Genomic DNA, 144,179 nt, shown 5'->3' on the forward strand with positions numbered 1-144,179 from the left:
ATCTGAGAAAAATAGAATGCAATGTTCCAATACTGGATCAGAATCTGAGAACAATACACTGCAATGTTCCATTATGGATCAGAATCTGGGAACAAAGATTGCAATGGTCCAATACTGGATCGGCATTTGAGAACAACAGACTGTAATTTTCCAATACTGGTTCAGAATCTGAGATAAATAGACTGTCGTGTTCCAATAATGGATGAGAAGCTGGATACAATGGACCGGGATGTTCCAATAATGGATAAGATTCTAAGAACAATAAACGGTAATGTTCCAATGTAGGGTCAGAATTTGAGAACAGCAGACTGTGATGTTCCCATCGTTGATCAGAATCTGAACAATAGGCCGTAATGTTCCAACACTGCATCAGAATCTGAGAACAATAGGCTCTATTGTTCCAGTACTGGATCAGAATCTGAGAACAATGGACCGGGATGTTACAATGATGGATCAGAATCTGAGATCAATAGGCCAGAATGTTTCAATACTGGATCAGAATCTGAGAACAGTGGACTATAATGGCCCAATACTGGATCAGAGTCTGAGAACAATATTTTGCAATGTTCGAATACTGGATCGGACTCTGGGAACAATACGCTGTAATGTTCCAATACTGGTTCAGACTCTGAGAAAAAAACAGACTGCATGACAGTATCTGTGGACAATAGATTGTAATGTTCCAATATTTGATCAGAATCTGAGAACAATACACTGCAAAGTTCGAATACTGGATCGGACTCAGAGAACAATAGGCTGTAATGTTCCAATCATTGATCAGAATCTGAGAACAGTAGACTTCAATGTTCCAATACTGGATCAGAATCTGAGAACATTGGACCGGGATATTACAATGATGGATCAGAATCTGAGATCAATAGACAGTCATGTTCCAATACTGGAGCAGAATTTGAGAACAATAGACTCCAATGTTCCAACCGTTGATCAGAATCTGAACAATAGACTGTAATGTTCCAATTCTGGATCAGAATCTGAGAACAGTGCACCTGGATATTGCAATGATGGATCAGATTCTGTGAACAATAGACTGTAATGTTCCAATACTGGTTCAGTGTCTGGGAACAATGGAAAGGGATTTTCCAATAATGGATGAGAAACTGAGAACAATATACTGTAGTGTTCCAATAATGGATGACAATGTGGGAACAATGGACCGGGATGCTCTAATAATGGATCAGATTATGAGAACAATAAACTACAATGTTCCAATACTGGGCCAGAATCGGAGAATATTAGAGTGTAATGTTCCAATACTGGTTCAGTGTCTGGGAACAATGGAAAGGGATTTTCCAATAATGGATGAGAAACTGAGAACAATATACTGTAGTGTTCCAATAATGGATGACAATGTGGGAACAATGGACCGGGATGCTCTAATAATGGATCAGATTATGAGAACAATAGACTGCAATGTTCCAGTACTGGATCACAATCTTAGAAAAATAGACTGCAATTTTCCAATAATGGAGCAGAATCCGAGAACAATAGACTATCATGTTCCAATAATGGATGGCAATGTCGGAAAAATGGACCGGGATGTTCTAATAAAGGACCAGATTCTGAGAACAATCGACTGCAATGTTTCAATACTGGATCAGATTCTGAGAACAATAGACCGCAATGTTAGGATAATTGAACAGAATCTGAGAACAATAGACTGCAATGTTCCAATAATGGATCAGAATCTGCAAAAAAGAGACTGCAATGTTCCAATATTGGATCAGAATCTGAGAACAATGGACTGTAATGTTCCAATAAAGGATTATAATCTGAGAACAATGGAATGCAATGTTCCAATACTGGATCAGAATTTGAGAACAACAGATTGTAATGTTCCAATCTTTGATCAGAAACTGAGAACAATAGACTGCAATGTTCCAATACTGGATCAGAATCGGAGAACATTAGACTGTATGTTCCAATACTGGTTCAGAGTCTGGGAATAATGGAAGGGATGTTCCAATAATGGATGAGAATCTGAGAACAATACACTGTAGTCTTCAATAATGGATGACAATGTGGGAACAATGGAACGGGCTCTTCCTATAAAGAATCAGAATCTGAGAGCAACAGACTGCAATGTTCCAATACTGGATCATAATCTGAGAACAATAGACAGGGATGTTCCAATGCTTGATGAGAACCTGGCAACAATAGACTGCAATGTTCCATTATGGATCAGAATCTGGGAACAATAGGCTGCAATGTTCCAAAAGCGGATCAGAATCTGAAAACTATAGTCTGTAATATTCCAATACTGGATTAGAATCTGTGAACAATAAACTGGGATTTTACAATACAGGCTCAGAATCTGAGAACAATAGACTGCAATGTTCCAATAAAGGATCAAAATCTGTGAACAACAGACTGCAGAGTTAGAATAATTGAACAGAATCTGAAAACAATAGACAGCAATGTTCCAATAATGGATCACTATCTGAGATCAATCGACTGCAATGTTCCAATACTGGATCAGAATCTGAGAACAATAGACTCTACTGTTCCAGTACTGGATCAGAATCTGAGAAGAATGGACCGGGATATTACAATGATGGGTCAGAATCTGAGATCAATAGACTGTAATGTTCCAATACTGGATCAGAATCTGAGAACAATAGACCGCAATGTTAGAATAATTGAAAAGAATCTGAGAATAGTAGACTGCATTGTTCCAATAATGGACCAGAATCAGGGAACAATGGTCCGGGCTGTTCCTATAATGGATCAGAATCTGAGAAAAATAGAATGCAATGTTCCAATACTGGATCAGAATCTGAGAACAATAGACTGTAATTTTCCAATACTGGTTCAGAATCTGAGATAAATAGACTGTCGTGTTCCAATAATGGATGAGAAGCTGGATACAATGGAACGGGATGTTCCAATAATGGATAAGATTCTAAGAACAATAAATGGTAATGTTCCAATGAAGGGTCAGAATTTGAGAACAGCAGACTGTGATGTTCCCATCGTTGATCAGAATCTGAACAATAGGCCGTAATGTTCCAGTACTGGATCAGAATCTGAGAAGAGTGGACCGGGAAATTACAATGATGGATCAGAATCTGAGATCAGTAGGCTCTATTGTTCCAGTACTGGATCAGAATCTGAGAAGAGTGGACCGGGAAATTACAATGATGGATCAGAATCTGAGATCAGTAGGCTCTATTGTTCCAGTACTGGATCAGAATCTGAGAACAATGGACCGGGATATTACAATGATGGATCAGAATCTGAGATCAATAGACCGGAATGTTCCAATACTGGAGCAGAATCTGAGAACAGTGGACTATAATGGCCCAATACTGGATCAGAGTCTGAGAACAATATTTTGCAATGTTCGAATAGTGGATCGGACTCTGGGAACAATACGCTGTAATGTTCCAATACTGGTTCAGACTCTGAGAAATAAACAGACTGCATGACAGTATCTGTGAACAATAGATTGTAATGTTCCAATATTTGATCAGAATCTGAGAACAATACACTGCAAAGTTCGAATACTGGATCGGACTCAGAGAACAATAGGCTGTAATGTTCCAATCATTGATCAGAATCTGAGAATAGTAGACTTCAATGTTCCAATACTGGATAAGAATCTGAGAACATTGGACCGGGATATTACAATGATGGATCAGAATCTGAGATCAATAGACAGTCATGTTCCAATACTGGAGCAGAATTTGAGAACAATAGACTCCAATGTTCCAACCGTTGATCAGAATCTGAACAATAGACAGTAATGTTCCAATACTGGATCAGAATCTGAGAACAGTGCACCTGCATATGACAATGATGGATCAGATTCTGTGAACAATAGACTGCAATGTTCCAATACTGGGCCAGAATCGGAGAATATTAGACTGTAATGTTCCAATACTGGTTCAGTGTCTGGGAACAATGGAAAGGGATTTTCCAATAATGGATGAGAAACTGAGAACAATATACTGTAGTGTTCCAATAATGGATGACAATGTGGGAACAATGGACCGGGATGCTCTAATAATGGATCAGATTATGAGAACAATAGACTGCAATGTTCCAATAATGGATCAGAATCCGAGAACAATAGACTATCATGTTCCAATAATGGATGGCAATGTCGGAAAAATGGACCGGGATGTTCTAATAAAGGATCAGATTCTGAGAACAATCGACTGCAATGTTTCAATACTGGATCAGACTCTGAAGGCAATAGACTGTAAAGTCACAGACCTCCAGTCGGAAAAAAGACCCTTCGACTGCGACCCTCTGTCTCCTGTGGCCAAGATGTGGAGATGCTGGTGTTGGACTGGGGTAAAAACAGTAAGAAGTTTAACAACACCAGGTTAAAGTCCAACAGGTTTATTTGGTAGCAAAAGCCACAAACGCTTTCGGAGCCCTCACCTGAGGAAGGGGCTTGGAGCTCAGAAAGCTTGTGTGGCTTTTGATAACAAATAAACTGTTGGACTTTAACCTGGTGTTGTTAAACTTCTTCCTGTGGCCAAGCCAGTTCTCTACCCATCTAGCCACCTCTCCTTGTATCCCATGAGCCTGAAACTTCTTAACCAACCTGCCATGAGGGACTTTGTCAAATGCCTTACTGAAATCCATATAGACGACATCCACAGCCCTTCCATCGTCAACTGTTTTTGTCACGTCCTCAACAAACTCCACTAATTTTGTAAGGCACAACCTCCCTCTTACAAATACTGGATCAGAATCTGAGAACAATAGACTGTAAAGTTGCACTAAAGGATCAGAATCTGAGTAAAATAGACTGCAATGTTCGAATAATGGATCGTACTCTGAGAACAATAGGTTGTAATGTTCCAATCCTGGTTCAGAATCTGGGAACAATAGACTGCACTTTTCCTATAATGAATCAGAATCTGAGAACAATAGACTGCAATGTTCCAATACTGGATCAGAAACTGAGAACAATAGACCGCACTGTTCGAATAATTGAAAAGAATCTGAGAATAGTAGACTGCATTGTTCCAATAATGGACCAGAATCAGGAAACAATGGTCCGGGCTGTTCCTATAATGGATCAGAATCTGAGAAAAATAGAATGCAATGTTCCAATACTGGATCAGAATCTGAGAACAATACACTGCAATGTTCCATTATGGATCAGAATCTGGGAACAAAGATTGCAATGGTCCAATACTGGATCGGCATTTGAGAACAACAGACTGTAATTTTCCAATACTGGTTCAGAATCTGAGATAAATAGACTGTCGTGTTCCAATAATGGATGAGAAGCTGGATACAATGGACCGGGATGTTCCAATAATGGATAAGATTCTAAGAACAATAAACGGTAATGTTCCAATGTAGGGTCAGAATTTGAGAACAGCAGACTGTGATGTTCCCATCGTTGATCAGAATCTGAACAATAGGCCGTAATGTTCCAACACTGCATCAGAATCTGAGAACAATAGGCTCTATTGTTCCAGTACTGGATCAGAATCTGAGAACAATGGACCGGGATGTTACAATGATGGATCAGAATCTGAGATCAATAGGCCAGAATGTTTCAATACTGGATCAGAATCTGAGAACAGTGGACTATAATGGCCCAATACTGGATCAGAGTCTGAGAACAATATTTTGCAATGTTCGAATACTGGATCGGACTCTGGGAACAATACGCTGTAATGTTCCAATACTGGTTCAGACTCTGAGAAAAAAACAGACTGCATGACAGTATCTGTGGACAATAGATTGTAATGTTCCAATATTTGATCAGAATCTGAGAACAATACACTGCAAAGTTCGAATACTGGATCGGACTCAGAGAACAATAGGCTGTAATGTTCCAATCATTGATCAGAATCTGAGAACAGTAGACTTCAATGTTCCAATACTGGATCAGAATCTGAGAACATTGGACCGGGATATTACAATGATGGATCAGAATCTGAGATCAATAGACAGTCATGTTCCAATACTGGAGCAGAATTTGAGAACAATAGACTCCAATGTTCCAACCGTTGATCAGAATCTGAACAATAGACTGTAATGTTCCAATTCTGGATCAGAATCTGAGAACAGTGCACCTGGATATTGCAATGATGGATCAGATTCTGTGAACAATAGACTGTAATGTTCCAATACTGGTTCAGTGTCTGGGAACAATGGAAAGGGATTTTCCAATAATGGATGAGAAACTGAGAACAATATACTGTAGTGTTCCAATAATGGATGACAATGTGGGAACAATGGACCGGGATGCTCTAATAATGGATCAGATTATGAGAACAATAAACTACAATGTTCCAATACTGGGCCAGAATCGGAGAATATTAGAGTGTAATGTTCCAATACTGGTTCAGTGTCTGGGAACAATGGAAAGGGATTTTCCAATAATGGATGAGAAACTGAGAACAATATACTGTAGTGTTCCAATAATGGATGACAATGTGGGAACAATGGACCGGGATGCTCTAATAATGGATCAGATTATGAGAACAATAGACTGCAATGTTCCAGTACTGGATCACAATCTTAGAAAAATAGACTGCAATTTTCCAATAATGGAGCAGAATCCGAGAACAATAGACTATCATGTTCCAATAATGGATGGCAATGTCGGAAAAATGGACCGGGATGTTCTAATAAAGGACCAGATTCTGAGAACAATCGACTGCAATGTTTCAATACTGGATCAGATTCTGAGGGCAATAGACTGTAAAGTCACAGACCTCCAGTCAGAAAAATGACCCTTCGATTGCGACCCTCTGTCTCCTGTGGCCAAGATGTGGAGATGCTGGTGTTGGACTGGGGTAAAAACAGTAAGAAGTTTAACAACACCAGGTTAAAGTCCAACAGGTTTATTTGGTAGCAAAAGCCACAAACGCTTTCGGAGCCCTCACCTGAGGAAGGGGCTTGGAGCTCAGAAAGCTTGTGTGGCTTTTGCTACCAAATAAACTGTTGGACTTTAACCTGGTGTTGTTAAACTTCTTCCTGTGGCCAAGCCAGTTCTCTACCCATCTAGCCACCTCTCCTTGTATCCCATGAGCCTGAAACTTCTTAACCAACCTGACATGAGGGACTTTGTCAAATGCCTTACTGAAATCCATATAGACGACATCCACAGCCCTTCCATCGTCAACTGTTTTTGTCACGTCCTCAACAAACTCCACTAATTTTGTAAGGCACAACCCCCCTCTTACAAATACTGGATCAGAATCTGAGAACAATAGACTGTAAAGTTGCACTAAAGGATCAGAATCTGAGTAAAATAGACTGCAATGTTCGAATAATGGATCGTACTCTGAGAACAATAGGTTCTAATGTTCCAATCCTGGTTCAGAATCTGGGAACAATAGACTGCAGTTTTCCTATAATGAATCAGAATCTGAGAACAATCGACTGTAATGTTCCAATACTGGATCAGAAACTGAGAGCAATCGACTGTAATGTTCTAATTCTGGATTAGGATTTGAGATCAAAAGACTGCAATGTTCCAATACTGGATCAGAAACTGAGAGCAATAGACAGCAATGTTCCAATACTGGATCAGAATCTGAGAACAATAGACTGTAAAGTTCCAATACTGGATCAGAGTCTGGGAACAATATCAATGGATGTTCCATTAATGGATCAGAATCTGAGAACAATACACTGTAATGTTCCATTATGAATCAGAATCTGAGAACAATAGACTGTAATGTTCCAATACTGGTTCAGAATCTGAGACAAATAGACTGGAATGTTCCAATAATGGATCAGAAGTTGGAAACAATGGACCGGGATGTTCCAATAATGTATAAGATTCTAAGATCCATACACTGCAATGTTCCAATACTGGTTCAGAACCTGAGAACAGTAGACTGCAATGTTCCAATAATTGATCAGAATCTGAGAACTATAAGCTGCAATGTTCCAATACGAATTAGAATCTGGGAACAAATGACTGGGATGTTACAATACTTGGATCAGAATCTGAGAACAATGGAATGTAATATTCCAAAACTGCATCAGAATCTGAGAACATTAGACTGCAATGTTCCAATACCGAATCAGAATCTGAGAACAATAGACCGGGATGTTCCAATAATGGATCAGATTCTGAGAACAGTAGGCTGCAATGTTCCAATAATGGATCAGAATCTGAAAACTAAAGGTTGTAATGTTCCAATGCTGGATCAGAGTCAGGGAACAATGGACGGGGATGTTCCAATACTGCAGCAGAATCTGAGAATAATACACGGTTCTGTTCCAATACAGGATGAGAATCTGAGAACAATAGACTTCAATGTTCCCATAATGGATCAGAATCCGAGAACAATAGACTGCAGTGTTCCCATAATGTATCAGAATCTGAGAACGATAGACTGGAATGTTCCAATACTGGATCAGGATCTGGGAATAATAGAACGGGATGTTACAATACTGGTTCAGAATCTGACAACAATAGACTGTAATGTTAGAACATAAGACCATAAGAAGTAGGAGCAGGAGTAGGCCATCTAGCCCCTCAAGCCTGCTCCGCCATTCAATAAGATCATGGCTGATCTGATAGTGGGTTCAGTTCCACTTACCCGCCCGCTCCCCATAACCCTTAATTCCCTTAATGGTTAAAAATCTATCTATCTGTGACTTAAACACATTTAACAAGGTAGCCACGACTGCTTCATTGGGCAGAGAATTCCAAAGATTCACTACGGTCTGGGAGAAGAAGTTCCTCCTCAACTCTGTTCTAAATTGACTCCCCCATATTTTGAGGCTCAGCCCCCTTGTTCTTGTTTACATTGTAAGTGGAAATAACCTCGCTTCTTCTACCCTGTCTCGCCCCTTCATTAACTTTTATGTATCTATAAGAACTCCCCTCAAACTTCTAAACTCTAATGAGTACAGGCCCAGTCTACTCAATCTCTCCTCATAAGGTGACCCCCTCATCTCCGGAATCGTCCTGGTGAACCTTCTCTGTACCCCCTCCAAAGCTAATATATCCTTTCATAAATAAGGGGACCAAAACTGCACACAGTACTCTCGGTGCGGCCTCACCAGTACCCTGTACAGTTGCAGCATGACCTCCCTGCTTTTATACTCCATCCCTCTCGCGATAAAGGCCAACATTCCATTTGCCTTCTTGATTACCCGCTGCACCTGCAAACTGAGTTTGTGTGATTCATGCACAAGGACCCCCAGGTCCCTCTGCACAGTAGCATGTTGTAATTTTTCACCGTTTAAATAAGAGTCCATTTTACTATTATTCCTTCCAAAGTGGATAACCTCACACTTACAAACGTTATACTCCATCTGCCAGCTCCTTGCCCACTCACTTCGCCGATCCAAATCTCTCTGCAGACTCTCTGTGTCCTCCACGCAATTTGCTTTCCCACTCATCTTTGTGTCATCCGCAAACTTTGTTACCCTACACTCGCTCCCCTCCTCCAGATCGTCTATGTATATGGTAAATAGTTGAGGCCCCAGCACCGATCCCTGCGGCACGCCACTAGTCATTGGTTGCCAACCGGAAAAGCACCCATTTATTCCGACTCTCTGCTTTCTGTTACATAGCCAATCCTCAATCCAGGCTAACACTTTACCCCCAACTCCGTGTACCTTAATCTTCTGGAGCAACCTTTTGTGAGGCACCTTATCGAATGCCTTCTGGAAATCTATTTACACAACATCCACCGGTTCCCCTCTGTCAACTGCACTCGTCGTATCCTCAAACAATTCCAGTAAATTAGTCAAACATGGCTTTCCCTTCAAGAATCCATGCTGCGTCTGCTTGATTGAACCATTCTTTTCCAGGTGTCCTGTTATTTCTTCCTTAATGATAGATTGCAGCATTTTCCCAACTACGGATGTTAAGCTAACCGGCCTGTAGTTACCTGCCTTTTGTCTACCTCCTATTTTAAACAGTGGCGTTACATTAGCTGTTTTCCAATCAGCTGGCACCTCCCCAGAGTAAGAAGTTTAACAACACCAGGTTAAAGTCCAACTGGTTTATTTGGTAGCAAAAGCCACACAAGCTTTCGAATCCAAAAGCTTGTGTGGCTTTTGCTACCAAATAAACCTGTTGGACTTTAACCTGGTGTTGTTAAACTTCTTACTGTGTTCACCCAAGTCCAACGCCGGCATCTCCACATCATGACCTCCCCAGAGTCCAGTGAATTTTGATAAATTACAACTGATGAATTTGCTATTACTTCTGCCGTTTCTTTTAGTACCCTGGGATGCATTCCATCCGGACCAGGGGACTTGTCTACCTTTAGTCCCATTAGCCTACCCAGCACTACCTCTTTAGTAATAGTGATCGTTTTAAGGTCCTCACCCCCGACAGTCCCGAGTAAGGGCAGAAGTTGTTTTTTGTAGTTTGGTTAGGGCATCATGATCGGCATAGGTTTGGAGGGCCGAAGGGCCTGTTCCTGTGCTGTACTTTCCTTTGTTCTTTGTTGATTATTGACTACCTTGGATGACACCCTCAGGATATAGTCTCCTTTACTGACAACTTTGCTTATATTATCATCAAAATGGTCTCTCGAATGGACCCTGAGGAAGGGTCACACAGACGTGAAACATTGGCTCTCTTCTCTCTCCACAGATACTGTCAGACCTGCTGAGATCTCCCAGCATTTTCTGTTTCTGTATTCATTTACTGACTCCATTTGCTTTCATTCCCACGCAGCGTTCTCCTGTTCAGTTGACATGTAAATGTTGAGATGTTCAGCAAACTGCTGGTTAATTCCGGGAAATATTAAGGCAAGTCCCCGAAAAATACATCATTCCTCAATCCATCTCGCGTCAGCTCCCCCATCCTTAACGTCTCTCATATACATTGCAACAACCCTTTCTTCATCCTCGCCAAGACTTTCGTCACCTTGGCTCATTCCTCTGCCAGGTCACAAGCTCCGCATGAAGCCAAGAGCCGGAGAACCAGTTGGGAGCAGCACACTTGTTTATAAAGCGAGAATTCACAATACAGGAGACGCTGAGGTTGAGAATTTACCATAATGTGGACGTTCCAGAGCATCATCCTTCTGTTTGGACTGCTGGATACAGTCATGGGGGAGTAGGGACTTCGAGGGCCGAAGGGCCTGTTCCGCTGCGGTACTTTCCTTTGTTCTTTGTATGTATGGGTGACATGGTGGCACAATCGTTAGCACTGCTGCCTCACAGCGCCAGAGACCCGGGTTTGATCCCCGGTTTGGGTCACTGCCTGTGCCACGTTCTCCCCGTGTCTGCATGGGTTTCCTCCGGGTGCTCCGGTTCCCTCCCACAGACCAGAAGACGTGCTGTTTAGTTCCATTGATCATGCTAAATCCTCCCTCAGTGTACCCGAACAGGTGCCGGAGTGTGGCAACTAGGGGATTTTCCCAGTAACTTCATTGCACTGTTAATGTGAGCCTACTTGTTACATGAATAAATAAGCTTTAGAAACGTGATCAGCGCTGTGTGAAAAGCAGAGAATGCCTGTCTTACACCATTATATCAGTAACATTCTCAAAGGGGCCACACAGCGCCAGGGGTCCTGGTTCAAATCCGACCTCTGTGTGGAGTCCGCACATTCTCCCCGTGTCTGCATGGGTTTCCTCTGGGTGCTCCACTTTCCTCCCACAGTCCAAATATGTGCACGTTGGGAGCATTGGCCGTGCTAAAAATTGCCCGTTATTGTCAGGGGGACTATCAGGGTGGATGCGTGGGGTTACGGAAATAGGGCCTGGGTGGGGTTGTGGTCAGTACAGACTCATCATAAATTGTATCACAGAAACCCAACAGTGCAAAAGAGGCCATTCGGCCCATCGAGTCTGCACCAACAACAATCCCGCCCAGGCCCTATCCCCATGACCCCACATAATTACCCCACCAACACCTCGAACCTACACATTCCGGGACACGAAGGGGAAATGTAGCCTATAATTCACCCCACTGACAGCCTGAATAAATTGCAATTATATTGTATCTTTAATGTAATGAAACAGACCGGAATGAAAAACATGAAACTTATTTCTGATCTGAATTTCTCATCACAATGAAACACTATTTTCATTGAAAATTGGGGATGAAGTGGAAATGATCGAGAGCTTCAGGTTTCTAGGTGTCCAGATCACCAACAACCTGCCCTGATCCCCCCACACCGATGCAAAAGTTAAGAAAACCCGCCGGTGCCTCTACTTTCTCAGGAGGCTAAGGAAATTTGGCATGTCAGCTCCGACTCTCACCAACTTTTACAGATGCACCATAGAAAGCATTCTTTCTGGTTGTATCACAGCTTGGTCTGGCTTCTGCTCTGTCCAAGGCTGCAAGAAACTATAAAGGGTTGTGAACGAAGCCTAGTCCATCACTCAAACCAGCCTCCCACCCATTGACTCTGTCTACACTTCCCACTGCCTCGGGAAAAGCATCCAGCATAACCAAGGACCCCACACACCCCGGACATTCTCTCTTCCACCTTCTTCCGTCGGGAAAAAGATACAAAAGTCTGGGGTCACGTACCAACCTACTCAAGAACAGCTTCTTCCCTGCTGCCGTCAGACTTTTGAATGAACCTACCTTATATTCAGGTAGCCGCATACAACACATAATATATATATTATAGAATACTTTATTATTATGTTAATTTGATCCTTCTCTACACCCGAGCCATGACTGTAACACTACATTCTGCACTCTCTCCTTTCCTTCTCTATGAACGGTATGCTTTGTCCATGTAGCGCGCAAGAAACAATGTCTTTCACTGTATACTAACACATGTGACAATAATAAATCAAATCAAATCCAATCATTGCTCCTTCTCAGCGCCAGCATTGCAGTGTGTTGTTTGTTTTCTCACCTGTAATTGATTACTCTAATAGGTTGCTCTGCCGAGTCTCAGGAGTGTTTCTGCTGTGTATTAAAGAGAAGACATTCAGTGTGAGACCTCAGTAAATGGCCATGGTTTATGTCATAGGCAGACACCATCGCTTCTCTCAGAAAACACACTGATCCACTATCGGTCAAGCTGGAGCCAGTTACTATCCTTTTCTCACTGCCATTGGAGTTCCTGGTCGGTGATTGTAACCGATTAAAACATATTTATTCGTGTCACAAGCGGGCTTACATTAACACTACAATGAAGTTACTGTGAAAATCCCCTAGTCACCACACTCCGGTTCCTGTTCGGGTACACTGAGGGAAAATTTAGCATGGCCAATGCACCTGACCAGCACGTCTTTCAGACTGTGGGAGGAAACCAGAGGAAACCCACGCAGACATGGAGAGAACATGCAGATTCCACACAGGCAGTGACACAAGCCGGGAACCGAACCCGGGTCCCTCGCTCTGTGAGGCAGCAGTGCTAACCACTCCGTCACTGCTCCACCCTAAATAGATTGGACATAACGTCTGCTATGAGGAAGCTTCCTCCCACCACCTCCTAACTTTGGAGAGAGTGAAGTTGCTTCCCCGCAGCAGAATACCTGGGCTGGTGGAACGGCAGTGGTTCCCTCCTGACCAGAGGGACGGCTCACGGGACCACAGACCCGACCAGCGTCTATCGCTGCTGAGGTGTGATGAGGGGTTGCCAGCGATTCCTCGTTGCTGGAATATTATTGTTCAACTTTGTCAATCGGGGTATAAATTACAAAAACGTAGAGGTCATGATGGAGTTGTATAGAGCGTTGGTTTGGCCACAGCTGGAGTACTCTGTGCAGTTCTGGTCGACACATTATAGGAAGGATGTGATTGCACTGGAGGTGGTGCAGAGGAGATTCGCCAAGATGCTGCCTGGGAAGGAACATTTAAGGAATGAAGAGAGGTTGGATAGGTTTGGTTTGTTTTCTCTGGAGCAAAGACTGAGGGGCGACCTGATCGAGGTGTACAAGATTATGAAGAACATGGACAGGGTGGAGAGGGAGCAGCTGTTCCCCTGAGCTGAAGGGTCAGTTACGAGGAGGCAAAATTTAAAAATGAGGTGTGGGAGATTCAGGTGGTATATTATGGACAGTCTTATTAAAATTCCAGTTGGTGAGAATAGTCTTATAAGCACTTTCATAGATAGAACATAGAACAGTACAGCACAGAACAGGCCCTTCGGCCCACAATGTGGTGCCGAGCTTTATCTGAAACCAAGATCATAGAATCATAGAATCCCTGCAGTGCAGAAGGAGGTTATTTGGCCCATCGATTCCGCACTGACCACATTCCTACCCAGGCCCTATCCCCATAACCCCACATATTTACCCTGCTACCCCCCTGCTAATTTCTTGTCAATTATCTCTTACAGACGTTGATCGATCAAATTCCAGAAATAATACTCAAGGCAAAACTGCTATCACGATATTCAAGGCAAACCACATGAATTCTGACACTCTTCCACTGCACTGTGGAAATCCAAAATATTCAGAAACAGGGGTGTATTTTGAAACATAAATCTTTCTTGGTTTCTGGAAGGACACTTCAAGTTTTACAACTTCACTGAGCAGAGTCACAGAATATCTCGTCACACAGCCTGTATCGAGTCACAGAGCAATACAGCATGGAAACAGGTCCTTCGGCCCAAACAGTTCATGCTGACCATGGTGCCCTCCCAGCTGGTCCCAATTGCCCGCGTTCGGTCCATATCCCTCTAATCCTTTCCCTCTATCCAAATGCTTTTTAATGTTGCAATTGAAATTGCCTCAACCACTTTCTCTGGCAGCTCATTCCATACACACACCACCCTCTGCGTGAAGAAGTTGCCCCTCAGGTCCGTTTGAAATCTTTCCCCTCTCGCCTATTTATATAAAATCATATAACCCAGCTCAGTGACTTTCCTTACATATCCTCCTTCCCTCCCATCCCCCATTTCATTGTCTCTCGCACCTCTTTGAACTCCACTGTTCCAAGATATTAATATCGTCCAGTTTCGATCAGGAATGGCTGCCTCCCACTTCGGGTAAAACAAAATGTACAAAGGTCCCCTCATTACTGATGAAACCTTTCCAAGTGATAAGAACCTTTTTATCTATGATTCTATGAAAATCCCACAGAGTATCTGGAGTATTGTGTCCAGTTTTGGTCTCTTTATTTGAGGAAGGATGTTGCTGCATTGGAGGCAGTTCAGAGGAGGTTCACCAGATTGATTCTGGGGGTGAGAGGATTGACGTATGAGGAGAGATTAATCACTTTGGGCTTGTACTCACTGGAGTTCAGAGGGATGAGAGGGGATCTGATGGAGGTATATAAAATTTTTAAAGGGATTGATAAAGTAAATGTAGACCAAATGTTTCCTCTTATGGGGCAATCTCGAACAAGAGGTCACAGGGTTGAGAGGCGATAGATTTAAAACTGAGATGAGGAGGAACTACTTCTCGCAGAGGGTGGTGAGTTTGTGGAACTCGCTGCCCCAGAGCGCGGGGGAGTCTGAATCATTGAATGGTTTCAAGAAGGAGATGGATATATTTCTAATAAAAAAGGGATAAGGGGATATGGGGAACAGGTGGGGAGGTGGATTTGAGACCAGGGAGAGATCAGCCATGATCTGATTGAATGGCGGATCAGGCTCGAAGGGCTGAATTTGTCGACTTCTGCTCTTAATTCCTGTTCCTATGTTATCGAGTCATTGAGGTTTACAGCATGGAAACAGGCCCTTCGGCCCAACGTGTCCGCGCCGCCCAGTTTTTACCTTTAAGCTCGTCCCAATTGCTCGCATTTGGCCCATGTCTCTCTATACCCACCGTACCCATGGAACTGACTAAACGCTTTTTAATGTAGAAAATTGTACCCCCCCCCCTCTCCTACTGCCTCTGGCAGCTTGTTCCAGACACTCACCACACTCTATGTGAAAGAATGCCCCCTCTGCACCCTTCTGAATCTTTATTTTGAGGATTCTGTATTCTGCATCTGTTTTCACAGTGGAACACGTCATTTCCATAGCAGGAATAGAGGATAACCAATGGACTTACTCATAAGAGCAAGGAGCTCTCAATATCTGGAGGTGGAAGTATAAGTATAAGTCGAGGGATTTAAACCATATAACATCGCCAAAACTTAAAGCCGACTTTAGTGCTCTGAAATAGATAACTGCTGATACAGTAAATGTGCAGTTTTTATTAGTGTCACAAGTAGGCTAACATTAACACTGCAATGTAGTTACTGTGAAAATCCCCTAGTCCCCACACTCCAGTGCCTGTTTGGGGACACAGAGGGAGAATTTAACATGGCCAATGCACCTAACCAGCACGTCTTTCAGACTGTGGGAGAAAACGGGGGCAGCCGGAGGAAACCCATGCAGACACGAAGAGAACATGCAGACTCCGCACAGACAGTGATCCAAGCCAGGAATCGAACCCGGGTCCCTGGCACTGTGAGGCAGCAGTGCTAACCACTGTACCACCGTGCTGCCCATTTCAGTTCACCACTCAAAGAACAGTACAGCACAGGAACAGGCCCTTCGGCCCTCCAAGCCTGCGCCGATCATAACGCCTGCCTAAACTAAAACCGTATGCACTTACAGAATCCGTATCCTTCCATTCCCATTCTATTCATGTATTCATCGAGATGCCCCTTAAATGCCGCTATCGTACCTGCTCCCATCACCTCCTCGGGCAGCGCGTTCCAGCCATTCACCACCCTCTGTGTAAAAAACTTGCCTCACAGATCTCCTCTGATCTTTTCCCCACGCACCTTACACCTATGGCCCCTAGTACTTGACTTTTGTACCCTAGGAAAGAGCCTCTGACTATCCACTCTGTCTATGCCACTCTTGGACAAGGTGTGGAGACAATATTTACAAATCACTGCAGCCTGTAGGGAGATTGAACTCACATCATTGGTAGTATACTGAATCACACCCTTGTCATGTAGGCAAGTGAGTTCACCGCTCTACACGATGGGGCCAGTTGATGTCATAGATTTGGATTACAACAATCCCATAGCATGCAGCACAAAGAGTCGAGGTGTCCGATTGTGGCTCAGGTTGACAGCCTGGATTGGATAGATAATTCGTCAGCAGGCACGGAACAGTGAGTCGGGATACTGAAGCACATTCAGGCTGGTTGGCTGAAACTTATGAAATGTTGCAAAAATTTGTATTGGGGATGTAGCTGTTTATGTTTTTTTATTATTTGTTCGTGGTACATGGGTGTCGCTGGCTGGGCCAACATTTATTGCCCATCCCTACTTGCTCGAGGGCAGTTGAGAGTCCACCACATTGCTGCGGCTCTGGAGTCACATGTGAGCCAGACCGGGTCCGCACGGCAGATTTCCTTCCCTGAAGGACATTCGTGAACCAGATGGGCTTTTCCGACAGTCGACAATGGTTTCATGGTCATCAGTAGATTCTTAATTCCAGATATTTTTTATTGCATTCCAATTCCATCGTCTGTCGTGGCGGGATTCGAACCCGGGTCCCTGGAACATTAGCTGAGTTTCTGGATTAATAGTCTGGCGATAATACCACTGGGCCAATATATGTCAACAAAATAACTGAAGATGCTGGGAGTAAGCTGCCAGATTTCCAATATGATTCTAAACTAATTGTGAATTAAAGCTATGAGGAGGATTCAAAGGGGCTGCACAGAGATCTCGGCAAAATAACAGATTGGGGAACATGTTGGCAGATGGAGGAATGAATTAAATAATTTAATTTTGTGATTATTTGTTTTGATTTGATTTTATTCTTGTCACATGTATTAGTATACAGTGAAAGGTATTGTGTCTTGCACGCTATACAGACAATGCATATTGCACAGTGGTGAGCAGCACAGTGGCATGTTGGTTAGCACTGCTGCATCACAGATCCAGAGAACTGGGTTTGATTCCCGGCTTGGGCCACTGTCTGTGTGGAGTTTTCACATTCTCCCTGTGTCTGCGTGGGTTTACTCCGGGTCTGGTTTCCTTCCAAAATCCAAAGGTGTGCGGGTTAGGTGCATTGGCAATGATAAATTGCCCCTTAGTGTCCTGGGATATGTAGGTTCGAGGGATTAGCAGGGTAAATATTTGGGACTATGGGGATAGGACCCGGGTGGGATTGTTGTCAATGCAGACTCGATGGGCCGAATGGCCTCTTTCTTCACTGTAGGGTTTCTATGATTCCAGAGAAAGGAGAGGGTGCTGAATGTTACAGTCAGATCTAGGGTGTAGAGATGGGAGGTGTGGATAGAGATGCGCACAGAGACATATTTAGAATGTACATCTCTGTGAATGGAAAAGTTCTGAAGGACGACAATCGATATGTCGATATATTATCCTGTGAATAGGGAGTCACTGAAATTCTGTATCTCGAGTGTAGATGTTTCCCTGTAGGTGGAGAGGCTGTTAGGGTGCAGGGAACTAATCAAGAATGGTTGTCTTTTATAAAAATGTTCGTTTAAAAGTTTATTTATCAGTGTCTCAAGTAGGCTTACATTAACATTGCAATGAAGTTACTGTGACATCTTAGCGTTCAACTGAACTCAACCGTCCAACCTGCTTTGAGCTCAGCTCAAGTCATGCCATGGAATGTGAAGCTGTGTAAACTCGATCCGCTTGAAGCCAATGCAAAAACGGAACTGAACCACTGGATTCCATTCAACCCAAAATAATGCAACATTTAACAAGGCAAAACCATCATGTGGCCGCCGGGATTTACTGGATGGTTTCAGAATGAGAAATGAGAAGGGAGCCTGACGGACAAAGCATCGTCATGAATAACTCCCGTGCTATGTTTTTTTAGCTCCCATGTTTCACAGAATGGCGATATTTAAAATGAGAAGGAATGTCTTTTTTTATTCCGCACGACATTATAGATAAGATATTTTTCGGCCAGATTCCCCCGTTAAAACAGCAATGTCATGATGCTAATTTGCTGTCAGCTCAATGATGTGATGCACAGTGGAATGTTTCAGGAATGAATCTTCTGTTTTCTGTTGAGGAACTAGTATACCTTACAATGAGGCTGCTTGAAATATTCAAATCCTGAAATAAAATGCAGTTTCCACGACAGTTTGGCTCATTGTTCTTCAAAGACTTTTACAAAAATAAGTTTCAACAAATGCCGGAGGTCGAATGTCTCCTTAAGATTTTAACAATGTTGATAGTTTACAATCGCACTCTGGTCTTCATTTCTCAGAAGGTGATGCCGCTCTAGTTGCTTCATGTGATATTCAGCTGCAATGAAGCTCGCAGGAATTGAGTTGATGTCCTCTACAATGATATCTCCGGTGTTACTGCTGATACAACTACTGGATTGATGTTACATCAAGTGCTGGAGCAGATTCTAAGCGGAAACAACAACCACGTCCCGAAAGACCAGCCAGGAAAGAACGTGTTTGTCTGGGGAGGAAAACAGAAATAATGTTTCAAATTCACTTCTGTGTTAAACATCAAATCACAGAATCCCTGGAGTGCAGAAGGAGGCTATTCGGTCCATCAAGTCTGCACCGACCACAATCCCACCCAGGCCCTATTCCCATAACCCCACATATCCCTGCTAATTCCCCTGACACTAGGGTCAATTTAGCATGGCCAATCAACCTAACCCACACATCTTTGGACTGTGGGAGGAAACCGGAGCACTCGGCTGATTCCCACGCAGACACAGGGAGAATGTGCCAACTCCACACAGTCAGTGACCTGAGACCAGAATTGAACCCGGGTCCCTGGTGCTGTGAAGCAGCAGTGATAACCACTGTGCCACCGTGCTGCCCCAAATATCAAATCAACCAAATCAAATGTTCACCATACAACAACAGCTGCATGTAAACTACAAAGGGTCGTGAATGTAGCCCAGTCCATCACGCAAACCAGCCTGCCATCTACTGACACTGGCTACACTGCTCATTGCCTCGGAAAAGCAGCCAGCATAATCTAGGACCCCATGCGCCCCGGACATTCTCTCTTCCACATTCTTCTGTCGGGAAAAAAGATACAAAAGTCTTAGATCACGTGCAAACCAACTCAAGAACAGCTTCTTCCCTGCTGCCATCAGCGTTTTGAATGAGCCTACCTCATATGGTACAGAAATTAGCACTGCTCCTTCACAGAGCCAGGGTCTCAGTTCAATTCCAGCCTTGGGTCACTGTCAGTCTGCAGTTTGCATGTTCTGCCCGTGTCTGCGTGGGTTTCCTCTGGGTGCTCCGGTTTCCTCCCGCAGTCTAGAGATGTGAATGTTAGGTGGATTGGCAATGGTAAATTGCCACTTCATGTCAGAGGAATTAGCAGGGATATGTAGGGTGACGGTGATCGGGCTTGGGTGAGATTGGTGTCGGTACAGGCTCGATGGGCTGAATGGTCTCTTTCTGCATTGCCGGCCTTCTGTCATATTAAGTTGATCTTTCTCTAAACCCGAGCTATGACTGTAACACTACATTCTGCACCCTCTCCTTCCCTTCTCTATGTCCGGTATGCTTTGTATAGCGTGCAAAAACAATACTTTTAAAATTAGAAGTTTATTCATCAGTTTCACATGGGTTTCCATTAACACTGCAATGAAGTTATTGTGAAAATCCCCTCGGCGCCACACTCTGGTGCCTGTTCGGGTAAACTGAGGGAGGATTTAGCATGGCCAATGCACCTAACCAGCATGTCTTTCTGACTGGGATTCTTAGCTTGTGTCCACTGGGTTGCTATACAGTGACCCAAGTTGGGAATTGAACCCAGGTCACTGAAGCTGTGAGGCAGCAGTGCTCACCACTGTGCCCTTACGCGGCCCATGTCACATATGGAATTAAAATGCTCATTAGTGCGTCCATTGGATGTGGTTTGTTTAAACTTTTAGAAGGCTATCGACAAGGTCTCACATAGCAGACTAAGATGTAAACTTAAAGCACATGGGATTGCGGATAATGTCTTCACATGGATAGAAAGCTGGTTAAGCAGATAGAAAGCAAAGATTTGGCATAAATGGGTCTTTGTCGGATCGGCAGTCAGTGACTCGTGGGGTTCAGCAGGTATCTATGCACGGACCCCAACTGTTCACATTATTTGCTAATGATTTCGAAGTGGGAACTGAATATATTATCACCAAATTTGCAGATGATGTAAAGTTGGGTGGGAGGGTGAGCTGTGAGGAGAATGCAGAGATGCTTCAGCGTGATTTCTATCGGCTGAGAGTGTGGGTATCGGCATGGAAGATGCAATATAATGTGGATAAATGCGAGGTTATCCAAATGATAGCAAATGTAGGAAGGCAGATTATTATTTGAATGGGTGTAAATTGAGAGAGATAGATACTTAGCGAGACCTTGGCATCCTCGTGCATCAGTTTCTGAAAGTAAGCGCGCAGGTACAGCAGGCAGTAAAGAAGGTAAATGGCATGTTGGCCTTCATAGCGAGAGGATTTGAGTATAGGGATTGGGATGTTTTGATGCAATTGTATAGGGCATGGGTAAGGCCTCACCTGGAGTATTGTGTGCAGTTTTGGTATCCTTATCTGAGGAAGGATGCCCTTCCTATAGAGGGAGTGCAGTGAAGGTTTACCAGGCTGATCCCTGGGATGGCAGACCTGTCATATGAAGAGAGACTAAATTTGTTAGGATTAGATTCAATGGAGTTTAGAAAAGTGTGACGGGATCTCATAGAAACCTGTAAAATTCTAATAGGATTAGACAGGGTAGGTTCAGAAAGAATTTTCCCGATGGTGGGAGAGTCCAGAACCAGGGGACATTGTTTGAGGATAAGGATAAACCTTTTGGAACTGAGTTGAGGAGAAATGTCTTCACCCAGAGGGTGCTGAATGTGTGGAACTCATTACTACAGAATGTAGTTGAGGCCAAAGCATGTGTGCTTTCAAGAATAAATTAGATAAAGCTCTTGGGGCTAAAGGGATCATGGGATATGGGGGGGAAGGGGGGGATCAGGATATTTAATTCGATGATCAGCCATGATCAAAAAGAATGGCAGAGCAGGTTCGAGGGGCCGAGTGGCCGATACCTGCTTCCAGTCTCTATGTTTCTATTGACTCTTCAACACGCTTTCCAATTTACCATTTCTATCCCTGACCAATAAGCACCAAACATTCTCAACGCGATCAGGTCACGCGTACATGCCACTCAACAGCTGCTGGGCTGAGTTAGCCACAAACTCAATATATTCTTTCTCCAGGCAACGTGTCAAGTGATCCACTTACGGGCAAATTATCCATTTGGCCTCAGTCATAATCGGTATACACACATTTCCCCTGAGTGCCTGTACAGCCCTTGGGACATTCACTTGAGGAGAGACAGCCTGTAAAGGGATCACACAATACCAGTTAGAATTAGAAAGGGAGAAATGTGTAGATTTCACAGCTTTCACCTGTAAGCTTCGTAACAACATGTCACTGACAATTATTTGAATTAGTTCAGTGAGAGCTGTTTCGTGGACAGATTAGTCGAGTTATGGTTTTACCTTTGTTACCCATGGGTGGTCTCTGACAGTGCATCCTCAAGAGACTACAGAAAACAAGGTATTTATTTACCATCGATCGCTCCCAGTCTTAATCCAAGCAAACCCAGTCTATCCGCTGTGTGAAGTCACTTCAAACTTTATGAGAGAAAGGATATTATTAAACTAGAAAGAGTGCAGAAAAGATTTACTGGGATGCTACCGGGATTTGATGGTTTGAGTTACACGGAGAGTTTGGATAGACTGGGACTTTTTTCCCTGGACCGTCGGGTGCTTCGGGGTGATCTTAAGAGATCTATAAAATTATGAGATGCTAGATAGTCCACATCTTTTCCCGAAGGTAGGGGACTCCTAAAGTAGAGGACATAGCTTTAAGGTGAGAGGAGAGAGATGCAAAAATGCCCAGAGGGACAATTTTTTCACACAGAGGGCGGTGAATGTCTGGAAGAAGCTGCCAGAGGCAGTAGCAGAGGCGGATACAATTTTGTCTTTTAAGCAGCATTTAGACAGTTACATGGGTAAGATGGGTATAGAAGGATATGCGCCAAATGCAGGCAATTGGGAGTAGCTAAGTGGTTAAAAAAAGGTGGCATGGACCAGTTGGGCTGAAGGGCCTGTTTCCATGCTGTAAACCTCTCTGACTCTATGACATGGGGGACAACAGTCAGACTCCGCACAGACAGTGACCCAAGCCGGGAAGCGAACCCTGGTCTCTGGCGCTGTGAGGGAGCAGCACTAACCACTGTGTCACCTAGTCTCAGACTATCTGATCTTATTATTGTTGGGTAAACAAATATAGAGAAAGAGAATGAATGATATGAATTAAAAGAGTTTCCATAGCTGGAATCGTGGTCTGTGTGGATGAGCAATCCAAATTAAGATGATTTGCAGAGATACAATTTAAAATTCACATTGTTATATGACTGCATCATGTAACCACGATTTTGCAAATTATGGGTCTGTGTGAATTATGGAAAAAGCTATTCGATTTCCCATTCATCTGGTTTTCTTGTCGAATTACCTTTCTTTTTACTTAGTTACCTTTTAGATCAACACTAAATCTCAGATCCTGGCAACAAGAAGGTCATTTATTCTTGTTTTCTTTTGAATATTAATGTCTCAAACGGATAAGTAGCGACCGTTTGGTAAATAAGACAACTGCAAATGACTTGCTGGGACTGAAAGGGCTTCACTAAATTGATGTGAGCTTAATTTTCAGTTTATTTTCATTTGACTTATTATTGTCACATTTATTAATATATAATGAAAAGTATTGTTTCTTGCGCGCTATACAGACAAAACATAGAGAAGGAAAGGAGAGAGTGCAGAATGTAGTGTCACAGTCATAGCTCGGGTGCAGAGAAAGATCAACTAAATGCGAGATAAGTCAATTCAAAAGTCTGACAGCAGCAGAGAAGAAGCTGTTCTTTAGTCGATTGGTACGTGACCTCAGATTTTTGTATCTTTTTCCCGAAGAAAGAAGGTAGAAGAGAGAATGTCCGGGGTACGTGGGGTCCTTAATAATGCTGGATGCGTTGCCGAGACAGCGGGAAGTATAGACAGAGTCAATGGATGCCAGGCTGGTTTGCGTGATGGATTGGGCTACATTCAAAACCTTTTGTAGTTCCTTACAGTCTTGGGCAGAGCAGGAGACATACCAAGCTGTGACCCAACCAGAAAGAATGCATCTGTAAAAGTTACTGAGATTCGCAGCTGACATGCCAAATTTCCTCAGTCTTCTGAGAAAGTAAGAGGCGTTGGTGGGCTTTCTGAACTCGAGTGTCGGCATGTGGGGATCAGGACAGGTTGTTGGTGTTCTGGACACTAAAAACTTGAAGTTCTTGACCCTTTCTACTTCGTCCCCATTGATGTAGACAGGGGCATGTTCTCCTTTACGCTTCCTGAAGTCGATGACAATCTCCTTCATTTTGCTGACATTGAGGGAGGGATTACTGTGGCTGCACCAGTTCACCAGATTCCCTATCTCATTCCTGTACTCTGTCTCGTCATTGTTTGAGATAAGTTTATTTATTAGTGTCACATGTAGGCTTACATTAGCACAGCAATGACGTTGTGAAAATCCCATAGTCACCACACTCCGGCACCTGTTCGAGTACAAAGAACAAAGAACAGTACAGCACAGGAAACAGGCCCTTCGGCCCTCCAAGCCTGTGCCGCTCCTTGGTCCAACGAGACCATTCGTTTGTATCCCTCCATTCCCAGACTGCTCATGTGACTATCCAGGTAAGTCTTAAATGATGCCAGCGTGTCTGCCTCCACCACCCTACTTGGCAGCGCATTCCAGGCCCCCACCACCCTCTGTGTAAAAAACATCCCTCTGATATCTGAGTTATACCTCGCTGCTCTCACCTTGAGCCCGTGACCCCTCGTGATCGTCACCTCCGACCTGGGAAAAAGCTTCCCACTGTTCACCCTATCTATACCCTTCATAATTTTGTACACCTCTATTAGGTCTCCCTTCATTCTCCGTCTTTCCAGGGAGAACAAGTCCAGTTTACCAAATCTCCCCCCATAGCTAAGACCCTCCATACCAGGCAACATCCTGGCAAACCTTCTCTGCACTCTGTCTAAACCCTCCACGTCCTTCTGGTAGTGCGGCGACCAGAACTGGATGCAGTACTCCAAATGTGGCGATCACGAGGGGTCACGGGCTCAAGCTGAGATGGGCGAAGTATAACTCAGACATCAGAGGGACATTTTTTACACAGAGGGTGGTGGGGGCCTGGAATGCGCTGCCAAGTAGGGTGGTGGAGGCAGTCACGCTGACCTCGTTTAAGACTTACCTGGATAGTCACATGAGCAGCCTGGGAATGGAGGGATACAAACGATTGGTCTAGTTGGACCAAGGAGCGACACAGGCTTGGAGGGCCGAAGGGCCTGTTTCCTGTGCTGTACTGTTCTTTGTTCTTTGTTCTAACCAGCGTTCTGTACAACTGCCACATCAGACTCCAGCTTTTATACTCTATACCCCGTCCAATCAAGGAAAGCATACCATATTCCTTCTTCACCACCATCCCCAAATCTACTGCCACCTTCAAGGATTTGTGGACTTGCACACCGAGGTCCCTCTGTGTTTCTATACTCTTGATGGCTATTATTGTGTAATCAGTATTGTGTAAGCAATGTTGTGAAATCAATATTGTGCAATAAATATTGTACAATCAGTATTGTGTAATCAATGTTGTGTAATCAATGTTGTGTAATCAATATTGTGTAATCAATGTTGTGTAATCAATGTTGTGTAATCAATATTGTGTAATCAATGTTGTGTAATCAATGTTGTGTAATCAATATTGTGTAATCAATGTTGTGTAATCAATACTGTGTAATCAAAGTTGTGTAATCAATGTTGTGTAATCAATATTATGTAATCAATACTGTGTGATCAAAGTACTGTAATCAACACTGTGTAATCAAAGTTGTGGAATCAATATTCTGAATATTCCGGGGTACAAGTGTTTTAGGCGAGACAGAGGAGGGACCAAAAGAGGTGGGGGAGTAGCAGTATTAGTTGGAGAGCATATTACAGCGGTGCAGAGGGAGGACAATTCAGAGGGGTCGTGTAACGAGTCACTGTGGGTGGAGCTCAGCAACAGGAATGGAGCTGTCACTATGTTGGGGGTATACTGCAGGCCCCCCAACAGGCCAAGGGAAGTGGAAGAACGGAAATGTCAGGAGAGAATGGATATGTGCAGGAAAAATAGGGTTGTTGTAGTGGGAGACTTCAATTTCCCTGGTATAGAATGGAAATCGCGTAGGGCTGGGAGTCTGAATGGGGAGGAATTTGTAAAATGTGTACAGGAAGGTTCTTTGGAACAATATGCAGATCGCCCGACTAGAGAGGGGGCGAGACTGGACCGAGTACTGGGGATTGAGCCCGGTCAGGTTTTCAAAGTTTTGGTAGGGGAACATGTGGCAAATAGTGACCACAATTCTGTTAGCTACAGGATAGTGATGGAAAATGATGAGTGGTGTCCCAAGGGTAAGGTGTTGGATTGGGGGAAGGCTAACTTTATTGGGATCAGGCAGAAATTGACAGCTGGTGATTGGGAGAGGCTGTTTGAGGGTAAATCCACATCTGGCATGTGGGAGTCTTTTAAGGAACAGTTGTTAGGGCTGCAGGATAGGCCTGTGCCTGTAAAAAAGAAGGACAGGAAGGGTCGGATTCGAGAACCGTGGAGAACCAGGGAAATTGAGGGATTGGTGAAAAAGAAAAGAGAGGCGTATGTTGGTCCAGGCAGCTAAAAACGGAGGGAGCTCTGGAGGAATACAAAGAAAGTAGGAAAGAATTCAAACGAGCAATTAGAAGGGAAAAAAGAGGTCACGAAATGTCCTTGGCAGATAGGATTAAGGAGAATCCCAAGGCATTTTATTCATACGTTAGGAGCAAAAGGGTTGTCAGAGAAAAAAAATCGGACCCCTCAGGGACAAAAGTGGGGAATTATGCTTGGAGGCCAAAGAAGTAGGGGAGATCCTAAATGAATGCAGTGCGTCGGTATTCACAAAGGAAATGGATGTGTTGACTGGGAGTGTCTCGGCGGGACTGTTGACCCGTTAGAGAAAATCTCCATCACAATGGAGGAAGTGTTAGGTTTTTTAGGGAATATAAAGACTGACAAATCTCCAGGGCCTGATGGAATCTATCCAAGGCTGCTCAGGGAGACGAGAGATGAAATCGCTGGGCCTCTGACGCAAATCTTTGTGTCGTCACTGGATACAGGTGAGGTCCCAGAGGATTGGAGGATAGCTAATGTGGTCCCGTTATTTAAGAAGGGTAGGAAGGATAACCCGGGAAATTATAGGCCGGTGAGCTTGACGTCCGTGGTAGGGAAGTTGTTGGAGAGGATTCTTAGAGATAGGATGTATGCGCATTTAGAAAGGAATAAACTCCTTAACGATAGTCAGCATGGTTTTGTGAGAGGGAGGTCATGCCTCACTAACCTGGTGGAGGTTTTTGAAGAAGTGACGAGAATGGTTGACGATGGAAGGGCCGTGGATGTCGTCTATATGGACTTTAGTAAAGCGTTTGACAAAGTCCCTCATAGTAGGTTGGTGCAAAATGTTGGATCTCACGGGATAAAGGGGGAGTGGCTAGATGGGTGGAGAACTGGCTTGGTCACAGAAGACAGAGGGGTGGTAGTGGAAGGGTCTTTTTCCGGCTCCATGCCTGTGACTAGTGGTGTTCCGCAGGGCTCTGTATTGGGACCTCTGCTGTTTGTGATATATATATATATATATATATATATATATATATATATAAACGATCTGGAAGAAGGTGTAACTGGGGTGATCAGTAACTTTGCGGACGACACGAAAATGGCTGGACTTGCAGATAGTGAGGAACGTTGTCAGAGGCTACAGAAGGATATAGATAGGCTGGAAATTTGGGCAAAGAAATGGCAGATGGAGTTCAATCCAGATGAATGCGAAATGATGCATTTTGGTAGAACTAACGTCGGGGGGAGCTATACGATAAATGGCAGAACCATAAAGGGTGTAGATACGCAGAGGGACCTGGGTGTGCAAGTCCACAGATCCTTGAAGGTGACGTCACAGGTGGAGAAGGTAGTGAATTAGGCATATGGCATGCTTGCCTTCATAGGATGGGGCATAGAGTATAAAAGTTGGGGTCTGATGTTGCAGTTGTATGGAACGTTGGTTCAGCCGCATTTGGAATACTGCACCTAGTTCCGTTCGCCACACTACCAGAAGGACGTGGAGGCTTTGGAGGTTTACCAGGATGTTGCCTGGTATGGAAGGGTTTACCAGGATGTTTCCTGGTATGGAAGGGCTTAGTTATAAGGAGAGATTGTGTAAACTGGGGTTGTTCTCACTAGAAAGACGGAGGATGGGGGGTGACCTAATCGAGGTGTATAAAATTATGAAAGGCAAAGTTAGGGTGAACCGTGGGAAGCATTTTCCCAAGTCGGTGGTGACGTTCACGAGGGGTCATAGGTTCAAGGTGAGAGGGGGAAGGTTTAACACGGATATCAGAAGGACGTATTTTACACAGAGGGTGGTGGGAGCCTGGAATGCGCTGCCGGGCAAAGTGGTGGAGGCGGATACACTGGGAACGATTATGACTTATCTGGTCAGCCACATGAACGGAGTGGGAATGGAGGGATACAAAAGAATGGTCTAGTTTGGACCAGGGAGCGGCGTGGACTTGGAGGCCGAAGGGCTGGTTCCTGTGCTGTTTTGTTCTGTGTTCTTTGTAATATTGTGTAATCAATGTTGTGTAATCATAACTGTGTAATCAATGTTGTGTAATTAATATTGTGTAATCAATGTTGTGTAATCATAACTGTGTAATCAATGTTGTGTAATTAATATTGTGTAATCAATGTTGTGTAATCATAACTGTGTAATCAATGTTGTGTAATTAATATTGTGTAATCAATGTTGTGTAATCAATACTGTGTAATCAATATTGTGTAATCAATGTTGTGTAATCCTTATTGTGTAATAAATATTGTGTAATCCTTATTGTGTAATCATTATTGTGGAATCAATATTGTGTAATCCTTATTGTGTAATCAAAATTGTGAATTGAAGGTATTTGACCCAGATTATTTTAACGTGCGTCACTGAACACAGTACTTTAATTTAACAGCAAAGTTCCTTTTCTGACTGTCGATTCTGGGCAGTGGTTCGAAAATCACCATTTTGTTATGAAATAAGGGACCTTCTGTTTCCACTGTCTGTTTACTTTGGGAGGTATAACTTTATCAAAAACAGAAAATACTGGAAAATCTCAGCAGGTCTGACAGCATCTGTGAATCATAGAATCCCTACAGTGCAGAAGGAGGCCATTTGGCCCATCGAGCCTACACCAACAACAATCCCACCCAGGCCCTATCCCCGTAACCCCACATATTTACCCTGCTAGTCCCCCTGACACTAAGTGGTGATTTATCATGGTCGATCCACCAAACCTGCAGATCTTTGGACTGCGGGAGGAAACCGGAGCACCCGGAGGAAACCCACACAGACACGGAGGGAATGTGCAAACTCCACACAGACAGAAGAGAGAATCGAGACAACGCTTTGAGTCTGACGAAGGGTCATCCAGAGTTGAAACATTTGCTCTATTCTCTCCCCACAGATGCTGTCGGACCTACTGAGTTTTTCCAGCATTTCCTGTTTTAATTTCAGATTCCAGCATCCGCGGTATTTTGCTTTTATCTTACTCTTCATCAAAGATGGCACCGTTTACAGATTAAAGTTTATGTATTGGTCACAAGTAGGCTTATATTAACGCTGCAATTAAGTTAATTTTGTTGAAACGTCACTTATTGCAAACGAGCTGCCAGAGGCAGTAGTGGAGGCGGGTACAATTTTGCCTTTCAAAAAGCATTTAGACAGTTACATGGGTAAGATGGGCTGCACGGTGGCACAGTGGTTGGCACTGCTGCCTCACAGCGGCAGGCACCCGGGTTCCATTCCAGCCTCAGGTCTCTGTCTGTGTGGAGTCTGCACGTTCTCCCCGTGTCTGCGTGGGTTTCCTCCGGGTGCTACAGTTCCCTTCCACAGTCCGAAGGTGAGTAGGTTAGGTTGATTGGCCATAGTAAATTGCCCCTTAGTGTCAGGTGGACTAGCATGATAAATGTGTGGGGTTACAGGGATAGGGTCTGGGTGGGATTGTGATTGGTGCAGACACGATGGGCCAAATGGCCTCCTTCTGCACATTAGGGATTCTATGATTTCTATGGGTATAAAGGGATATGGGCCAAATGCGGGCAATTGGGACGAGCTTATTGGTGAAAACTGGGATGTGTGGACAAGTTGGGCCAAAGGGCCTGTTTCCATGCTGTAAATCTCTGAATCCACTGTGAAAATCCCCAAGTCAGTACACTCCGGAACCTGTTCGCATGTACTTAGGGAGAATTTAGCATGGCCAATGCACCTGACCAGCATGTCTTTGGACACTAAGGGGCAATTTAGCATGGCCAATCCCCCTAACCTGTACACCTTTGCACAATAAGGGCCCGATTTTCCCATTTTGATTCCAAGCGCTGAATCTGGACGCAATTCAGATCCGACTTGGAAATCTGTTCTCCGGGGCCCCAGACGCACTTCAACCGGAAAAAACATTGTGAGTCTGAATCGCTCTGTGGGCGGGGCTTCTCGCTCTCGAAACGCTGCAACTCCGATCGGAGCTCTGAACTGCGCGTGCGCAGTGAGAAATACATCTGAAATGGGCGCCCCTGTCACATCGCTCCCGGGCAGCAACAAGCGGATAAAGTGGCCTGGGAGCGAAAAGTGGGAGTGCCCCCTTCACCAGAGAATTATCTGATCCACCTCCCTCCCCTCCCCCATGACCAGAGAATGAACTGATCCACCTCCCTCCCCTCCCCCCATGACCAGAGAATGATCTGATCCACCTCCCTCCCCTCCCCCCATGACCAGAGAATGATCTGATCCACCTCCCTCCCCTCCCCCCATGACCAGAGAATGATCTGATCCACCTCCCTCCCCTCCCCCCATGACCAGAGAATGATCTGATCCACCTCCCTCCCCTCCCCCCATGACCAGAGAATGATCTGATCCACCTCCGGCATCCCGCACTCCCACCCCCCTCTCCCCCCACCACTGATCTGAGTCAGAGAGCCGCCAGAAGCTCTGACCTTACCTCCTCAGAGCTGGACTGCCCGAAACAGACCTTTGCCGAGCACATCTGTTCCGCGCCGAATCTGGACGGGCGAACGCGATGGTAAGGGGGGAAATGCAGGTACGATTGGGCATCCAGCTCATTAAGTCAATTTAAATGCATCACCCATTTCGGGCGCGGTTCGGATCGTGGCCATTTTCGGGACTGGGTAAAGTGGACATCTGCACGGATTGTACTAATCGCCTCACACCTGACTTTACCAAGTTTTCGCGCCGTTAAGGCAATTTAACATGGCCAATCAACCGATCCTCCATATCTTTGGACACTAAGGGACAAGTTAGCATGGTTAATCCACCTGTCCTTCTCATCTTTGGACACTAAGGGGCAATTCAGCATGGCCAATCCACCCAACCTGCACATCTTTGGACACGACACAACCTGCTGTTCTGAGGCTTTATCCCGCTGGCAAATCAGACCATGAGGCCCTTAGTGTGGTGTAACATAACCGATGTGTCGTGCCAAAATCAGTATTGTTCATTCTCAGTGTGTGGGCATTGCTGACTTTAGTGTCCATCCTTGGACATTCATCGTTGGAGCTTTCTTAGAACCACAGGGCTGACTCAGTCACTTCAGAGGACAGTTGAGTCAACCACATTGGTGTGGGGCTGGAGTCACGTAGAGCTGAGCCTGGGTAAGGACCTCTCCCGAAGTACATCAGTGAACTGGTCAGGTTTTTACAACAACCCATCAACTTCACCGCTATTTTCACTGACTTATTTCCAGATTTTACAAACTGAATTCAAATGTTTAAAGCCCCGTTCTCTGACCCAGCTCAACACGAAGGTGCCCTAAAATCTTCTTATTCTGCTCACACTCTGTACCTCCAACATTAATAAATCTTGATATTCAGAAATAGATTGATACTTCGTGGGGTGTCACAGCGCCAGGGACCCGGGTTCGATTCCTGGCCTCGGGCCACTGTCTGTGTGGAGTTTGCACGTTCTCCCCGTGTCTGCGTGGGTTTCCTCCGGGTGCTCCGGTTTCCTCCCACAGTCCAAAGATATGCAGGTTAGGTGGATTGGCCATGCTAAATTGCCCTTATTGTCAGGGAGACTAGCTAGGGTAAATGCATGGGGTTGCAGGGATAGGGTCTGGATGGCATTGTGGCCGGTGCAGACTCGATGAGCTGAATGGCCTCCTTCTGCACTAGAATTCTATGATTCATCGTGGTATGAGTGCTACATTTAGCATGACCAATTCACCTGAGCTGCAAATCTTTGGACAGTAAGGGGCAATTAGCATGGCCAATCCACCTAACCCGCACATCTGTGGACACTAAGGGGCAATTAGCATGGCCAATCCAGCTATCCCGGACATCTGTGGACATTAAGGGGCAATGTAGAATGGCCAATCCACCTAACCCGCACATCTGTGGACACTAAGGGGCAATTAGCATGGCCAATCCAGCTATCCCGGACATCTGTGGACATTAAGGGGCAATGTAGAATGGCCAATCCACCTAACCTGCACATCTGTGGACACTAGGGGGCAATGTAGAATGGCCAATCCACCTATCCAGTACATCTGTGGACACTAAGGGGCAATGTAGAATGGCCAATCCACCTAACCTGCACATATGTGGACACTAAGGGGCAATGTAGAATGGCCCATCCACCTATCCAGCACCAAGGTACAGGGAGCCATCCAAGTTGGGGGAGAAACAAAAAATGTCGTAGAAATTGGGGATAGTACACTTTTGGATGCTGTTGGGGTAGACGACTTAGCAGGGGTAAGCCATGGTGTACAGGTCACTGGCTCAGAGTCTGTCCTTGTGGCTCAGAAGGGAAGGGGGGAGAGAAGTAGAGGATTAGTCATTGGGGACTCCATAGTTAAAGGGACGGATAGGAGATTCTGCGGGAATGAGAGAGACTCGCGGTTGGTGTGTTGCCTCCCAGGAGCCAGAGTCCGCGATGTCTCGGATCGTGTTTTCGATACCCTTATGGGGGAGGGGGACCAGCCCCAAGTTGTGGTTCACATAGGCACTCAAGACATAGGTAGGAAAAGGGATGGGGATGTAAGGCAGAAATTCAGGGAGTTAGGGTGGAAGCTTAGGGCTAGAACAAACAGAGTTGTTATCTCTGGTTTGTTACCCGTGCCACGTGATAGTGAGGAGAGGAATAGGGAGAGAGAGCAGTTGAACACGTGGTTACAGGGATGGTGCAGGAGGGAGGGATTCAGATACCTGGACAATTGAGGCACTTTCTGGGGTAGGTGGGACCTCTACAAACAGGATGGTCTGCACTTGAACCAGAGGGGTACTAATATCTTGGGGGGGAAATTTGCTAATGCACTTCGGGAGAGTTTAAACTAATTCAGCGGGGGGGGGGGGGGGGGGGCGGGGTACCTGAATTGTAGCTCCGGTGTACAGGAGGTTGAGAGTTGTGAGGTCATGGATGAGGTTTCAGAGTCGCAGGAGTGTACTGGCAGGCAGGCAGGCGGTTTGAAATGTGTATACTTCAACGCCAGGAGCATCCGGAATAAGGTGGGTGAGCTTGCAGCATGGGTTGGTACCTGGGATTTCGATGTTGTGGCCATCTCGGAGACATAGATAGAGCAGAGACAGGAATGGTTGTTGCAGGTTCCGGGGTTTAGATGTTTCAGTAAGTGCAGGGAAGGTGATAAAAGAAGGGGAGGTGTGGCATTGTTAGTCAAGGACAGTATTACGGTGGCAGAAAGGACATTTGATGAGGACTCGTCTACTGAGGTAGTTTGGGCTGAGGTTAGAAACAGGAAAGGAGAGGTCACCCTGTTGGGAGTTTTTTATAGACCTCCGAAAAGTTCCAGAGATGTAGAGGAAAAGATTGCAAAGATGATTTTGGATAGGAGCGAAAGTAACAGGGTAGTAGTACTGGGGGACTTTAACTTTACAAATATTGACTGGAAAAGCTATAGTTCGAGTACTTTAGAGGGGTCGGTTTTTGTCCAATGTGTGCAGGAAGGCTTCCTGACACTGGATGTAGATAGACCAACAAGAGGCGAGGCCACATTGGATTTGGTACTGGGTAATGAACCAGGCCAGGTGTTAGATTTGGAGGTCGGTGAGCACTTTGGTGACAGTGACCACAATTCGATTACGTTTACTTTCGCAATGGAAAAGGATAGGTATATACCAAAGGGCAAGAGTTATAGCTGGGGGAAAGGAAATTATGATGCGATTAGGCGAGATTTAGCTGGCATAGGTTGGGGAAGGAAACTGCAGGGGATGGGCACAATTGTAATGTGGAACTTGTTCAAGGAACAGCTACTACGCGTCCTTGATAAATATGAGGTGCAGGCTGTTGGACTGGATGGGATTGATGTTCATAAGGAGGAGGTGTTAGCAATTCTGGAAAGGGTAAAAATAGATAAGTCCCCTGGGCCGAATGGGATTTATCCTAGGATTCTCTGGGAGGCTAGAGAGGAGATTGCAGAGCCCTTGGCTTTGATCTTTGTGTCGCCATTGTCTACAGGAACAGTGCCAGAAGACTGGAGGATAGCAAATGTTGTCCCCTTGTTCAAGAAGGGGAGTAGGGACAACCCTGGTAATTATAGACCGGTGAGCCTTACTTCTGTTGTGGGCAAAGTATTGGAAAGGATTATAAGAGATAGGATTTATAATCACCGAGAAAGGAATAATTTGATTAGGGATAGTCAGCACAGTTTTGTGAAGGGTAGGTCGTGCCTCACAAACCTTATTGAGTTCTTTGAGAAGGTGACCAAAGAGGTGGATGAGGGTAAAGCGGTTGATGTGGTGTATATGGATTTCAGCAAAGCGTTTGATAAGGTTCCCCATGGTAAGCTTTTGCAGAAAATACGGACACATGGGATTGAGGGTGATTTAGTGGTTTGGATCAGGAATTGGCTAGCTGTAAGAAAACAAAGGGTGGTGGTTGATGGGAAATGTTCATCCTGGAGTTCAGTTACTAGTGCTGTACCAAAAGGATCTGTTTTTGTGTCACTGCTGTTTGTCATTTTTATTAATGACCTGGATGAGGGCGTGGAAGGATGGATTAGTAAATTTGCGGATGACACTAAAGTCGGTGGAGTTGTAGACAGTGCGGAGGGAAGTGGCAGGTTACAGATGGACATAGATAAACTGCAGAGCTGGGCTGAGAGGTGGCAAATGGAGTTTAATGCGGAAAAGTGTGAGGTGAATCACTTTGGAAGGAGGAACAGGAATACAGAGGACTGGGCTAATGGTAAGATACTTGGTAGTGTGGATGAACAGAGGGATCTGGGAGTCCATCTGCATAGATCCCTGCAAGTTGGCACCCAGGGTGATAGGGTTGTTAAGAAGGCGTACGGTGTGTTAGCTTTTATTGGTCGAGGGATTGAGTTTCGGAGCCAGGAGGTCATGCTGCAACTCTACAAAACTCTGTTGCGGCCGCATTTGGAGTATTGCGTACAGTTCTGGTCGCCGTATTATAGGAAAGATGTGGAAGTGTTGGAAAGGGTGCAGAGGAGATTTACCAGGATGTTGCCTGGTATGGTGGGAACATCGTATGAGGAAAGGCTGAGGGGCTTGAGGTTGTTTTCGTTAGAGAGAAGGTTAAGAGGTGACTTAATAGAGGCATACAAGATGATCAGAGGATTAGATAGGGTGGATAGTGAGAGCCTTTTTCCTCGGATGGTGTTGGCTAGCACGAGGGGACATAGCTTTAAATTGAGGGGTGAGAGACATAGGACAGACGTTAGAGGTAGGTTCTTCACTCAGAGAGTAGTAAGGGCGTGGAATGCCCTGCCTGCAGCAGTAGTGGACTCGTCAACATTAAGAGCATTCAAATGGTTATTGGATAAACATATGGATGATATTGGAATAGTGAATTTTAGAGGGGCTTTAGATTGGTTTCACTGGTCGGCGCAACATCGAGGGCCGAAGGGCCTGTACTGCGCTGTAATGTTCTATGTTCTATGTTCTATCCAGTACATCTGTAGACACTAAGGGGCAATGTGGAATGGCCAATCCACCGATCCAGTACATCGGTGGACACTAAGGACACTTTAGCATTGCCAATCCACCTAACAGCACGTTTTTCAGACTGTGGGAGGAAACCGGAGCAGCCGGAGGAAACCCATGCAGACATGGGGAGAACATGCAGACTCCGCACAGACAGTAAGGCAAGCCGGGAATCGAACCTGTGTCCCTGGTGCTGTGAGGCAGCATAGCTAATCCAATTAGCCAGGCAGCAGGTTATATTAGTCTTGTCATTCTACAATGTGATCGGATTCATTGAACTGTCATGATGTTTTCACTATCTGTTTAAATTTCCAAGGATTATCACATTAAAAGCATCTTAGGGAAATGTCTGAGTGAATAACCCATCGCCCCCATGACTGTTTTGGAGGAGTTGAACAACAGGAATTGAACTGAAGGATGTTTTTCTTACCATAAAAGTCAGATCCATAACCTGATGTGAAGAAGACAGATTTATGTTAAATCTTGGATAAAATTATTTCAAAATCAACATGCTTAAAGATATTTATGCCTTAAGAACAAAGAAAAGTGCTGCAGAGGAACAGGCCCTTCGATGTTCACTCTCCCATGTATCTCTTGGAATGGGATTGTTTTTGCAGTGTAAACAAGTGCTGATTGTATCGGGAGGTTTAGCACTAAAGCATCAGTGAATAAGTATAAAGGTTATTTATTCGTGTCACAAGTAGGCTTACATTAACACTGCAATGAAGTTACTGTGAAAATCCCACAGTTGCTACACTCCGGCGCCTGTTTGGTTAACACTGAGGGAGTATTTAGCATGGCCAATGTACCTAACGAGCACTTCTATGGGACTTTGGAAGGAAACCGGAGCGCCCCGAGAAAGCTCATGCAGACACGGGGAGAACGTGCAGACTCCACACAGACAGTGACCCGAGCCGGGAATCGAACCCAGGTCCCTGTCGCTGTGAGGCAGCAGTGCTAACCACTGTGCCACTGTAGTGGGAGTGGTATAAAGCAGCCTATCAGGAATCACAGTGTAGAACAATGTAGGGCATCTTACGGGAAAGGGGCAGCAGATTTAAAACAGACATGGGGAGAAATTACTTCTCTCAATGGGTGGTGAATCTGTGGAATTCATTACCTCGGAGTGCGGTGGATGCTGGGACATGGTAAATTTGAGGAGACAGACAGAGTTTTAATTAGTAATGGATTGGAGCATGGGCTGGAGGGCGGTGTCGAGGGGGGGGGGGGGTGGGGCTGTCTGGTAATGGGAAGGGGGGGCTGGGTATTATCGGACTTGTTGCGCCCCTGATAGTTAAGGGTTTACCCGGCGATTGTCCAGAAGGCCTATTCTACTGGAGAATTGTGCTGTGCCTGCTACCATCTGACAAACTGATTCCAATCACTGACATCCGATCATAGTTACACTGAAAACATTAGGAGGGGAAAAAACTGTTGTAACTTTGGATTTTATTTTAAAGGCGCAGACGGTGCCCCGTATGAGACAGCCCCACACGCCCTACCCTCACCCCCACCGCAAATAAACACCCCACCCCCCTCGATATTCCATGTTCATCCAGCAGAAGGGACTCTTCAGTTCTGGGTAATAAAATGATAAATTTAATAATAAAATACGTAACACTGAGAGATAGTTCTATCTGACGCCTCTGATTGTACTGTACATAACACAGAGATAGTTCTATCTGAAGCCTCAGGTTGTACTGTACGTAACACAGAGAGATAGTTCTATCTGACGCCTCTGATTGTACTGTACATAACACTGAGAGATAGTTCTATCTGAAGCCTCAGATTGTACTGTACGTAACACTGAGAGATAGTTCTATCTGAAGCCTCAGATTGTACTGTACGTAACAGTGAGAGATAGTTCTTTCTGAAGCCTCAGATTGTACTGTTCATAACACTGAGAGATAGTTCTATCTGAATCCTCAGATTGTACTGTACGCAACACTGAGAGATAGTTCTATCTGAAGCCTCAGATTGTACTGTACGTAACACTGAGAGATAGTTCTATCTGAAGCCTCAGATTGTACTGTACGTAACAGTGAGAGATAGTTCTATCTGAAGCCTCAGGTTGTACTGTACGTAACACTGAGAGATAGTTCTATCTGAAGCCTCAGATTGTACTGTACGTAACAGTGAGAGATAGTTCTATCTGAAGCCTCAGGTTGTACTGTACGTAACACTGAGAGATAGTTCTATCTGAAGCCTCAGATTGTACTGTACGTAACACGGAGAGATAGTTCTATCTGAAGCCTCAGATTGTACTGTACATTGCACTGAGAGATAGTTCTATCTGAAGCCTCAGATTGCACTGTACATAACACTGAGAGATAGTTCTATCTGAAGCCTCAGATTGTACTGTACATAACACTGAGAGATATTTCTATCTGAAGCCTCAGATTGTACTGTACATAACACTGAGAGATAGTTCTATCTGAAGCCTCAGATTGCACTGTACATAACACTGAGAGATAGTTCTATCTGATGACTCGAGCTAAGACTGTACTGTACGTAATGCTGAGAGATTGATCCGTGTGAAGTCCTATACTAAGATTGTTCTGTCCATGAGCTGTACATAAGATCTGCTACAACCTGGATTAAGCAGACTATATCAACCCTGATTGACGTTAACTTCATCTAAAAACCACGACCATGATACCCAGAAGACAATAAGATATAAGAGCAGAATGAGGCCATTGGGCCCGTCGAGCCGGCTGCACCATTCAATTCTGGCTGATAAGTTTCTCAAACCCATTCTCCCGCTTTCTCCCCGTAACCCTTGATCGCTGTACCAGTCAAGAACCTATTTATCTCTTTATTAAATACATTCAATGATCTGGCCTCCACAGCCTTGTGTGGCAATGAGTTCCACAGATTCACCACCTTCTGGCTGAAGAAATTCCTCCTGGTCTCAGTTATGAAGTAAGAAGTCTCACAACAGCAGGTTAAAGTCCCACAGCTTTATTTCGAATCACGAGCTTTCGGAACGCTGCTCCTTCATCAGGTGAGTGGGAAACTGGTGTTGTGAGACTTCTTACTGCGCACACCCCAGTCCAACACCGCCATCTCCACATCACATTTCTAAAGGGCCATCCCTTTCCTCTGAGTCTGTGCCCTCGGGTCCAAGTCTCCCCAACTAATGGAAACATCTTCCCCAAGTGCACTCGATCCAGGCCTTTCATTATTCTGTAAGTTTCAATGTGCTCCCCTTCCTCATACTTCCAAACTGCATCGAGTATGGACCCCCAGTCCTCAGACGCTCCTCATGCGTCAAGTCTTTCATTCCCCGGATCATTCTTGTGAACCTGCTCTGGACCCTCTCCAAGGCCAGCACATCCTTCCTTAGATACGGGGACCAAAATTGCTGACAATATTGTGAATGCGGTCAGACCAGTGTCTTATAACCCCTCAGCAGTACACCCCTGCTTTTGCATTCTCGTCGTCTCGAAATTAACACTTGCAGAGTGATCTCTGCTATATCGAATTAATATTGACCCTACATTATTTCCAACTTTCCATCCCTCCCTGACCCTCAACACCCCATCGAGGCTGTAACTGTTCTACGTTGGGGATAAAAAGTGTTGGATTGAAGGGGGTTAAGTGAAGCTGTTTGTTTAGTGACTGGAATTGATGTGAGTCTCCATGGATCCGATTAGTGTGCCTGGAGGGATTTCCCTCTTCTATTAATAAGGGATTCCGTTCAATGTGTGGTCCCATTGAGTCAGCGGGAGCGGCAACTCCGACAGCAACAGAGATCAGCGGCTGTGGAGAGAGGGGGAGGGAGAGGAGAGATCAGAATCTGGGAGCAATGGATTGGAATCTTCCAACAATGGATCAGAATCTGGGAACAATGGATTGGAATGTTCCAACATTCGATCAGAATCTGGGAACAATGGATTGGAATCTTCCAACAATGGATCAGAATCTGGGAACAATGAACCGGAATGTTTCAACAATGGATCAGAATCTGGGAACAATGTACCGGAATGTTCCAACCAAGGACAGGAGTTTATTCTATTGGATTTCTCAGTTTACTGCTGATTATTGGTGGATGACCTCAGCTGTTCGGATTCGATATCTACTGTTCGCGATTCAATGTTTTTACTATCCCCTCCTGGCGATTGTTGGTGTTCCGGGTAAGTCTCTGGCTGGAATTGGACCGGCCCGACCGCCACGGGAATCGGAGCAGGCGAGAGGCGGAGAATGGGAAGGTCTGTTGAACACGGGTGGGATTTTGGAGCTTGGGGAAGAGTGAGGCTGTAAACTCCCGTCCCCTGTGTCCAGTTCCTAATTCTAGAAAGGCTGTTTACCTGTATTGATTTTCTTGTCATTTACTGTACTGGGTTTGCTGCTCTTGCTGAATGTCTGTATCCGGTTATTAATACTTTCAGCCACTGACAATTGTCTCAGGGTCTATGGGCTGGGATGTGTTCTGAGTGCTGTGACTTTCCATAGACATGTGACCTCAAACACTATTCCTTCGTGCGAAAAAGATTGAGACAGAATCCTTTTCACCCTCTGCATATAACACCAGTTCACCCACCCAATCACCAGGCGGCAGAATCAATTTTACTGGTCATATCTGCACAGCAGGATCTCACAGAGAGAAAACATATTTCATTAAATTTGAAATTTATTCATCAGTGTCACAAGTATGCGAACATTAACATTGCAATGAAGTTACTATAAAAATCCCCGAGTCACCACACTCCAGCGCCTGTTCAGGTCCATTGAGGGAGAATTTAGCACGGCCAATGCACCCAACCAGCACAACTTTCAGATAGTGGGAGGAAACTGGAGCACCCGGAGGAAACCCATGCAGACATGGGGAGAACATGCAGAATCTGCACAGACAGGGGCCAAGCCTGCAATTGAACCAGGACCTCTGGTGCTGTGAGGCAGCAACGCTATCCCCTGTGCCGCCACAAGCTCTCCGAGAGCAACAGGAACACAAACGCACATACATTAATACACACATTTGTTGATAGAAGCAATCAGATTTAGACACTTACTCCCACTCACACACAAATTCAAGAACCAAAATTGCTGCAACACTCCAGAATAACGCACACTTAGGAACACTCGTCAGGTACTCTGTTGCTCACACACAAACACGCACAAACACACATGCATACTGGTACAGACAATATAGACACACGCAACACACACACGGCCGGGGGGCAGGATAACAGCTACTCCCTGTCCATTGATGGTGGGGTGATCAAGTAAAACCGCGTGACAGCCTGGAACTCAGGTCCACGTCCCATTTCTCACCTCTTGCAACCTTCCCCGGCAATGGATAAACAGCGGATTCAGTCTCCTGCCCATTTCCGGCAAGAGGCTGAATAAATTATTTCAATTTATTTTAAAACAAATTTAAATAAAATTAGCGAGCCTGGGATGGAATTGTGCGCCACACTTGCCTTTGCAGCCTCACCGGGAGACGTTGGGTCCGGTGAGGAAAACAGCTGGCCACATGTATGAGGACGAGTCATGATGACCTCGCCGGGAGAACTGAAGGCCATTGAGGGCACCGGGCAAGGTCGAGGGCAAAGGTAGGTGCCCCTTGGACAATGCCCACCGGGCAGTACCAGGGAGAGGGGCATGAGGTGGCGGGGCCTGAAGGTAGGGGGGCCTGCACTGAATGTAGTTGCTGGGTCAGACAGTGTCCCGTTACCACTCTGCCCGCTGTCTGTGGGGTGGGGTGGTCCCCGTTGCCACTCTGCACGTGATTGGTGTTGGTAGGGAGGGGGGCATCACTGCCTCTCTGCATGGACAGGGGGGTAGGAAGAGTTGTCGCTGCCTCTCTGCATGCACAGTGGGGTCGGGAGGGGGTCTCGCTGCCTCTCTGCATGGACAGTGGGGTAGGGAGCGGGTCTTGCTGCCTCTCTGCATGGACAGTGGGGTAGGGTGCGGGTCTTGCTGCCTCTCTGCATGGACAGTGGGGTAGGGAGCGGGTCTTGCTGCCTCTCTGCATGGACAGTGGGGTAGGGAGGGGGTCTCGCTGCCTCTCTGCATGGACAGTGGGGTAGGGAGCGGGTCTTGCTGCCTCTCTGCATGGACAGTGGGGTAGGGAGCGGGTCTTGCTGCCTCTCTGCATGGACAGTAGGGTAGGGTGGGGGGTCTCGCTGCCTCTCTGCATGGACAGTAGGGTAGGGAGGGGGGTCTTGCTGCCTCTCTGCATGGATAGTGGGGTAGGGAGCGGGTCTTGCTGCCTCTCTGCATGGACAGTGGGGTAGGGAGGGGGGTCTCGCTGCCTCTCTGCATGGACAGTGGGGTAGGGAGCGGGTCTTGCTGCCTCTCTGCATGGACAGTGGGGTAGGGAGGTGTCTCGCTGCGTCTCTGCATGGACAGTGGGGTAGGGAGAGGTCTCGCCGCCTCTCTGCATGGACAGTGGGGTAGGGAGGGGGGTCTCGCTGCCTCACAGCATGGACAGTGCGGTAGGGTGGGGGGCATCACTGCCACTCTGCATGCACAGTGGGTTAGGGAGGGGGTCTCGCTGCCTCTCTGCATGCACAGTTGGGTAGGGAGGGTCTCTCTGCGTCTCTGCATACACAGTGGGGTAGGGAGGGTCTCTGTGCCTCTCTGCATGCACAGTGGGGTAGGGTGGGGGGTCTCGCTGCCTCTCTGCATGGACAGTGGGGTAGGGAGGGGTCTCGCTGCGTCTCTGCATGCACAGTGGGGTAGGGAGAGGTCTCGCTGCGTCTCCGCATGCACAGTGGGGTAGGGAGGGGTCTTGCTGCCTCTCTGCATGCACAGTGGGTTAGGGTGTGGTCTCGCTGCCTCTCTGCATGGACAGTGGGGTAGGGAGCGGGTCTTGCTGCCTCTCTGCATGGACAGTGGGGTAGGGTGCGGGACTTGCTGCGTCTGCATGGACAGTGGGGTAGGGAGGGGGGTCTCGCTGCCTCTCTGCATGGACAGTGGGGTAGGGAGCGGGTCTTGCTGCCTCTCTGCATGGACAGTGGGGTAGGGAGCGGGTCTTGCTGCCTCTCTGCATGTACAGTGGGGTAGGGAGCGGGTCTTGCTGCCTCTCTGCATGGACAGTGGGGTAGGGAGGGGGGTCTCGCTGCCTCTCTGCATGGACAGTGGGGTAGGGTGGGGGGCATCACTGCCACTCTGCATGCACAGTGGGGTAGGGAGAGGGTCTCGCTGCCTCTCTGCATGCACAGTTGGGTAGGGAGGGTCTCTCTGCGTCTCTGCATACACAGTGGGGTAGGGAGGGTCTCTCTGCCTCTCTGCATGCACAGTGGGGTAGGGTGGGGGGTCTCGCTGCCTCTCTGCATGGACAGTGGGGTAGGGAGGGGTCTCGCTGCGTCTCTGCATGCACAGTGGGGTAGGGAGAGGTCTCGCTGCCTCTCTGCATGGACAGTGGGGTAGGGAGCGGGTCTTGCTGCCTCTCTGCATGGACAGTAGGGTAGGGTGCGGATCATGCTGCCTCTCTGCATACACAGTGGGGTAGGGAGCGGGTCTTGCTGCCTCTCTGCATGGACAGTGGGGTAGGGAGGGGGGTCTCGCTGCCTCTCTGCATGGACAGTGGGGTAGGGAGCGGGTCTTGCTGCCTCTCTGCATGGTCAGTGGGGTAGGGAGGGGGGTCTCGCTGCCTCTCTGCATGGACAGTGGGGTAGGGAGCGGGTCTTGCTGCCTCTCTGCATGGACAGTGGGGTAGGGAGCGGGTCTTGCTGCCTCTCTGCATGTACAGTGGGGTAGGGAGCGGGTCTTGCTGCCTCTCTGCATGGACAGTGGGGTAGGGAGGGGGGTCTCGCTGCCTCTCTGCATGGACAGTGGGGTAGGGTGGGGGGCATCACTGCCACTCTGCATGCACAGTGGGGTAGGGAGAGAGTCTCGCTGCCTCTCTGCATGCACAGTTGGGTAGGGAGGGTCTCTCTGCGTCTCTGCATACACAGTGGGGTAGGGAGGGTCTCTCTGCCTCTCTGCATGCACAGTGGGGTAGGGTGGGGGGTCTCGCTGCCTCTCTGCATGGACAGTGGGGTAGGGAGGGGTCTCGCTGCGTCTCTGCATGCACAGTGGGGTAGGGAGAGTTCTCGCTGCCTCTCTGCATGGACAGTGGGGTAGGGAGCGGGTCTTGCTGCCTCTCTGCATGGACAGTAGGGTAGGGTGCGGATCATGCTGCCTCTCTGCATACACAGTGGGGTAGGGAGCGGGTCTTGCTGCCTCTCTGCATGGACAGTGGGGTAGGGAGGGGGGTCTCGCTGCCTCTCTGCATGGACAGTGGGGTAGGGAGCGGGTCTTGCTGCCTCTCTGCATGGTCAGTGGGGTAGGGAGGGGGGTCTCGCTGCCTCTCTGCATGGACAGTGGGGTAGGGTGGGGGGCATCACTGCCACTCTGCATGCACAGTGGGGTAGGGAGGGGGTCTCGCTGCCTCTCTGCATGCACAGTTGGGTAGGGAGGGTCTCTCTGCGTCTCTGCATACACAGTGGGGTAGGGAGGGTCTCTCTGCCTCTCTGCATGGACAGTGGGGTAGGGAGGGGTCTCGCTGCGTCTCTGCATGCACAGTGGGGTAGGGAGAGGTCTCGCTGCGTCTCTGCATGCACAGTGGGGTAGGGAGGGGTCTTGCTGCCTCTCTGCATGCATAGTGGGTTAGGGAGGGGTCTCCCTGCCTCTCTGCATGGACAGTGGGGTAGGGTGGGGGGTCTTGCTGCGTCTCTGCATTCACAGTGGGGTAGGGAGGGGGTCTCGCGGCCTCTCTGCATGCACAGTGGGGTAGGGAGGGGGTCTCGCTGCAGCTCTGCATGGACAGTGGGGTAGGGTGGGGGGTCTCGGTGCCTCTCTGCATGCACAGTGGGGTAGGGTGAGGGGTCTCGCTGCGTCTCTGCATGCACAGTGGGGTAGGGAGAGGGTCTCGTGGCCTCTCTGCATACACAGTGGGGTAGGGAGGTGTGTCGCTGCCGCTCTGCATGCACAGTGGGGTAGGGAGGGGGTCTCGCTGCAGCTCTGCATGCACAGTGGAGTAGGTAGTGGGTCTCGCTGCCTCTCAGCATGCACAGTGGGGTAGAGAGGGGGTCTCACTGCCTCTCTGCATGGACAGTGGGGTAGGGAGGGGGTACGCTACCTCTCTGCATGCACAGTGGGGTAGGGAGGGGGTCTCGCTGCCTCTCTGCATGCCCAGTGGGGTAGGGGGGGTCTCGCTGCCTCTCTGCATGCCCAGTGGGGTAGGGAGGGGGTCTCGCTGCCTCTCTGCATGCACAGTGGGTAGGGTGGGGGGGTCTCGCTGCGTCTCTGCATGCACTGTGGGGTAGGGAGGGGGTCTCGCGGCCTCTCTGCAGACACAGTGGGGTAGGGAGGGGTGTCGCTGCCGCTCTGCATGCACAGTGGGGTAGGGAGGGGGTCTCGCTGCAGCTCTGCAATGCACAGTGGAGTAGGTAGTGGGTCTCGCTGCCTCTCAGCATGGACAGTGGGGTAGGCAGGGGGTCTCGCTGCCTCTCTGCATGCACAGTGGGGTAGGGAGGGGGTCTCATTGCCTCTCTGCATGGACAGTGGGATAGGGAGGGGGTCTCGCTACCTCTCTACATGGAGAGTGGGGTAGGGAGGGGGTCTCGCAGCCTTTCTGCATGCACAGTGGGGTAGGGAGGGGTCTCGCTGCCTTTCTGCATGGACAGTGGGGTAGGGTGCGGGTCTTGCCGCCTCTCTGCATGGACAGTGGGGTAGGGAGCGGGTCTTGCTGCCTCTCTGCATGGACAGTGGGGTAGGGAGGTGTCTCGCTGAGTCTCTGCATGCACAGTGGGGTAGGGAGGGGTCTCGCTGCGTCTCTGCATGCACAGTGGGGTAGGGAGAGGTCTCGCTGCCTCTCTGCATGGACAGTGGGGTAGGGAGCGGGTCTTGCTGCCTCTCTGCATGCACAGTGGGGTAGGGTGCGGGTCTTGCTGCCTCTCTGCATGGACAGGGGGGTAGGGAGCGGGTCTTGCTGCCTCTCTGCATGGACAGTGGGGCAGGGAGGGGGGTCTCGCTGCCTCACAGCATGGACAGTGGGGTAGGGAGATGGGTCTCGCTGCCTCACTGCATGGACAGTGGGGTAGGGAGGGGGTCTTGCTGCCTCTCTGCATGGACAGTGGGGTAGGGAGGGGGGTCTCGCTGCCTCTCTGCATGGACAGTGGGGTAGGGAGGGGGGTCACGCTGCCTCACTGCATGCACGGTGGGGTAGGGTGGGGTGGTCTCGCTGCCTCTCTGCATGGACAGTGGGGTAGGGAGGGGTCTCGCTGCGTCTCTGCATGCACAGTGGGGTAGGGAGAGGTCTCGCTGCGTCTCCGCATGCACAGTGGGGTTGGGAGCGGTCTTGCTTCCTCTCTGCATGCACAGTGGGTTAGGCAGTGGTCTCGCTGCCTCTCTGCATGGACAGTGGGGTAGGGAGCGGGTATTGCTGCCTTTCTGCATGGACAGTGGGGTAGGGTGCGGGTCTTGCTGCCTCTCTGCATGGACAGTGGGGTAGGGAGCGGGTCTTGCTGCCTCTCTGCATGGACAGTGAGGTAGGGAGGGGGGTCTCGCTGCCTCTCTGCATGGACAGTGGGGTAGGGAGCGGGTCTTGCTGCCTCTCTGCATGGACAGTGGGGTAGGGAGCGGGTCTTGCTGCCTCTCTGCATGGACAGTGGGGTAGGGAGCGGGTCTTGCTGCCTCTCTGCATGGACGGTGGGGTAGGGAGGGGGGTCTCGCTGCCTCTCTGCATGGACAGTGGGTTAGGGTGGGGGCATCACTGCCACTCTGCATGGATAGTGGGGTAGGGAGGGGGTCTCGCTGCCTCTCTGCATGCACAGTTGGGTCGGGAGGGTCTCTCTGCGTCTCTGCATACACAGTGGGGTAGGGAGGGTCTCTCTGCCTCTCTGCATGCACAGTGGGGTAGGGTGGGGGGTCCCGCTGCCTCTCTGCATGGACAGTGGGGTAGGGAGGGGTCTCGCTGCGTCTCTGCATGCACAGTGGGGTAGGGAGAGGTCTCGCTGCCTCTCTGCATGGACAGTGGGGTAGGGAGCGAGTCTTGCTGCCTCTCTGCATGGACAGTAGGGTAGGGTGCGGGTCTTGCTGCCTCTCTGCATACACAGTGGGGTAGGGAGCGGGTCTTGCTGCCTCTCTGCATGGACAGTGGGGTAGGGAGGGGGGTCTCGCTGCCTCTCTGCATGGACAGTGGGGTAGGGAGCGGGTCTTGCTGCCTCTCTGCATGGACAGTGGGGTAGGGAGCGGGTCTTGCTGCCTCTCTGCATGGTCAGTGGGCTAGGGAGGTGGGTCTCGCTGCCTCTCTGCATGGACAGTGGGGTAGGGTGGGGGGCATCACTGCCACTCTGCATGCACAGTGGGGTAGGGAGGGGGTCTCGCTGCCTCTCTGCATGCACAGTTGGGTAGGGAGGGTCTATCTGCGTCTCTGCATACACAGTGGGTTAGGGAGGGTCTCTCTGCCTCTCTGCATGCACAGTGGGGTAGGGTGGGGGGTCTCGCTGCCTCTCTGCATGGACAGTGGGGTAGGGAGGGGTCTCGCTGCGTCTCTGCATGCACAGTGGGGTCGGGAGAGGTCTCGCTGCGTCTCTGCATGCACAGTGGGGTAGGGAGGGGTCTTGCTGCCTATCTGCATGCACAGTGGGTTAGGGAGGGGTCTCGCTGCCTCTCTGCATGGACAGTGGGGTAGGGTGGGGGGTCTTGCTGCGTCTCTGCATGCACAGTGGGGTAGGGAGGGGGTCTCGCGGCCTCTCTGCATGCACAGTGGGGTAGGGAGGGGGTCTCGCTGCAGCTCTGCATGGACAGTGGGGTAGGGTGGGGGGTCTTGCTGCGTCTCTGCATGCACAGTGGGGTAGGGTGAGGGGTCTCGCTGCGTCTCTGCATGCACAGTGGGGTAGGGAGGGGGTCTCGTGGCCTCTCTGCATACACAGTGGGGTAGGGAGGGGTGTCGCTGCCGCTCTGCATGCACAGTGGGGTAGGGAGGGGGTCTCGCTGCAGCTCTGCATGCACAGTGGAGTAGGTAGTGGGTCTCGCTGCCTCTCAGCATGCACAGTGGGGTAGAGAGGGGGTCTCACTGCCTCTCTGCATGGACAGTGTGGTAGGGAGGGGGTACGCTACCTCTCTGCATGCACAGTGGGGTTGGGAGGGGGTCTCGCTGCCTCTCTGCATGCCCAGTGGGGTAGTGAGGGGGTCTCGCTGCCTCTCTGCATGCCCAGTGGGGTAGGGAGGAGGTCTCGCTGCCTCTCTGCATGCACAGTGGGGTAGGGAGGGGGTCTCGCAGCCTTTCTGCATGCACAGTGGGGTAGGGAGGGGTCTCGCTGCCTTTCTGCGTGCACAGTGGGGTAGGGAGGGGGTCTCACTGCCTCTCTGCATGCACAGTGGGGTAGGGCGGGGTCTCGCTGCCTCTCTGCATGCACAGTGGGGTAGGGAGGAGGTCTCGCTGCCTCTCTGCATGCACAGTGGGGTAGGGAGGGGTCTCGCTGCCTCTCTGCATGCACAGTGGGTTCGGGAGACGTGCCCTGCTGACACTCTGCATGCAATTAGTGTGGGGGAATGGAGGGTGATTGGTCCAGGTGGTGGGGCGGGGGCTGGGTCTATATCTGGTCGGGGGCTGTTCAGAAAGAGCTGAGGACCCCCGGACTACCTGGGGGCAGCTGCTGTGTTGAGGCGAGCTGCAGCAGCAGAGAGCTGACAGATGTCTCTCTCAGACCAGGCAGCTCACTGCTGGCTGCAATTGCGCATTTGCAACCAGGTCGGTTTGGTACATGGTCGGTATCCCAGCCAGCGCTGTGAGAGCTGCAAGTGGTGGGGCCACTGCTGTGGGTGGCCTAACAGCCATCGAGTTTTAACAGCACGAAATGAGGCCATTCGGCCATTATGTCTGAACTGGTCATCAAACACCTAACCAATCCAATCCCATTTTCCAGCACTCGATCCACAGCCTTGTCATAGAGTTTACAGAATGGAAACAGGCCCTTCGGCCCATCTTATCCACGCCGCCTTTTCTTTTTAAACCCCTAAACTATTCCCAATTGCCCACATTTGCCCCAAATCCCTCGATACCCATCGTACCAATTTAACTATCTAAACGCTTTTAAAAAAATACAATTGTACCCGCCTCTACTACTGCCTCTGGCAGCTTGTTCCAGACACTCACCACCCTCTGTGTGATAAAATCTGCCCCTCTGGACCCTTTTGTATCTTTCCCCTCTCACCTTAAACCTGTGCCATCCAGTTTTAAACTCCCCGACCTTTGGGAAAAGATATTGACTATCGAGCTGATCTGTGCCCCTCATTATTTTATAGACCGCTATAAGATCACCCCTCAGCCTCCTCCACTCCAGGAGAAAAAGTCCCAGTCTATTCAGCCTCTCCTTAGAACTCAATCCATCAAGTTCCAGTAGCATCCTAGTAAATCTTTTCTGCACTCTTTCTAGTTTAATAATTATATGCTCTGGCGTTTGAGTTGCTGATCTAAATGCCTCTTGTGTTTGTTCCCGCTTCTACCATCCTTTCAGGCCGTGAGCTGCAGATCCCAGCACCCTGTGGATGGAAACATTTTCCCTCAAATCCACACAAAAATCTGCCCTTTACCTTAAATCCACGCCCCTCTGGTTATTGACACCTCTACTAAAGGGAAAAGGTTTCTTCCTATCCGTGTGCCACATAATTGTGTTCATATCACTCAGTTCCCCCCTCCCCGCCCCCACCTGAAAGCATTCCCCACCACCACCCACTACACCCACTCCACCTCCAGCCGTCTCTGCTCTAAGGTAAAAAACCCAGCCTAACCAGCCTCTCCTCATAGCTGAAACTCTCCAGCCCAGGCAGCATCCTGGTGAATCTCCTCTCCACCGTCTCCAGTGTAATCACATCCTTCCTGTAGTGTGATGACCAGAGCTGTACACAGTTCTCTTGCTCTGGTCTAACCAGCGTTTTATAAACTTCCATCATCACCTCCCAGCTCTTATATTCTATGCTGCAGCTGCTAAAGGCAAGTATCCTACATGTCGTCTTAACCACCTCATCTACCTGTCTTGCTGCTTTTAAGGATCCACATATCTGCACCCCAAATTCATTCTGGTCCTCTGCACTTCCTCAGACTCGACCGGACATGGTGCATTTCCTTGCCCGGATAGTCGTCCCAAATGCATGGCCTCACATTCGTCAGGTGTAAATTACATTTGCCCATTTGCCCAGCCTTTCAGTTCCCTCAGCACGGTGGCACAGTGGTTAGCACTGCTGCCCCACAGCGCCAGGGACGTGTGTTCCATTTCTGGCTTGGACCACATCTGTGTGGAGTTTACACATTCTCCCCGTGCCTGCATGGGTTTCCTCTGGGTGCTCCAGTTTCCGCTCACAGTCGGAAGACTTGTGGGTTAGGTGGATTGGCCAGGATATACTGGACTTACTGTCAGGGAGAATTGCTTGGGATTGTGCTCAGTGCAGACTCGATGGGCTGAATGGCCTCCTTCTGCACTGTAGGATTCTATGATTCCTGTCATCTAAGGCTTTCCTCCTCAATATTTCCCACACCACCAATTTTTGTATCATCTGCAAACTTACTAATCACACCTCACGCATTCATGTCTCGACCATCAATGTACACTACAAACAGCAAGGGACCCAGCATCGATCGCTGTGGAACCCCACTGAACACAGGCTTGCAGTCACAAAAACAACCTTCCACCATCACCCTCTGCCACTCAGCCATTTTGAATATAATTTACCAAATTAGACCATAAGACCATAAGACATAGGAGCGGAAGTAAGGCCATTCGGCCCATCGAGTCCACTCCACCATTCAATCATGGTTGATTTCAACTCCATTTACCCGCTCTCTCCCCATAGCCCTTAATTCCTCGAGAAATCAAGAATTTATCAATTTCTGTCTTGAAGACGCTCAACGTCTCGGCCTCCACAGCCCTCTGTGGCAATGAATTCCACAGACCCACCACTCTCTGGCTGAAGAAATTTCTCCTCATCTCTGTTCTAAAGTGACTCCCTTTTATTCTAAGGCTGTGCCCCCGCGTCCTAGTCTCCCCTGTTAATGGAAACAACTTCCCTACGTCCATCCTATCTAAGCCGTTCATTATCTTGTAAGTTTCTATCAGATCTCCCCTCAACCTCCTAAACTCCAATGAATATAATCCCACGATCCTCAGACGTTCATCGTATGTCAGGCCTACCATTCCTGGGATCATCCGTGTGAATCTCCGCTGGACCCGCTCCAGTGCCAGTATGTCCTTCCTGAGGTGTGGGGCCCAAAATTGCTCACAGTACTCCAAATGGGGCCTAACCAGTGCTTTATAAAGCCTCAGAAGTACATCCCTGCTTTTGTATTCCAAGCCTCTTGAGATAAATGACAACATTACATTTGCTTTCTTAATTACGGACTCAACCTGCAAGTTTACCTTTAGAGAATCCTGGACTAGGACTCCCAAGTCCCTTTGCACTTTAGCATTATGAATTTTGTCACCGTTTAGAAAATAGTCCATGCCTCTATTCTTTTTTCCAAAGTGTACGACCTCGCACTTGCCCACGTTGAATTTCATCAGCCACTTCTTGGACCACTCTCCTAAACTGTCTAAATCTTTCTGCAGCCTCCCCACCTCCTCAATACTACCTGCCCCTCCACCTATCTTTGTATCATCGGCAAACTTGGCCAGAATGCTCCCAGTCCCGTCATCTAGATCGTTAATATATAATTGACCTGGTTCCAATCGGTATCACTTCCTTGTTCAGTCTCCCATATTTGTCAAAAGCTTTTCTGAAGAACACGTAGACTACATCGACTGCACTTCCCTCATCTCCTCATCCAGTCACCTCCTCAACATATTCCAGCGAATTGTTAGACATGATCTCCCCCTGTCAAAGGAATGCTGACTATTGTTCATAAATCCTTACCTCTCGAAGTGGAGATTAATTCTGTCCCTCAGGTTGTTTTCCAATCATTTCCCTACCACGGATATGGTGATGGTGGTGTCCTGGCCGTGATCTTGGATATCTCCAGGGCACCTTGCAGGATCGCAGTATGGCACAGTGGTTGGCACTGCTGCCTCACAGCATCAGGGATCCCATTTCAATTCCTGGGATTCCATCAGCACCAGTGAAGCTTTTGTTTTACTTTGTTCCATTCTCACATCTCGCCTGTTGGGATTTCTCCTATTACAAGAACGTGTGATGTTCCTCTGGAAAGAATCCACTGTGAGCAAGTCCAGTTTCTCGCAGCTCCCCAATGTCCACATTCAGCCTTGTAAATTCAGTCTCGGTCACAGCCGTCCCGTATACATCATCAACCTGCATAAGTTCATTGGTAAGGTCAGGGCACATCGTGCTGATGTTTCAGCTTGAGATGCAAAAGACTGATTTGATTTGAATTGATTTGGTTTATTATTTTCACATATAATAAATATGTGATCCAAGCCGGGAATCGAACTCAGGTCCCTGTGAGACAGCAGTGCTAACCATTGTGCCACCATGTTGCCGACTCAAGAACAGCTTCTTCTCTGCTGCCATCTGACGTTTTAATGGACCCACATCGCATTCAGATGATCTTATTCTACACCCTAGCTCTGAGTCCAACATTACATTCTGCACTCTCTCCTTCTCTATGTTCAGAGTTACAGTGTTACAGAGTTCAGTGTTGGGCCAGGGAGATAGTGTATGTGGACCTGTTGGGGAGGTAGGTGAACTGTAGTGTATCCAGGCAATCTGGGAGGCCGGAATTGATTCATGTCATGACTAACCTTTTGATGCATTTCATAACATTGGATATACAGTGAAAAGTGTTGTTGCTTGAGTGCCATCCAGACAAAGCATGCTGGACAGAGAGAAGGAGAGAGTGCAGAATGTAATGTTGCAGTCATAGCTGGGATGTAGTAAAAGATCATCTTAATGCAATGTGGGTCCATTCAAACGTCTGGTGGCAGCAGAGAAGCTGTTCCTGAGTCGGCAGCATGGTGGCACAATGGTTAGCGCTGCTGTCTCACAGGAACCTGAATTCGATTCCTGGCTTGGATCACTGTCTGTGTGGAATTTGCACATTCTACCCGTGTCGGCATGGGTTTGCTCCGGATGCTGCGGTTTTCACCCACAGTCCAAAATGTGCAGGTTAGGTTGATTGGCCATGTTAACTGCCCATTAGCGTTCTGGGATATGTATGTTTGGGGGATTAGCAGGGTGCATATGTGGGATTTCGGGGATAGGGCCTGGGTGGGATTGTTGTCGGTGTAGACTCGATGGGTCAAATGGCCCCCTTCTGCACTGTACTGATTCTATGATTCTATGAGTCGGTTGGTCCATGTCCTCACACATTTATTATCTTTTTCTCCGATGGAACAAGTGGGAAAAGTTGATGTCCATGGTGCGCTATTCCTGAATTAGGCTGGTTGCTTTTGTGAGGCAACGGGAAGTTTAGACAGAGTTAATGAGTGGGAGGTTGGTTTGAGTGATGGACTGGTCTGCATTCATCAAGCTTTGAAGTTTCTCGCAGTCTTGGACAGAGCAGGAGCCATACCAAGCTAGAATGTTATTTATGGTGCATCTGTAAAAGTTGGTGAGAGTCGCAGCTGACATGCCAAATGTCTGTAAACCTCTGAGAAAATAGAGGCGTTCGGAGACTTTTTTAATTATAGGGACGTCATGGAGGAACCAGGAAAGGTTTTTCGTGATGTGGACCCTAAAACGTGAAGCTCTCGACTATTTCAACTTCATCCCATTGATGTAGATCGGGGCATGTACTCCACTAGGCTTCCAAAAGTCGGTTTGCTTTGTTGACATTGAGGAAGAGATTATTGTTGTCGCCCCAGTTCACCAGATTCTCTGTCTCTTCCTCCGACCCACTGCAGGTGTCATCAGCAAACTTGGAAATCGAGTTGCAGGGGAATTTGGCCACACAGTCACCAGTGTCTCAGGAGTATAGTAAGGGGCTGATGACGCAGCCTTACGGGGCACCACTGTTCAGGATGATTGTGAAGGAGATGTTGTTGATTGTCCTTAATTTTGCTGTCTGTGGATTAGGAAGTTGAGGATCCAGTTGCAGAGGCAGGAGCCAAGCCCAGGGCCACGGACTTTTGACATGAGTTTCGTAGGACTAATGGTGTTGCAGGCTGAGCTGTAGTTGATAAACACGAGTCTGTGTTCCAGGGTTCACTGTCGGGCCAGGGAGATGGCATTGTGGACCTGTTGTGGATGTCGGTGAACTGTCGTGGATCCAGGCAATCTGGGAAGCTGGAACTGATTCATACCATGACTAACCTTTTGATGCATTTCATAATATTGGACATCAGAGTCACCGGACGATAGGCATTAAGGCAGCCTGCTTGGCTTTTCCTTTGGTACTGGCCTTTGTTTGAGTTTTACCTGGTGCATAGATTGGCAACCTTCCTGCCGAGAGAGGACTGATGCAGCTGCACTGTTCCAGTAGACCAACGTGGGACAGCAGCAATCGCACTGAGCATTATGGACGATAGCTATTCGCTGAACCCTGAAGCTTTCTCCCACTCTTGGAAGTTGTGTTCTGTGCCAATCGAGTGTGAGATTACTATTTTTTCCTGTGTTGCGCTAACAGTGGCCACAATGCTGTGATCTCCTCTCCAGGGTACAGTTCTGTGTAAATATAATAGAGATTCTGTGCTGTCAATGCATCAGGATCTCCGTCTGCCAATTGTTAGTATTGTCCAGAGGCAAGGGTCAAACTGGCCCTCTTTGGTACCAGCTCTGTTGCAGGGGTTGTCAGTAAACTGTCTGAGAGACGACAGATTACCATCTACAGGACTCCAGTCTGGATTTTCTGTAAGGTTTACTCCCTCATCCTTCTTACCCTCCAAATCCCCCACAAGGGAGGGGGCTATTTACTTGTAGCTGAGTGAGGGTCAATGTTGTGGACTCCCCGGAAATCTCGCTCCCAAATGTATACCAGTGTGTTGCTACCATGGAGCAGCACGGTGACACAGTGGTTAGCACTGCTGATTCACAGCGTCAGGGACCTGGGTTCAATTCCAGGCTTGGGTCACTGTCTGTGTGGAGTTTGGACCTTCTCCCCGTGTCTGTGTGGGTTTCCTCCGGATGCTCCACTTTCCTCTCACACTGCAAAAGACGTGCTGGTTTAAAAAAAATAAGTGATTTTATGTATGTACATTCTTTTTTATTTCAACCCATCCTCAGTCCAAATGGTAACATCTTTCCCTGAATCCTGTCTAATTTTATTCTTTATTTCCCTTCCTGACAGTGAACATAATCACAATTGTGACACTGACGAGCAGAAACTGTGGTCTGTCCAAATGTGTGACTCGTTACCTGGTGGCCATGTCAGCGGGGGATCTGCTGGTCGTTATCCTCGACCTGATATTCAGACACATTCCCATTCTTTATTGGGAACAGTTTGATTTCCTGCTGTCGCTCCCCGTGTGTAACATCCACGCCGTCCTGCTTTTTGCAGCCACTGACTGTTCTGTCTGGTTCACCGTCACTTTCACCTTTGATCGATTTGTGGCCATTTGCTGCCCCAAGCTGAAGAGTAAATATTGCAGTGAGAACTCGGCGGCTGTGGTTCTGGGAACAGTGACGGTGCTGAGCTGTTTAAAGAACATTTCCTGGTATTCTATGTTCTTAAATAGATATCGGCTGGTGAACGACCCTTGGTTTTGTTTGTTCACAATGGATGTTGTGGAATCCCCGGTCTGGGTAACAATCGAGTTCCTCCACCACATTCTAACCCCGGCTGTCCCGTTCGTCCTGATTCTGCTGCTCAACGTTTTCACCGTCAGACACATTTTAATGAGCAGCAGAGCCCGCAGGAGACTCCGGGCTCACAGCAGTGGGGAGAATCCCAGAGACCCTGAGATGGAGAGTCGCAGGAAATCCATCATTTTACTGTTTGTTATCTCAGCCAATTTCATCCTCTTATGGTCGACATTAATGGTTTATTCTACATGGCGTCGGATGGATGATTTGGGCTATAAGTCGGTATGGTTAGATAACTATGTTCTGGAATTTGGTTTCATGTTGCAACTCACAAGTTGTTGTACAAACACTGCCATTTATGCTGTGACACAGACTCACTTCAGGCAGCAGCTAATAAATCTGCTGAAAGCTCCCCTTACTGCAATTCTTCAATTCATTAGACCCTGAGAGGAAACTACAGCTACAAGACCCCTGACTCTTTCTAATGGACTTTCAAATATAAATAACGAGCAGCCTCACAGAGACAGAGAGAGTGACAGATAAAGAGAGAGAGAGGGCAGTGAGAGCAAAACTGGGAGTGATAGAGAGACGGAGGTTGACAGAGAGAGGGAAGGGTACAAATACATGGAGCGTGACACAGTTTGAAAGAGTTTCTAACAGATACAGGGAGGAAACAGAGAGAGAGAAATAAAAAGGACAGAGACAGATAGGGACTCTCAGAGCGAGAAAAACAGGGATAGAGATTGGGGGAAATGGGGAGGGAGATGGACAGGGAATGAGAAAGGGAGACAGAGGGAGACAGATGGCAGAATGTAATGAGAGAGGGAGACTAAGACGGAAAGGGAGACAGAAAGAGAGGCAGAGAGAAACAGAGACAGAGACAGAGAGCGTCAGCGAATTTGAAACAGTGAGACTGAAGGAGTACAATGGACACAGCAAGAGCAAAAGACAGAGCGAGGTAGAGAGAGAGAGAAAGACAGAGAAATAAGAAAAGGGCGACAGAGAAGGAGAGGGACAAGGAGAGTGAGACTGAGGGGGGAGGAGACACAGAGGAAGAGTGTAGAGAGCAGGTGAATGAGGGAGATGCAGAGAGACAGTAAGAGACACAGAGAAACATAGAACATAGAACAGTACAGCACAGAACAGGCCCTTCGGCCCACGATGTTGTGCCGAGCTTTATCTGAAACCAAGATCAAGCTATCCCACTCCCTATCATCCTGGTGTGCTCCATGTGCCTATCCAATAACCGCTTAAATGTTTCTAAAGTGTCTGACTCCACTATCACTGCAGGCAGTCCATTCCACACCCCAACCACTCTCTGCGTAAAGAACCTACCTCTGATATCCATCCTGTATCTCCCACCACGAACCCTATAGTTATGCCCCCTTGTAATAGCTCCATCCACCCGAGGAAATAGTCTTTGAACGTTCACTCTATCTATCCCCTTCATCATTTTATACACCTCTATTAAGTCTCCCCTCAGCCTCCTCCGCTCCAGAGAGAACAGCCCTAGCTCCCTCAACCTTTCCTCACATGACCTACCCTCCAAACCAGGCAGCATCCTGGTAAATCTCCTCTGCACTCTTTCCAGCGCTTCCACATCCTTCTTATAGTGAGGTGACCAGAACTGCACACAAACAGGCAGATATATATATATATATATATATATATATATATATATATATATATATATATATATATACACACACAGAGAGAGAGAGAGAGATACAGAGAGGGATGCACAGAAAGACAGAAAGAGACAGAGAGAGAGACATACTTAATGACTTTAACGATAACCATCAGGTGGAGTTATTGGAATATGAGCTCCCTGATTGAGACAGTTAATGCTGTCCAATCCGGGAGCCCTGCAGACGTATATAATATGGTGTGTCTAGGTTACCGGAACTCAGGGTGTGTACACTCTGGGTGTGGATGTGATGGACTGGTGGTTTTATCACTACACTATTAATACAGAAACTCAGCTAAAGTTCTGTGCACCCGGGTTCGAATCCCGTCACAGCAGATGGTGGAATTTGAATAAATATATCTGGAATTCAGAATCAGCTGGTGACCATAAAACCAGTGTCGATTTTCGGAAAAACCCATCTGGTTCACCAATGTCCCAGGGAAGGAAATCTGTCGTCCTTATGTGGTCAGGACTAAATGTGACTCAAAGTGGTTGACACTTAATTGCCCTCTGAACATGGGCAACTAGGGATGGGCAATAAATGCTGGCCGGCCAGTGACACCCAAGTCCCAAGAGTGAACACAAATACTTTGTGCTGGGAAATTTTAAACAAACGGTAAACAGTTTCTCACAGCTGGATAAGTACCCAATCCCTCTGATCGAGCACCTAAACTCAAAGCTGGCAGGAGGATTCTTGTTTCCATTTATGAACTTATTCACGTGCACTTATACTGACAGCTAGATGAGGTTTCCCAGCGATATTCAACAATTCATACTCAGAGGAAGTTTAACATTTATAAAGTGTCAAATGTAGGCTTACATTAACACTGCAATGAAGTTAATGTGAAAATCGCCTAGTCGCCACTCACTGGTGCCTGTTCGGGTCACACTGAGGGAGAATTTAGCATGGACACTGCACCTACCCAGCACGTCTTTCAGACAGTGGGAGGAAACCAGAGAAACCAGAGTAAACCCACGCAGATACGGAGAGAATGTGCAGACTCCGCACAGACAATGACCCAAGCCAGGAATTGAACCCAGGTCTCTGGCGTTATGAGGCAGCAGCGCTAACCACTGTGACACCTCGTCTCTGGTGATAGTTTGGGCAAAGAAATTCCAGAAGGACCTGCATGGCGGTGCAGCCCAGGAGGCCGAGTCGTTCAGGTCGGTGCCTTGAGTTGGCTGCGATTAACAGACACTTGTCATATTCCCAATGGAAGAGACGGTAATCATGAACTTTCTCAAAACGCTCCCAGTGGCAGCCAATAAGATTCGGCTGTGGACGTAAGATTCCCCATTCCTGAATGAATTGAAGCAGCGAGTGCTGATGGGGGAATCCAAATGGCCGTTACAGCCTGAATTGCACCCATATTGGAATGGCAGACAGCAGCTGACTGTGGAAGATGGCACACGCCTTTGGGGTTCAAGAGTGTCATCCTGAGCCAGGGTCACCATCCCATGGTGAACTTTACCATGGCCACCCAGGAGTGGCAAACTGAAGATCCTCCAAGTTGCCCTGTCTGGTGGCCAGGTATGGGGACGGATATTTGCCCATGGGTCAGTGTTGACAATATCAACAAGGGCAGAAGTACCACCATAGAACATCGAACATAGAACATTACAGCGCAGAACAGGCCCTTCGGCCCACGATGTTGCACCGACCAGTTAAAAAAAAAAACTGTGACCCTCCAACCTAAACCAATTTCTTTTCGTCCATGAACCTATCTACGGATCTCTTAAACGCCCCCAAACTAGGCGCATTTACTACTGATGCTGGCAGGGCATTCCAATCCTTCACCACCCTCTGGGTAAAGAACCTACCCCTGACATCGGTTCTATAACTACCCCCCCTCAATTTAAAGCCATGCCCCCTCGTGCTGGATTTCTCCATCAGAGGAAAAAGGCTATCACTATCCACCCTATCTAAACCTCTAATCATCTTATATGTTTCAATAAGATCCCCTCTTAGCCGCCGCCTTTCCAGCGAAAACAATCCCAAATCCCTCAGCCTCTCCTCATAGGATCTCCCCTCCATACCAGGCAACATCCTGGTAAACCTCCTCTGCACCCTCTCCAAAGCCTCCACATCCTTCCTGTAATGTGGGGACCAGAACTGCACACAGTACTCCAAGTGCGGCCGCACCAGAGTTGTGTACAGTTGCAACATAACGCTACGACTCCTAAATTCAATCCCCCTACCAATAAACGCCAAGACACCATATGCCTTCTTAACAACCTTATCTACTTGATTCCCAACTTTCAGGGATCTATGCACACATACACCTAGATCCCTCTGCTCCTCCACACTATTCAAAGTCCTCCCGTTAGCCCTATACTCAACACATCTGTTATTCCTACCAAAGTGAATTACCTCACACTTCTCCGCATTAAACTCCATCCGCCACCTCTCGGCCCAACTTTGCAACCTGTCTAAGTCTTCCTGCAAACTACGACACCCTTCCTCACTGTCTACCACACCACCGACTTTGGTGTCATCAGCAAATTTGCTAATCCACCCAACTATACCCTCATCCAGATCATTAATAAATATTACAAACAGCAGTGGCCCCAAAACAGATCCCTGAGGTACACCACTTGTAACCGCACTCCATGATGAATATTTACTATCAACCACCACCCTCTGTTTCCTATCCGCTAGCCAATTCCTGATCCAATTTCCTAGATCACCCCCAATCCCATACATCTGCATTTTCTGCAGAAGCCTACCATGGTGAACCTTATCAAACGCCTTACTAAAATCCATATATACCACGTCCACTGCCTTGCCCCCATCCACCTCCTTGGTCACTTTCTCAAAAAACTCAATAAGGTTAGTAAGGCACGACCTACCTGCCACAAAACCATGCTGACTATCACCTATCAATTCATTACTCTCCAAATAACTATAAATCCTATCCCTTATAATTTTTTCCAACATCTTGCCGACAACAGAAGTGAGACTCACCGGTCTATAATTCCCGGGGAAGTCTCTGTTCCCCTTCTTAAACAATGGGACAACATTCGCTAACCTCCAATCTTCTGGTACTATACCAGAGGCCAACGACGACCTGAAGAAATAAGCCAGAGGCTCTGCAATCACTTCTCTTGCCTCCCAGAGAATCCTTGGATAAATCCCATCCGGACCAGGGGATTTATCTATTTTCAGACCCTCCAGAATATCCTGCACATCCTCCTTATCAACTGTAATACTGTCTATTCTACTCCCTTGCAACCCAGTGTCCTCCTCAGCTATATTCATGTCCCCTTGCGTGAACACCGAAGAGAAATATTGGTTCAATGCTTCACCAATCTCCTCCGGTTCCACACATAACTTCCCAATTACTACTCTTCACACGTGGGAATGGCCAGGACATCCGTAGACGTGGCTACACACGGAGAGTGCCGGTCCGTTCATGGGGTCTATGTTCCTGATAATGGTAGATGCTGATTCAAAATGGATGGCCGTACACAGGGTGAGTTACTCAAACACAAGGACAAGAGTGGAGAAACTTCACACCTCTTTCATGACACCAGGGATCCCGCAGGTGTTTGTTTCTGAAAATGGACCACCCTTCATCAGCCAGGAATTTGTGCATTCGATGAAGTTGGACAGAATCTGACACGTTAGGGCAGTGTCATATTACCCATCATCCAACGGCCTGGCAGAAAGAGCGGCCCAAACAGTAAAAGCTGGTTCAAAATACCATCCCTCAGTCTCTTTGGACACCAAACCATCCAGATTTCATCTTCAATTACAGAATGACACCCTCCAACCTCCCCCCGACCTCCCCTCTTCAACAACTGGAATAGCCCCAGCAGAGTTGGTCATGGGAAGTTCACTCCGCCCAATGTTAAGTCTGACCTTCTGAGGGCGGGAGCTCACACCCAGTGCCGTTCCCACCAGCCGGGAGAGGCACCGAAAGGCAGGTGATAGGTTATTAGTAAAGAATCATGGCAATGGATCCACGTGGTTATGAGGCACGGTCGAGTCTGGAACAGGGCCAGTTTCCTATCAAGTCCGCTTGGGAGATACCATCCTATGGGAATGCTTCAATCATCTACAAGCCATGAAGCCCCAAGCCGTGCAGGAAAAATCAATTCCCAGCAGACCGGGAACTTTGGAAAGAATTCCACGCACTCCGGCTCCTGTTCCCCATTTCCGCCAGTGGGAACCTCGGAGTCTGAAATGGACACAGTGGGTTTAGCCTCTCGATCACATTGTCACCCGATAAAGGGAACTCGGGCCACACGCTCATGGTGGAAGAGGCGAGCTCCGGTCTGCTGAAACCCACTCACTTCCGAGGCTGAGCAGCAGGAACCGGACCCAGCATTGAAACTCCAAAAAAGGCTTTCAAGGTGGTCAGCCCTCGGCAGTTACTCAGACCTCGAGGGGAGGGGGTGCAGTGACTTCAATCAGGTTCATGAGTTGGACACGGGCAAATATAAACTACCAAAACTGAGGCCTGTGAATTGTGCCCACTCAGGGAGCTCCACAGAGTGCAAGCTGCAGAGAGTGAAGCACTGAGAGCTGGGCTAAGTGTGGGAGTTTAGGGAAGTGGGTGGAGAGGTATTGCTGTGTCTTGTGTCCCTTACTGCCCGGTCCCTTACGGCCAGGTCCAGGGCGGGGAGGTGTCCCCCAGACATTACAGTTCAGAAAGTGACGTGAGCAGATGTGTTTATTGAGACTTTCAGAAGGCTTTCGACAAGGTCTCACATCGCAGACTGCCATGTAAAGTGAAAGCACATGGGATTACAGGCAATGTTTTGAGACGGATAGAAAGCTGGTTCACTGATAGAAAGCAAAGAGTTGGCAATAAATGGGCCTTTTTCTGATTAGCAGTCAGTGTCTAGTGGGGTTCTGCAGGAATCTGTGCACGGACCCCAACTGCTCACATTATATATTAATTATTTTGAAAATGGAACTAGATGTATCATCTCCAAATTTGCAGATGATAAAAGGTGTGTGAGGGTGAGCTATGAGAAACATGCAGACATGCTTCAGTGTGATTTGAACAGGCTCAATGTGTGGGCATGTGCAAAGCAGTTGCAGTAAAATGTGGATCAATGTGAAGTTATCCAATTTAGCAGCAATAATAGGAAGACAGATTATGTGAATGGGTGTAAATTGAGAGAGGTGGATACTCAGCGAGGCCTTGGTGTCCGTATGCATCAGTAAGTGAAAGTCAGCGCGCATGTACAACCGGCAGTAAAGAAGACAACTGTAATGCTGCCCTTCATAGGGATAAGATTGGAGTACAGGAAGAGAGATGTGTCACTGCAGTTGTACAGGGCATTGCTGAGGCCACACTTTGAGTATTGTGTGCAGTTTTGGTGTCCTTATCTGAGGAAGGATATCCTCGCTATAGAGGGAGTACAGCGAATGTTTACCAGGCTGATTCCTGGGATGGCAAGTCTGTGATATGAAGAGAGACTAAGTCGGTTAGGGCTTTATTCATTGGAGTTCATTCGAGTGAAACATATAATATTGGACCATGTTTAGACAGGGTAGATTCAGAAAGAATGTTCCTGATGCTCAGGGAGTTGAGGACGAGGGTTCATGGTTTGAGGATAAGCATCAACCTTTTAGAACAGAGGTGAGGAGAAATTTCTCCACTCTGATGATCTATGGACTTCGCTACCACAGAAAGTAGCTGAGGCCAAAACCTTTCGTGATTTCAGGAAGAAATTATGTATCGCTCTTGGGGCTAAAGTGCTCACGGGATGTGGGAGCAAGGGATGGTCAGGATATTGAAGTTGATGATGATCCATAATCAAACTGAATGTCGGAGCTGGGTCGAAAGGCCGAATGGCCTGCTCCTGCTGTTCCTATATTTCAATGTTTCTATGATTGTGAAGCTGAGGTGAGTCTGTACACGGTGTGAATCTGAACATGATCCGAGTCCGAACCTTGTGTGAATCTGAACAGCGTCTCTGTCTGAACCTGGGTGGGTCTGAACCTGGTGCGGGGCCTCTCGACATGATTGCCAGTATTCCACTTGCCTTCCTAACTGCCGATTCAACCTGCAGGTTAACCTTTAGAGAATCTTGAACAAGGCCTCCCAAATTCCTTTGTGCATCTGATTTTCTAAGCATTTCCCCATTTAGAAAATAGTCTATGCCTCCATTCCTCCTTCCAAAGAGCATAACCTCACACTTTTCCTCCTTGTATTCCATCTGCCCCCTCTTTATCCACTGTCCTAACCTGTCCAAGTCCTTCTGCAGCCCTCCTCCTCCCCCTCCCACTTCCGCAATACTACCTGCCCCTCTGCATATCATTGCATCATCACCAAACTTAGCGGGTAAATGGAGTTGAAATCAACCATGATTGAATGGTGGAGTGGACTCGATGGGCCGAATGGCCTTACTTCCGCTCCTATGTCTTATGGTCTTATGGTCTAACAGTGCCTTCATTTCGTTTTTCCAAATTATTAATGTGTATTGTGAAAAGTTGTGGTCCCAGCATCGACCCCTGAGTCGCACCACTTGTCACCGGCTGCCATCCTGAAAGAAGATCCCTTCATCCCTACTCTCTGCATTCTGCCAGTCAGCCAATCCTCTATCCATGCCAGGATCTTACCCTCAACACCATTGGCACTTAACTTATATAACAGTCTCCTATGCTGCGCCTTATCAAAGAAAGATCACCACCAATGCCACCACAATTTCCTCAGCTATGTCTTTAAGAACCCTGGAGTGTACTCCATTCGGTCCAGGTGATTTATCCACCCACAGACCTTTCAGTTTCCCCAGAACCTTCTCCTGAGTGATGGCCACTACACCCACCTGTGTCCCCCGACTCTCCTGGAGCTCTGGCATCCCACTGGTGTCTTCAACCGTGAAGACTGATGCAAACTAATCAGTTCCTCTGCCATTTCTTTGTTTCCTATTATTCCTTCTCCAGCCTCATTTTTCAGTGATCCAATGGGTATTTTTGCCTCTCTCTTAACTTTTATATATTGGAAAACCTCCTCCTCTCCTCTTTTATAATACAAGTTTGCTTACACTTATATTTCATCTTCTCCCCTCTTATTGCCTTTTTTAAGTTGTCCTCTGCTCGCTTCCCAATCTTCTGCCTTCCCACTAATCCTTGCCACTAAGGATGCTTTCCCTTTTGTGTTTTTGCTGTCAGCCATGGATTCCTCGTCCTCCCTGTGGCATGTTTCCTCCTCCTTGGGATGAATTTCTGTTGTGCCTCCCAAATAACTCTCAAGAACTCCTGCCATTGCTGTTCCACTGTCTTCCCTGCTCGGCTCCCTTTCCAATCAACTCTGGCCAGCTCCTCCTTCATGTCCTTGTAGTTATCTTTATTTAATTCAAATACCTTTACATCTGATTCCAGGTTCTTCCTCTCAAACTGCAGGGTAAATTCTATCATATTGTGGTCACTCCTCCCTAAGGGTTCCTTCACCTTAAGTTCCCTAATCAAGTCTGCCTCATTACACATCGCCAAATCCAGAATTGCCTGTTCCGTAGTAGGCTCTGTCACAAGCTGCTCCAAAAACCATCTCTTAGACATTCCACAAATTCCTTTTCTTGGGATCCACGACCTACCTGATTTTCCCAGTCCACCTTAGAATCTTAGAAACCTACATATTGAAGTCCCCCATGATTATTGTAACATTGCCTTTTCTATCTCCTGATGTATTTTCTGCCCCTCATTCTCTCACTATCCTCATCCCTACCCTCAGACTGTACTTTACCCTTTACCTCCGCCAATCAGACACGATGTTTACATTTGAAGGCCAGTTTCCAATGTTCAAAGTCTCTCTATTTTTCCCTTGCCTCCTTTTTCCCTTTTGCCTGTAATTCAGATTGATTCAATTATTTTGCTTGCTGTTCCTCCCTTTCCTTTTCTTTTCCCTGTAATTCAAATAGTTTTAATTATTTTTTATATTGAGTCAGTTTCATTTGTAACTGAATTTCCAACGGTTCTGACTGAGCTTCTGACAATTCCAAATGTTGTGCTATTGCCACAATTATCTCTCCTTTCTGTACTCTGTCAGGCAATGTCAACTGCAATGTGTTTCCAATTCCAAAAGCTTTGCTTTAGTCACTATCTGTCAGGTAACTTGCGTGACTTCCTCCACCCGCAGAAACCTCTGAGCCTCTGAAAGAGACATTAATCCAAACCACACTCCCTATTTAAACTGGAATACAACACCTGAAAAGAAAACACAAATCTGCGCACCGCTCACTGTCTTTGAGTTCACTAATCCCAAATCAATCCAGAAATACAGCTTTCAATCCCGGAGCCCCCAGTTGTTCTCAGTCAGGTTGGATACTCCCAGTTGTTCCATGAAGCTCGAGTGACCTGTAACTCTTTAACTTGAATCTGGCTAGAAGGAGCACGAGAGGTTTCACTTCAGGTGTGAGTGAACTGACCCACGAAGAACTCTTATTCAATAAAAAGTTTAATTGAGAATATTGTTGACATGTATAGTAAGACAATTAGCAAGAACTTTTAACAATTACAAACAAGAAACACAACAACCACGATAATATTCAACTCTGAAGGAAATATCTCTGGTGTGTTCCAACCAAAGCCAACATCCAATCCACAAAACCCTCCAAATCACCACAATACAGCAGAGGTTAATGCCGAATTATTACACGTGTCCAGCCTCCTGGGCTGAATGCTCAAAATCCCTTGAGAAACTCAGAAGAGGTTGCAGTCGAGTCTGTTTCACAAAACACAGCCTTTTCAAAAGAGAAGGACAGGGAGAGGGAGAGAGATTGCGTCTGAGCTTGCTGCTAAACTGCTTCCCAAAACTAAAGTAAAATACCAAAAAAAACTACCACCTGACTGCCACAGCTTATCTACACCTCCATGGAAGCTGCACGATTTAAACAAAATTGCTGAAAGGTCCACTCACATGACAACATTAACACTCACGCTCTCAACTCAGCATTCCCCATTACCCCAACACTCTCTCTCTCTCTCACCAACACTATCCTGTCATGTCAACACACCCCCTCACCTCAACACACTCCCGCTCACCTCAATACTCCCCTTCCCCTCTCTACACAATCTCTATCACACAGACATTACACCCTTTCTCCTCAACACTATCCGTCTCGCTTCTAAGTTCTCCCTCTCACATTTACATTGTCCCATAGAGGGTTAACATCAATTCCTCTCACCAGAACACGCGCTCTCAATTCAACACTCCCCCAATCAACACAACTCTCCCCCTCTCACCTTAACATGTTCCCTCCTCACATCAATCCTCCCGCTCACCTCTACATTACCCCAGGCACCACAACACTACCCATCTCATCTTGACGCTCCTCACCTCAAGATCCCCAAGATATGAATTTCCCGTCCCACACCGCATGGGAGTCGGAGCAGATGGGCACAGACCGTGTCAAGGTCCAATTACCTCTGGTGGGATTATCCGAATTTGGGGAGAGCGCGGGGCCAAATCCTACACTCTGTCTCACATCAACATTCTCCCTCTCTCATATCAGCTCCCTTCTCATCTCAGCACTCTGTCTCGCCTCAGCTCCCGCCATCTCATTTCAACTTTCCCCCTCACCTCAACAAACTCCCCCTCATCTCAATACACCGCCTCTCAACTCATCACTCTCCCCCTCACTTCCATAATAAACTTTCACTCCACACACAGCCCCCCACTCCACACAACTCAAACATCCGCCCGCTGTCCTTGCCCTGGGTGTGTTTGCTGGGGAAATTGCAGATGGAATTTTATCTTGTGTTTCCCCGATGCTACACCTGTCCCTGCAGATGCAGAAATAACCTGATTCTTATTGGAACCAGGTATTTAGGAACAGCAGTGACCGCACTCTCCTTTCACAACCTGCACAGATACATTACTGAATTGCTCTGATTGTCAATACACATCCAGGTGCATGGCTAACCTCATCCCTACTGCCTTTACCTTCCAGGTGTATCACCAACTTCATTCTTATTACCAACTGACAAACAGAAACATCACTGACCTCACTCTTATTGTCACTACTGATTCCCTGCGACCCCCACGTTACAAAACGAATAAAGGCAACACAGCAGCAGCGTCACACAAACTGTCTCAAAAACCTTCAGCTCCTTCAATCATTCTGATCCTGGGCTGATCTCAACATAAAGTTTGAATGCAGAATGTAAGTTTGTTCCTCCACGAATACATTTGGTTTAAATAATTGCGGAACAGAGCATCTATTTCAGGTCAAGCAGAGGTGGCAGTGTGGGAGCATGGTGCTAAATATCAGAATTATCTGTATCAATATCTGACTGCTCAGAGACCGGAATTAAAATAAATATATTCACTGCATGTGAAACATGTATAAAATGATATGCATTAAAAAGGTACTGCTGGTGTTCAGTGACTGCAACTAATGTTATTCACCTTGAGATCTCTATAAATGTACCTCTTCTGTTCTGTACAGTCAGTTGGAGAAACGGATTTCGAAATGTTTTTCAATTAGATTGTATAAGATCTCCACATGCATTTTCACAAATTCCCTCAATAAATCCCCAGCTGAATTTAACAAGGCAGTCCCCACCAATTGAATTCTGGTTTTCACTCTGCGTGAGATGTCAGCACCTCCGGGAATGTCACCCCGCTTGGTTAACGCTGACACACAGACTCACTGTTACTGGGAGATATTGCAAAGTGTTCTTGTGTTGGATCGGGTCATCTCACTGTCCCAATACTGCAAACAATCACAATATGGAACGGGTTCTCACTTCTACACAGGACAATTATTCCCCATTTGGCATTGATTGCAATCAGTTGGTCAATCTGATTTACTTTACTGGGGCAGTTTTCACCTGGCCTTCATCAATCGAGGGATTGAGCTTAGGAGTCCGGGGACAATGATGCAGCTTTATAAGACCCTCGTCAGACCCCACTTGGAGTACTGTGCTCAGTTCTGGTTGCCTCATGACAGGAGGGACGTGGAAATTATTGAAAGGGTGCAGAGAAGATTTACAAGGATGTTGCCTGGATTGGTTGGCACGCCTTATGAGGATATGTTGAGAGAGACGAAGGATGAGAGGTGACCTGATAGAGAGATATAAGATGTTGAGTGGTATAGATCGGGTGGACTCACAGAGGCTTTTTCCCAGGTCTGAAATGGCTGCTCCGAGTGGACACAGGTTTAAGGTGCTGGGGAGCAGGTACAGAGGAGATGTGAGGGGTAAGTTTTCCACTCAGAGGGTGGTGGGTGAGTGGAATCGGCTGTCGTCAGTGGTGGTGGAGGCAAACTCGATGGGGTCTTTTAAGAGACTTCTGGATGAGTACATGGGACTTAATAGGATTGAGGGTTCTAGGTAAGCCTATATATAAGCCTCGGTAGGGAGGGACATGACCGGCGCAACTTGTGGGCCGAAGGGCCTGTTTGTGCTGTAGTTTTCCTATGTTCTATACAACAGAAAATGTTTGCAATTAATTCATTCGAATTCCCAAATGTCTGAACTGTATTTAGGAAAGATCTGACGGAGTATTTCACAAACGATAACAACAAATTAACAGAAGACCGTTATTATAAAAGCACAAATGGAAAATATCAATATCAGTGAGGCTGCCCTGGGATTCCTTCATGGACAGTGATGGAAACGTGTTTGATTCAGAAGATACACGTCCCTTTTATCAGCCTGTTTGAATTGGCAGTGCAGCAAGACCATATACTTTACCCAGTGCTGTCCCTATCCTTGGAAATGTTCAATGGAAGCACAATTTACAGTAACCCAATGGCAAATACAGAAACATAGTTCAGAATGGGATTCGACACAGAGTAAACACCCTTTGCAGTGAACTATTCAATGGGACACTACAGAGTGAGCTTTGCTCTGTCTGCAATCCCGTGTGGAACTGTTCTGGGAGGGTTTCAGAGGGCAGTATCAAGAGGAGATGTATCTGTATTGAACTTTTCTTTACCCAAATCTGGGATAGATTCCCACGCAGACAGGGGAGAACGTGCACACTCCACACAGAGAGTGACCCGAGGCTGGAATCAAACCCGGGTCTTTGGCGCCATGAGGCAGCAGCGCCAACCCCAGTGTGTTACAGAACCTCACCCCCACCACAAAATTCCCCTCTCACCTCCACACTCCCACTGTCAACTCAACGCTCTCCCCCTCTCGCCTCGACGCTCTCCCCCTCTCGCCTCGACGCTCCCTCCCTCGCCTCGACGCTCTCCCCCTCTCGCCTCGACGCTCTCCCCCTCTCGCCTCGACGCTCTCCCCCCCCTCGCCTCAACGCTCTCCCCCCCTCGCCTCAACGCTCTCCCCCTCTCGCCTCAACGCTCTCCCCCTCTCGCCTCAACGCTCTCCCCCCCCCTCGCCTCAACACTCTCCCCCTCTCGCCTCAACACTCTCCCCCCTCGCCTCAACACTCTCCCCATCTCGCCTCAACACTCTCCCCCTCTCGCCTCAACACTCTAACCCTCTCGCCTCAACACTCTAACCCTCTCGCCTCAACACTCTCCCCCTCTCGCCTCAACACTCTCCCCCTCTCGCCTCAACACTCTCCCCCTCTCGCCTCAACACTCTCCCCCTCTCGCCTCAACACTCTCCCCCTCTCGCCTCAACACTCTCCCCCTCTCGCCTCAACACTCTCCCCCTCTCGCCTCAACACTCTCCCCCTCTCGCCTCAACACTCTCCACCTCTCGCCTCAACACTCTCCCCCTCTCGCCTCAACACTCTCCCCCTCTCGCCTCAACACTCTCCCCCTCTCGCCTCAACACTCTCCCCCTCTCGCCTCAACACTCTCCCCCTCTCGCCTCAACACTCTCCCCCTCTCGCCTCAACACTCTCCCCCTCTCGCCTCAACACTCTCCCCCTCTCGCCTCAACACTCTCCCCCTCTCGCCTCAACACTCTCCCCCTCTCGCCTCAACACTCTCCCCCTCTCGCCTCAACATTCTCCCCCTCTCGCCTCAACACTCTCCCCCTCTCGCCTCAACACTCTCCCCCTCTCGCCTCAACACTCTCCCCCTCTCGCCTCAACACTCTCCCCCTCTCGCCTCAACACTCTCCCCCTCTCGCCTCAACACTCTCCCCCTCTCGCCTCAACACTCTCCCCCTCTCGCCTCAACACTCTCCCCCTCTCGCCTCAACACTCTCCCCCTCTCGCCTCAACACTCTCCCCCTCTCGCCTCAACACTCTCCCCCTCTCACCTGTACACACTGTCTATCTCACCCTCTGCTATACCTGCACTGGGGATTCGTGGTTGGACAGTGTCGAGGGAGATAGTTTGTGTATCTGGGCCTGTGCTACATCTACAATGAGGGTATTTGATGGGAGTGTGTAGAGGCAGCTTATCCTTGTAAATGTCTGATGGGCGCAAGCTTACGGATATCGAGCCTGAAGGTTGCCTGACTAAGTTGAACCTTCACTTTAGCAGCCATGATAGAGCCTGGTCACACAGTTAAGATGGGGTGGGAGTGACACTGGACCTCTGTAGCTGACATTGGAGTGTTTGATGGGATGTTGCAGTTGATGTTTGCTCCGTGTTTAAGGGCTGTCACCGTTCCCTCCGCTCTCTGGCCGGCAGCGTGTGGGGACAGACTGACGTCGCACCTAATCCCTGCAGTAAATATCCTGGGAGTGTTTGTTGGATCAGTGTGTATTGATATAACACCATGTTGTTCCCCTCTCATCTGAAAGCTCCCTCCTCACATTAACACACTCCCTCTCACCTCAGTAACCGCCTCTCACCTCAACTCCCACCGTCCACAGCAACACCCCTCACCTCAACACTGACCCTCTCACCTCAAAATTCCCCTTCACCTCAACTCTCTCTCTCTCACCCCACTCACATCAAAAATAGGATTGACCTTGTGAGTTCCTTCAATCTTTCTGATTCTAGGCTGCCATCAACAGCATAAAGTTTCACTGTGCACCGTCCGTCTGTTCCTCCAGGAATACCCGAGTGTTAAATAATTTCTGAATAGAGCATTTATTTCAGGTCAGGGAAAGGTAGCGGCGTTGAAGCATGATGCTAAATACCAGCATTAACTATACCAATGTCTGATTTCTCCATGTCCCGTGTTACATTGATTTGGATGAGAATTTAGGAGGCATGGTTCGTAAGTTTGCAGATGACACCAACATTGGTGGCATAGTGGACAGTGAAAGTTATCTCCGATTGCAACGGGATCTTGATCAATTGGGCCTGTGGGCTGACAAATGGCAGATGAAGTTTAATTTAGATGAATGCGAGATTATGCATTTTGGTAGATGGAATCAGGGCAGGATTTACTGAGTTCATGGTAGGGCGTTGGGGAGAGTTACAGAACAAAGAAATCGAGAGCGGGGGTAAGGGAAATACAGACATTGACAGCACTCCAAGCTTGCCCCAATCGATTCCCAGTCTGTTAGAACTGAGAACCAGGGAACATTACAGCACAGAAACAGACCTTTTGGTCCTTCTTGCCTGTGCCGAACCATTTTTCTGCCTCGTCCCACTGACCTGCACCTGGACCATATCCCTCCACACGCCTCTCATCCATGTACCTGTCCAAGTCTTTCTTAAATGGTAAAAGTGAGCCCGCATTCACCACTTCATCTGACAGCTCATTCCACACTCCCACCACTCTGTGTGTGAAGAAGCCCCCCCTAATATTCCCTTCAAACTTTTCCCGCTTCACCCATAACCCACGCCCTCTAGTTTTTTTCTCCCCTCGCCTCAGTGGAAAAAGCCTGCTTCCGTTCACTCTATCTATGCCCATCATAATTTTATACACCTCTATCAAATGAACAAAGAACAATACAGCACAGGAACAGGCCCTTCGGCCCTCCAAGCCTGTGCCGCTCCCTGGTCCAAACGAGACCATTCTTTTGTATCCCTCCATTCCCACTCCGTTCATGTGGCTATCTAGATAAGTCTTAAACGTTCCCAGTGTGTCCGTCTCCACCACTTTGCCCGGCAGCGCATTCCAGGCCCCCACCACCCTCTGTGTAAAATACGTCCTTCTGATATCCGTGTTAAACCTCCCCCCCTTCACCTTGAACTTATGACCTCTCGTGAACGTCACCACCGACCTCGGGAAAAGCTTCCCACCGTTCACCCTATCTATGCCTTTCATAATTTTATACACCTCTATTAAGTCTCCCCTCATCCTCCGTCTTTCCAGGGAGAACAACCCCAGTTTACCCAATCTCTCCTCATAACTAAGCCCTTCCATACCAGGTAACAACCTGGTAAACCTCCTCTGCACTCTCTCTAAAGCCTTCACGTCCTTCTGGTAGTGTGGCGACCAGAACTGGGTGCAGTATTCCAAATGCGGCCGAACCAACGTTCTATACATCTGCAACATCAGACCCCAACTTTTATACTCTATGCCCCGTCCTATAAAGGCAAGCATGCCATATGCCTTCTTCACCACCTTCTCCACCTGTGACGTCACCTTCAAGGATCTGTGGACTTGCACACCCAGGTCCCTCTGCGTATCTACACCCTTTGTGGTTCTGCCATTTATCGTATAGCTCCTCCCTACATTATTTCTACCAAAAAGGATCACTTGGCATTTATCAGTATTGAACTCCATCTGCCATTTCTTTGCCCAAATTTCCAGCCTATCTGTATCCTTCTGTAGTTTCTGACAATGCTCCTCACTATCTGCAAGTCCTGCCAATTTTGTGTCGTCCGCAAACTTACTGATCACCCCAGTTACACCTTCTTCCAGATCGTTTATATAAATCACAAACAGCCGAGATCCCAATACAGAGCCCTGCGGAACACCACTAGTCACAGGCCTCCAGCCGGAAAAAGACCCTTCCACTACCACACTCTGTCTTCTGTGACCAAGCCAGTTCTCCACCCATCTAGCCACCTCCCTCTTTATCCCGTGAGATCCAACCTTTTTCACCAGCCTACCATGAGGGACTTTGTCAAACGCTTTACTAAAGTCCATATAGACGACATCCACGGCCCTTCCCTCGTCAACCATTCTGGTCACTTGTTCAAAAAACTCCACCAGGTTAGTGAGGCATAACCGCCCTCTCACAAGACCATGCTGACTATCGTTAATGAGTTTATTCCTTTCTAAATGTGCATATTTCCTATCTCTAAGAATCTTCTCCAACAACTTCCCACTACGGACGTCAAGCTCACCGGCCTATAATTACCCGGGTTCTCCTTCCTACCCTTCTTAAATAACGGGACCACATTAGCTATCCTCCAATCCTCTGGGACCTCACCTGCGTCCAGTGACGAGACAAAGATTTGTGTCAGAGGCCCAACGATTTCATCTCTCGTCTCCCTGAGTAGCCTTGGATTGATTCCTTCAGGCCCTGGGGATTTGGCAGTCTTTATATTCTCTAACAAACCTAACACTTCCTCCCTTGTAATGGAGATTTTCTCCAACGGTTCAACACTCCCCTCCGAGACACTCCCAGTCAACACATCCCTCTCCTTTGTGAATACCGACGCACAGTATTCATTTAGGATCTCCCCTAATTCTTTGGGCTCCAAGAATAATTCCCCACTTTTGTCCCTGAGAGGTCCGATTTTTTCCCCGACAACTCTTTTGTTCCTAACGTATGAATAAAATGCCTTGGGATTCTCCTTAATCCTGTCTGCCCAGGACATTCCGTGACTCCTTTTTGCCCTTCTAATTCCCCGTTTGAGTTATTTCCTACTTTCTTTGTACTCCTCCAGAGCTCCCTCCGTTTTTAGCTGCCTGGACCTAACATACGCCTCTCTTTTCTTTTTGACCAGTCCCTCAATTTCCCTGGTTATCCACGGTTCTCAAATCCTACCCTTCCTATCCTTCTGTTTTATAGGCACATGCCTGTCCTGTCGCCCTAACAACTGTTCCTTAAAAGACTCCCACATGCCAGATGTGGATTTACCCTCAAACAGCCTCTCCCAATCAAGAGCTGCCAATTTCTGCCTGATCCCAATAAAGTTAGCCTTCCCCCAATCCAACACCTTACCCTTTGGACACCACTCATCCTTTTCCATCACTCTCCTAAAGCTAACAGAATTGTGGTCACTATTTGCCACATGTTCCCCGACCGAAACTTTGAAGACCTGACCGGGCTCATTCCCCAGTACTCGGTCCAGTATAGCCCCCTCTCTAGTCGGGCTATCTACATATTGTTCCAAAGAACCCTCCTGTACGCATTTTACAAATTCCTCCCCATTCAGAGTCCCAGCTCTCAGCGATTTCCAGTCTATACCAGGGAAATTGAAGTCTCCCACTGCAACAACCCTATTTTTCCTGCACCTATCCAGTATCTCCTGACATATCCGTTCTTCCACTTCCCTTGGGCTGTTGGGGGGCCTGTAGTATACCCCCAACATAGTGACTGCGCCCTTCCTGTTTCTGAGCTCCACCCAGAGTGACGCGTTACACGACCCCTCTGAATTGTCCTCCCTCTGCACCGCTGTAATATGCTCTCCAACTAATACTGCTACTCCCCCACCTCTTTTGGCCCCTCCTCTGTCTCGCCTAAAACACTTGTACCCCGTAATATCAGCTGCCCGTCCCGTCCCTCTTTCAACCAAATGTCTGTCACGGCAACCACATCCAAATTCCTCGTGAGCATTAAGGCCCTAAGTTCGTCTGTCTTACCTGCTACGCTCCTTGCATTGAAGTATAAGCACTCCAGACCTCCAGGCCCAGTGAGGTCATCCTCCCCCAGAGTGCTCTTCTTCTTTGCCAGCTTTGTCCCAGTCCCAAGCTCGTCCCCAGCCTCTACACTTGTAGAACTAATATTTTGATCCCCACCCCCCTGCCATACTAGTTTAAACCCCCCCGAACTGCACTAGCAAAACTCCCAGCCAGGATATTCGTGCCCTTCCAACTTAGTTGCGACCCGTCCTTCTTGTACAGGTGCCATCCTCTCCTGAAAACTTCCCATTGATCTAGGAAAATGAAGCCCTCCCTCCTGGACCAGTCCTTTAGCCAAGCATTCAATTGTACTAACTCCCTATTCTTAGCCTCACTGGCACGCGAGGCTAATCTCCCCTCATTTGTCTCTGCTCCAGGGAATAAAGTCCTAACCTATTCAACCTTTCTCTGTAACTCAGTTTCTCAAGTCCCGGCAACATCCTTGTAAACCTTCTCTGCACTCTTTCAACGGTATTAATATCCTTCCTGTAATTAGGTGACCAAAACTGCTCACAATACTCTAAATTCAGCCTCACCAATGTCTCATACAACCTCACCATAACATTCCAACTCTTATACTCAATACTTTGATTTATAAAGGCCAATGTACCAAAAGCACTCTTTACGGCCTTAACTCCCTGTGACGCCACTTTTATGTATTATGTATCTATATTCCCAGATCCCTCAGTTCTACTGCACTCTTCAGTGTCCTACCATTTACCTTGTATGTTCTACCTTGGTTTGTCCTTCCAAAGTGCAACACCTCACACTTGTCTGCATTAAACTCCATCTGCCATTTTGTAGCCCATTTTGCGAGCAAATCCCTCTGCAAGCTTTGAAAACCTTCCTCACTGTCCACGATACCTCCAATCTTTGTATCGTCAGCAAATTTGCTGATCCAATTTACCACATTATCTTCCAGATCATTGATATAGATGACAAACAACAATGGACCCAGCACTGATCCCTGTGGCACACCACTAGTCACAGGCCTCCACTCAGAGAAGCAATCCTCCACTACCACTCTCTGGCTTCTTCCATTGAGCCAATGTCTAAGCAAGTTTACGACCTCTCCATGTTTCCCTCGCAACTGAAACTTCCTAAGTAACCTCCCATGTGGGACTTTGTCAAAGGCCTTACTGAATTCCATGTAGACAACATCCACCGCCTTCCCTTCATCCACTTTCCTGGTAACCTCCTCGAAAAACTCTAATAGATTGGTCAAACATGACCTACCACGCACAAAGTCATGTTGACTCTCCCTAATAAGTCCCTGTCTATCCAATTATTTGTAGATCCTATCTCTTAGTACTCCTTCCATTAATTTACCTACTGCTGACGTCAAACTTACCGGCCAATAATTTCCCGCATTACGTTTTGAGCCTTTTTTAAACAACGGAACAACATGAGTTATCCTCCAATCATCCAGCAACTCACCCGTGGATACCGACATTTTAAATATATCTTCCAGGGCCCCTGCAATTTCAATTTCCCTCGGACCTTGACTCCTTCAAGGTCCGAGGGAATGCCCTGTCCGGTCCTGGGGATTTATCTACTCTGATTTGCCTCAAGACAACGAGCACCTCCTCCCCATTAATCTGTATAGGTTCCATGACCTTCCTACTTATTTGCCTTATTTCCATAGACTCCATGCCAGTTTCCTTAGAAAATACGGATGCAAAACACCTATTTAATATCTCCCCCATTTCTTTTGGTTCCGTACATAGCCGACCACGCTGATATTCAAGAGGACCAATTTTATCCCTTACTATCCTTTTGCTCTTAATACACCTGTAGAAGCTCTTCGGATTATCCTTCACCTTGTCTGCCAAAGCAACCTTATATCTTCTTTTCGCCCTCCTGATTTCTTTCTTAAGTCGTTTCTTGCACTTTTTATACTCCTCAAGCATCTTATTTGCTCCCTGTTGCCTATACATGTCATACATCTCTCTCTTCTTCTTCATCAGAGTTCCAATATCCCTCGAGAACCAAGGTTCCTTATTCTTATTCACTTTGCCTTTAATCCTGACAGGAACAGACAAACTCTGCACTCTCAAAATTTCTCCTTTGAAGGCCTCCCACTTACCAATCACATCCTTGCCAGAGAAGAGCCTGTCTCAATCCTCACTTTTTAGATCCTTTCTCATTTCTTCAAATTTGTCCGTTTTCCGGTTTAGAACCTCAACCCGAGGACCAGATCTATCTTTATCCATGATCAAGAACAAAAGAAAGAACAAAGAATGATACAGCACAGGAACAGGCCCTTCGGCCCTCCAAACCCGCGCCGCTCCCTGGTCCAAACTAGACCATTATTTTGTATCCCTCCATCCCCACTCCGTTCATATGGCTATCTAGATAAGTCTTAAACGTTCCCAGTGTGTCCGCCTCCACCACATTGCCCGGCAGCGCAGTCCAGGCCCCCACCACCCTATGTGTAAAATACGTCCTTCTGATATCCGTGTTAAACCTCCCCCCCTTCACCTTGAACCTATGACCCCTTGTAAACGTCACCACCGATCTGGGAAAAAGCTTCCCACCGTTCACCCTATCTATGCCTTTCATAATTTTATACACCTCTATCAGTTCACCCCTCATCCTCCATTTTTCCAGTGAGAACAACCCCAGTTTACCCAATCTCTCCTCATAACTAAGCCCCTCCATACCAGGCAACATTCTGGTAAACCTCCTCTGCACTCTCTCCAAAGCCTCCACGTCCTTCTGGTAGTGTGGCGACCAGAACTGGACACAGTATTCCAAATGCAGCTGAACCAACGTTCTGTACAACTGCAACATCAGGCCCCAACTTTTATACTCTATGCCCCGTCCTATTAAGGCAAGCATGCCGTATGCCTTCTTCACTACCTTCTCCACCTGTGACATCACCTTCACGGATCTGTGGACTTGCACACCCAGGTCCCACTGCGTATCTACACCCTTTATGGTTCCGCCATTTATCGTATAGCTCCTCCCTACGTTAGTTCCACCAAAATGCATCACTTGTCATTTATCAGTATTGAACTCCATCTGCCATTTCTTTGCCCAAATTTCCAGCCGATCTATATCCTTCTGTAGCCTCTGACAATGTTCCTCACTATCTGCATGTCCAGCCATTTTTGTGTCGTCCGCAAACTTACTGATCACCCCAGTTACACCTTCTTCCAGATCGTTCATATAAATCACAAACAGCAGAGGTCCCAATACAGAGCCCTGCGGAACACCACTAGTCACAGGCCTCCAGCCAGAAAAAGACCCTTCCACGACCACCCTCTGTCTTCTGTGACCCAGCCAGTTCTCCACCCATCTAGCCACCTCCCCCTTTATCCCATGAAATCCAATCTTTTGCACCAACCTGCCATGAGAGACTTTTTCAAACGCTTTACTAAAGTCCATATAGACGACATCCACGGCCCTTCCCTCGTCAACCATTCTAGTCACTTCTTCAAAAAACTCCACCAGGTTAGTGAGGCATATCCTCCCTCTCACAAAACCATGCTGACTATCGTGAATGAGTTTATTCCTTTCTAAATGCGCATACATCCTATCTCTAAGTATCTTCTCCAACAAGTTCCCTACCACGGACGTGAAGCTCACCGGCCTATAATTTCCCGGGTTATCCTTCCTACCCTTCTTAAATAACGGGACCACATTAGCTATCCTCCAATCCTCTGGGACCTCACCTGTGTCCAGTGACGAGACAAAGATTTGCGTCAGAGGCCCAGCGATTTCATCTCTCGTCTCCCTGAGCAGCCTTGGATAGATTCCATCAGGCCCTGGGGAAGTGTCAGTCTTTATATTCCCTAAAAAAACCTAACACTTCCTCCCTTGTAATGGAGATTCTCTCCAACGGGTCAACAGTCGCCTCCGAGACACTCCCAATCAACACATCCCTCTCCTTTGTGAATACCGACGCAAAGTATTCATTTAGGATCTCAAGTTGAAACTAATGGCGTTATGATCACTGGAAACAAAGTGTTCCCCTGCACACACTTCCGTCACTTGTCCTAACTCGTTTCCTAAAAGGAAATCTAATTTTGCATCCTCTCTGATTGGTACCTCTATATTTTGATTTTGAAAATTTTCCTGAACACATTTTACAAGCTCGAACCCGTCTAGACCTTTAACAGTATGGGAGTCCCAATCTATATGTGGAAAATTAAAATCCTCTCCGATCACAACTTTATGTTTCCTGCAGTTGTCTGCTATCTCTCTGCAGATTTGCTCCTCCAATTCTCGCTGACTATTGGGTGGTCTATAATACACCCCCATGAATGTGGTCATACCACCCATATGGCCTCGGTCGACAAACCCTCTAATCTGTCCTGCCTGAGCACCGCTGTAACATTTTCCCTGACTAGCAATACCACCCCCCCACCCTTCATCCCTCTGCCTCTATCACGTCTGAAACATCGGAACCCTGGAACATTGAGCTGCCAGTCCTGCCCCTCCTGCAGCCAAGTTTCACTGATGGCTATAATGTCATAATTCCATGTGTCAATCCACGCCCTCAGCTCGTCTGCCTTCCCCACAATACTCCTGGCATTGAAATAGACACACCTCAGAAGATTATTACCACCACACACAACCCTTCTATTTGTGATATTTCATGAACTATTAACATCATTTACTTTCACCCCTGCTCCACTATCTGCTCTGGCACTCTGGATCCCATCCCCCTGCAAATCTAGTTTAAACCCTCCCCAATAACACTGGCAAACCACCCTGCAAGTATATTGGTTCCCTTGTAGTTCAGGTGTAACCCGTCTCTCTTGTACAGGTTCCACCTGCCCCAGAAGAGGTCCCAATGACCTAGAAATCTGAAACCCTGCCCCCTACACCAGTTCCTCAGCCACGTGTTCATCCGCCCGAGCATCCTACTCTTACCCTCACTGGCACGTGGCACAGGGAGCAATCATGTGGCTCTGTCCATGTGGCTATCTAGATAAGTCTTAAATGATCCTAGCGTGTCTGCCTCAACCAACTTGCTTGGTAGAACATTCCAGGCCCCCACCACCCTCTGTGTAAAATACATCCCCCGCATATCTGTCTTGAACCTTGCTCCCCTGACCTGAACTTGTGACCCCTTGTGTTTGTCATTTCTGACCTGGGAAAATGTTTCCACCTGTTCACCCTATCTGTGCCCTTCATAATTTTGAAAACTTCTATTAGGTCGCCCCTCAACCTCCGTCTTTCCAGGGAGAACAACCCCTGTTTACTCAATCTCTCCTCATAGCTAATACCCTCCATCCCAGGCAACATCCTGGTAAACCTCCTCTGTACTCTGTCCAAAGCCTCCACGTCCTTCTGGTAGTGTGGCGACCAGAACTGGACGCAAAAATCCAAATGCGGCCGAACCAACGTTCCATAGAACCGCAACATCAGACCCCAACTTTTATACTCGATGCTCCGTCCAATAAAGGCAAGCATGCCATATGCCGTATTCACTACCTTCTCCACCTGTGACGTCACCTTTAAGGACCTGTGGAGTTATGGACTCAGTGCCCAGCTCCCTGTCTCTGGAGAACAGTCTCAGTCACAGCCCTCTGGGATTCCTGATTTACAGAATTAAACAACTAAATCAACAAATAAATAAATGTTGGGAGGCTGATTTTAAAAAGTCTCCAAGGAATGGACACAGCTTGTTCCCAGTTTAAAGAGGGGAGTTTATCTCTTTCTGTGACTGAGATGTTGTCTATTCAGACTCGGAATATACGTGGCGTTCAGTGTCTGGGTGGGAGGATTACACCAGGCATGAAGCTGGGAGAATTACATTTCTCCCCTTTGTCCCATCCGGATATCGTCAAATTATTGCCCCGTGATCTGGCTGTGCATCAATAACCAGCTGCCTTTCCCGAACTCCAACTTGTAAACACGCAAATTTAAAATGGAACTGGCTCAGTGACTGTAAAACACTTGGGAAGGAGGAGGGAGGGATGAAATTAAAATTCCCCGGCCTTGGAAATGGCTTGTTCCCAATTCCAGAGTCCGGATTGTGTTTTTAGATGGGGTGGTGTGAATTGGAGAATGGCCAGGGGCAGGGGGTCGGGACAGGGGTTTAATATCACTGCCTCTGTCACTCCAGCTTTCAGGATTGTTGTGTTTCACTGGAGTGGAACGATTCCTGCTCTTTGCACCAAGGTTTAATGCAGCCTCTGTGACTAGGCCCCAATTCAAGCCCTAATCTCACAGGGCCCTCAGGAAGCCTCCTCCATTTGCTTCATCCCCAAACAGTGTCTGTGCTAAATTGGATGGGATGAATGATTCAATAAAAACTGTAGCAGCCTCTTTAATTCTTCTTTTGGGATGTTATTGAGGGTTTTACTCGCTCTCTCGCTCTCTCTGCGTCCCTTTATGTATCTTTGTGATTGAAGGAAATGAAGGAAAGGTGACAGAGAGAGACATTGTGAAAACAGTGGTGGAAATGTGGTTTCTTCACAGATTCCAACATGACAACAAATGCAGCAGAAACAGGTGGAGAGAGAGAGAGAGGGAGAGGAGAAACGAGGGGGGTGTGGAAACAGCTGGATGTGGTGGGTTAAACTGAGGCAGTTAGTGGGAGGGGGCTTCAGTGAGGGACACACCCTCCATTTTAATTCTGAGGGTCGTGTTGGGATCGTGTCTCAGTCTCTTTTTCCCACGCTCTCTCAGACTGATTCTCTGTCAGTCTCAATCTCTCTCTCTCAGTCTGATTCTCTGTCAGTCTCAATCTCTCTCTCAGTCTGATTCTCTGTCAGTCTCAGTCTCTCTCTCAGTCTGATTCTATCTCTGTTTGTCGCATTCTCTTTCTCTCTGCCTCATTCTCTCTGCCTGTCGATGTCTGTAAACATTGACTCAAAAATAAAATATTTCCAATTTATATGCCTGCTGTCATTTTCGACATTACAGCAATCCTGCAGAAACTGAGAGAGAGAAAGATCCACTGTGAGGAAGCTGAATTTTAAAAATCCCACTATTTTGGTGATCTTTGTGTACGCAGGGTGATTGCAGAATTCCAAAATTACAATACTGAGGTTACATTATACGCTGCACCCGGAGGAAACCCCTGCCGACACGGGGAGAACGTGAAAACTCCACACAGACAGTGACCAAAGCCGAGAATCGAACGCAATTCACTGGCGCTGTGAGGCAGCAGTGTTAACCCACTGTGCCACTGTGTCACTGTGAGACGGCAGTGTTAACCCACTGTGTAACCGTGTCACTGTGAGGCAGCAGTGTTAACCCACTGTGCCACCGTGTCACTGTGAGGCAGCAGTGTTAACCCACTGTGTCACCGTGTCGCTGTGAGACAGCATGTTAACCCACTGTGTCACCGTGTCGCTGTGAGGCAGCAGTGTTAACCCACTGTGTCACCGTGTCACTGTGAGGCAGCAGTGTTAACCCACTGTGTCACCGTGTCACTGTGAGGCAGCAGTGATAACCCACTGTGGCACCGTGTCACTGTGAGGCAGCAGTGTTAACCCACTGTGTCACCATGTCATGATGAGGGAGCAGTGTTAACCCACTGTGCCACCATGTCACTGTGAGGCTGCAGTGTTAACCCACTGTGTCACCGTGAGGCAGCAGTGTTAACCCACTGTGTCACCGTGTCGCTGTGAGGCAGCAGTGTTAACCCACTGTGCCACCGTGTCACTGTGAGGCAGCACTGGTAACCCACTGTGTCACCGTGTCATGATGAGGGAGCAGTGTTAACCCACTGTGCCACCGTGTCACTGTGAGGCAGCACTGGTAACCCACTGTGTCACCGTGTCATGATGAGGGAGCAGTGTTAACCCACTGTGCCACCGTGTCACTGTGAGGCAGCAGTGTTAACCCACTGTGCTACCGTGTCACTGTGAGGCAGCAGTGCTAACCCACTGTGTCACCGTGAGACAGCAGTGTTAACCACTGTGTCACCGTGTCACTGTGAGGCAGCAGTGTTAACCACTGTGTCACCGTGTCACTGTGAGACAGCAGTGTTAACCCACTGTGTCACTGTGAGGGAGCAGTGTTAACCCACTGTGCCACCGTGTCACTGTGAGACAGCAGTGTTAACCCACTGTGTCACCGTGTCACTGAGAGGCAGCAGTGTTAACCCACTGTGTCACCGTGTCACTGGGAGACAGCAGTGTTAACCCACTGTGTCACCGTGTCACTGTGAGGGAGCAGTGTTAACCCACTGTGTCACCGTGTCACTGTGAGACAGCAGTGTTAACCCACTGTGTCACTGTGAGGCAGCAGTGTTAACCCACTGTGTCACCGTGTCACTGTGAGGCAGCAGTGTTGACCCACTGTGTCACCGTGTCACTGTGAGACAGCAGTGTTAACCCACTGTGTCATCGTGTCACTGTGTGGCAGCAGTGTTAACCCACTGTGTCACCGTGTCACTGTGAGGCAGCAGCGTTAACCCACTGTGTCAGCGTGAGACAGCAATGTTAACCCACTGTGTCACTGTGTCACTGTGAGGCAGCAGTGTTAACCCACTGTGTCACCGTGTCACTGTGAGGCAGCAGTGTTAACCCACTGTGTCACCATGTCACTGTGAGGCAGCAGTGTTAACCCACTGTGTCATCGTGACACTGTGAGGCAGCAGTGTTAACCCACTGTGTCACCGTGTCACTGTGAGGCAGCAGTGTTAACCCACTGTTTCACCGTGTCACTGTGAGACAGCAGTGTCAACCCACTGTGTCACCGTGTCACTGTGAGGCAGCAGTGTTAACCCACTGTGTCAGCGTGTCACTGTGAGGCAGCAGTGTTAACCCACTGTGTCACCGTGTCACTGTGAGACAGCAGTTTTAACCCACTGTGTCACCGTCTCACTGTGAGGCAGCAGTGTTAACCCACTGTGTCACCGTGTCGCTGTGAGACAGCAGTGTTAACCCACTGTGTCACCGTGTCGCTGTGAGGCAGCAGTGTTAACCCACTGTGTCACCGTCTCACTGTGAGGCAGCAGTGTTAACCCACTGTGTCACCGTGTCAACCCACTGTGTCACCGTGTCACTGTGAGACAGCAGTGTTAACCCACTGTGTCACCGTGTCACTGTGACACAGCAATGTTAACCCACTGTGTCACCGTGTCACTGTGAGGCAGCAGTGTTAACCCACTATGTCACCGTGTCACTGTGAGGCAGCAGTGTTAACCCACTGTGTCATCGTGACACTGTGAGGCAGCAGTGTTAACCCACTGTGTCACCGTGTCACTGTGAGGCAGCAGTGTTAACCCACTGTTTCACCGTGTCACTGTGAGACAGCAGTGTCAACCCACTGTGTCACCGTGTCACTGTGAGGCAGCAGTGTTAACCCACTGTGTCAGCGTGTCACTGTGAGGCAGCAGTGTTAACCCACTGTGTCACCGTGTCACTGTGAGACAGCAGTGTTAACCCACTGTGTCACCGTCTCACTGTGAGGCAGCAGTGTTAACCCACTGTGTCACCGTGTCGCTGTGAGACAGCAGTGTTAACCCACTGTGTCACCGTGTCGCTGTGAGGCAGCAGTGTTAACCCACTGTGTCACCGTCTCACTGTGAGGCAGCAGTGTTAACCCACTGTGTCACCGTGTCAACCCACTGTGTCACCGTGTCACTGTGAGACAGCAGTGTTAACCCACTGTGTCACCGTGTCACTGTGACACAGCAGTGTTAACCCACTGTGTCACCGTGTCACTGTGAGGCAGCTGTGTTAACCCACTGTGTCACTGTGAGGGAGCAGTGTTAACCCACTGTTTCACCGTGTCGCTGTGAGGCAGCAGTGTTAACCCACTGTGTCACCGTGTCACTGTGAGGCAGCGGTGTTAACCCACTGTGTCACGGTGAGGGAGCAGTGTTAACCCACCGTGCCACCGTGTCACTGTGAGACAGCAGTGTTAACCCACTGTGTCACCGTGTCACTGTGAGAGAGCAGTGTTAACCCACTGTGCCACCGTGTCACTGTGAGACAGCAGTGTAAACCCGCTGTGTCACCGTTTAACTGTGAGGCAGCAGTGTTAACCCAATGTGCCACCGTGTCACTGTGAGGCAGCAGTGTTAACCACTGTGTCACCGTGTCACTGTGAGGCGGCAGTGTTAACCCACTGTGTCACCGTGTCGCTGTGAGACAGCAGTGTTAACCCACTGTGTCACCGTGTCACTGTGAGACAGCAGTGTTAACCCACTGTGTCACCGTGTCACTGTGAGGCAGCAGTGTTAACCCACTGTGTCACCGTGTCACTGTGAGGCAGCAGTGTTAAACCACTGTGTCACCGTGTCACTGTGAGGCAGCAGTGTTAACCCACTGTGTCACCGTGTCACTGTGAGGCAGCAGTGTTAACCCACTGTGTCACCGTGTCACTGTGAGGCAGCAGTGTTAACCCACTGTGTCACCGTGTCACTGTGAGGCAGCAGTGTTAACCCACTGTGTCACCGTGTCACTGTGAGGCAGCAGTGTTAACCCACTGTGTCACCATGTCACTGTGAGGCAGCAGTGTTAACCCACTGTGTCATCGTGACACTGTGAGGCAGCAGTGTTAACCCACTGTGTCACCGTGTCACTGTGAGGCAGCAGTGTTAACCCACTGTTTCACCGTGTCACTGTGAGACAGCAGTGTCAACCCACTGTGTCACCGTGTCACTGTGAGGCAGCAGTGTTAACCCACTGTGTCAGCGTGTCACTGTGAGGCAGCAGTGTTAACCCACTGTGTCACCGTGTCACTGTGAGACAGCAGTTTTAACCCACTGTGTCACCGTCTCACTGTGAGGCAGCAGTGTTAACCCACTGTGTCACCGTGTCGCTGTGAGACAGCAGTGTTAACCCACTGTGTCACCGTGTCGCTGTGAGGCAGCAGTGTTAACCCACTGTGTCACCGTCTCACTGTGAGGCAGCAGTGTTAACCCACTGTGTCACCGTGTCAACCCACTGTGTCACCGTGTCACTGTGAGACAGCAGTGTTAACCCACTGTGTCACCGTGTCACTGTGACACAGCAATATTAACCCACTGTGTCACCGTGTCACTGTGAGACAGCAGTGTCAACCCACTGTGTCACCGTGTCACTGTGAGGCAGCAGTGTTAACCCACTGTGTCAGCGTGTCACTGTGAGGCAGCAGTGTTAACCCACTGTGTCACCGTGTCACTGTGAGACAGCAGTGTTAACCCACTGTGTCACCGTCTCACTGTGAGGCAGCAGTGTTAACCCACTGTGTCACCGTGTCGCTGTAAGACAGCAGTGTTAACCCACTGTGTCACCGTGTCGCTGTGAGGCAGCAGTGTTAACCCACTGTGTCACCGTCTCACTGTGAGGCAGCAGTGTTAACCCACTGTGTCACCGTGTCAACCCACTGTGTCACCGTGTCACTGTGAGACAGCAGTGTTAACCCACTGTGTCACCGTGTCACTGTGACACAGCAGTGTTAACCCACTGTGTCACCGTGTCACTGTGAGGCAGCTGTGTTAACCCACTGTGTCACTGTGAGGGAGCAGTGTTAACCCACTGTTTCACCGTGTCGCTGTGAGGCAGCAGTGTTAACCCACTGTGTCACCGTGTCACTGTGAGGCAGCGGTGTTAACCCACTGTGTCACGGTGAGGGAGCAGTGTTAACCCACTGTGCCACCGTGTCACTGTGAGACAGCAGTGTTAACCCACTGTGTCACCGTGTCACTGTGAGAGAGCAGTGTTAACCCACTGTGCCACCGTGTCACTGTGAGACAGCAGTGTAAACCCACTGTGTCACCGTTTAACTGTGAGGCAGCAGTGTTAACCCACTGTGCCACCGTGTCACTGTGAGGCAGCAGTGTTAACCACTGTGTCACCGTGTCACTGTGAGGCGGCAGTGTTAACCCACTGTGTCACCGTGTCGCTGTGAGACAGCAGTGTTAACCCACTGTGTCACCGTGTCACTGTGAGACAGCAGTGTTAACCCACTGTGTCACCGTGTCACTGTGAGGCAGCAGTGTTAACCCACTGTGTCACCGTGTCACTGTGAGGCAGCAGTGTTAACCCACTGTGTCACCGTGTCACTGTGAGGCAGCAGTGTTAACCCACTGTGTCACCGTGTCACTGTGAGGCAGCAGTGTTAACCCACTGTGTCAGCGTGTCACTGTGAGGCAGCAGTGTTAACCCACTGTGTCAGCGTGTCACTGTGAGGCAGCAGTGTTAACCCACTGTGTCACCGTGTCGCTGTGAGGCAGCAGTGTTAACCCACTGTGTCACCGTGTCACTGTGAGGCAGCAGTGTTAACCCACTGTGTCACCGTGTCAACCCACTGTGTCACCGTGTCACTGTGAGACAGCAGTGTTAACCCACTTTGTCACCGTGTCACTGTGAGAAAGCAGTGTTAACCCACTGTGTCACCGTGTCGCTGTGAGGCAGCAGTGTTAACCCACTGTGTCACCGTGTCACTGTGAGGCAGCAGTGTTAACCCACTGTGTCACTGTGAGGGAGCAGTGTTAACCCACTGTGTCACCGTGTCGCTGTGAGGCAGCAGTGTTAACCACTGTGTCACCGTGTCGCTGTGAGGCAGCAGTGTTAACCCACTGTGTCACCGTGTCACTGTGAGACAGCAGTGTTAACCCACTGTGTCACCGTGTCGCTGTGAGGCAGCAGTGTTAACCCACTGTGTCACCGTGTCACTGTGAGGCAGCAGTGTTAACCCACTGTGTCGCTGTGAGACAGCAGTGTTAACCCACTGTGTCACCGTGTCACTGTGAGGCAGCAGTGTTAACCGTTGTGTCACCGTGTCACCGTGAGGCAGCAGTGTTAACCTACTGTGTCACCGTGTCACTGTGAGGCAGCAGTGTTAACCCACTGTGTCACCGTGTCACTGTGAGGCAGCAGTGTTAACCCACTGTGTCACCGTGACACTGTGAGGCAGCAGTGTTAACCCACTGTGTCACCGTGTCACTGTGAGGCAGCAGTGTTAACCCACTGTGTCACCCGTGTCACTGTGAGGCAGCAGTGTTAACCCACTGTGCCCTTGAACAAAATGGCTTGCTATGCAATTTGGGAGGACAGTTAAGAGTCAGACATGTTGCTGTGGCTCTGGAATGGCATGTAGACCAGACCAGGTAAGGACGGCAGATTTCCGTCTCTGAAGGGCATGAGTGAAGCAGGGGGAGGATGAAGGTGTGGAGAGAGAAATTGAGAGTGCGTGGGAGTGATGGTGAAGAGAGTGATGGGGACAGGAAAGAGTGCGAGGGAACACAAGAAATTGATTGAAAGCAAAGCAAAGCAAGGGGGGGGGGGGGCGGTGCAGTGAAAAAAGACACAGAGTCTCCAGTGTGAGCTCAGTTCTCAGCTCCCACTCTTTGGAAAAAAGCCTCAGCCACAACCCACTGGGATTCCTGAATCATAGAAATAAACAAATGAATGGTGGGAGGCTGATTTCCAGACCAGACCACAGCCTGGTAAATCTTTTCTATTCCCTCTCCAAAGCCTCCACATCCTTCTGGTAGTGTGGCAACCAGAATTGAACACTATATTCCAAGTGCGGTCTAACTAAGCTTCTATGAAGCTGCAACACGACTTGCCAATTTTTAAACTCAATGCCCCGGCCGATGAAGGCAAGCATGCCGTATGCCTTCTTGACTACCTTCTCCCCCTGCATTGCCACTTTCAGTGACCTGTGTACCTGTACACCCAGATCCCTCTGCCTATCAATACTCTGAAGGGTTCTGCCATTTACTGTAAGTTTCCTATCTGTGTTAGACCTTCCAAAATGCATGACTTCACATTTGTCCGGACGAAACTCCATCTGCCACCTCTCTGCCCAAGTCTTGGACTGATCGATATCCTGCTGTATCCTCTGATGGTCCTCATCGCTATCCACAAATCCACCAACCTTTGTGTCATCAGCAAACTTACCTTCCCCCACCACCCCTCATCCCTTGCCCCCCGCAACCCCTCACCCCCTCCCCACAACCTCTCACACCCTTCAACCCCCCACAACCCCGCATCCCCTCCCCACAACCTCTCGCACCCTTCAACCCCTCCCCCTTGCCCCACTTCCCCCCACAACTCGCCCCCTCAATACCAATTGAGTCCAATCAATGTAATTGGACTATCAGCGACGATACCTTGTGTATTGATGTGTTTGTCCAGAAGCTTCTTCAATCAGAGAGTCCCTGCCTCCAGCAGCCACTCAGGCAGCGAGTTCCAGATTTGCAACACAGTCTGCTCAACATTCTGTCATGATGTGGAGATGCCGGCGTTGGACTGGGGAAAACACAGTCAGAAGTTTAACAACACCAGGTTAAAGTCCAACAGGTTTATTTGGTAGCAAAAGCCACACAAGCCTTCGGAGCTGCAAGCCCCTTCTTCAGCCCCCCTCAACATTGTCCCCACATCCCCTCTGAAACACTCTCACCTTTAACCTCTGCCCTTTGGTCAAACCCAGACCAAGATGGCACTGGGCATGCGCTCTCCTGACATTGCCCCTCACAAACATGGCACTGGGCATACGCTCACTTCACATTGCCCCTCACAAAGATGGCGGCAGCACAGGCGCACAGCCCCGCTGGAAACATGGCGGCGGTGAACTCGGGGCAGAAACGGGGAACAATACTGGGCTTCCGCTGGGTCCAAACGGGGAACCGGCGATTTCATTCTCTGAGTTTCCGCTGTACACAAACCTGGTTATGAATCCTCTCCGCCCACCCGCCGGATCCATCGCGCCCCCCGAGCCGCCATTCCACTCACTGACATCAAATCACCCATCGCTATCCCGCACACTGCGCATGCTCCACTCCCAGCCCCGCCTCTCATTCACTCCGATTGGTTGGAGGACCAGCCCCTCCTTCCTCATTACAGGAAGGATGTGGAAAAGATTGAAAGGGTGCAGAGGAGATTTACAAGGATGTTGCCTGGATTGAGTGGCATGCCTTATGAGGATAGGCTGAGGGAGCTCGGTCTTTTCTCCTTGGAGAGACGTAGGATGAGAGGAGACCTAATAGAGGTATATAAGGTGTTGAGAGGCATAGATCGGGTGGACTCTCAGAGGCTTTTTCCCAGGGTGGAAATGGTTGCTACGAGAGGACACAGGTTTAAGGTGCTGCGGGGGTAGGTACAGGAGAAATATTAGGGGGACGTTTTTCACACAGAGGGTGGTGGGCCAGTGGAATCGGCTGCCATCAGTGGTAGTGGAGGCAAACTCAATAGGGTCTTTTTAGAGACTCCTGGATGAGTACATGGGACTTAATAGGATGGAGGGTTATAGGTAGCCTAAAAGGTAGGGATATGTTCGGCACAACTTGTGGGGCCGAAGGGCCTGTTTTGTGCTGTAGTTTTCTATGTTTCTATGTTTCTAAGCATGAACAGTGCTAAATTTGAGGCTGTCACGTATAGTACTATACACATTTGGGTACTATCCTGTATGTAGAAATATAGGTTGTGTTTGAAGAGCATTTTTGAATTTACTAGCACAAAGTGATATCTCAATTACAGAGGGAATGATTTAATAGCCCCAGAGCAGAGAGGGTTGTCTTTATTCTTCTTTCCCCACCTCACCCAAATGTTACTCAGTTGCCCAATTTACAAAGTAATACCAGGTGAAAGGCTGTTTTCCAAAGACACGTACTATTACGCCTCAATAAAAACAAATCTGCAGCCCCCACAAGGAGAACTGTAGATTGACTGTAGATTAAATGAGATGTGTTTGCACACTCTTGTCACGTTAATTCTCAATGCTTTATTTTCTTATGAACATTTATTTTTCTTGTTCGACAGATTTGATTATCTGCTGCAACAGACCGAGCTTTTTGCCCACTTTATCCAACCTACTGCACAGAAAACTCCAACGTCTCCTTTAAAGATGAAACCCGGGCGCCCACGATTAAAGAAAGATGAGAAACAACGCTTCTGTCGGTTGGACAGTAAGATATATTCCAGGCAATGTATTTTTGGATTCATGATGCAAATTCTGAGAGATTTCAACTTGGAAAGTGTTCCTGGTGTTTGAAGGCCAAAGAGGCGTTAATGTTGGGATCAAAGTAGAATGGTGGAAGTAAAGCTTTCATTCCTCCTTGAGGTTTTGGGGCCTCGGCTTTCAGTGATTTGGATATAACTCTTTACTGCTTCATCCAGATTTGCAGACTAGGTTAGGAGCAACCACAAATTGGGATCATATGATGGAGTTGCAAAGAGGGCATAGCCCAATGAGTGGGCAAAGCTGTGGCAAATGTAGTTCAGTGTGGAGAAGTGTGAGGCCACCCACTTTGGAACTGAGAAAGACAAATCTAAGTGTTTTCGACAAGAGAGATTATTGTGGAGGAGCAAAAGAGATTTGAGTTTCCATATATACAAATAACACGATATTACTGCACTGTTACAAAAGATAATGGAATATGCTAAGAGGAAGATGGCATTTATCTCAAAATAGTTTGGGATGAAAAAATGAGGAAGTTGTACAGAGCCTTGGTCAAACCTCAGCTGGAGAACTGCCTTTGGTTCTGGGCAACGAACCTCAGGAAAGTAATATTGGTCTGGCAGCGGGATGCTATCTGGTCTTAGTGTCAGGTTATGAGAACATAACATGTTCCGTAAATTTGGCTTTCATTCCGTTAAGCTTAGTGTATTAAAGAGTGACCAAATTGAGGTGTTTAAAATGATTAGGGGATTTGATAGGGTAGATACAGAGACTAATTTCTTTTGAGGGAAATCTGGTTCAAGGGGGCACATCTTAATATTAGAACGAGGTTCGTTAGGATTGAAAGTGAGGGCTATTTCGTTCCACTTGGTGGAAAGGTCTGCCCCAAATGGCTGTGGGTGTTAAATTTTCTGAATGGATTTTTTTCTTTGTTGGCTGCACTATCAAGTGATATGAAGCAACAGCAGGCATGATTTAATTGAATAAACAGATGTCTGAGGTTGCATGGCCTACACCTTTTCTCTGCCTTTTTAAAGTTGAAACAGCATCTTAGTCACCAAGTGTTCAAATATCCTGCATCCGTATAACAGGTGTGGAATTCCTGTCAACCTTGCATTCAAAACACTGATGTTATGAAATGTGTCACATGTATGATTAAAGAGTCTGTTGACAACCATTGGCACACAAGATTATACATGTGTAATTACCTAATTAAATGAAAAAGTACTAATATGTTGTGTAATCTACCAGGGTCTTGGGAGAGTATTTACATAACAGTAGATTTCAAAGTTTATGTTTGGAATCAACTTTAAATTAAAACAATGGCCACCTGCATGAATTGCAATTTTGAATCTTACTTCAATAACATGCTGTACGTAGGGCATGGTGGCACAGTAGTTAGGGTGGCAGTGTGGCAGTGGTTAGCACTGCTGCCCCACAGCGCCAGGGACCCAGGTTCGAGTCCCGGCTTGGGTCACTGTCTGTATAGTGTTTGCACATTCTCCCCGTGTCTGCGTGGGTTTCCTCCGGGTGCTCCGGTTTCATCCCGCAGTCCAAAGATTAGGGTTAGGTGAATTGGCCATGCTAAATTGCCCCTTAGTGTCAGGGGAACTAGCGAGGGTACATGCATGGCATTATGGGGATAGGGTCTGGGTGGGATTGAGGCCGGTGCAGACTCCATGGGCCAAATGGCCTCTTTCTGCACTTTAGGATTCTATGTACTAATCTTCACCACATAAGTGATGCACAATCTCCAAAATAATTTGTATGGTGCTGTTTATTCTGAAGTGATTGTGGATTTGAAATTGACTGCAGTAACAGCTCTTTTAAAATGGTTTGGAAAGTAATAGTAACCCCTCGCACAAAACTATTCACTTTTAATTCTCAGCTATCGCCATCGTCGTACGGAACAGGAAGAGGATGAAGAGCTACTGTCAGAAAACAGCAAGACAACCAATGTCTGCACAAGGTTTGAAGAATCCACATCATGTGTGTAAAGCCATTTTATTCATTATTTCATACATGAGCTCAGTTTTCACTCCCTTTTCCCAATTGCTTTCACATTTTCAGTCACCATTCATCGATGTGCAGTGTTCAATTTTGTCAAAATTAGACTTGTGGGACATTTGAGACTGATGGAATTAAATCTCCAAAAACAACACCTCCCGTTCTCCTGGTTTAATTGGCTGTGTTTATTGGCATAAGGGGTCTTTTTAATGGAACAATCTACTAATGTTGACAGACACCACGGACTCACTCCAGCCTAACTTGTAATCTGACATCATATTTTCTGACTGGATATTGTCGATATTGAGTATTTTGAGGTCAGATTCAGCATGAATAAAATGCAGGGTAAAGCTGAAAGATCTCCCTCATGCCAGTATGACATGTGTTTCATATATCAGCCTTTCACCTTGCTCTTTGTTTTGTTCAGCTTTGCCCTCTCAAAAAGTGCTCCCAAGGAACTGAGTTGAAACTGCTCCAACTTATTTTTCATGGGGTCCTAGCAGCCATTTTAACATGTTAGTGTGCGCCACATGAAAAGGAACCATCTGCTTTCATGAGGAATAATTGGATTATCATACAGATTGCATACATGTAACATGCTGTCCTTTTGGTGTTGAGAATCATGTATAATCAGTTCCTTACCCTATGAAATGGTGAGCTGAATGATCTGTTCTCCCAAATGGCATTTCCCCAATCAAAGAACAAAGAAAAGTCCAGCACAAGACAGGCCCTCCAGCCCTCCCAGCCTGTGCCAATCATGATGCCCTTACTAAAATAAAGAAAAACCCTTCTGTCCTTATTTGGGTCTGTATCCCTCTATTCCCTCCCTATTCATTTACCCGCTGAGATGCCTCTTAAATGTTGCCAATGTGCCTGCTTCCACCACCTCCCCTGGGAGTGCATTCCAGGCACCCACCACTCTGTGAAAAACTTCCCCCACACATCTCCCTTAAATTTTATCCCTCTCACCTTGAACCTGCGCCCCCTTGTAATTAACACTTCCACCCTTGGAAAAAAGCTTCTGACTATCCACCCTGCCTATGCCTCTCATCATTGTGTCCACCTCTATCAGGTCTGTCCTCAGCCTCTGTCTTTCCAATGAAAACAGTCCTAGTTTATTCAACCTCTCCTCATAGCCAACACTCTTGAGACCAGGCAACATCTTGGTGAACCTTCTTTGCACTCTCTCCAAAGCTTCCACGTCCTTCTGGTAGTTTGATGACCAGAACGGCACGCAATGCTCCAAATACTCATAACATATTCAAAATCCCAGTAATGTCCATGCAATGATTTCTCACAAAGCAGTCAAAGCCCAGGAACCTGGTTCCTCACCATCATTCCTTCTCTCTGCCCTCCCAATCTTGCTCATACTTGCCTTAGTGAAGTTTAGGTGCTCTGTTTAACAGTTTATGTTTCTTTATATACTTTGGCCTTGTTTTATTGGTCAATTTAGTTGCTATAGAATGGTAGTAGTCGTGGTGAAAATCACCACCTTCGTTTTGGAGCCTGCGTCTGAACGCTGACATTCTTTATGCAAACATTGAGACCCTAATACTAAATGGATTGTGCTGCTTGCTTTTTGTTGTCTCAAGCTATCATGTTGCTTTCAGTTCAATGGTTCCTGAAACAGTAATACTTTTCCTTTTGGTCATGGCACTGATTTCATTTCCCCTTGAGCTGTATTCTGTACAGACTCTTGCAACGGTTGAAGGCTCTAAATGTTTGGGGTCTCTTCCACAGATGTAAAAGGAGGGAAACTCCGCGACTATCAGATCCGTGGACTGAATTGGCTGATTTCTTTATCTGAGAATGGCATTAATGGTATCCTGGCAGATGAAACGGTATGAATACACATTGATTGTAGACATAACAAATGTTTGGTGTAGGCATGTGAGATGTCTAGTTTAAAGGATTTAATAAGATAAATGTCTCTGTAATGCACTGGTTATCACGTTCGCCTCACGTGAAAGGTTCCCGGTTCAAAACGGGGTGAAGCATTCATTATATGTATTCAAGAGGCGGCTCGGTAAAGCACTTGGGGTGAATGGGATCAAAGGTTATTGGAGGGGAGGGGGGAAGCAGGATGAGGCTATTGAGTTGGATGATCCGCCATGATCGTAATGAATGGCGGAGCAGGCTCGAAGGGCCAAATGGCCTCCTCCTGCTCCTCTCTTCGATGTTTCTCAATAGGGAACAAGTATCTTCTCCCGGATGTTCGAGGGTGTACCATTCAAAGATTAGCGGAAACCTGGAACGTTTGTTTTCTCCTCCTTCCTGCCAAAACCTAGCTTTTTATTTTATGGAAAACTTGAGGCATGGTTAGTCTGGACATGTCAAAACTGAGACGAAGGTTTTTGTTAGATTAGTGTGAAGGGAAATGGAACCAAGGCAGATAAATGGAGTTACGATGTAGATAAGCTATGATCGAATTAAATTGCAGAACAAACTTGATGGGCCGAATGGTTTCTTCCAGTACCTTTCAGAAATGCTTCAGGACAACAATGATGAAAAAAGTCTTTGATTCTAAGAGAATTAATTGTTTTACTTTGTTTACCAGGGTCTCGGGAAGACTTTGCAAATTATTGCTCTTCTTGGGTACATGAAACACGATAGAAACATTCCTGGACCTCACATGGTTCTAGTCCCCAAGTCTACACTGCACAACTGGATGCTTGAGTTCAAAAGATGGATACCGACTCTTCGAGCTATTTGTTTAATTGGTGACAAGGATCAAAGGGTAAGAACTGTGTTTTATGTTTCCAAAAATACTGTTGGAAAATACAACTGATGCATGGAGTTTAGTTTGAAAATGCATTGCACGTTGTGGAAGTAATCCGTGCAGTGCTTGTTGGATCTCCTGCCACATGTTGGCCGACCCCAGTGGGAAAGTACAAAGGCCGAATGGCCTCTTCCTGCACTGTAGGGATTCTATGGTTTGGAGAGTTGCCAAGAGCCAATTGCCCTTTGGCCCCTCTCCACCTTTGCCCGTCATGCCCTTGACGCTGCTCACTGCTGGCGGGGCTGGAAAACCCCAACGTCAGTGTTTTATTCAGTTAAATTTGTCTGATTCATGCCTGTGATCAGATCTGTTTCTGCTGCATCCCAATTGTCTTCTAGAAAAATAAATTTCTGGTGTTTGGAAAACTGAAATGTAACCCACTTCTTACTTTATCAGGCAGCTTTCATCAGAGATGTCCTCCTTCCTGGAGAGTGGGACGTTTGTGTGACGTCGTATGAAATGCTCATCAGGGAGAAACCTGTTTTCAAAATATTTAATTGGCGATATGGTTATGGATGAAGCCGAAAGGATCAAAAATGGGAAACCCAAGGTAAGTGTGTTTTCCCTTCATTTTCTCTGCTCTCTTCCCCATCCCGTCCATTACCACCAGAGTTAATGGCTACCATTGTAGTGAATGCTACATTTTCTGCCTCATCTTCAGGTGAATTGGGGAGAAACGCAGGCTTGATTTGTAGCATGGGGGCATGAGGAGGGGGCGACATGGTAGCTCGGTGGTTCGCACTGCTGCCTCACAGCGCCAGTGACCCATGTTCGATTCCCAGCTTGGGTCATCGTCTGTGTGGAGTTTACACGTTCTCCCCGTGTTTGTGTGGGTTTCCTCCGAGTGCTCCGGTTTCCTACCACGGTCCAAAAAAATTGCTGGTTACGTACGTTGGCCGTGTTAAATTCTCAGTGGACCGAAGTGTGGCGACTAGGGGATTTTCAGAGTAACTTCATTGCAGTGTATTTTTGAGCAAGGTGCAGTTATGTGTGGGACCAGACAGAAAATGAGGCACAGACGTTTGCTGCACACTGTTCCCCTGGAGAGGGGAATGCAAAGACGGGGTAAGACGGAGTGGCAAAGAACAGTAAAAAATAATTCAGTGTGGATGGAAGTGACTGTTCTCTGGTGAATGAGATAACGAAGGACAGGAAGATTGGAACAAAAGTTTGGAGGGAAATCCAGGAATAGAGATTTTGAAATGAAGGAAAATGATACATTTTGAGTACTAATGGTTAATATAATTGTTATTTGCTGCTTTCACTGTTCCTTCACACTTCCGTCAAAGCTTTAAGAGCTAAATTAAAAGGGTTATTTATTGTCACAGATGGAATGCGAATCTTGAGGAAAAGAGCGCTTTAATCTCACAATCCAATGCAGACAATCATTTTTAAAGTTTAAGTTTATCAGTGTCACAAGTAGGCTTACATTAACACTGTAATGAAGCTACTGTGAAAATCCCCGGGTCGCCACACTCTGGCGCCTGTTCGGGTACACTGAGAGAGAATTTAGCACAGCCAATGCACCCTAACCAGCATGTCTTTCGGACTGTGTGAGGAAACCGGAGCACCCGGAGGAAACCCACACAGACATGGCGAGAACATGCGGACTCCACACAGTTACCCAAGCCGGAAATCAAACACTGGTCCCTGTTGCTGTGAGGCAGCAGTGCGCACCGCTGTGCCACATTCAACCAAATTACTCCAGGGGTTCAGAAACTTCTGGGAAAGTTATTGCACCATCAATTATTGAGGCTCGATAGTTAATCTCTGGGTTTTAACACTGGTGGAAGAGTGGAGTGGAAATATTTGAATTGAAAATCAAAGATCAGATCTGCTTATTCAGACCGCAGTGTGCTCTTGTTTTAAAAGCTTTTTAACCAGCTGCCCCTTCCACAACCATTGCTTTTTAACCAGCTGCTCCTTCCACAACCATTGCTTTTTAACCAGCTGCTCCTGCCACAACCATTGCTTTTTAACCAGCTGCTCCTTCCACAACCATTGCTTCGATTTGAAAGAAATACCATTCAATTGTGGACGACTCTGGAAGTTTCCATATTCCCGTCTTGCAAGTTATAGATAACCGTTTGTAATCTTGATGCACTATTACTACACTTGCTTTTTGCTTCCTAATGCAAAGCATTTGGTGCCACTATATCTGAATTCATTGGAGAAATGACAGACACGAATACACACCTAAAAGATCAGCGAACTTTTAACTGCAGTCTGAATCTACAGTTGTGCCAGTCGTATAATTCGAACTTGTACCCAGTTTGTCCAGTCATGCTTTTAAATCTGCTAAATTTACAGCTCTCTGAAATAGTGAGAGAATTTAAAACAACAAATGGATTATTGCTCACGGGTTCACCACTTCAGAACAACCTGCACGAACTCTGGGCTCTGCTCAACTTCCTCCTCCTGGATGTCTTCAATTCGTCTGCAGTAAGTAATGAGAAAAGCAGCTTGACAGTGACTGTACCGTTTGTCTAAGGTTCAATGACAGTGTTTCAACCTATTTCTTTTTGGAAGGCATGAGAGAAAGCTGCAAAGTTGTGTCTTTTTCATTTTTGAAGCTAGTGTCCGGGGAAGCTGTCCAACTTGCTGGAGGGTGTTGTGTGACACCATTGTTCCTTGCATTGGGAGCAGCCAGGTCGCTAAATGGCCGCAGTCTGTGTATTAATTTGTCCACCTGCCCACATTTTGTGAGCACTATATTCACCAGATGTGTGCCGATGCAGAGTCCAATTGGTGATGTCTGCTCCTCTAACCCTTCAAACTGCTATTGACCATTCCTGATGCTCAGTGTCACATCTGTCTTACACTGCGAAGCGGATTTAACATGCTTGATGTTTCCTTCAGCAAAACTGTCACCTTGTGTCACAATTCTAAACTTACATTAAAAGCTTGCTGGGGTGAGAGCTTTTTCCATATCTATCTCAATCCACAAATTAGCTATCAGAAGTATTTTAGTATTTATTTTTGTTAAAGTAAGAAAAGCTATGTTTCGAACTGAATGCCTAACTGCCCATTCTTCCTGTGTGGGTGTCCTGTAGCTTGTTACAGAGATGGGAGTAGGTGGTCCAAGGGAAAAAATGATTTTTTTCCATGTTAAGTTGCTCACATGCCGACCAGCTGAAACTGATTTGCAATTGTTATGAGCAGCTGTGCATCTGTTTTCTGATATCATTTGTGAACGATCTAATTTGGATGCTACCTTTTTTAAATTGCCATTCTTGTTCTTCTAGTGATAAACAATGTAATAATAGAAACCATTGGATGTGGCGTTGATGGAAGTAACACAATATGCTAAAACGTTTGGGGTTGGCATGAGTCGAGCCGCTTGTTGTTCTTTGCAGGTCTTTGATTCTTGGTTTGACACAAACAACTGCTTCGGGGACCAGATGCTGGTTGAGCGATTGCACATGGTAAGCTTCTTATCTTATCTGTATTCTGATGCTGGGACGTCATTAAAATGCAAAGTTATTTCGAGCCCATCGCCCTCAGAAATATTATTCACAAAGTTGTATATTTGTGTGATGAAGTGATGTGCCTTGAGAGTGTTTGGGGCTAATTTGAAGAAACAGCAAGGTTTCTTTTCTTCATTTACTGGGTGTGGATGTCGTTGACTAGACCAGCATTTATTGGCCATCCCGAGTTGCCCTTCAGAAGGTGGTGGTGAGTTGCCTTCTTGAACCACTGCAGTCCCTGAAGTTCCAGGTACATCCACAGTGCTGTTAGGGGAGGAGTTCCAGGCTTTTTGACCCAATGACGGTGAACAAGCAGCGATATGTTTCCAAAGTCAGGATGATGAGTGACTTGGAGGGAAACCTCCAGGTGGTGGTGTCCCCAGGTACCTGCTGCTCTTGCCCTTCTAGGTGGCAGTGGCTGAGAGTTTGGAAGGTGCTGCCTAAGGAACCCTGATGAATTCCTGCAGTGCATCTTGTAGATGGTACACACGGCTGTCACTGTTCATCGGTGGTGGAGGGAGTGAATGTTTGTGGAAGGGGCAGCAATCAAGTGGGCTGCTTTGTCCTGGATGGTGTTGAACTTCATGACTGTTGTTGGAGCTGCACTCATCCAGGCAAATGGAGAGTATCCATCACACCCTTGACTTATGCTTTGTATCTGGCGGAGAAGCTTTGGGGAGTAAGGAGGCGAGTTACTCACCGCAGGATTCCTGGCCTTTCACTTGCCCTGGTAGATTTAGAACTGTCAATTTATAGATTAAAAATGTGATGGCAAAAACTGAGGATCTATGTTCTACTAAATGTTTATCCGAGCAGTGTTAAATTTTGAGTTACTGCGTGTGAATTACAAATTAATTTGACTTTTATGAAGTGATAAAGAACATAAGAACATCAGAAATAGGAGCAGGAGTAGGCCATCTAGCCCCTCGAGCCTGCCCCGCCATTCAATAAGATCATGGCTGATCTGAAGCGAATCAGTTCCACTTACCCGCCTGATCCCTATAACCCCTAATTCCCTTACCGATCAGGAATCCAGCTATCCGTGATTTAAACATATTCAATGAGGTAGCCTCCACCACTTCAGTGGGCAGAGAATTCCAGAGATTCACCACCCTCTGAGAGAAGAAGTTCCTCCTCAACTCTGTCCGAAACTGACCCCCTTTGTTTTGAGGCTGTGCTGTCTAGCTTTCTTTCTAAGTGGAAAGAATCTCTCCACCTCTACCCTATCCAGCCCCTTCATTATCTTATAGGTCTCTATAACATCCCCCCTCAGCCTTCTGAATTCCAACGAGTACAAACCCAATCTGCTCAATCTCTCCTCATAATCAACACCCCTCATCTTTGCTATCAACCTGGTGAACCTTCTCTGCACTCCCTGCAAGGCCAATATATCCTTCCACAATTAAGGGGACCAATACTGCACACAGTATTCCAGCTGCGGCCTCACCAATGTCCTGTACAGATGCAGCAAGACACCTCTGCTTTTATATTCTATCCCCCTCGCAATATAGGCCAACATCCCATTTGCCTTCTTGATCACCTGTTGCACCTGCAGACTGGGTTTTTGCGTCTCATGCACAACAAGGACCCCCAGGTCCCTTTGCGCAGTAGCATGTTGTAAATTTTTCCATTTAGATAATAATCCAATTTGCTATTATTTCCTCCAAAGTGAATAACCTCGCATTTGTCAACGTTATACTGCATCTGCCAGATCCTCGCCCACTCACTCAGCCTGTCCAAATCTCTCCGCAGAACTTCTATGCCCTCCACACGATACGCTTTTCCACTTATCTTTGTGTCGTCAGCAAACTTTGTTCCCCTACACTCAGTCCCCTCCTCCAGATCGTCTATATAAATGGTAAACAGTTGAGGCCCCAGTACCGATCCCTGCGGCACGCCACTAGTTACCATCTGCCAACCAGAAAAGCACCCATTTATTCCGACTCTCTGCTTCCTGTCGGATAACCAATCCCCAATCCACGCAAACACCCTCCCCCCAACTCCGTGTGACACAATCTTCTTCAGCAAACTATTGTGAGGCACCTTAACAAACACCTTTTGGAAATCCAAAAACACCGCATCCACCGGTTCCCCTCCGTCAACCGCACTAGTCACATCTTCATAAAACTCCAACAAGTTCGTCAAGCACGACTTTCCCCTCATGAATCCATGCTGCGTCTGCTTAATCGAACTATTCTTATCCAGATGGCCTGCTATTTCTTCTTTAATGATGGATTCCAGCATTTTCTAGTTGGCACCGCTTCTTGCAGACATGACTTACCTGCGATCCACTGGAATTAAGTGGTGGCTCTATTCGTGTAACGAGAATGGTTTCTGAACAGTCCAGCTGCATCCCACTTAGAATGGATTAGAAATGTTAAAGGGCACAAAGCTCAATGAACATTTACCAGGTGTTCTTGCATTCAGTAAACAGTGCTTGAAGTAAACATGGCATTTAAGGTGCTGGAATAGGCAACTTAGAAATTGATGACACGAATAGATAATTATTGCCTTTCACTCGATGTAGGCAACTACCACAGGTGTTTTTAATTAGGGTGGACATTTTACCCAGATCTGAATAATTTGAATCACTTCAGATATTACATAATATGGTGAAGGGGGAGAGATTTCTTTCGCTTCATTTACTCTCAATTATTTTTTCTGTGGCCATATATTGAACTCCTCAGTTGACCTTGGTAACAAGGCCCATTCAGCATCCCCACGGCCTGTTCCAATTGCTGATACCGACCTTGATAAGAGCATTTCAATTGATGCTGGATCTCGAGTAGAACTGATTCCTGATCAGGAAGACTTGCTAAATTAAAGTGTTTTTATCACATTTTGGGAGGTGCAGGGTAAGGGAAATAGAATATTTTTTGTTTGCTTCAATGTCTATCCCCTATTTGAGAAGCTGAAATGGGTTGGGGAAGAGGAGGAATGGTAGGTTACAATTACTCGGATTTATCTCCTCTTCTGTTCACACTACAAGCTCCATTTCCTAACCATTCACTCCAAACCTCTGTCTGGTTCCTGTCTGTCTGAGGCTTCACCAAACTCTTTGCAATTGTGATATCCTAATTGAGCCTGAACTACATTTCCAACCCCATATTCTCAATATTACCAATACCAGGACCATAATATCGCCCGCCCTTGTTCAATCCCTTAATTAGCACTAGGTTTTCCGAAACAGCCTCCCACCTTGCACCACGTGGAAGATTCGATTCATCAGAACTGCTGCTGACATGAACCAAGTTCTGTCCACTGCTCCATTTGTGCATCGCTGTTGGTCAACCTTCAGCTGTTTAGCCAAAGCACTGGAATTCTTTCCCTAAATCTCTCTGCCTCTCGAGCTCATCCTTATTGGACGGCACGGTAGCACAGTGGTTAGCACTGCTGCTTCACAGCTCCAGGGTCCTGGTTTCGATTCCCGGCTCGGGTCACTGTCTGTGTGGAGTTTGCACATTCTCCTCGTGTCTGCGTGGGTTTCCTCCGGGTGCTCCGGTTTCCTCCCACAGTCCAAAGATGTGCGGGTTAGGTTGATTGGCCAGGTTAAAAATTGCCCCTTAGAGTCCTGGGATGTGTAGGTTAGAGGGATTAGCGGGTAAATATGTGGGGGTAGGTCCTGGGTGGGATTGTGGTCGGTGTAGACTCGATGGGCCGAATGGCCTCCTTCTGCACTGTAGGGTTTCTATGATGATGATTTAAGAAACTGCTTTAAAAACTCCTTGGTCACCTCTCAATGGGTTTTTTGGTAGCTCGGTGTGAAATTTGTCTGATAATTGCCCCTGTGATGATCCTGTAGACATCTTATTATCATAGAATCCCGACAGTGCAGAAGGAGGCCATTTGGCCCATCAAGTCTGCACCAACCCCACATATTTACCCCGCCAATCCCACTGACACCAAAGGTTTATTTAGCATAGCCAATCAACCGAACCGCACATCTTTGGAATGTGGGAGGAAACCGGAGCAGACACGGGGAGAATGCACAAACTCCACACAGAGAGTGACCCGAGGCCAGAATTGAACCTGGGTTCCTGGCGCTGTGAGACAGGAGTGCCAACCACTGTGCCACCATGCCACCTATGTTAAAGGTGTTGTAGAAATGTACATTGTTGAGGAATGAGGAAAGTGAATTTAAGGTTACTGCATTTCTTTCTCATAAAGGGTTGGATTCCAAGGTCTGATCTGTTCTGTTGCAGAATAAAGCTGTTGACAATCTAATCTGAAGTTGTAGGTGTTTTCATCAAGTGAACATTCAGCCCACACCTGTAGATGTGCTTCAACCCATGGCTTGTTCAGCTGTTTTTGTTGAACCTGTGCTTCAGTCCACAGAACTGTTCAGTGCAGCTTTTGTAACATTGCATTATTTTGCTTGAACTTCTTGGGCATCATCAGTGTGTAAAAAGCATGTATTCTCACCTGAATTAGGTATTGAGACCCTTCCTCCTCCCACATATTAAAGCTGAGGTAGAAAAGAGCCTGCAGCCAAAAAAGGAAGTCAAAATGTATGTGGGCCTGAGCAAAATGCAACGGGAATGGTGAGTGCACAACTTGTGAATCTTAATGTGTTGCATTGTGAAGTACGGCATCATCTTGCAACAACTCATTGAAATTGTGCTGCACTTCAATCAACAATTAGAGCATTTGTAGAACTAAGGGAATAGATTCACCAGTGTAAGCGAGTGTGATTTTACCCAATGCACCAATAATAGGCTGACTCCCTACTATTGACCATCTTGCTTCCGTCTGATCTGTAAGATTTTTGTGTTTGGAATTCTAACTTCCCTCAATCATTTCCATTATTTTTTTCCCGAAACAGAAGATCATCATTGAATTCAGACTGGACGATTGCCATTCAAGTGTGATTATTACAGTGCTTTCAAACTACTTTGCTCTCAGCTTTGGGCTTTCTTCTTTCAAACCCCGATGCAGCCCATTATTGATACCCACCTGATCAGGTACTAGTGAGGTGTCCCCTCCAAACCTATTCACCATGTCGATCTAGTTGGTCAAGGAGAACGCTGCAAAGCCCTTCAAAATGAATCTGTACCCGATGCAACACAATGTCATTGCCTCACGGTGATGCCAGGATCGCTGCCATAAATATAAAATAGTCACTCATAAATCAAACAGGAATTTAGGAGAAGATTCAAAAAAGAAAGTGGCAGAGTGGTTCCTGTGGAACTCAATACCACAAGGAAAGGCATGACATTGATGCATTTTAGGGAAGTTTGTTAAACATAGAATGGAAAAAGAAATCGAAGGTGTGAGGAGACTCTTATCATGAACACTGATCTGGAATTGTTGATCGAAACGGCCTGTTTCTGCGTTACAAATACTTAATCCCAGAGTACTTCATATTACTCGCATCCAAATGACATGAAAAGGAATATTCCCATCCCTTCAAACCCTGGCCACCTGGAATGAATTGTACTTTATATCAAAGAACAAAATGTTGAGTGTGTATTAGTCGTAAGACATGGGTTTCTATCTCTGTGAGGCTTAGATGGAGCACCCTGTTCCCTGGTAGGTGAGAGTGGTTGGAATGTGGATCCTAGACTTTGTCCGAGGCACCTAGAGAACAAAGCATTCATTTTAGGTTGTAATTGCTTTCTGTTGAGCTCCATTAAAAAAATGAATTTATCTCCAATTTGTTGTAATGAGATTTAATTCTGGCCTTGCTGACAGGTACACCAGGATATTAATGAAGGATATTGACATCCTGAACTCCTCAGGGAAAATGGACAAAATGCGTCTATTGAATATCCTGATGCAACTGCGCAAGTGCTGCAACCACCCCTATCTGTTTGACGGAGCTGAACCTGGCCCACCTTACACCACTGACACTCACCTGGTAGTTAACAGTGGCAAAATGGTGGTACTGGACAAACTGCTGCGGAAAGTGAAGGAGCAAGGTCAGCCGCAGGCCTGGTCAAGGCTTTTGTTTCCCTTTCTGTCTTTCAATCCTTCTATAGGAAGGAGACATGGAGTGATTTGATAGTTTCGTGGATACTTGAGTAGCTCGGACGGGGTGGGGTGTGGCCAACATAAGGCATAACGCCCAAATTAACGATTGCCAGGCCGTAAAGGGAAATTAATTGAAAATATTCCAAAATGTGTTATAAATTAATATGCAATAAACTCTGGAATCAGCAATGGTTTTAGTTATAGTAGGACAGGCAAAGAAGCTTACTGAGATATCCTTGAGGAGAGAACCAAACTAAAACACAATGCAAATTAGGTTTTTAGAATATGTTCAACAAATCTGTGATTAGAGAGTAAATATAGTAATAAAGTTCACGCTTTGTGAAATAGATGACATTGTCTCAATGGATTAAGAATTAGCTTAATGTTAAAGTTCCTATTTTGGGAGGATGTCGGTTTGGATTCTGATTCGATTGGAAATTCAAAGAGCATGCCAGTCACTCGAACTCGAATCCATGACCAAATTAGTTGAGACTCTGGAGACCAGGAGGAATTGAACAAAAACTACTGTGCAGTCCGATCCATATAGAAGGAAATCGGGTGGAGTGGAAAATCAAACATCCTGGTGTATAGATTGGCTGTAAACAACCGCCTGCATGGTTATTTGTGCATTTCCGAGTCCGATGTCAGACTTTGTCATGCTCTGGAGGACTCCTGTACCTGTGCTGCAGACTGATCAAAAATAGAACAGGATTTTTAGTAAATGAAAGGGGTTTGTGATGTTTAGCCTTCGTAAGCATGCAAGGATTTCCACGACGATGTCTGCAAAAGAATTTGAAAATGATGACTGATGACACCATGACAGCATTTGACCTGTGCAGCAAGGTACAGCAGATTGCATGCTGTGATGTTTTGGGTTACAAATCAGCACAGGTTTTAATGAGTTAAAAACAGCTGAAAATACTCAACTAATCTGGTAGCATCAGCGAAGGGTCAACTATGACTCTTCAGAACTCCCCTCTCCACAGATGCTGCCTGACCTGCTGAGTATTTCCAGAACTTTGCTTCCATCTATATAGCTTTTATTTCACAAGTTTTAGTGACTGTTTAAAACAATAGAGTGTCTTGATCTGAAATAGCATCCCGTTTTAGTTGTTCTGGCCTGCCACACGCCATCCACTGGGGCTGGGGGCTCCCAAAAACTGGCCGATTTACCATCAACTATTCTTCATGAGGAGAGTTGGATCACAGGCCTCTGCAATGCTTGATGGGCCCCATCCTCCTTCCGGGGGAATAGTTACAGGAGCCACATATTCAGAAAATTGGGGGCTAACGTGTTGGGAGAAGGTGAATGGAATAATTACATGGTTTGGGATTGCAGCTATTTTTTGATTAGGGTTTAGGTTTTGCTGCCCAAACTGCAGCACCGTCTGGAATCCAGCTGGAATATAAACCCTTTGAAATCATTCCCATCAATCAAGGCAGCTGGGTCACATGGACAGTTCACATTGTATGAATTATAAAATTGGAGTTGGTTGTGTGTGTTCATTTATGCCTCCTGTACGATAACTAGTTTACTAGATGACTCTACATCCTGCAAGTTACCAGTGAAATTTGGTTTCCATTATCCACATCAGTCGATGTAGATTTTTGAAGCATTTGTGTATCTGCGCTGTGTTCTTGGCTACCGATCAACCGATCACCCTGTTGAATGATCTTCTTTTCCACAGGTTCTCGGGTGTTGATCTTCAGCCAGATGACCAGGGTGCTGGATATCTGGGAAGATTATTATATGTGGAGAAACTACGAGGATTGTAGACTGGATGGACAGACACCGCATGAGGAGAGACAAGTATGTTTCTTGCCCTGTGCTTTCAAAACTGAGCTTGTTTGAGGAAAGTTCCAACCTCTTAAATTGATCTGAGGCTCTATTATCTAAGTAAGAATTCGAGACTTAAGGTTACAAAACTGACTCAAGGTTTTCAAACAAGAAATATGAATATTCAATTTGAATCTAGCATCTATTTGTATTTTTAAAAATGAAACTTTCCAACAATTAGTAAAAAGATTGGTCCCAATCGCTTGTTCAATTCTGGCTTAACTTTTCTTTCTCATCCCTCCAGGATTCTATTTCTGCTTTCAATAGTCCTGGGAGCTCAACGTTTATCTTCATGTTAAGCACACGCGCTGGGGGTCTTGGTATAAATCTAGCCACGGCAGATGTAGTAATCCTATAGGACTCAGACTGGAACCCTCAGGTAGACCTCCAAGCTGTGGTAAGTTACTGAGCGATTAGTTATTTGTGTTCTGAAAGCCACGTACAGTTGAATATATAACTATTGTAGCTGGTTTTAACATCCAAGTGCACTGATCAAGCGACATTTGGTATTTTACTGCCACTGATACCCCCTCAAATCTTCCGTGTGTTGCTCCCATGGTTTCTTTAAAACTCCACTCGACTGAACTGGTGGAAATATTTCAGCAAAGGCCTTCAGTTTGCTTCTCTTTATCTGAATGGAGCGTGCGGTGGTTTTCAGAATTGGCGTGGGATGATTTCAGCTGACTGGGCATCTTGTTTCTCCTCACCAATTTACTTCCAAATCCAATTGAGAGTTTGGAAATGAAATCCATTTTAAGTTTCAGTAATGCTGAGGTGTCACTGTCAGGAACTGCCTTCCGTGATTCAGTTTCACACAAATCAACTGATGCACGGATTTTAATAAGTGCTTCGTGATTGCCTCGTGCACCAAGGGCTTATGAATTCAAATCTCACTCATTTGCGAAGTTTGAATTAAAGTTTATAGTGAGCAGCAAAAGGGAGCAGGGCTCCCCAGTTGTTCAGGTGCTTCACTAATATGCTTCAGGGAAGAGCATCTGTCAGTACTTGACTCCAATCCACAAACACAGCGGTGATTCTAATTCCCCTCCAGTGTGAAGTGGCAAGTTTCTCAATTGCTTCATTGATCCACCAGCCAGTTACCGGATTGCAATCAATGCATCTGAGAAATAATTAAATAGGTCCAGGTGCTTCCTTTGTTTTCTCGGCCCTCAGTGGGCAGAGAATTCCAGAGATTCACCACCCTCTGAGAGAAAAAGTTCCTCCTCAACTCTGTCCTAAACTGACCCCCCTTTATTTTGAGGCTGTGCTGTCTAGTTCTAGATTCCTTTCCAAGTGGAAAGAATCTCTCCACCTCTACCCTATCCAGACCCTTCATTATCTTATAGGTCTCTATAACATCCCCCCTCAGCCTTCTAAATTCTAACGAGTACAAACCCAATCTGCTCAGTCTCTCCTCATAATCAACACCCCTCATCTTTGCTATCAACCTGGTGAACCTTCTCTGCACTCCCTCCAAGGCCAATATATCCTTCCACAATTAAGGGGACCAATACTGCACACAGTATTCCATCTGCGGCCTCACCAATGTCCTGTACAGATGCAGCAAGACATCTCTGCTTTTATATTCCATCCCCCTTGCGATATAGGCCAACATCCCAATTGCCTTCTTGATCACCTGTTGCACCTGCAGACTGGGTTTTTGCGTCTAATGCACAAGGACCCCCAGGTCCCTTTGCACAGTATCATGTTGCAATCTTTTTCCATTTGGATAATAATCCAATTTGCTATTATTTCCTCCAAAGTGAATAACCTTGCATTTGTCCACCTTCAGTCCCGTTAGTCTACCAAGCACTGCCTCCCTGGTAACATTAATTGTATTGATTACCTCGCCTCCTACCAACCCTCTATCGTTACTATTCGGTAAACTATTTGTGTCTTCCACCGTGAAGACCGACACAAAAAACTATTTAAAGTTTCAGCCATTTCCTCATTTCCCACTATTAAATCCCCCTTCTCGTCCTCCAAGGGTCCAACATTCACTCGAGCCACTCTATTCCTTTTTATACATTTGTAAATGCTTTTACTGTCATTTTTTTAATATTGAGAGCTAGCCTAGCTTCATAACCTATCTTTCCTTTCTTTATTGCTTTCTTAGTCGTTCTTTGTTGTTTCTTAAAGTTTTCCCAGTATATTTCCTCAGTGTATTTCGGTGCTTTGAGGTATTAACTTTAAATGGCAGCGTTGAACCTTTGGGGTCCCATGAGAAGTGTTAATCATTCCCAGCCTTCACTCCAGAATTTTATCTTGCATTCTTTTCTCTGACCGAGTTATGGCACGGATGTTAAAGCTTTGTGTTGGGGATTGTGAATACATTGGATCCTCCCTCAGTAACCTGTTCTTTTTCAAATACCGCAGAACATTTTAAAATTAAACTTCAATATTTTCACAGCTAACTTCTCTAATCGTCAATGATTTTAAAATGAATTATCATTACAATAGATTGGGACCTACCACCTGGAACTGTGCAATCTGGCATATGTGTTCCGGACTTTTGGTGAAATAGTCCTAAAAAATGCAAAAATGAACAGGAAACCCTCTGCAATCTTCCACAGAGTGTGAACAGCCAGTTAAAGTACGCTGTGCAACAAAGTGGGCTCAATAGTTTCCACTATCGCCCTTGTGTGTCTATTTATTCACATGTGAACCCGTCTCTTGCATTACTAAAAGTTTAATGCCCTCCATACCAGGATGTTGCCTGGTATGGAGGGCATTAGCTATGAGGAGAGGTTGGAGAAAATTGGTTTGTTCTCACTGGAACGACGGAGGTTGAGGGGCGACCTGATAGAATTCTACAAGATTATGAGGGGCATGGACAGAAGGGATAGTCAGAAGCTTTTTCCCCAGGGTGGAAGAGTCAATTACTCGGGGGCATAGGTTTAAGGTGTGAGGGGCAAGGTTCAAAGGAGATGTATGAGGCAAGTGTTTTACACAGAGGGTGGTGGGTGCCTGGAACTCGCTGCCAGGGAAGTGATGCACGTCAATCGAACTCAAGACACAAGGCTTCGGTAACTGAAGGCTTTTATTGCCTAACAATGGAACTACTAGAACGTAGGTACACCACCCCAGACTGACGAGGTCCCGCCCGAGCAGGGGGTCTTATACCTCTCCCAGGAGGCGGAGCCCGACTGGGATGTGCCACAACAGTAACAACCACAGGTGTATTAATCCCACCCTAGCCCAACAACAACATTAGAACAATCCCACACTGTGAACACCCTAGCCCACCAATAACATTAGAACAACCCCACAGTGGGAACCAACGATGGTTCACCACGTTCACCCCTCCTTTGAGAACAAAGGCCGGCGGGGTGCGAAAACAGACTAAAAAAAAGTCAACAGATTATAAGTCCAGACGGTCTGGAGGACCGCACCATCGTTGTGACCTCCTCAATACCGGCGGTGACACCGGAGTAGGTGCTTGCGGTGGCGTTCTCTCCAAAACAGCGTCCGGCTGTCCTCTCGCGGACTCACAGGCCGGTTGACCCTGATGAAGCGGTAGTGCAGGGGATCCCGGTACATTCTCCGATGGCGCCGATCTCCGGGTCTCAGGCAAGCTGTACAGTGGAGTATAACTGTTATGCACTGGTCCCGGTGCTGACCGCGCCACGTCCGGGGAAGAAATAAGGGATAAGGGATTCGTCACTGGGGGTATGGGAGCGACAGGAGTTGCTACGTCCCCTGCGGGCGCCAGGTCTCGGATCGAGACTGTGTCCTCTCGCCCGTCAGGATATGCCACATAGGCATACTGAGGGTTGGCGTGGAGGAGGTGGACCTGTTCGACCAAGGGGTCGGACTTGCGGGCCCTTACATGTCGCCGCAGAAGGACGGGTCCTGGGTATGTCAACCAGGCTGGTAAAGATATCCCCGAGGACGACTTCCGAGGGAATGAGAACATCCTCTCGTGGGGAGTAGCATTGGTTGCCGTACACAGGAGGGAGCGAATGGAGTGAAGCGCATTTGGGAGGACCTCCTGCCAATGGGAGACTGGAAGGCCTTTGGACTTCAGCGCCAATAGGACAGCCTTCCAGTCTGTAGCATTCTCTCTTTCCACCTGTCCATTGCCCCTAGGGTTGTAACTCGTGGGCCTACTAGAGGCAATCCCGTATGAGAGCAGGAATTGCCTCAAGTCATTACTCATGAACGACGAGCCCCTGTTGCTATGTATATAGCTGGGGTACCCGAACAGGGTAAAAAGATCACGGAATGCCTTGTTCACCGTGGCAGTCGACGTGTCCGCGCAGGGGACAACAAACGGGAACCGGGAGTACTCGTCTATGATGTTAAGAAAGTACACGTTCCGATCTGTTGAGGGAAGGGGGCCCTTAAAATCCACACTCAGCCTCTCGAAGGGGCGAGTGGCCTTGACCAAATGTGCTCGGTCAGGTCGGTAAAAGTGCGGTTTGCATTCTGCGCAAATCCGACAACTCCTTGTCACTGACCTGACGTCCTCCACCGAGTAAAGCAGGTTGCGGGCTTTGATAAAGTGGTAGAGCCGAGTGACCCCAGGATGGCACAGGTCATTATGGAGGGTGTTCAAGCGATCCTCCTGCATAGTAGCGCATGTTCCGCGCGAGAGGGCATCCGAGGGCTCATTGAGTTTCCCTGGACGATACATGATATCGTAATTATAGGTGGAGAGCTCAATTCTCCACCGCAAGATCTTGTCATTCTTGATCTTGCCCCTCTGCGTGTTATTGAACATGAACGCCACGGACCGCTGGTCCGTGATCAGGGTGAACCGCTTCCCCGCCAGGTAATGGCGCCAGTGTCTGACGGCCTCCACAATGGCCTGGGCCTCCGTTTCCACCGCTGAATGCCGAATTTCGGGACCTTGGAGGGTGCGGGAAAAAAACGCGACGGGCCTGCCTGCCTGGTTTAGTGTGGCGGCCAGGGCGAAATCAGATGCATCGCTTTCCACCTGAAAAGGGATGGATTCGTCTACCGCGTGCATCGTGGCTTTCGCAATGTCGTGTTTCAATGCCTTGAAGGCCAATTGGGCCTCTGGCATGAGTGGAAAAGTCGTGGACTTAATAAGCGGACGGGCTTTGTCCGCGTAGTTGGGGACCCACTGCGCATAATAGGAGAAGAAGCCTAGGCATCTCCTCAGTGCTTTTGCGCTAGCGGGCAAAGGAAGTTCAGCAAAGGGGCGCATACGGTCGGGATCAGGGCCAATGACCCCGTTTTCCACTACGTATCCCAGGATGGCTAACCGGCACGTACGGAATACACACTTCTCCCTGTTGTAGGTCAAATTCAGGCGAGATGCAGTGCGTAAAAAGTTCTGGAGATTTGTGTCATGGTCCTGCTGATCACGGCCGCAGATGGTGACATTATCCAGGTACGGGAACGTAGCCCGCAGCCCGTTCTGGTCCACCATTCGGTCCATAGCACGCTGGAAGACCGAGACCCCATTGGTGACACCAAATGGAACCCTAAGAAACTGATACAGACGACCATCCGCCTCAAAAGCCGCGTAGTGTCGGTCCTCTGGGCGGATGGGGAGTTGGTGGTAGGCGGACCTAAGGTCTATGGTGGAGAACACCCGGTACTGCGCAATCTGATTGACCATATCAGATATGCGCGGGAGAGGATACGCATCCAGCTGCGTATATCGATTAATGGTCTGACTGTAATCAATGACCATCCGGGGTTTGTTCCCGCTCTTAACCACCACGACCTGTGCTCTCCACGGACTAACACTGGGCTGTATGATCCCTTCTTTGAGGAGCCGCTGAACCTCAGATCTGATTAAGGTCCGATCTTCAGTGCTGTAACGCCTACTTTTAGTAGCGATGGGCTTGCAGCCTGGTCCAGATTCTTGAATAAAGAGGGTGTGGTGATCTTTAATGTAGAAAGATTGCATGCGGGGCACTTTGGACAATTTGGAGACTGCAGCTGGTCCCCTACAGTCAGCGAAGGGAGTGGCCCACCGTACTGTAGGATCACACTCTTCATGTGGACCATAAAGTTTAGTCCGAGGAGAATTGGTGCGCAAAGATGCGGCAACACAAGGAGCCTGAATCGCTCGTAAATTGTGCCCTGCACTTTCAGAGTTACCACACAACGCCCTTGAACAGGGACAGACCGGGACCGTGATGCCATAGAGATTGTCTGTTTGGCAGGTTGAACCTGGAGTCCACACCTCTTTACAGTGTCAGGGTGAATAAAGCTCTCAGTGCTCCCGCTGTCAAACAGACAATAAATTGCACGACCATTTACCTTTCTGTCCATCATTGAACAGTCAAGCCTGTGGTGCTTCGCCTGGTTCAGGGTGATCGACGCCACCGTTGGCCCTTGAACATCACTGCAGGCAGCTGAGGTCGATGCTGAGGCCCCCTGCTGGTCGCTCCTGGTCGTCGTCGACCAAAATGGCCGTCCGCATGAATCGCACATGGTTGAGGGCGCCAAGCGTAGCGACTCCTGGTGGTCATCCTCCTCCGACTCCGTCGACCACAATGGCGTCGTCCTGGACTCGCACGTGGACGAACCCCGTGGGTACTTCGACGTCGATGGTGATGATCCCCGTTCTGAAGGGTCACGGGCTGCACTGCCGTTCTTGGGCTAAGATCTGCACACCTTCACGTAGTGCCCCTTTTTACCGCATTGATTACAGACCACCGCTTTAGCAGGACACTTTTGTCGTGGATGCTTGGCTCCTCTGCAGAAGTAGCACCGCGGGCCGCATGGGGCTGCCGCCGTCGTCGGGTCTACATGGGAGCACGCCATAACACTGCACCTCGAGCCCGTGGGGCGAGGAGAGATTTGTGACTGCTCCTGCCACGTTGACTCCACGTGGTCCTCCGGATACAGGACCAAGCTCTTCGAAGCCGCCTCAAGCATTTCAGCCATCTCCATAGCTTGGGTCAGGTTGAGATTCCCCTTTTCCAGCAACTTGAGACGGATGTACGAAGACCCTCCCCCTGCCACAAACGCATCTCGGGCGAGGTAATACATATACTGCTCAGCCGACACAGCTTTGCAGTCGCAGCCCCTGGGAAGCTGCAAGAGCTCATTGGCGTAATCCTCCATGGTTTCGCCCGACTGCCGACGTCGTGTAGCGAGGAGGTAACGAGCGTGGATCTCGTTGGGACGTCTCGTGTAGCGCTTTTTTAAAAGCTCGAGGGCCCTCGGGTCGGTGGTGGCCGCACGGATCGCGAGGTAGACAGTGTCGGTTACCCTCGCATGGAGGACCCGGAGTCTGTCGTCATCTGTGATGACCGCTGCAGAGGCTGCCAGGTAGTCCTCAAAACACTTCAGCCAGTGGTCGAAGGTGTTAGAGGCGCCCACCACACGTGGATCCAGCGTCAGACGCTCTGGCTTTAAGATTTGTTCCATACTCTCCTTTCCGTCGAGAGCTTAGTGTTAGGCAATAAAATTGATGCACGTCAATCGAACTCAAGACACAAGGCTTCGGTAACTGAAGGCTTTTGTTGCCTAACAATGGAATTACTAGAACGTAAGTACACCACCCCAGACTGACGAGGTCCCGCCCGAGCAGGGGGTCTTATACCTCTCCCAGGAGGCGGAGCCCGACTGGGATGTGCCACAACAGTAACAACCACAGGTGTATTAATCCCACCCTAGCCCAACAACAACATTAGAACAATCCCACAGTGTGAACACCCTAGCCCAACAATAACATGAGAACAACCCCACAGTGGGAACCAACGATGGTTCACCACAGGAAGGTAGTGGAAGCAGATATGGTAGTGAGTTTTAAGGGGCGTCCAGACAAATCCATGAATAGGTTGGGAATAGAGGGATCTGGTCCCCGGAAGGGTAGGGGGTTTAGTTCAGTCGGGGCAGCATGGTCAGGCAGGCTTGGAGGGGCCGAAGGGCCTGTTCCTGTGCTGTAATTTTCTTTGTTCTTTACAATTTCTTAACATCGAGACTGAATTCTTTCAGGAAGGTTAGTCGATCAGAATCTCAATAAGCTGGGGAAAGATGAAATGCTGCAGATGATTCGTCACGGTGCTACCCACGTATTTGCTTCTAAAGAGAGCGACATTACAGACGAAGATATTGATGCGATATTAGTCAGGGGTGAAAGAAAGGTAAAACGAACATCAGGAACGGGAGTGCCCCTTGCTCTGCGATTCCAATCCTGCAACTTCATGGCTCACCTGTTCAATACTCTTCTTACAATGCTGCTGCAACATTTTCATCGGCACAATAAGTCTCACTTAATCTGCATCTCAGAAAGTTCTGCAAACTGACTATCAAAAGCTCATTGCATTAAATGCATTGTCCTGTTATGGTTTTGTTCAGTCTCTTTTACTTCATACCATTGTCATTGTGCCAAGAGGAGATGATGAAACAATTGGATTCAACCCTTAATTTCAGCTTTGGAATTGTTTGTGTTTACAGCAAAATGTTTTTTTTTAAAGCCTTTATTGTGGGTTTTGACAAAACGATTGAACTGAGTTCATCTGTCTTGGTGAAGTTAATGCCATTGAATCAATCTTGCTATGCTAATGTGAAGTGTTTAGCTGGCAGCTAATACCCAAGTACAAATGTATATTCTGAAATGGTTGTCATCGGCTTCACACATCAATATCTTTGTTGCTAAACAAATAATTTTGGTGTTTATATCCATTGCATCACTGGAACTAGTTTTCTATGTAATAGGAATTACACTATCTAAAAGCAAAACTAAAGTCCCATTATTTGAAATCTCCTTGGTTTTAAATACGATGCTATTGCAGCTTCTGAAGGCCTGTGTAATATTAACAATTATTTAGAGTCATAGAGGTTTACAGCATGGCAACAGGCCCTTCGGCCCAACTTGTCCATGCCGCCCTTTCTTTTTTAAAACCTCTAAGCTAAGCCCAATTGCCCACATTTGGCCCATATCCCTCTGAACCCATCGTACCCATGGAACTATCTCGTACTTGTGTGGAACACAAGTCGAGACAAAACTTTGTCATAGAAGCATGGAAGGTAAGACAGGAGGAGTCAATTTGGCCCTTCGAGCCTGCTCCGCCATTCATTGTGATCATGGCTGATTGTCCAACTCCAAAGCCCAATCCTGCTTTCTCCCCATAACCTTTTTATCCCATTCGTCCCAAGTGCTAGATCGAGTCACCTCTTGAATGCATTCAATGTTTTGGCATCAACACCTTCCCGTGGTAATGAATTCTACAGGGCTCACCATTCTTTGGGTGAAGAAATGTCTCCTGGTTTCATCCTAAATGGTCTGCCCCGAATCCTCAGACTGTGACCCCTAGTTCTGGACACTCCCACCATCAGGAACATCCTCCCTGCATCCGCCCTGTCTCGTCCTGTTAGAATTTTATAAGTCTCTGAGATCTCCCCCACATTCATCTGACCTCCAGTGAAAACAATCCTAACCTGGTCAATCTCTCCTCATACGTCAGTCCATTTTACCCACTGCACTAAGCTTTGATCTCAGTGAGAAGTCCCACAACACCAGGTTAAAGTCCAACAGGTTTATTTGGTATCACGAGCTTTCGGAGCGCTGCTCCTTCCTCAGGTGAGTCACCTGATTAAGGAGCATGATAGCCATGATGTGGATATGCCGGCATTGGACCGGGGCGGGAATGGTAAGAAGTCTCACAACGTCAGGTTAATGTTAATCAGGTGATGAAGGAGCAGCGCTCCGAAAGCTCATGATTCCAAATAAACCTGTTGGACTTTAAACTGGTGCTGTGAGACTTTTTACTGGATAGTATAGTGTCATCTCTTAAAGAAATCAGTTGCCGTTTTAGTTGAATTTTGAAGTTGCCAAAGTGGCACAAGGTGTGTGGCCCCAGAAAGTTCAATTCTAAAATATAACCTGCCACTGCACGGTGGCACTGTGGTTAGCACTGCTGCCTCACCGCGCCAGGGACCCAGGTTCGATTCCCGGCTTGGGTTACTGTCTGTACGGAGTCTCCCTGTGTCTGTGTGAGTTTCCTCCAGGTGCTCCGGTTTCCTCCCACAGTCTGAAAGATGTGCTGGTTAGGGTGCATTGGCCATGCTAAATTCTCCCTCAGTGTAACTCGAACAGGCGCCGGAGTGTGGGCGACTTGGGGATTTTCACAGTAACTTCATTGCAGTGTTAATGTGAGCCTACTGATGATACTAATAAATAAACTTTAAAACTTGACAAAAAGTGAACGCTAACGTTTTGCTCAAACTCTGATTAACTATTTTTTTTAAACTGCTGATTAATTTATTTCTTTCAAATGGGAGATCATGGCCAACTCTGAGTAATGCATTTTCTTCCAGTCAGCTGCAACATTCTTGCCTCTTGGTTCGATGATTATCATAGAAACTCGACAGTGCAGAAGGAGGCCATTCAGCCAATCGAGTCTGTACTGACAACAATCCCACCCCAGGCCCTATCCCACAACCCCACACATTTACCCCGCTAATCCTTCGACCCTACACATCCCTGGACACTTTGGGCAATTTAGCATAGCCCATCAACCTGACCCCCACATCTTTGGAGTGTGGGAGGAAACCGGAGAACCCGGAGGAAACCCATGCAGATACGGGGAGAACGTGCAAATTCCACACAGACGGCCACCCAAGCCGGGAATCAAACCCGGATCACTGGAAGTGTGAGACAGCATTGCTAACCACTGTGCCACCGTTCTGCTCCTATAGACTCAATTCCAAAGTCATACAAAAGGATAATATATAAGCAAGTTTTCTTTTATTTTAAACTTATATGTACAAGAGGAGGGATGTTAGTACTTGGGAAATAAGCTGGGCAGTTGTTGCTGTGTCCAGAACTTCCTTTTCAATATTATAATAAGGCATATGTACAGCAAAGCTCTCTCCAAATTGCCTTAAATTAATATCATCCTTCCATTCTCATCCCATGTTCAGTGTTGTGATTAGTTTCCACTTTCAAATAATCTATTATTGTGGACTTCCCAAATAAGATTACAATTTGATGAATGCATTTAGAGACAGTATTCTTGGTGTCGCGCCCATTGAAAGTTGATTGGAAACTCAATCAGTTAATTTAGGATTCTCAACGCCCATCAACGGTGATAGATTTTCATCCCATAATCTGGGCTTCAGAAATTAAAGGTCAATGTATTAACAAATGGGATCGCACAATCTCCTTTCCTCTCTAACTGCACCCATTCCCAAACCAGAGCAGTATCTGATGAGAGAATGAAATCTTGAGCTGAAATATCAAAGAGCATTTTCAACAACTTACTTCTAGATGATGAAAAATTGAAGGTATATGTTCAGGACCATGAATATGAGTTCCAGGCTCTCCGATAACAAATTCTATTCCAGGACCATAACTCACAGCACAGGGAGAGGCCATTCGTCCAATTGTAGCCATGCTACCTCTTTGCTAAAGCTAATTCCACTTCCCCTGCATTCTCCATTAAGCCTGCACCTTCCTCTGCTTCACATATTTATCTCATTTTCCTTCAAACAATGCAGCGATCTCTACCTGAACGGTTCTGTGCATCAAAACATTCCAAAAACGTTGAGCATCACGGTGGCGCAGTGGTTAGCGCTGCTGCCTGATAGCGCAAGGGACCTCGGTTCAATTCCGGCCTCGGGTCACTGTCTGTGTGGAGTTTGCGCATTCTCCCCGTGTCTGCATGGGTTTCCTCCGGGCGCTTGTCCAAAAATGTGTGTGTTGGGTTGATTGGCTGTGCTAAGTTGTCCCTCAGTGTCAGGGGGATTAGGACTGTAAATACGTGGGGTTACGGGCCCTGGGTGGGATTGTTATCGGTGCAGGTTCAATGGGCCGAATGGCCTCTTTCTGTACTGTAGATTCATTGGGTGGAATTTTACCTGCACAATGTTCATACGATCCTGCCCGAGGCCAACAGAGAATGCCGTTCTCCAGCGGCGCCCGCCCCCGAATTGGGACGGGCGTGCCGGTGAAACTCCGGCCAATGTATCTGAGTAAAGATATTTTTTCTCACCACCGCCCCCTCTCTCTTTTCACAATCATGCAAACTTTCAATTGAAGACCTCCTTATCAGTCACTCCTCAATGAGAGGAAACAGATCATGCCTATATCAAACATCAGAATAAAAACAATGACTGAAGCAAACATAATTTACCTAACTTCCTTCCTCCGATCACCTGGGCCATTGTCTTTGATCCCATTTACACTGAGGCCTAATAAGAGTCACACTGCTGCATCTCTTCCTTGTTTCTATTTTCACTTTCTCTACATCATCATCACTATTCAGACCAATTGGAAAATTATCTACAGTATTATTTGTTATTTATCTCTATACAAAATACAAACAACCTTCTTTGTACTCTTTGATGTGGAAGAGCAAGTCAGTCGCAGAGCTCCCCCGACATTATTCCCAGATAAATTAACTAATAATTGGAACTGAGTAAAGAAAATAAATCAACGAAGAATAGAATCAACTGTTTAAAAGATTAAATTATCAGATAAATAAAGCAAATTGAGATGAAGAGAAAACTACTGTCAACATCACTTCCATTTTGTGGGATATATTTTAATAGACTTCACATTGGTGACGCCAGCAGAACAAATTGCAACCTTGGATAGATTTGCTTGCCTTCAACTTCAGGTAAACAAGGAGGCGAGGTGAAGAATTTAAAGTTTTTCAATTCGTGTCACAACTAAGCTTACATTAACACTGCAATGAAGTTACTGTGAAAATGCCCTCGCGGCCACACTCCAGCGCCTGATCGGGTACAATGAGGGAGAATTTAGCATGACCGATGCACCAAAGCAGCGTGTCTTTCAGACTGTGGGAAGAAACTGGAAGGAAACCCGCAGACATTGGGAGAATGCGCAGACTCCGCACAGACAGTCACCGAAGCCGGGAATCAAATCCAAGTCCTTGGCGCTGTGAGGCAGCACTACGAACCACTGTGTCACACCGTGCCACCCTAAAGCTATTGGACAGGGTGCATTAATGACCATGTACTGATAACACCTTTTCTTTGCCAGGGATGTGGGTAGCAGTGACAGGGCAGAATTTATGCCCCAGCATTGCGTGTCCCGAGCATTAGGTGTCAACTCCAACGCTTTGGATTCGGGACTGTGTAAGGGCATTGCTTCCTTACTCTGAAGGGCATTAGGTTGGGTTTTTACAGCAAAATGACAACTTTTCATGGTCATTATCTGATGCCAGCACCACACCTGATCGGATTATGCAGAAAATGTCATCGCCACTGACCTCGAGGAGGGCTGCCCGTCGCTCACTGTGGCGTGGATCGGCTCTCTGTGGCAGTGCTCCGAAAGCTGGTGATTCCAAATAAACCTGTTGGACTTTAACCTGGTGTTGTGAGACTTCTTACCGAGCAAAGGTATTGGACCTGGATGCAACAGGAGCCATACATACATCAACACTTTGGCCCACATGGGGATCGAACCTGCGACCTTGGTGTTATTAGTGCCACCCTCTCACCACCTGAGTTAACCGGACAGAAAGGAGCCAAACGTTTTTAGCTGTTTCGCAGCTAAAGTGTTTGAAGACCATTTCACACCTCATTAGACCGTACTCGGTGGACTGTCTGCAGTTGTTAATGTCAGTGAATAAGCAATTGATGTGGCAATTGAGCAACATTGGATCGAGCTGGGATTTTGACACCTTGTTAAATTTACTGCTCTGTGGAGGAGTTGACTGTTTTCCAGTGATACACCTGGTTATTGGTACTTCCATTCGACCTTAAAAAGAAATCAACTCGAGTATCTGTCTCTGCCCCCACGACTTGCCTGGGTTTGCAAAATCTCACTACTGTCCCAGCTGGAGAAAATTCACACCTCTTTAACCTTTGCTTAACCTTCTCTCCACTCACATTGTCTGCACCTGTAAAGACTTGATTACCTGTTAAGACTCGCATTCCAACTATTATCTTGTAACTGAGTTTGTGTCGATATGTGCCCTGTTTGTGAAACAAATCCTGCACTCACCTGATGAAGGGGCAGTGCTCCGAAAGCTCGTGCTACCAAATAAACCTGTTCGACATTAACCTGGTGTTGTGAGACAACTTACTGTGCCTACCCCAGTCCAACGCCGGCAACTCAACATCATCTCTGCCCCTTTTCACATTCAGTGTTACTTTCAGTCCTGTAGCTACTAGGTGCCAGGCCCAATGTGCATGGAGTGCCTGTCAAATGGGAATTCCATTAGGTACCAGTCCCAACATCCATCCCATAGGTGGCACCATATTTCAAATGGGTTTCCAACCTTTTGGCCAAATTTCTCTGGCTGTTCACGTCCCGCTCCCACTGCCAGTGAGAATGGGGAATTTGACACTCAGCCAAATTCTCCATTCACAGCAGCAGGACTGGAGAATCCGAGCCACGGTGGAGGTTGGAGAATCCAGACCTTTGGCTTTTGCCACATTCTCCGCACAGCCCACCATCAATCCTGCCACAGGCGACTTGGGAGAATTCCACCCTTGGTTTCAAAAATGGAGAATTCTGCCCCAGGTCCTCGCACTGACCCTTGAGGTGCATCACTCAGCATTTCTCCCCACCATGACATATCTCCTCTCACCATTACTCCTTGTTTCCTGGCCTTCAACCAGTTTCTTACCTATTTGCTGGGGTGCCCTTGAATCCTTGCAGTTTTGAGTTTAATCATAGAATCCCTAAAGTGCAGAAGAAGGCCGTTCGGCCCATCTAGTCTGCACCAACCACAATCCCACCCAGGCCCTGTTCCCATAACCCCATATATTCACTGTTAATCCCCTGGCACTAGGAGCAATTTAGCACGGCCAATCCACCTAACCCGTACATCTTTGGACTGTGGGAGGCAATCAGAGCACCTGGAGGAAACTCACACAGACACGGGGAGAATGTGCAAACTCCACAGAGACAGTGACCCAAGACTGGAATCAAACCCGGGTCCCTGGCGCTGTGAGGCAGCAGTGCTAACCACTGTGCCACCAAGCCGTCGTAATGACTAGGCTTCTATGTAGAACATTATCCAAAGATATTCCGCATCATAGGGCCTCCCAGATTTTACTGGGGTTGTTCCTTCCTCAGAGGCACTGAGGATCCTGGACCTTACGCTCTGGAATTCCCTCCCTAAGCTATTCCTGGAGAAGCCACATTTTTCCCCTTCAGTCAGATTGAGCCATTGCACACTGCATAAGGTGGTTGAACAGGTAAATGCTCTGCATCAGTGACAAATTTGGCGAATGTGAGGCATTGCATTGCAATTTCTGAAATACAACATTGTTAATGTTTTACAGGCATTTTCCAGCTTCCATTATCACAATGAAACCTCATGAGATACCTGTGTTCTCAACCAAGATCCTCAAAACCCTCCTGTCCCTCTACCTTTACACTCACCTGATGAAGGAACAGCGGTCCGAAAGCGCATGATTCCAAATAAACCTGTTGGCCTTCAACCTGGTGGGGTGAGACTTCTTACTGTATCTTTACACTGACCAAGCACACCCTCCGCTGGCCTTTACTGAAATAACAGCTACATAATGCTGTCGCAATCACAATGCCTGTTACAATGAGCTGCATTTACATAGCATCTGCAACATAGTCAAACATCTTAAAATGCTTCAAAGGAGGGTTAGCAAGGAAGACGTGACAGAGTCACCTAGTAGGACAGATGACCATAATCTTGATCAAATAAATAGGTTTTTTTGGCGTGACTTGAAGGAGACAGTTGGAGAGGCAGAGAAGTTTAAGGAGTGAACTCCAGGCCTTACACCACTCAGACGTTTGGTTGGGTATGGGAGTCTCTTTGAAAAGAAAAAGATTTGGACACCATTGTGGCATTTAAAGGGACCATCCTCCTGAAAAAAGAGTGTCTTGCACATATGGTTTCATGGACTGATCCAAAGGAGACTCATCAGGGCCCAGGATTTCTCTCCCAGATCCTGACCTTACGGCCGAGGTGGCCAAAGGGTCTCAGAACGCTGCCGTTTCATCAGCTGAGTCTCACCTGATGAAGGGGCAGCGCTCGCAAAGCTCAGTGATACCAAATAAACTTGTTGGACTTTAACCTGGTGTTGTGAGACTTCTTACTGCGCCCGGTCCAGTCCAATGCCGGCATCTCCATATCAGAGCCAAAGGTGTGGCAGAGAAATCAAAATCAGGAAAGCACAAAAGATACGGCACAGAAATATCAAAGGGTTGTCGAGGCTGAGGAGGTCACACAGATTGTGAGGGCTGAGACAATGGAGGAATTTGAACATTTCAAATTCAGGTCTGGTTGAATGTTGGCCAGTGGTGACAGACTTGGTGTGAACTATGATGATGTGAGAAGTATTGCAGCACTTTCTTTGGAATGTTGTATCAGTATTTTGGACCTCAGGTTTGCTGCTTCTGGCCTTCCGGATCTGTTGTCATTGGGGATTTTGTTGAAAGGCCTGGGACTGCGATTAAACAGAAACCTCACAGGAATCAAGGACTCTGGAATACTATGGATGGCATTCACCACTTGCCTACAGGAGTGGCTGAACGGTTCCACTGAAGTGGGTGGCACAGTGGTTTACACTGCTGCCCGGGTTTGATTCCGGCCTCGGGTGGCAGTCTGTGTGGAGTTTGCACGTTCTCCCATGGTCTGCCTGAGTTTCCTCCAGGTGCTCCGATTTCCTTCCACAGTCCAAAGATGTGCGGGTTAGATGGATTGGCCGTGCTAAATTGCCCCTTGGTGTCAGGGGGACGAGAAGGGTAAATACATGGGAACAAGGCCTGGCTGGGATTGTTGTTGGTTAAAGCTCAATTGGCCGATTGGCCCCCTTCCGCACTGTGTGGATTCTATGATTGTATCGAGTTAAAGAGGACTAATGTTGTTTTATGTGCAAAAAATGAGATGTGTCCCAAGATCTGTAGGATAGGGGGATTCGCAAGGTAAATGCTTGGGGCAACGGGGATAGGGCAGTTTCTGGGTCTGGGTAACATGCTCGGTTGGAGAGTCAGTGCAGACTCGATGGACCAAATGACCTCCTTCTGCACTGTAGGGATTGTATGCTGAGCAAAGTTGCCAATTGAAAAGCAAAAGGAAGAATCTTCTGGCTCTATCCTTGCCCCGTTCATGAGTGGAAATATCCCAGTTTGTCATGAATGGCACCAGATGATCTGTCACCCAGATCCACATCAAGGCAGGTGAGAGACCACCTACAGTGGGAAAGGCTGAGGTCGGGGACAAGTAAGGGAGAAAGGGAAAGAAGTGGAATGACAAAGGGGAGTGGATAGAGAGAAAGATACATTTTGACAGCAAAGGTGACCAAGGAATTAATAGAGAAAGGGAAACAATGATAGAAGATAGAGATTATGAAAAAAAGGCAGATGTACCGACAAGCAGGGACAAGCAGAAAGAGGGAGCAAGTCAGATCCACAGGAAAATACACAAACAGAGGCAGAGAGAAAGAGCGAGAGACCGTGCAAAAGGCAAAGGGACCAAATGACATTAAACTTTTTACGAAATGTGAGACAGAGTTGGGAAGAAAGAAAATATAATTAAAATGGAGGCAGTGAATTGTAAAACAAAAGATTTGATTTGTTTTGATTTATTATTGTCACATGTATTAACATGCAGTGAAAAGTATTTTTTCTTGCGCGCTATACAGACAAAACATACTGTCATAGAGAAGGAAAGGAGAGAGTGCAGAATGTAATGTTACAGTCACAGCTAGGGTGTGGCCAAATCTATGAGAAATTGCATGAGAGCGTTGTTAGAGAGTTTGAAAGAGTTAGAATGAAGTTTTAGAAGCACAGAACAAGAGTAAAATATAAAATTAGAAGCTGGGCACAGCTCACCTCACTCCGAAGAGAACAAGCATGGGCTTGTGAAAAGAAGGAATTAAACAACAACTGCATTTATATAACATCCTTAATGGAGTTGAAACAGGTGAAACAAAAACAAAGTCACAATTTCCCAATTCATGTGTTTTGGTGAAAATGAGGCAGTCGGCAAGGAGTTTGTGTGAGTCTGAGGGAGACCATGGCTCTGCATCACTGGAATACCAACTGTGTGCAACCTAACCAAGGGACAGAGATGGATATCACGATTGCATCAGGCATTTAGAACAGATGTTAATAATAACCTCATCACTTGTGTGCAGAACAGCTTTGAACAACAGAGATAAATATTACCCACATGACAATCGATGGCTGCATTACAAAATCCTGTACAATGTGACTTTCGTTGGTATGTTTTTGAATGCAAGAGTGAATCTGTCACACCTCCTCCAAACCCCAAAAATTCCCTATGTAATGATGTAGATGATAGCATTGCCCACTTCTGATCAAGTGGACCACATTATCCATTTCAAAGTGTCCCTTTTTCCAGAGTAGATGAATATGTCTGTGATAAATGCTTTGTGCACTTTTGCCATTCACCTCTGCTTCTCAATTAGGTCATAATGTGGAGATGCCGGCGTTGGACTGGGGTAAACACAGTAAGAAGTTTAACAACACCAGGTTAAAGTCCAACAGGTTTATTTGGTAGCAAAAGCCACGCAAGCTTTCGGAGCTCCAAGATCCTTCTTCAGGTGAGTGGGAATTCTGTTCACAAACAATTAGGTTGCACACCAGTCACGCAGCGAGTATTCCAGGGATGGAAAGTGACAGTCTCATACATACACAAGGTCCTTTTGTTGATCCTTTTATGGTGAATAAAACTATACATTTTCCATTCCTTCTTCTGTACACTCCCCATCGCGCGGTGAACCATGCTGCTGGCAAAAGCAATAAGATTTGTAGCACCAACAATCTCCATTAGAAAATTAACAAGCAGAGACGACAGCATGTCATAATATTTGGTGTTCTCCAGACAAGGTCTTTGCTGATCAGCTTTTATTTCAGTTGCGCACATAAATCAAGCTTGTGATGCCTTTGTATTCACTGGAGTTTCGACCTCCTGTGAATTGTAATAATTTCCGCAGCTAAGTTACTCGTTCAGTGCGTCCAAACCGCAAGTTGACCAAAACCAAGCACACATTTCGTTCCATGTGTTTCATTTATCAGATCAGGTTAATAGAAGGCAGAAAGAGAGACTTCTGCTGTTCCCAGTTGATAAAACCATAAGCACAGGCATTATGGAAACCAGGACTGTCCCATTGTATTTGCCACATGTGGAAATTACCAACTGACTCAAGAACAGCTTCTTCCCTGCTGCCATCAGACTTATGAATGGCCCCCCTCGCATCACACTGATCTTTCTCAACACCCTAGCTATGACTGTAACACTACATACTTCTCCTTTCCTTTTCTATGTACAATGTGCTTTGTCTGTATAGCGTGCAAGATGCAATACTTTTCACTGTACACTAATATATGTGACAAGAATAAATCAAATCAAATAAATTCCTCCTCTTACAGTTCCTATCAACTCCAAAGTTCGAACAACAAAAGAAACTGGTCATTTGTGATTTCAGAAAAAAGAGGGGCAATTTTACAATGTGGATGTTTTCCTTTAATTTCTTTGATCCTTTTAAAAAAATGAATTGTCCTTTCTTTCCATGCCCTCACTAAAATACTGGGTGGAACTTAATGCGTTTTCCCGTGGTAAGTTTGGAGCTGGTGGGGAAGGCATTTAATCAGGTGGGAGAGTGATTGATGCGGACCCTGCCACTTTCCTGCCTCATGAATGGCCTTCCTGCCTGCCAACAATTGAGGCCGTTAGGTGGGCATTTAATGATCACCTAAGGGCCTCATCCTGTCACTGCCGGTATTCACCCAATGGTGGATGGGGGAACTTGTCATGCGGGGAGCCTGAAAAGTAAGCATTGATCACTCTCACACTGTCAGGTTGCTTGTGGGTTCCTGGATGGGGAGGGGGGAGGGCGGAGGTGGCTTATTTAAAGGCTCTGAAGTGTTTTATCAAAGAACCAGACATTAGGAAAGGGGAGCCAACTGAGAGCCACCCATCTGTCCTTGCTGCCAAATCTACTCCTCTGCCCCACAATCCAATTCCCGCCATCACACACCTGGATGCCCAGGCCTCTGCTATGGCACTGCATTGGTTGTAATCTGCTAACATTCCCGAGGTTCATGACAGGCCCAAGTGGACTGGAAGCTGCAAAATGTAACAGCTCTACTCCATGAAGGAGGGAGTGAACCAGCAGGAAACTGTAGGCTGTGACTCCCTGGACGGAAATCTCCCACCCAGGTCTATGTCCCATGGTGAGAGGAGAGGAACTTGGTGTGTTTCCCGCTCTCGAGCTGGCGGGAAACCACACCATTTCTTCCAGCTCCCAACTCATTAATTATGCGCCCAGGGGTTTAACACCATATTCTATGGCAGGGCAAGTCTGATAGTGCAAAAACCACCATCATATCAGGGGACCATATTCTTTCTTCTGAGAAAGAAGATGAGAGTCGAGGAACACTCTGAGGCAGACAAATGGATTTCGTTGCTGACACTGAAGCTCATCTAATTTTCGTTTATTGCTCACTCTCCCTTTATTTGTTTCTTCCCGGTCTCCGACTCTTTCCATCTCACTCTCTTCCTTTCACCGACCTGTGTCCCCTCCAGTCCCCCGACCCAGTATCCTCACTATTTCCCCATCCCCTCTATTCTTTTGCTCTGCTCCGCACTGTGTCACCATTATTCACCCCTTCTGCACCACAACTATCCCCTCTATTCCATCCTGATCCCTCCATTCCCTTCTCTGTTCCCCCTCACTGTTCCCTCCATTAACCCCCATCGCCACTATTTCCCTATCTCGATACATTGTCCCTCTAATCTAATTCCCCATCCTGCTCACCCCGTATCCCCGCTTCATCCTCATTCCCGTTGTCCCATATCTCCCCGCCCTCTCATTCCCCGTGTCCCAATCACTCTCACCCCCATTTCATCCTATTCCTTTATTCCCCATATCCCCTCTGCGCTTCACCCCCATATCCCGCCTCCATATTCCACAATTCCCCTCATCCTCATATCCCCCTCACTACATATTCCACATATCCTCACCCTATATCCCCAGCATATCGCCACCCCATCCTCCCATCCCTTCACCCATATAACTCCCATACCCTCAACCCCCATATCCCCACCCCCTCATATCCCCACCTCCCTCTCTAACCATTATTTTCATTTCTCCATATCTCCCGTACATTCCCATCGCCCTCATCCCTATAATGCCCCCATTCCCCATAACCCCAATCCTCTCATACCCATACCTCCTTCATTCACATATCCCTGATTCCCACATCCCCCTAATTTCCCATGTCCCACTCACCCCCACATCACCCTCACCCCTTTTCCCGGCCTCCATATCACCCTCACCCCCATATTTCCCTTATTCCCCATATCCCCACCTCCTCATTCCTCAAATCCCCATTTCCTTCATTCCCCATATCCCCCATCCCATATCACCCTGACCCCTTGATCCCCTGACTTCCATATCACCCTCACCCCCAGAACCCCCTCATTCCCTACATCCCCCATTCCCCATTGCCCTCATTCCCCAAATCCCCATCCCTCTTGTCCCCTCCTCTCTCTGGTCCAGAGATAGAGAATCTGGTGAACTGGTGCGATGACAATTATGTATCTTTCAATGTCAACAAAATGAAGGTGATAGTCATCGACTTCAGGGAACGTCGTGGAGGACATGCCCCTGTCTACATCAATGGGGATGAAGTGAAGATGGTCGAGAGCTTCAAGTTTCCAGGTGTCCAGATCACCAACAACCTGTCCTGGTCCTTCCATGCCGATGCGATGGTTAAGATGCCTCTACTTTCTCAGAAGACAATGGAAATTTGGCATAGAAAACCATAGAAAATTACAGCTCAGAAACAGGCCTTTTGGCTCTTCTTGTCTGTGCCGAACCATTTTTTGCCTCGTCCCACTGACCTGCACTTGGACCATATCCCTCCACAACCCTCTCATCCATCAACCCGTCCAAGTTTTTCTGAAATGTTAAAAGCATTTACCACTTCATCCGGCAGCTCATTCCACACACCCACCACTCTCTGCGTGAAGAAGCCGCCCCTAATATTCCCTTTAATCTTTTCTCCTTTCACCCTTAAACCCATGGCCTCTGGTTTTTTTCTCCCCTCGCCTCAGTGGAAAAAGCCTGCTTGCATTGACTCTATCTATACCCATCAAAATCTTATACACCTCTCTCAAATCTCCCCTCATTCTTTTACACTCCAGGGAATAAAGACCCAACCTATTCAATCTCTCTCAGTAACTCAGCTTCACAAGTCCCGGCAACATCCTTAAAAACCTTCTCTGCACTCTTTCAACCTTATTTACATCCTTCCTGTAACACGGTGACCAAAACTGTACACAATACTCTAAATTCGGCCTCAGCAATGCCTAATATAACATTACCATAACACTCCAACTTTTATACTCGATACTCCGATTTATAAAGGCCAATGTATCCAAGGCACTCTTTACAACCTTATCCACCTGTGACGTCTCTTTTAGGGAATTGTGTACCTGTATTCCCAGATCCCTCTGTTCAACTGCACTCTTCAGAGTCCTACCATTTACCCTGTACGTTCTACGTTAGTTTGTCCTTCCAAAGTGCAATATCTCGCACTTGTCTGCGTTAAATTCCATTTGCCATTTTTCAGCCCATTTTTCTTGTTGGTCCCTCTGCAAGCTTTGAAAACCTTCCTCACTGTCCACTACACCTCCAATCTTTGTATCATCAGCAAATTTGCTGATCCAATTTACCACATTATCATCCAGATCATTGATATAGATGACAAACAACAATGGACACAACACCGATCCCTGCGGCACACCACTAGTCACAGGCCTCCACTCAGAGAAGCAATCCTCCATAACCACTCTCTGGCTTCTTCCATTGAGCCAGTGTCTAATCCAATTTACAACCTCCCCATGTATACCCAGCGACTGAACCTTCCTAACTAACCTCCCAAGAGGGACCTTGTCAAAGGCCTTGCTGAAATACAGGTAGACAACATCGACCGCCTTCCCTATATCCATTTTCCTGGTAACCTCCTCTAAAAACTCTAATAGATTGGTCAAACATGACCTACCACGCACAAAGCCATGTTGATTCTCCCTAATAAGTCCCTGTCTATGCAAATTACGTATAGATGCTATCCCTTATCACACCTTCCAAGACCTTGCCCACCATCGACGTCAAACTTACTGGCCTTTCATTTCCCGGATTTATTCTGGAACCTTTTATAAACAAAGGAACAACACGAGCCAGCCTCCAATCATCCGGCACCTCCCCCGTGAATACTGACATTTTAAATATGTCTGTCAGAGCTCCTTCATGTTCAACACTAGCTTCCCTCAAGGTCAGTGGGAATACCCTGTCCCGTCCTGGGGATTTTCCCACTCTGATTTGCCTCAAGACAGCAAGCACCTCCTCCCCTTTAATCTGTAAAGGTTCCATGACCTCCCTACCTGTTTTCTCTATTTCCGGAGACTCCATACCCGTTTCTTCAGTAAATACGGATGACAAAAAAACATTTAGTATCTCCCCCATCTCTTTTGGTTCCATACACAGTCTACCACTCTGGTCTTCAAGAGGACCAATTTTGTCCCTCACTATCCTTTTGCTCCTAACATATAGAAGCTCTTTGGATTTTCCTTCACACTGGCTGCCAAAGCAACCTCATGTCTTCGTTTAGCCCTCCTGATTTCCCTCTTAAGTAGCTTCTTGCCCTTTTTATACTCCTCGAGCATCAGATCTGTTCCTTGCTGCCTGTACATTTGATATAACTCTCTCTTCCTCTTAATCAGTGTTACAATCTCCCTCGAGAACCAAGGTTCCTTATTCCTATTTACTTTGCCTTTAATCCTGACAGGAACATACAAACTCTGCACTCTCAAAATTTCTCCTTTGAAGGCCTCCCACTTTCCATTTAAATCCCTACCAGAGAACAGCCTGTGCCAATCCACACTTCCCAGATCCCTTCTCATTTCATCAAATTTGGCCTTTTTTCCACTTCAGAACTTCAACCCGAGGACCTGATCTATCCTTATCCATGATCAGGTTGAAACTAATGGTATTATGATCACTGGATCCAGAGTGTTCCTTCACTCTCACATCCATCACCTGCCCTAACTCATTTCCCAATAGGAGATCCAAAATCGCACCCTCTCTCGTTGGCTCCTCTGTATACTGATGCAGAAACTTCTCCTGAACACATTTTACAAATTCTACCCCGTCTAAACCTTTAACAGTATATGAGTCCCAATCTATATGTGGAAAATTAAAATCCCCTCCTATCACAACTTTGTGTTTCTTGCAGTTGTCAGCTATCTCTCTGCTGATTTGCTCCTCCAATTCTCGCTGACTATTGGGTGGTCTATGACACAACACCATTAATGTGGTCTTACCTTTCCTGTTTCTCAGCTCCACCCATAGGGCCTCTGTCGACAAGCTCCTCAATCTATCCTGCCTGAGTACAGCTGTAACATTTTCCCTGACCAACAATGCCACCCCCCTCACCTTTTATCCCTCTGCCTCTATCCCGCCTGAAACATTGGAACCCTGGAACATTGACCTGCCAGTCCTGCGCCTCCTGTGGCCAATTTTCACTCATGGCTATAATGTCATATTTCCCCATGTGTCGATCCACGCCTTCAGCTTATCTGCCTTCCCCACAATACTCCTGGCATTGAAATAGACACACCTCAAAAGGTTATTTCCACCACACTCTACCCTTCCATTTGTGATTTTGCTTGAACTAACCTGTCTTTTGACCACTGCTCACTATCTGCTCTGGCACTCTGGTTCCCATCCGCCTGCAAATCTAGTTTAAACGCTCCCCAATAACACGAGCAAATCTCCCTGCAAGTATATTGGTGCCCTTGTAGTTCAGGTGTAACCCATCTCTCTGAAACACATCCCACCTGCCTCAGAAGAGGTCCCAATGACATAGAAATCTGAAACCCTGCCCCCTACACCAGTCCGTCAGCCACGTGTTCATCCGCCCGAGCATCCTACTCTTACCCTCACTGGCACGTGGCACAGGTAGCAATCATGTGGCTCTCTTCATGTGGCTATCGAGATAAGCCTTAAATGATCCTAGCGTGTCTGCCTCAACCACCTTGCTTGGTAGAACATTCCAGGCCCCCACCACCCTCTGTGCAAAATACATCCCCCGCATATCTGTCTTGAACATTGCCCCCCTTACCTGAACTTGTGACCCCTTGTGTTTGTCATTACTGACCTGGGAAAATGCTTCCAACTGTTCACTCTATCTATGCCCTTCATAATTTTGAAAACTTCTATTAGGTCGCCCCTCAACCTCCGTCTTTCCAGTGAGAACAACCCTAGTTTACTCAATCTCTCCTCATAACTAATACACTCCATCCCAGGCAACATCCTGTGAAACCTTTTCTGTACTCTCTCCAAAGCCTCCACCTCCTTCTGGCAGTGTGGCGACCAGAACTGGACGCAGTATTCCAATTGTGCCCTCGCCAACGTTCTATATAAGCGCAACATCAGACCTCAACTTTTATACTCTCTGCTCCGTCCAATAAAGGCAAGCATGCCATATGCCTTCTTCACCACCTTTTCCACCTGTGCTGCCACCTTTAAGGACCAGTGGACTTATGGACTCAATGCCCAGCTCCCTGTCTCTGGAGAAAAGTCTCAGTCACAGCCCTCTGAGATTCCTGATTTACAGAAATAAACAACTAAATAAACAAATAAATAAATGTTGGGAGGCTGATTTTAAAAAGTCTCCCCAAGGAAAGGACACAGCTTTTTCCCAGTTGAAAGAGGGGAGTTTATCTCTTTCTGTGACCGAGATGTTGTCTATTCAGACTCGGAATATCGTGTCTTGTGCTGCCAAATAGACCTGTTGGCCTTTAACCTGGTGCTGTGGCCCCGCCCACCATCACACACCGTCACAATGCCCGTCTGATTGACGGCAGCTCCGGACCAATAGGAGGAGAAGGGGGCGGGACTGGCGGACCGAGCGGGAGCGGCTGGTCCTCCAACCAATCGGAGTGAATGAGGGGCGGGGCTGAGAGTGGAGCATGCGCAGTGTGCTGATGGCGATGTGTGATCTGATGACCAGTCACTCAGTGAGTGGAATGGCGGTTCGGGGGGAGCGATGGATCCAGTGGGTGGGCGGAGCGGATTCATAACCAGGTTTCTGTAAAGCGGAAACACAGAGAATGAAATCCCCTATTCCCCGTTTGTACCCAACAGGAGCCCAGTATTGTTCCCCGTTTCGGCCCCGAGTTCACGGCCGCCATGTTTACAGCGGGGCTGTGCGCCTGCGCCGCCGCCATCTTTGTGAGGGGCAATGTGAGATGAGCGCATGCCCAGTGCCATCTTTGTGAGGGGCAATGTGAGGTGAGCTCATGCCCAGTGCCATCTTTGTGAGCGGCAATGTGGGGAGAGCGCATGCCCAGTGCCATAGATGTGTGGGTTTGAACAAAGGGCAGAGGTTAAAGGTGAGAGTGTTTCAGAGGGGATGTGGGTACAGAATGTTGAGCAGACTGTGTTGGAAATCTGGAACTCGCTGGCTGAGTGGCTGCTGGCGGCAGGAACTCTCTGATTGAAGAAGCTTCTGGACAAACACATCAATACACAAGGTATAGTCGCTGATAGTCCAAGTCCATCGATTAGGGTCAATTGGTATTGAGGGGGCGCGTTGTGGGGGGAACTGGGGCAAGGGGTCGCGGGGAGGGGTTGAAGGGTGCGAGAGGCTGTGTTGAGGGGTTGGGGGGGGGGGGTTGAAGGGTGCGAGAGGTTGTGGGGAGGGGGTGAGGGGTTGTTGGGGGGGGTTGAACGGGGGCGAGAGGTTGTGGGGAGGGGGTGAGAGCTTGTGGGGGGGGGGCGTTGAAGGGTGCGAGAGGTTGTGGGGAGGGGTGAGGGGTTGTGGGGGGTGTTGAAGGGTGCGAGAGGCTGTAGGGATGGCGTGAGGGGTTGCGGGGGGGCAGGAGATGAGGGGTGGCGGGGGAAGGTAAGTTTGCTGATGACACATAGGTTGGTGGATTTGCGGATAGCGATGAGGACCGTCAGAGGATACAGCAGGATAGAGATCAGTCCAAGACTTGGGCAGAGAGATGGCAGATGGAGTTTAATCAGGACAAATGTGAAGTAATGCATTTTGGAAGGTCTAATACAGATAGGAAATATTACAGTAAATGGCAGAACCCTTCGGAGTATTGATAGGCAGAGCGATCTGGGTGTACAGGTACACAGGTCACTGAAAGTGGCAATGCAGGTGGAGAAGGTAGTCAAGAAGGCATACGGCATGCTTGCCTTCATCGGCCGGGGTATTGAGTTTAAAAATTGGCAAGTAGTGTTGCAGCTTTACAGAACCTTATTTTGACCGCACTTGGAATATAGTGTTCAATTCTGGTCACCAAACTACCAAAAGGATGTGGAGGCTTTGGAGAGGGAACAGAAAAGATTTACCAGGATCCTGTCTGGTCTGGAAATCAGCCTCCCACCATTCATTTGTTTATTTGTTTCTCTGATTCAGGAATCCCAGTGGGTTGTGGCTGAGGCTTTTTTCCAAAGAGTGGGAGCTGAGAAAAGAGCTCACACTGGAGACTCTGTGTCTTTTTTCACTGCACCACCCAGCCCCCCGCCCCCCCTCCCCCCAAACGCCCTTTGCTTTTCGATGCTATCAATTTCTTGTGTTCCCTCGCACTCTTTCCTGTACCCATCACTCTCTTCACTATACTCCCTCGCACTCTCAATTTCTCTCTCCAAACCTTCATCCTCCCCCTGCTTCACTCATGCCCTTCAGAGACGGAAATCTGCCGTCCTCACCTGGTCTGGTCTACATGCCATTCCAGAGCCACAGCAACATGTCTGACGCTTAACTGTCCTCCAAAATTGCATAGCAAGCCATTATGTTCAAGGGCACAGTGGGTTAACACTGCTGCCTCACAGTGACACGGTGGCACAGTGGGTTAACACTGCTGCCTCACAGTGACACGGTGGCACAGTGGGTTAACACTGCTGCCTCACAGTGACACGGTGGCACAGTGGGTTAACACTGCTGCCTCACAGTGACACGGTGGCACAGTGGTTAACACTGCTCCCTAATAGTGACACGGTGACACAGTGGGTTAACACTGCTGCCTCACAGTGACACGGTGACACAATGGTTAACACTGCTGCCTCACAGGGACACGGTAACACAGTGGGTTAACACTGCTGCCTCACAGTGACACGGTGACACAGTGGTTAACACTGCTGCCTCACAGCGACACGGTGACGCAGTGGTTAACACTGCTGCCTCACAGTGACACGGTGGCACAGTGGTTAACACTGCTGCCTCACAGTGACACGGTGGCACAGTGGGTTAACACTGCTGTCTCACAGCGACACGGTGACGCAGTGGGTTAATACTGCTGCCTCACAGTGACACGGTGACACAGTGGGTTAACAATGGTGTCTCACAGTGACACGGTGACACAGTGGGTTAACACTGCTGCCTCACAGCGACACGGTGACACAGTGGGTTAACACTGCTGCCTCACAGCGACACGGTGACACAGTGGGTTAACACTGCTGCCTCACAGTGACACGGTGACACAGTGGGTTAACACTGCTGCCTCACAGTGACACGGTGACACAGTGGGTTAACACTGCTGCCTCACAGCGACACGGTGACACAGTGGGTTAACACTGCTGTCTCACAGTGACACGGTGGCACAGTGGGTTAACACTGCTGCCTCACAGCGCCAGTGAATTGCGTTCGATTCTCGGCTTTGATCACTGTCTGTGTGGAGTTTTCACGTTCTCTCCGTGTCTGCAGGGGTTTCCTCCGGGTGCAGCGTATAATGTGACCTCAGCATTGTAATTTTGGAATTCTGCAATCACCCTGTGTACACAAAGATCACCAAAATAGTGGGCATTTTAAAATTCAGCTTTCTCACAGTGGATCTTTCTCTCTCTCAGTTCCTGCAGGATTGCTGTAATGTCGAAACTGACAGCAGGCATATAGGTTGCAAATATTTTACAATTGAGGAAATGTTTACAGGTATCGACACATAGAGAGAATGAGGCAGAGAGAAAGAGAATGCGATAGACAGAGATCGAATAAGACTGAGAGAGAGATTGAGACTGACAGAGAATCAGACTGAGGGAGAGATTGAGACTGACAGAGAATCAGACTGAGGGAGAGATTGAGACTGACAGAGAATCAGACTGAGAGAGAGATTGAGACTGACAGAGAATCAGACTGAGAGAGAGATTGAGACTGACAGAGAATCAGACTGAGAGAGAGATTGAGACTGACAGAGAATCAGACAGAGAGAGAGATTGAGACTGACAGAGAATCAGACTGAGAGAGATTGAGACTGACAGAGAATCAGACTGAGAGAGAGACTGAGACTGACAGAGAATCAGACTGAGAGAGAGACTGAGACTGACAGAGAATCAGACTGAGAGAGAGAGATTGAGACTGACAGAGAATCAGACTGAGAGAGATTGAGACTGACAGAGAATCAGACTGAGAGAGATTGAGACTGACAGAGAATCAGACTGAGAGAGCGCGTGGGAAAAAGAGACTGAGACACGATCCCGACACGACCCTCAGAATTAAAATGGAGGGTGTGTCCCTCATTGAAGCCCCCCTCCCACTAACAGCCTCAGTTTAACCCACCACATCCAGCTGTTTCCACATCCGCCTCGTTCTCTTCTCTCTCTCTCTCTCTCCACCTGTTTCTGCTGCATTTTATATCATGTTGGAATCTGTGAAGGAACCACATTTCCACCACTGTTTTCACACTCTCTCTCTCTGTCACCTTTCCTTCATTTCCTTCAATCACAAAGATACATAAAGGGACGCAGAGAGAGGGAGAGAGCGAGTAAAACCCTCAATAACATCCCAAAAGAAGAATTGAAGAGGCTGCTACAGTTTTTATTGAATAATTCATCCCATCCAATTTAGCACAGACACTGTTTGGGGATGAAGCAAATGGAGGAGGCTTCCTGAGGGCCCTGTGAGATTAGGGCTTGAATCGGCTGCATTAAACCTTGGGGCAAAGAGCAGGAATCGCTCCACTCCAGTGAAACACAACAATCCTGAAAGCTGGAGTGACAGAGGCAGTGATATTAAACCCCTGTCCCGACCACCTGCCCCTGGCAATTTTCCAATTCACACCACCCCTTCTAAAAACACAATCCGGACTCTGTAATTGGGAATAAGTCATTTCCAAGGCCGGGGAATTTTAATTGCATCCCTCCCTTCTCCTTCCCAAGTGTTTTACAGTCACTGAGCCAGTTCCATTTTAAATTGGCATGTTTACAATTTGGAGTTCAGGAAAGGCAGCTGGTTATTGATGCACAGCCAGATCCCATGGGCAACAATTTGACAACATCCGGAGGGGACAAAGGGGAGAAATTTAATTTTCCCAGCCTCATGCCTGGTGTAATCCTCCCACCCAGCCACTGAACGCCATGTATATTCCGAGTCTGAATGGATAACATGTCAGTCACAGAAAGAGATAAACTCCCCTCTTTAAACTGGGAACAAGCTGTGTCCATTCCTTGGGGAGACTTTTTAAAATCAGCCTCCCAATATTTATTTATTTGTTTATTTAGTTGTTTAATTCTGTAAATCAGGAATCCCAGAGGGCTGTGACTGAGTCTTTTCTCCAGAGACAGGGAGCTGGGGACTGAGTCCATAAGTCCACAGGTCCTTAAAGGTGGCAGCACAGGTGGAAAAGGTGGTGAAGAAGGCATATGGCATGCTTGCCTTTATTGGACGTGGCATAGCGTATAAACGTTGGGGTCTGACGTTGCGGTTATATAGAACGTTGGCTCGGCCACATTTGGAATACTGCATCCAGTTCTGGTCGCCACACTACCAGAAGGACGTGGAGGGTTTGGACAGAGTACAGAGGAGGTTAAACAGGATGTTGCCTGGGATGGAGGGTATTAGCTATGAGGAGAGATTGAGTAAACTTGGGTTGTTCTCACTGGAAAGACGGAGGTTGAGGGGCGACCTAATAGAAGTTTTCAAAATTATGAAGGGCATAGATAGGGTGAACAGTTGGAAGCATTTTCCAGGTCAGAAATGACAAACACAAGGGGTCTCAAGTTCAGGTAAGGGGGGCAATGCTCAAGACAGATATGCGGGGGATGTATTTTGCACAGAGGGTGGTGGGGGCCTGGAATGTTCGACCAAGCAAGCTGGTTGAGGCAGACACGCTAGGATCATTTATGACTTATCTAGATAGCCACATGGACAGAGCCACATGATTGCTACCTGTGCCACGTGCCAGTGAGGGTAAGAGTAGGATGCTCGGGCGGATGCACACGTGGCTGAGGAACTGGTGTAGGGGGCAGGTTTTCAGATTTCTAGGTCATTGGGACCTCTTCTGGGGCAGGTGAAACCTGTACAAGAGAGACAGGTTACACCTAAACTACAAGGGGACCAATATACTTGCAGGGTGGTTTGCCAGTGTTATTGGGGAGGGTTTAAACTAGATTTGCAGGGGGATGGGAACCAGAGTGCCAGAGCAAACAGTGGAGCGGGGGTGAAGGTGAATGATGTTAATAGTTCATGAAATATCACAAATAGAAGGGTTGTGTGTGGTGATAATAATCTTCTGAGGCGTGTCTATTTCAATACCAGGAGTATTGTGGGGAAGGCAGATGAGCTGAGGGCGTGGAATGACACATGGAATTATGACATTATAGCCATCAGTGAAACTTGGTTGCAGGAGGGGCAGGACTGGCAGCTCAATGTTCCAGGGTTCCGATGTTTCAGACGTGATAGAGGCAGAGGGATGAAGGGTGGGGGAGTGGTATTGCTAGTCAGGGAAAATGTTACAGCGGTGCTCAGGCAGGACAGATTAGAGGGTTTGTCGACCGAGGCCATATGGGTGGTATGACCACATTCATGGGGGTGTATTATAGACCACCCAATAGTCAGCGAGAATTGGAGGAGCAAATCTGCAGAGAGATAGCAGACAACTGCAGGAAACATAAAGTTGTGATCGGAGGGGATTTTAATTTTCCACATATAGATTGGGACTCCCATACTGTGAAAGGTCTAGACGGGTTAGAGTTTGTAAAATGTGTTCAGGATTTTTTTCTAAATCAATATATAGAGGTACCAAACAGAGAGGATGTAAAATTAGATTTCCTTTTAGGAAACGAGTTAGGACAAGTGACGGAAGCATGTGTACGGGAACACTTTGGTCCCAGTGATCATAACGCCATTAGTTTCAACTTGAGATCCTAAATGAATACTTTGCGCCGGTATTCACAAAGGAGAGGGATGTGTTGACTGGTAGTGTGTCGGAGGGGAGCGTTGAACCGTTGGAGAAAATCTCCATGACAAGGGAGGAAGTGTTCGGTTTTTTTAGGGAATATAAAGTCTGATGGAATCTATCCAAGGCTGCTCAGGGAGACGAGAGATGAAATCGCTGGGCCTCTGATGCAAATCTTTGTCTCGTCACTGGACACAGGTGAGGTCCCAAGAGGATTGGAGGATAGCTAATGTGGTCCCATTATTTAGGAAGGGTAGGAAGGATAACCCGGGAAATTATAGGCCGGTGAGCTTGACGTCCGTGGTCGGGAAGTTGTTGGAGAGGATTCTTAGAGATAGAATGTATGCGCATTTGGAAAGGAATAAACTCATTAACGATAGTCAGCATGGTTTTGTGAGAGGGAGGTCATGCCTCACTAACCTGGTGGAGTTTTTTGAAGAAGTGACTAGAATGGTTGACGAGGGAAGGGCAGTGGATGTCGTCTCTGTGGACGTCCGTAAAGCGTTTGACAAAGTGCCTCGTGGCAGGTTGGTGCAAAAGGTTGGATCTCATGGGATAAAGGGGGAGGTGGCTAGATGGGTGGAGAACTGGCTTGGTCACAGAAGACAGAGGGTGGTAGTGGAAGGGTCTTTTTCCGGCTGGAGGCCTGTGACTAGTGGTGTTCCGCAGGGCTCTGTATTGAGACCTCTGCTGTTTGTGATTGAAATAAACGATCTGGAAAAAAGTGTAACTGGGGTGATCAGTACGTTTGCGGACGACACGAAAATGGCTGGACTTGCAGATAGTGAGGAACATTGTCAGAGGCTACAGAAGGATAGAGGATGGAAATTTGGGCAAAGAAATGGCAGATGGAGTTCAATCCCAATACATGTGAAGTGATGCATTTTGATAGAACTAACGTAGGGGGGGGGAGCTATCCGATAAATGGCAGAACCACAAAGGGTGTCGATACGCAGTGGGACCTGGGTGTGCAAGTGCACAGATCCTTGAAGGTGACGTCACAGGTGGAGAAGGTAGTGAAGAAGGCATATGGCATGCTTGCCTTTATAGGACGGGGCATACAATATAAAAGTTGGGGTCTGATGTTGCGGTTATATAGAACGTTGGTTCGGCCGCATTTGGAATACTGCGTCCAGTAGCAGAAGGACATGGAGGCTTTGCAGAGAGTGCAGAGGAGGTTTAACAGGATGTTGCCTGGTATGGAGGGGCTTAGTTATGAGGAGAGATTGGGTAAACTGGGGTTGTTCTCACTGGAAAGACGGAGGATGAGGGGATAATTAATAGAGGTGTATAAAATTATGAGAGGCAGAGATAGGGTGAACGGTGGGAAGCTTTTTCCCAGGTCAGTGGTTACGTTCACGAGGGGTCGTAGGTTCAAGGTGAAGCGGGGGAGGTTTTACACGGATATCAGAATGACGTCTTTTACACAGAGGGTGATGGGGGCCTGGAATGCGCTGCCGGGCAAGGTGGTGGAGGCGGACACACTGGGAACGTTTAAGACTTATCTAGATAGCCACCTGAACGGAGTGGGCATGGAGGGATACAAAAGAATGGTCTAGTTTGGAGCAGGGAGCGGCGCGGGCTTGGAGGGCCGAAGGGCCTGTTCCTGTGCTGTATCGTTCTTTGTTCTTTGTTTTGTCCTTGATCATGGATAAAGATAGATCTGGTCCTCGGGTTGAGGTTCTCAACCGGAAAAAGGCCAAATTTGAAGGAATGAGAGAGGATCTAAAAAGTGAGAATTGAGACAGGCTCTTCTCTGGCAAGGATGTGATTGGTAAGTGGGAGGCTTTCAAAGGAGAAATTTTCAGAGTGCAGAGTTTGTCTGTTCCTGTCAGGATTAAAGGCAAAGTGAATAAGAATAAGGAACCTTGGATCTCGAGGGATATTGGAACTCTGATGAAGAAGAAGAGAGAGATGTATGAAATGTATTGGCAACAGGGAGAAATAAGATGCTTGAGGAGTATAAAAAGTGCAAGAAACTACTTAAGAAAGAAATCAGGAGGGCGAAAAGAAGACATGAGGTTGCTTTGGCAGACAAGGTGAAGGATAATCCTCAGAACTTCTACTGGTATATTAAGAGCAAAAGGATAGTCAGGGATAAAATTGGTCCTCTTGAATATCAGAGTAGACGGCTATGTATGGAACCAAAACGAATGGGGGAGATATTAAATAGGTGTTTTGCATCCGTATTTACTAAGGAAACTGGCATGGCGTCTATGTAAATAAGGCAAATACGTAGGGAGGTCATGGAACCTTTACAGATTAAAGGGGAGGAGGTGCTTGCTGTCTTGAGGCAAATCAGAGTAGATAAATCCCCAGGACCGGACAGGGTATTCCCTCGGACCTTGAAGGAGTCTAGTGTTGAAATTGCAGAGGCCCTGGAAGATATATTTAAAATGTCAGTATCCATGGGTGAGTTGCTGGATGATTGGAGGATAGCTCATGTTGTTCCGTTGTTTAAAAAACGCTCATAACGTAATGCGGGAAATTATAGGCCGGTCAGTTTGACTTTAGCAGTCGGTAAATTATTGGAAGGAGTACTAAGAGATAGGATCTCCAAATAATTGGATCGACAGGGACTTATTAGGGAGAGTCAACATCGCTTTGTGCCTGGTAGGTCATGTTTGACCAATCTATTAGAGTTTTTCGAGCAGGTTACCAGGAGAGTGGATGAAGGGAAGGCGGTGGATGTTGTCTGCATGGAATTCAGTAAGGCCTTTGAAAAAGTCCCACATGGGAGGTTACTTAGGAAGTGTCAGTCGCTAGGTAAACATGGAGAGGTAGTAAATTGGCTTCGACATTGGCTCAGTGGAAGAAGCCAGAGAGTGGTAGTGGAGGATTGCTTCTCTGAGTGGAGGCCTGTGACTAGTGGTGTGCCGCAGGGATCAGTGCGAGGTCCATTGTTATTTGTCACCTATATCAATGATCTGGATGATAATGCGGTAAATTGGACCAGCAAATTTGCTGACGATACAAAGATTGGAGGTGTCGTGGACAGTGAGGAAGGTTTTCAAAGCTTGCAGAGGGATTTGCCAGCAAAATGGGCTGCAAAATGGCAGATGGAGTTTAATGCAGACAAGTGTGAAAGGACAAACCAAGGTAGAACATACAAGGTAAATGGTAGGACTCTGAAGAGTGCAGTAGAACAGGGGGATCTGGGAATACAGACACATAATGCATAAAAGTGGCGTCACCGGTAGTTAAGAGTGCTTTTGGTACAATGGCCTTTATAAATCAAAGTATTGAGTATAAGAGTTGGAATGTTATGGTGAGGTTGTATGAGACATTGGTGAGGCCGAATTGAGAGTATTGTGAGCAGTTGTGGTCACCTAATTACAGGAAGGATATTAATAAAGTTGGAACAGTGCAGAGAAGTTTCACAAGGATGCTGCCGGGACTTGAGAAGCTGAGTTACAGAGAAAGTTTGAATAGGTTAGGACATTATTCCCTGGAGCATAGACAAATGAGGGGAGATTTGATAGAGGTGTATAAAATTATGATGGATATAGATTGAGTGAATGGAAGCAGGCTTTTTCCACGGAGGCTAGGGGAGAAAAAAACTAGAGGACACGGGTTAAAGGGGAAAAGGGAAGATCAGGGGGTGGGGGGGGGCGGGGGGGCTTCTTCACACAGAGTGTGGTGGGAGTGTGGAATGAGCTGTCAGATGAAGTGGTGAATGCGGGCTCACTTTTACCATTTAAGAAAAGCTTGGACAGGTACATGGATGAGAGGGGTGTGGAGGGATATGGTCCAGGTGCAGTTCAGTGGGACGAGGCAGTCAATGGTTCGGCACAGGCAAGAAGGACCAAAAGGTCTGTTTCTGTGCTGTAATGTTCTATGGTTCTCGGTTCTAACAGACTGGGAATAGATCGGGGCAAGCTTGGAGGGCCGAAGGGCCCGTTCCTGTGCTTTATTGTTCTTTGTTCTGAGCCCACACTGGTCACCCCCCCCCCCCCAGATCCTGTGTCTCATCCCACCATCTCACTTCAACCCTCTGTTTTGCTGTCAATGTCTGTATTTCCCTTACCCCCGCGCTAGATTTCTTTGTTCTGTAACTCTCCCCAACGCCCAACCATTAACTCAGTAAATCCTGCCCTGATTCCATCTACCAAAATGCATAATCTCGCATTTATCTAAATTAAACTTCATCTCTCATTTGTCAGCCCACTGGCCCAATTGATCAAGATCCCGTTGCAATCGGAGATAACTTTCACTGTCCACTATGCCACCAATCTTGGTGTCATCTGCAAACTTACTAACCATGCCTCCTAAATTCTCACCCAAATCAATGTAACCCGGGACATGGAGAAATCAGACATTGGTATAGTTAATGCTGGTATTTAGCATCATGCTTCAACGCCGCTACCTTTCCCTGACCTGAAATAGATGCTCTATTCAGAAATTATTTAACACTCGGGTATTCCTGGAGGAACAGACGGACGGTGCATAGTGAAACTTTATGCTGTTGATGGCAGCCTAGAATCAGAACGATTGAAGGAACTCACAAGGTCAATCCTATTTTTGATGTGAGTGGGGTGAGAGAGAGAGTGTTGAGGTGAAGGGGAATTTTGAGGTGAGAGGGTCAGTGTTGAGGTGAGGGGTGTTGCTGTGGACGGTGGGAGTTGAAGTGAGAGGCGGTTGCTGAGGTGAGAGGGAGTGTGTTGATGTGAGGAGGGAGCATTCAGATGAGAGGGGAACAACATTGTGTTATATCAATACACACTGATCCGACAAACACTCCCAGGATATTTACTGCAGGGATTAGGTGCGAAGTCAGTCTGTCCCCTCACGCTGCCAGCCAGAGTGCGGAAGGAATGGTGACAGCCCTTAAACACGGAGGAAACATCATCTGCAACATCCCATCAAACACTCCAATGTCAGCTACAGAGGTCCAGTGTCACTCCCACCCCATCTTAACTGTGTGACCAGGCTGCTACATGGCTGCTAAAGTGAAGGTTCAACTTAGTCAGGCAACCTTCAAGCTCGATATCCGTAAGCTTGCGCCCATCAGACATTTACAAGGATAAGCTGATTCTACACTTGCCCATCAACTACCCTCTTTGTAGATGCAGCACAGGCCCAGATACTTAAACTAACTCCCTCTACACTGTCCAAACACAAATCTCCAGTGCAGGTATAGCAGAGGGTGAGATACACAGTGTGGACAGGTGAGAGGGGAAAGTGTTGAGGTGAAAGTGGGAGTGTGGAGATGAGAGGGGGAGAGTGTTGAGGTGAGAGAACAAAGAACAAAGAACAATACAGCACAGGAACAGGCCCTTCGGCCCTCCAAGCCCGTGCCGCTCCCTGGTCCAAACTAGACCATTCTTTTGTATCCCTCCATTCCCACTCCGTTCATGTCGCTATCCAGATAAGTCTTCAACGTTCCCAATGTGTCCGCCTC

At 47.3% G+C, this 144,179-nt stretch overlaps 1 long non-coding RNA gene and 1 pseudogene across 1 annotated transcript; one reads left to right on the forward strand and one right to left on the reverse strand.

Moving 5' to 3' along the window:
- Positions 1 to 18,278: 18,278 nt before the first annotated feature.
- On the reverse strand, positions 18,279 to 89,483 carry LOC144482093 (uncharacterized). The gene is made up of 5 exons (XR_013495852.1): positions 89,379 to 89,483; positions 88,824 to 88,962; positions 76,893 to 77,009; positions 22,031 to 22,128; positions 18,279 to 19,236 (listed from the first exon to the last, which is right to left on the reverse strand). It is a non-coding gene; the product is annotated as an uncharacterized LOC144482093 (long non-coding RNA).
- Positions 89,484 to 90,055: 572 nt separating this feature from the next.
- On the forward strand, positions 90,056 to 115,028 carry LOC144482092 (SWI/SNF-related matrix-associated actin-dependent regulator of chromatin subfamily A member 5-like; annotated as a pseudogene).
- The last annotated feature ends 29,151 nt before the right edge of the window (positions 115,029 to 144,179 follow it).

This window comes from Mustelus asterias (assembly GCF_964213995.1).
Source record: "Mustelus asterias chromosome 26 unlocalized genomic scaffold, sMusAst1.hap1.1 SUPER_26_unloc_11, whole genome shotgun sequence".
Lineage (NCBI taxonomy): Eukaryota > Metazoa > Chordata > Chondrichthyes > Carcharhiniformes > Triakidae > Mustelus > Mustelus asterias.